The sequence below is a fragment of the Chiloscyllium punctatum genome, chromosome 40 (assembly GCF_047496795.1).
Source record: "Chiloscyllium punctatum isolate Juve2018m chromosome 40, sChiPun1.3, whole genome shotgun sequence".
NCBI classification, from domain to species: Eukaryota; Metazoa; Chordata; class Chondrichthyes; order Orectolobiformes; family Hemiscylliidae; genus Chiloscyllium; species Chiloscyllium punctatum.
The window spans coordinates 69202233-69346411 of NC_092778.1; the positions used below are offsets into that span (position 1 = coordinate 69202233).

Sequence of the window (144179 nt, forward strand, 5' to 3'; positions counted from 1 at the left end):
CTCTAGTCTGAGCTTCCTCTCAGGTTCCCATCAGCCTGTCAATGTGGTGAGCTGCCAAATGAGGGGGTGGCAAAGTATCGATTAATGCCATTGCCTGAGGGAGAAAGTTTTGGCTGCTGCCACTGATATGCAGTTTAGATGGCAGAGTGAGGCTGGAACAGCCCTTGGTTTCCTGATGCTGTGGAGAAGCTATTACTGATGAATAAAGCCAGCAGATAATTCCTACTTTCCAGTGAAAATGGAGAGTTCCATGAGTACAGATTGAGGCCAAAAGAAAAACAGAAATCCAGAAAACTCAATTATCCAACAACTGTCTGCAACTTGCAGATCTTTACTAGACTTTTAGCTCTTTGTTCATAAAGCACAATATTTCTGACAAGTTTGTTTCTTGGAGCAGTATGTTGTGGAATCAACCAGGGAGCAGGCTACTCTGGATTTGGTATTGTGTAATGAGGAGAGATTATTGTTGACATCATAGTGAAGGATCCTCGAGGGAGTAGTGATCCTAGTGAATTCAAAATTCAGTTTGAGGGTGAAAAAGTGGAGTCCCACGGTGGTGTTCTGGAATTAAACAAAGGAAATTCCATAGGCATAAGGACAGATTTGGCCAGAGTAGATTGGGCAGGAAAGTTAAATAGTAAGATAGTAAGCAGTGGCAGATATTTAAGGATCTACTCATTTCCTCACAACTAAACAATATCGCAATGAGGAAGAAAGATAGTGGTGGTGGTGGGGGAGTGGGGGGGTGGGTGGGGGGGGGGGGGGGGTTGGGGGGAGCGGGGAGATGTGTAAAAAACATCCTTGGCTAAACAAGGAGATCAAGGACAATATAAAGGCAAAACTAAGGTATACCATATATATGGCAAAGGCCAGTGGTAGGCTGGGCGATTGGAAAACTTTCAAACAAAACAAGAGGATACTAAAAAAAATAAAAAGAGCTAAGTTAAATTACAAATGAAAACTATCACAAAATATCAGAAAGCATATCAAAAGCTTCTATACACAGCCGTTAATGTGAATGTTGGTCCCTTGGAAGATGAAACTGGGGAGTTAATGTTGGGGAACACTGAGATGGCAGAGATGCTGAATCAATACTTTGCCTGAGTTTTCACAGTGGAGGACAGTAGTACCATTCCTATTGGAATGGACAAGTCAGAGGTTATAGAAAGGATAGAACTCAGTACACTCAATATCAATAGGGAAAAGGTACTCAACAAACTATTAGGATTGAGGACGGACAAGTCCACTGCATGTGATGGCCTACATCCTAGGCTATTAAAGGAAGTAGCAGTGGAGATAATGGATCCATTGGTTACAATATTCCTAAATTCCCTGGACACAGGAAAGGTTCCAGTGTATTGGAAAAATGCTAAAGTAATGCCCTTATTCAAAAAGGAAGCGAAGCAAAATGTGAGAAATTACAGACCAGTTAGTTTAATATCTGTTGTTGGGAAAACGTTAGAATCAATTATCAAGGAAGCAATGATAAAGTCAAAATGCTATTTGGAAAGTCAAAATGCTATCCATCAGAGCCAGTTTGGTTTTATACAGGGTAAATTCTGTTTGACCAATTTTCTAGAATTCTTCGAAGTTGTAACAAGCAAAGTGGATATTGGGAATGCTGCAGATGTAATATACCTGAACTTCCAGAAGGCATTTGATTAAGTGCCACACAAAAAGTTAATTCACAAAGTTGTATCATATGGGGTTAAAAATCACACAACACCAGGTTATAGTCCAACAGGTTTAATTGGAAGCACACTAGCTTTCGGAGCGACGCTCCTTCATCAGGTAATTGTGAAGGAGCGTCGCTCCGAAAGCTAGTGTGCTTCCAATTAAACCTGTTGGACTATAACCTGGTATTGTGTGATTTTTAACTTTGTACACCCCAGTCCAACACCAGCATCTCCGAATCGTATCATATGGGATTAGGGGTAATTTATTAGCTTGGATAGATGACTGGCTAATGGACAGAGACAGAGAGTTGAGATAAATGTTTTTTTTCTGGACGACAAGATGTAACTAGTGGGATGCCAGGGGATTCAGTCCTTGGAGCGCAACTATTTACAATTGACATTAATGACTTGGATAGAAGGCTCCAGAGCCAAATTTGTGAACAACACAAAAATAGGCAGAATGGTAAATTGCAATGAGGAAATCAGAACCTTATAACTGAATATAGATAGTTTAGGAGAGTGAGCCAAAATGTGGATAAGTGTTGGGTTGAATAAATGGGAAGGCGACCTATTATCTGAAGGGGGAGAGACTCTGGGGTGCTGCGGTGCAAAGGGATCTGGGTGTCCTCGTTCATGAATCACAGAAAATTAGCATGCAGGTACAGCAGTAATAAAGGAAGTGAATGGAAAGTTAGCTTTTATAGCTAAAGGAATAGAATAATAAAGATAAGGATGCATTGTTGCAACTGTACAAGATATTGATGAGACCACACCTGCAGTATTGTGCACAATTTTGATCCATTTATTTGAGGAAAGATGTAATGGCATTGGAGACAGTTCAGAAGAGGTTCACTAGATGGATCCCAGAGATGAGAGGTTTGTCGTATGAGGAGAGATTAAACAGTTTAGGCCTACACTCTCTGGAATTTAGATGAATGAGGGAAGATCAAATTGAGGTTTTCAAGATGATAAAAGGTGTGGCTAAAATAGGCATTGTGTGCTGTTTCCTCTTGTGGGACATTCTAGCATGAGAGGTTATAGTCTTACGATAAGAGGTAGTGAATTTAAAACAAAGTTGGGGAGGAACTACTCCTCCCCTGTGAATCCATGGAATTTGCTACCCCCAAAGTACAGTGAATGCTGGGACAGTGATTAAAGTTAAGGAGGAGTTAGACAGCTTTGATTGGTAGTGGGTTGAAGGGATATGGGGAGAAGACAGGAAAAGGGGGGTAAGGAGTGTATCAGCCATGATCGAATGGCAGAGCAGACTCGATGGACTGAATGGCCTAATTCCACTCCTATTTCTTATGAACTAAAGATAGGGTGAGGTCAGTGATACACCAGAGGCCTAATGAATGGCATCATCAGTGGTTTAACTCTCACCAAACACAGAGCTTGACTAATAGCTGAAACCAGAAAGTAAGAATGAGCCATGGCTCTGCTAAGTCAGTAATTAGTATTTTCCTCTCATTAACCGTATTCCTCGGCTTTTAACATGACAGCAAATAAAGCCAAATGTGCTTGAATTATTTTTCCAGCATAATGTTGCCAACACTATTGACTAATATCATGATATTGGAAGAAATTTTTTCCAAATTTGCCGCATCATACATTGGTTTCTGTGTCACTTTCTTTGGGGTCATGTTCTATGCTGACCTCAATTGACCATCCCTGACTGCATTGATCTAAATGTTTTCACTTCATTCACCATGTACTTCTTTTAGTGAGATCACACCTCAGAGTAAGTGACAAAACAGGTGAATGAAGGTAAAGCGGTTGATGTAGAGTATATGGACTTCAGTAAGGCGTTTGATAAGGTTACACACGGTCGGCTATTGCACAAAATACGGAGTTTCAGGATTGAAGGTGATTTAGCGAATTGGATCAGAAATTGGCGAGCTGAAAGAAGACAGAGGGTGGAGGTTGATGGGAAATGTTCATCCTGGAACACAGTTACCAGTGGTGTGCTGCAAGGATGTTTTGGGGCCACTGCTATTTGTGATTTTTATAAATGATCTGGAGGTAGGCATAGAAGGATGGGCTAGTAAATTTGTGGATGACACTAAGGTAGGCAGAGTTGTGGATAGTGCCAAAGGATCATGCGGGTTACAGAGGGACATAGATAAGATGCAGAGCTGGGCTGAGAAGTGGCAAAAGTGCGGAAAAGTGTGAGGTAATTCATTTTGGAAGAAGTAACAGGAATACAGAGTAATGGGCAAATGGTAAAATTCTTGGCAATGTAGATGAACAGAGAGATCTCTGTGTTTAGGTGCATAAATCCCTGAAAGTTGTTACCCAGGTTGGTAGGGTTGTTAAGAAGGCATATGGTGTATTGGCATTTATTGTTTGGGGGATTGAGTTTCGAAGCTTCAGCTGTACAAGACACAGGTGTTGCCGCACCTGGGATATTATGTCCAGTTCTGGTTACTGCATTATAGGAAGGATATGGAATCTTTGGAAAGGGTTCAGAGGAGATTAACTAGGATGTTGCCTGGTATAGAAGGAAGGTCTTATGAGGAAAGGCTGAGGGACGTGAGGCTGTTTTCGTTGGAGAGAAGAAGATTGAGAGGGGGTTTAATCAAGACGTATAAGATAATCAGAGGTTTAGATAAGGTGGACAGTGAGAGCCTTTTTCCTTGGATGGTGAAGGCTAACATGAAGAGACACAGCTTTAAATTGAGAGGTAATAGATTTAGGACAGATATCAGGATTAGTTTCTTTACTCGGAGAGTAGTAGCGGCATTTAAATGGACATTGGACATACATATGGATAATAATGGAATGGTGTAGGTTAGATGGGCATCAGGTTAAGTTCATAGGTCAGCGCAACATCGAGGGTGGAAGGGCCTTTACTGCGCTAGAACATTCTATGTTCTAGTTCTATGTAGCTGATTGGATTGAGATCTTTGGTTCTTGGAAAGTTCCTGCAGCCAATAGCCAGAGGAAACATGTTTGGATTGGAATTTGCAACTGGGCCTGACAAACAAAGGGACAATACACTAACTCATTGATGTTTATTTTAAAAGACCTTCTGCACTTGAACAGAGCTTGTATCCTATTGTCAGGAGGGTCCAATTGAGCTGTGTGATGGAATACTCAGGCAGTACTGCTATAGCTCACCATCTGTTGGCTCCTTAAACTTAACGCCAGCCAGAAAGAAATGGGCAGTTCACTGCCAAGCACTTGTGTGAATATTTTCATCTGTTGGTTATTAACAATGTGCAAGAGAGGAAATCTGAACTCGATAAATCACTAGTTCTGAGAAAATATTCTGGCTGTGAATATTACAATTTACATGAGACATGTTGCATACTTGAGGGCCAAGGAGAGAAGTCATGTGTGCTTTCCCTGTTTCTGCATTCCTTATTGCAACATCTAACCCTGTCCTTTACTTCTGGTAGGTGCCCAGAATTGGGAATCACATTGAGGTTGAAATGGGAAGGCACAGTGGCTCAGTGGTTAGTACTGCTGCCTCACAGTGCTAGGGACCCGGGTTTGATTCCAGCCTCCTGTCTGTGACTGTCTGTGTGGAATTTACACATTCTCCCTGTGTCTGTGTGGGTTTCCTCCGGATGTTCCAGTTTCCTCAAAAAGTCCAAACATGTGCATGTTAGTGAATTGGCCATGCTAAATTGCCTCTATTGTTCAGAGATGTTTAGGTTAGGTGCTTTGGTCAGGGGTGATAAGGTAGGGGAATGGGTCTGGGTGGGTCACACTTCAGAGAGTCTGTGTGGACTTATTGGGCCAAAATGGCCTATTTCCACACTGTAAGGATTCTATGTTTAGCAAATATATTTTAGCAAAGCTTCTTGGTTTGTGTATTCTTTCCTCTGTTTCAAAAGTTCTTTGAAAGCTCAGGTTTCAATATGATGTACTTTACACACACTGCTTTGTCAGACAGTTACACACAGCCTGGTTTTTTGTATTATATAATCGGCTAAACTTTTCTGAACCTTTCCCTGTGTGATACCTGGTCAGTAACAACATTCAAAATTTGAAACTCACCACAAACTCCAAAAATAACAGTCCCATGTACTAATGAGAATACGATGGTTGAATATTGTATTGACTTCTGGTTTCACTTCTGGTTTAAAAGTAGCAAAAACTTTCCAGTAAATTGATGCCAATCTATTTAGCTGGATAATATTATATTTCTAGCATACCAGTGGGCATTGATAACAGAAAAAAGAACTTTCAAACTTAATGGTAAGTATTTTCTCATTTTAAATTGGAACTGATCAAAGTTACAAATACCCAACATGAAGCAAATAATAAAGGGAGAGAAAAATACTGCAGCTGTTGGACAGAAAGTGCAAAATATCTGTTAAGGGCTCCTCTTGAGGATTTTCTTGGTGTCTGCTTTTTGACTTTTGGGAGCTGCTTTGGATTTGCAGGGCTCTTTTTCAATTCAGTGAGGCGAAAGTGAGGACTCCAGAAACTGGAGATGAGAGCCAAGAGTATGGAGCTGAAAAAACACAGCAGGTCAGGCAGCATCCAAGGAGCAGGAGAATCAACGTTTCAGGCAAGAGCCCTTCTTCAGGATTCCTGATGAAGGGCATTAACCCGAAATGTTGATTTTCCTGCTCTTTTTCAATTCATGCTATCTCCTTTATTAGGTCATTCAGTCTTACAGTTACACATTTTTTATTATTTGTGTTGTGTGGTGTATTTGAACCAGCACAGCAGCAGAATTGAGGAAGTCAGCAATATTCTCAATTCTCACCATCCTTTCATTAAATTTAAAGCCACATGAAAAATATTAATTTCTGTATGTAGGTTTGTCTGGATGCACTGCTGATAATTCCTGCTTTCTATTTATATGTGCAGTGCTTCGCCCAGAGGCTCACTGAAGATGTTACCTAGTATGGTGACGAAACATCTGGAAATGAACCTTCCAGCTCAGCAAGCAAACCTACATCCAGAACCTAAACCTGAGCTACAAATCTTTTCAAAACTTGCTAATATTCATTTCTTAGATTCCACACTATTTAAACCCCCTCTCAATCTTCTTCTCTCCAACAAAAACAGCCTCACGTCCCTCAGCCTTTCCTCATAAGACCTTCCTACCTATTCATATACCCATCCAAATGCCTCTTAAATGTTGCAATTGTACCAGCTTCTACCACTTCCTCTGGCAGCTCATTCCATACACGCACCACCCTCTGTGTGAAAATGTTGCCTCTTAAGTCTCTTTTATATCTTTCCCCTCTCACCCTAAACCTATGCCCTCTAGTTCTGGACTCCCTGACCCCAGGGAAAAGACTTTGTCTATTTACCCTATCCATGCACCTTTTAATTTTGTTAACATCTGAGGTCATCCCTCAGCCTCCGACGCTCCAGGGAAAACAGCCCCAGCCTGTTCAGCCTCCCCCTATAGCTTAAATCCTCCAACCCTGGCAACATCCTTGTAAATCTTTTCTGAACCCTTTCAAGTTTCACAACATCTTTCTGATAGGAAGGAGACCAGAATTGCATGCAATAATCCAACAGTGGCCTAACCAATGTCTTGTACAGCTGCAACATGGCCTCCCAACTCCTGTACTCAATACTCTGATCAATAATGGAAAGCATGCCAAACGCCTTCTTCACTATCCTATCTACCTGCGACTCCACTTTCAAGAAGCTATGAACCTGCACTCCAAGATCTCTTTGTTCAGCTCCATCGGCCACCTCTCAGCCCATTGGCCCATCTGGTCAAAATCCTGTTGTAATCTGAGGTAACCCTCTTCGCTGTCCACTACACCTCCAATTTTGGTGTCACCTGCAAACTTACTAAATGTACCTCTTATGCACACATCCAAATCATTTATCTAAATGACAAAAATTAGAGGACCCAGCACCAATCCTTGTGGCACTCCACTGGTCACAGGCCTCCAGTCTGAAAAACAACCATCCACCACCACCCTCCATCTTCTATCTTTGAGCCAGTTCTGTATCCAAATGGCTAGTTCTCCCTGTATTCCGTGAGATCTAACCTTGCTAATCAGTCTCCCATAGGGAACCTTGTCGACCGCTTTACTGAAATTTGTAAAAATGACAAACGGCAGTGGTCCCAAAACAGATCCTTGCAGCACACCACTGGTAACTGAGCTCCAGGATGAACATTTCCCATCAACCACCACCTTCTTCTTTCAGCCAGCCAATTTCTGATCCAAATCGTTAAATCACCTTCAATCCCAATACTCCATATTTTGTGGAATAGCCTACTGTGTGGAACCTTATCAACACCTTACTGATGTCCATATACACTACATCAACCGTTTAACCTTTATCCACTTGTTTTGTCACCTTCTCGAAGAACTCAATAAAGTTAGGGAGGCACAACCTACCCTTCACAAAACCGTGTTGTCTATCCCTAATCAAGTTATTCCTTGATTGGGCGGCACGGTGGCACAGTGGTTAGCACTGCTGCCTCGCAGCGCCGGAGACCCGGGTTCACTTCCCGCCTCAGGCGACTGACTGTGTGGAGTTTGCACATTCTCCCCGTGTCTGCGTGGGTTTCCTCCGGGTGCTCCGGTTTCCTCCCACAGTCCAAAGATGTGCAGGTCAGGTGAATTGGCCATGCTAAATTGCCCGTAGTGTTAGGTAAGGGGTAGATGTAGATGTAGGGGTATGAGTGGGTTACGCTTCGGCGGGGCGGTGTGGACTTGTTGGGCCGAAGGGCCTGTTTCCACACTGTAAGTAATCTAATCTAAATTAAAACAGAAAAATAGGCAGAATTTGGCAACAACGCTTATTTTCAAACTAACTATCACACACTTCTTAACTTTAAAAAGTCTTCACCCCAAACACACCTCTCACAGACTGCTGAGATCACAGCTAACATACTTCAGTTGGATATGGACAAAGCTGAAGGTTTGGTTTTACTTTTTTACTGAAACATGGAACTCAGTATCCGATTTAAATTTGATACCTGTCAGTGTTTACTAAAATAGCATCCATGGCATTTCCCAGAAATGGTAACAAAGCCTTAAGCTAAAATTATGTATTTTTTTGGAAGTAATCCAGCACCTCAGTAATTACAGGTTTTCCCAATTGTTAAATGCTCCTTTGTTGACAGGTTTTAAAATGTTATTTTTCTTTGCACCCTTTTCTTGTTTTCTCCTTGACCTCCCACCCCCATCCCTGAGGCTCCTTTTCTCACTTCGTTCTTTTTATCCTCCAACTCATCACAGCCTCCCTCTTCCACCTACACCCCTCCATTGGCAACACATGTCCCTCCTTAACCTCACTGCCCAGGAAAATGCCACCACTCAGGTAAGACTTATTTTATGCCATATGTAATTGAATAGAATATCCATTTATAAAAGTTGCTAATAATGTTGTTACAGTGAATCTGATTATTATTGTTTAGGATTGTAGCTTTTCATTTATGAGGCTCCGAGTCTGGGACAGTATCTTTAAATTTATGATAAGTAAAAAGGACCATATGACCTGTCCTAGATTGTATCTGACTGTGAGGTTTGTCTGGCAATTAATAACAATGGCAGGGAACACACAAATTGTGCTACTGGTAATCAGCAGGAGGTTTCCTTGCCCATGTTTAACCTGAAGCCACAAGACTTCATGGGGTCCAAAGTCAATGTTGAGGACTCCCAGGGCAACTCCTAACTGTATCAATTGTGCCTCCACCTCTCCTTCATCTGTCCTGCTGGTGGGACAGAACAGATCCAGGGCTGGTGATGGTTGTGTCTGGGACATTGTTGGTAAGGTATGATTCTGTGAGTATGACTGTGTCAAGCTGTTGCTTGACTAGTCTGTGGGACAGCTCTCCCAATGTTGGCAGAGTCCTCAGATGTTAGTGAGGAGGATGTTCCAAAGTTAACAGGGTTGTTTCTGCCATTTTATTTTCTGGTGCCTAGGTTGATGCCAAGTGGCCCATTCAATTCCATTTTTTTTTCCTCTTTCTCGTGATTCATACAACTGAGTGACTCACTGGAGCCATTTCAGAGAGCAATTAAGAGTTAATCACATTGCTGTAGACCGGACCAGGTAAGAATGGCAAATTTCCTTCCCTAAAGAACTTTAATGAATCATTTGAGGTTTTTATGACAATTGACAATGGTTTCATGGTCCTTGTTAGACTTTTAATTCCACATATTTTATTGAATCTGCCACAGTGAGATTCGAACCTGGGTCCCCAGAATATTACCTGGGTCACTAACCCTGTACCAAAATGTCAACATCATCACCTAGTGTAGAACTCTTCAGTACAGAGGGATCTGCATGGCCAAGTACATAAAGCAAAGTATATTAGTTTACAGGAACAGAAAATGAATAAAAAGGCATGTGGAGTTTTGTCATTTATTACAGGGTGAATAGACAATATTAGTTCTTGTGATTTGCTAAAGTTGCACATGGCTTTGATGGGACTACATCTGGACAACTCTGTATAATGTTCATGTCCTTACTTTAAAAATGATGCCAATAGGTTGGAAGCAGTTTCGAGGAAGTTCACTTGACTGAAAACTGGGAAGGGCTGTGGGGAGGAGGCATTGTCTCATGAGGAACGGTTTGATAGGCTTGTCCTCTGTTCAGGAGAATGAGCAGTATTCTTATTGAAGGTACTTGGAATGCTTGCTGCTAAAAGGCCACTTCCTCTTCTGGGGGAAGACTAGAGCTGTTTAAACTAGAATTGGCACGGTTAAAAAAAAAGGCCTCCCAGTTGAGACGGAACAGAAACTGGTTCTCCTAGAGGTTTGAGAGTCTTTATAAATCTCTTCCCCATAGAATGATTGAGACGAGGCCTTTGGGGCTCGGTGGATAAGGCTGGGGTGGATATATTTTTGAGTTACAAAGAAGTCAAAGGCTATTGAGTGAGGTGGGAATGTGATTTTGGTGCCATGAACAGGATAACTATGATCTCATTGAATGGTGAACTGACCTTGAGGGGCAGAATGGCCTACTCCTCTCAGTTCATAGGTTTGTCTTCAAGTGTCTCATGGCTTTGCAATCCCACCTGAGCATCTGACTCCAGTTACACCAGGACACACCATCACAGGTCTGACTCGATTACTGATGGCTGGTTTCCTCATCCCCATTCTCCTCTTCCTGCTCTATTTTCCCCCCTTTATTCACAATTTTATTGTTGGTGACACCAGCATTTGTTACTCATCCCTAATTCACAAAATCGCAGAAATAGTACAGTCCATTTGGGCCCAGGTGCCCTCTCTGGCTTGTTAAACAAGCATCATCACCCAGGGCCAATCTCCCTCTTTGACGTGTGCTCATTTTTCATAGTGTCGCTACAATATGGAAACGGGCTATTCGGCCCATTGAGTCCACACAGACCCACCTTCTTACCCTATTCATGGAACCCCACATTTCATGGCCAATCCACCTGACCTGCACATCTTTGGAATGTGGGAGGAAACTGGAGCATCCGGAGGAAACCCACGCAGACACGGGGAAAACATGCAAACTCCACACAGACAATTGCCTGAGGCTGGAATCAAACCCAGGTCCCTGGTGCTGTGAGGCAGCAGTGCTAACTGCTGAGCCACCATGCCGTGCCATATATTTTCCAATAATCATCCAGTGCCCTCTTGAATTGCCCATGAACTGAACAAGGACAGTTCAAAATTACCCCCATAGGCAGATTTCATTTCCAAAAAGGCATTGATGAATCAGATATGAATCATTGGTGATGTTGTCATGGTCACCAGTACTGAGACTATTTTTTAGTGTTTTCCTTGAATCACAATTGCAGCAGCTGTTATGGTGAGGTTTGAAACAATGTTTCCAGGGTATTAGCTTGGGCCTCTGGATTACCAGATCCAGTGATATTGGGTAAAAACAATGACTGCAGATGCTGGAAACCAGAGTCTAGATTAGAGTGGTGCTGGAAAAGCACAGCAGTTCAGGCAGCATCCGAGGAGCAGGAAAATCGACGTTTCGGGCAAAAGCCCGTCATCAGGAATATAGGCAGAGAGCCTGAAACGTCAATTTTACTGTTCCTCGGATGCTGCCTGAACTGCTGTGCTTTTGCAGCACCACTCTAATCTAGATCCAGTGATATTACCCACTGCACCATCCATCCTCCCATGTGTTCACTGACTTTATTATTACTTGACATATTGATGTTCTCACATATGAAATGTATTGGAAAAATGCACACTTCTCTACTAAAATAAATTGTTAGGGCAAATGTCCCAAATTCAAGCTGCAAACTGCAAGTTAAATAATGGAGGCAAGAGAGGTGCTGTTTACTGTGCATGAAGGTTAATCACCTACAATAAGCCAGGAAACAGGCAATGTACAAGAGCCAGGAACATTGTGCTGAATTTCACCAGGGATTGACTGAGGACCATGGTTGGTGAGTTTTAAGGAAGGCATCTCTCTGAGAGGTGTAGGGATGTTTCTTGTGTTTACTTCCCAGATTGCCCTCATTATCTATGCACCAAGCCAGGTCTAAACCTCAGACCTCACCTGTCATCCAGGGCAAATGTCCAGAACTGTGCAGGCCAGCTCCAGGCTGACAGGCTCATCCAGATGCATAATGGGTTTTTGAAGATGTTGGTTTTTTGTTCAGAGGCAAATTGTTCTGGAATGGCACATGTCAAAATGGGGATAGAACTGGACGTGATCAATGCCATAGCATTGATCATTAAAACAGTGTGCTTGGTAAGACAGGGCGAGTACACTCATTATGACTCATACCAAAAAGCTTGTCAAAATATTTCTGGCAACTTCAACTTGACCTGAAAGATGTAAGATTCAGCCCTTGGTTGGACAATGGGAGGTGTTGCTATTGACACTGGGAAGATCTTCCCTGGCCCTCTCTGTCTCTCCAATCTCACAGCATTCTCATCAGTGCCCACCTCATCAGGGCCTGAAAGGTTCTGTCCAATATTAACAGTCAGAGAAGTTACTTTTCTTTTCCATCAAATCAATAAAAGCCACATTAATGATTGGCTTGGATTGTTGAAGGAGAAAAAGACACATTGTCAATGAGATTCTTAGTGAAAGGAGAAGACAGCAAAGTCTTTTTGTCATTTGAGGATAAAAGATTATTAAGGAGAAACAGTGGGAATACGAGAAAGCTGCAAAAGAATTACAATTTATTGTAAAGATCTTATAGTGTGATTCTTTCGGTTTGTAATAAAAAAAAGCATCTTGGCTGCTGGTGGTGTTACCTCACTTAATTCAAGCACATTCAAAGAAAAATCAAACTAAAATTTGATCATCTTCACCATCTAACTGTCAGAAGCTGAGGGGGATATGAGATCCACAGGATTGGTTGAAACATCCAAAGTTAATCCTAGCATCATTTATGACCTCTCAGTCTAGCTCACGCTAGGTCAAACTGTGTTTCTGTCTTCACAGACACTGCTAGATCTGCTGAGCATCTTCAGCATTTTCTGTTCTTCTGAGCAGCTACCTTCATCAGTTGTCAACCTTGGTGTTTAATTATTCCTGTAAAGTGCAATGGGGCATTTTGTGATGTTCAAGGTGCTTTCCAAAAGCAAGTCACAGGGTTTGCTGCTGTTGGCCAATGGGGAAGTGATGACAGAGTCACTTGAGAAGTGGGGATGAGCGATGTTTAGAGGGAGCTCTTGGATTAAGATGCTAATTATATCACCTGTAATGATCATACAAATGCAAGGTGAAGTGCTCACACCTCCAGATCTCCAGATCACAGTGGAACCACAAAGGAATTAAAGTGATCAGAAAGACTTGGATTCTTCCCACTTGCTAGACAACAAAATTATATTTATTGATATTCTTAGTTATTATTCATTAGGACTCAGACAAGTTGGACTGAAGGGTCTGTTTCTGTGCTGTATGACTCTATGACTCTATCCCAGCTCCAGGGGTTGTGAGCGCTAACAAAGGCTGGGTTAACTTGTTTCTCGGCATCAGCTTTTAATAAATAGTGTTTAAAGACCAGACACATGGAGGCAATCTAGATTGTTTGGTTCAGAGCACTGCATGTTGGTAATTGGGAACTGAAACAAAATTCAAACAATTAGAATGTGAATTATGGTAAAGCAAACCACCAGAGTTTGGCCAAACTTTAAAACCTACTTCCATTGTCAGAGCGTTACCACAGCCAGTGCTCTTTTTGCTAGGACAAATCCAGCTGATTGAAATGGTTTGTGCATTACCCAGGTCATGTTCCAATGATGTTAGAGAACTGTAGTGGCTGCCAGGAATTGCACCTGTAAAACTGACAGCTTGAACAAAGGATTATGCATCAATTCGTCTTGCTATTTGACTTGGAATAATTACTAAGTTGCTGTTTACAACATGGTTGATTTTGGCACCAACTGTAAAATCTCAGGGTTCTCCTGATGAGTTCCTTTAACACAAGACTGTCAAAAATTCTACAAAGATATTTATCTGGAGGTCCTACTAAAACAATACGATACGCGATCGGGAGAACCCCATTGAAAATTCCTGATACTGATATATACCTAATGTTAATAGCTCTCTATTTATAAACAGCAAATTGATTTTAAAAATTGGGAGTGTACTTATTTTTAGGAGTAAACTGCATCATTAGAAGTCAGAATTTTAAACTAAAATGTGACCGTCACTCCAAATTAGTGTTGTATTTTACAACTATTCAGAGAGAATTGGAGGTTAGTGACAGTGTGCTGAACATTCATTATCCTTGTACCTTCATCCAATTGCTTCTGTCAGATATTTGAACATATTCTGATTCTGATGAAGCCTCTTTTTGATTCTATGTCATCCTTGGATCATGCATCATTTGGATATATTTAAATTACATTTCCGAATCATTTATGTCCAACATGTTTGGCTGATGTACAGACTGCTCCAATTTGTGCTGATGGGAACAATAAGCCTGTGCATCTTGCACATTCAGAATGGGAATCCAGATGGTGCCCTGCATAAGCATAAATATAAACGGGAGGAACAGAGTCTCGTAAACATGAGGTTATATAAATTGTCAGGGAATTTCAGTCACTGAAACTGAGCTGGGGTGTAAACTGGTGCCAGATTTGAATCCATTCCATTTCTGCCAAGTGGGTTCAGTTTAATCAGCTCATTTCGGTTAATGATGTTCTTTCCTCTGAGTCACACAGTATGGGTAAGTGTGAGCTGTGAGGAGGATGTAAAAAGGCATCAGGATAATTTGGATAGGTGGCCAAACACACAGTGAATGCAGTCCCATGTGGATAAATATGACATTATCCACTTTAGTAGAAGAAACCAAATGGAAGGGTGCTATTTAAATGGTGATATGTTGGTAAGTACGGGTGTGCAAAGGAATCTGGGTATCCTTGTACACCAGTCAATGAAAGTAGTCAGGCAGCTACAGGAAGCAAGTGGAAGGCAAATGGTTTACTCACCTTCATTGTAAGAGGATATAAGTCTAAGAGCGGGGATATCTCACTGCAGTTCTATGGGGCCTTAGTGGGACTGCACCTGGAGTACTGTGTGTTGTTTTGGTCTCCTTATTTGAGGAAGGATAGACTTGCCATAGAGGGAGCACAGTGATAGGTTTGTCGTATGAAGACAGATAGGGTCAAGTGGTATTCAGTGGTATTTAGAAGAATGAGAGGGAATCTCATTTAAATGTATAAACTTCTGACAGGGCTAGACAGACTGAGTGCAGGGAGGATGTTTCCCCTGGCTGGGGGAATCCAAAACAAAGGGTCGCAGTCTCAGGATATATGGCAGGCCATTTTGGACTGAGCTAAGAGGAAATGTCTTCATTCAGAGGATAGTGAACCTGTGGAATTCTCTACCACAAAACTGTGGAGACCAAGTCACTGAATACATTGTAGACTTAGATAGATTTCTAGAAATTCAGAGTATCAAGGGAATGGAGAGAGTGTGGGAGTATGGCATTAAAATAGGTATATCTCCCTAAGACAACAATACAAGTGACAGGCGACCTGATTATCACATTGTTCATTACATCTCCAAATATTGTCAGAATTTGGATGCCAGTCTGTAATGTGAACACAACATGAAGCTCACGATTCAATTATAAAACTGAGCACCATGATCAGGGCCATCATCGAGTGTGAGATGAGATTGGAAGTGGAGTTAAGGCTGACGTGTCTCCCTCTGCTCCTTGTTCTTATGTTTGTTGTTGTTGTTTAAGGAAGGAAATCTTTCCATCCTTACCTGGTCTGGCCCACATGTGACTCCAGGCTCAGAGCAATTGGACTTGTCACTGAAGCTCACATTAAGTGGAAGAATTAAAACAAATTATTGACCAGGATCTTACTGCCCATGAGGGAGTGAATGCAGCAACAAACCCATCATTCCAAAATGTAATTGGACGTGAACTCGAGGAACTGAACCTGTAGACTGCTACAAGGTTTGAGTGAGAGAATGGCATTAACCAGATTACTCTGCAGGCAGGCAGCATGAATCTGATAATGAAATGGTTTCCCTCTGTGCTTTACATTGCTGTATATGGCTCTATGAATAAGGCTGGACATTTTCAGTAATGTTTGTGGCTGTATTTGACATTTTAGTTGCATGGGTCAATTTTATTAAATTGCATGGAGGGGTTCCCTCTGCAAGGCCTAGCTAGCTCCTGCTACCATCCCAAACTTACCTCATTAACTCCTGCCCTACCCCTATGTTGCCCCCTCATCTGAATCTACCACTTGTTGTATCCAGCAAACCATGCCATCACTGGGATCTCCTAGACCGAACCAACATTGCTAGTGGCCCTGGACAACTCTGTTAGTCTGGAGCTGCTCTGCTAGATACATGAGCCTGGCTCTGGGAGTGGTATGGACATGGTGCTCTGCAGGCGGGGGTGTGAACAGGGTGGGATGCCCACTACCCACCGGGACCAGCACCAGCCCATGCCCAGCCTAATCCAGGGTGCCTTTAGTCTGCTCTGGGACTCGCCTCCAGTCTGTACCCAACTCCAACCCCCATCCCCCAGGCACCAAGCTCTGCCACAGCCATCAGTCCACCACCATCACTCCAGCTTCACTCAGTGATGAAGGTCAGAAGGTGAAAGAAAAGAGAAAGAAGCAGATGGAAAAGGAGAGAGAGAGTGAAGGATACAGCTGGTCTGGAGCATTTGGGCTCAGGAGCCCCAGCACTCCCTACCATGCCAAGGCTGCCATCTTGGAGAGTGTGGATTACAAGTGGATGGCTTTGTTGAAAGTAGCCCATGTGATGGTAGGGCCTGTGGTTTGGGGATGGGTAAAGGACATGGAAGGAGGTGTTATTAAACTGGTATTAAAAGGTGGTATTAAACTGATTGAACTCAGCATTAATTTGATTTGGTTTATTATTGTCACATGTACCGAGGGACAGTGAAATGTTTTGTTTTGTGTGCAGTACAGGCAAACCATACCATACAAAGTGCATCGGGGTAATAGAACGGAGCAAGAAATACAATGTTCCAGCTGTGGAGAAGGTGCACAGAGAGTGAGATCACCGTTAAGTTTAAAATTTGAGAGGTCCATTCAGGAGTCTAATAACAGCATTAACAGCAGGAAGAAGCTGTTCTTGAACCTGTTGGTACATGTGTTTTAGCTTTTGTATCTTCTGCCCAATGGAAGAGGTTGGAAGAGATTATAACTGGGATTGGAGGGATCTTTGATAATGTTGGCTGCCTTTCTGAGGCAGTGAGAAGTGTAGATGGAGTCAGTGAATGGAAGGTTGGCTTGTGTGATGGACTGGGCTGTGTTCAGAACTCTCTGTAGTTTCTTACAGTTGCAGAGCCGTACCAGGCCATGATGCACCTGGATAAAATGTTTTTTATGATGCATCTATAAAAGTTAGTGAGAGTCCTTATGGACATTTCTTCCTCAGGAGGCTAAGGTAAAAGTATTGTTGTGTATTAAGTCATGAAGGCTACAGGGTCTCCAAGTGGAAAATGAGACATTGTTCTTCCAGTTTGTGCTGAGCTTTGCTGGAGCACTGCAGCAAGCCTGAGACAGGGAACAGGGCAGTGTGTTAAAGTGGCAGGCAACAGGAAGCTCAAGGTCTTTTTTACAGATGGGACATAGGTATTCCACAAAGCAGTCACCCAGTGTGTGTGTTGGTGAACCTGCTTTGGGTTCCATGTTGGGAATTCCTGATTCCAAGTTTCCCCACAGCAAGAAGTAGGATAGGAAGCTGCGTATTAGTGAGTTGAGAGCTGCAGTTAATAAAATCATCAACAAGTGACAACGCCCCTCATGGGTAATTCGCCACTTCCCAGTGAATCTTGTCTCAACATCCAGAACTCAATGGAAAATACAGTGAATTGTTCCTGATGTTAAATCACTCATCTCTCCCACAATTCCCCCAGATTTCTTACTAGAGTATCAGGTTCCTCACATTGAGGAGATGGTGCTCAAAAGATGAAGTATAATTTGAAATTAGGGGTTGAATTATTAACATTTACCATTGGGGCCCAATCCCTCTTCACTTCTTGCATGAGACTGAAGCCATTAGTTGAATATTACACAGCTGGCTCTTTACTGCGTAGTTCAATGGAACACAGCACTCCCCTGAACCAAGACGTCCTTACCCATTTATCCTCTATTTTGGCTGAGAGTTTGCAGACCCACACATTTGTTTTCAAAGGCTTGCCAGCTGGCCAATGTTTCTCTTAATGAGATTATGTCGACGAGGAAGATTTCTAAGTATTGTCCTGGCACCAAGGTGTCTTGCAGAGATGCTTCATGTCACTGTGACAGCAGCTTGGTCACGTAGCTTGTGCATTAAATTGGTATTTTGTTAGACTTGCATGATAATTTAAGCTGATTGTTACTGTAATTAATTGTGTCTGAATATTTTCCAGGTGAATTAGATTAGAAGGAGCTGCTCAATGAAAGCCAGTTATTGCTACAGGACAATGTCATTTCAATTCTTGAGGCTGATAAATGATTAATTTTATCCTATGGCCCAGTTTGTTCACATTTTGTAAGAATGACCATACAATAAATATTGAAGTATAGCAGTGTCCTGTAAGTGGATCAGAGATACACCATGATGATGATGGCAAGGTCCTTGTGTGAGGTCAGTGCTCAACCACTTTACAGGCAGATTGTTACAGGGAGATTGTTACAGAAATGATATTATAGAGAGAGTTACAGGAACATGAATGTTACAATAACACTATTACAAAAGCACTGTTATGGGCAGATTGTTACTGAAATACTGAGTGGTCCTGGCAGAACCCAGACTGGGCATCACTGCGCAGGTTGTTGCTGAGCAGATGCTGCTTGATAGCACTTTTAATGACATCCTCCATTACCTTACTGATGTTCAAGAGTAGACTGATTGGGCGGTAATTGGCTGGGTTGGATTTGTCCTGCTTTTTGTGGATCGGACATACCCTGGGCAATTTTCCACATTGTCGGGTAGCTGCCACTGTTTAACTGTTCTGGAACAGCTTGGCTAGGGGAGTGGCAAGTTCTGGAGCACAAGTCTTCAGTACCATTGCCAGAATGTTGTCAGGGCCCATAGCCTTTGCGGTATCCAGTGTCTCCAACCGTTTCTTGATATCACATGGAGTGAATCAAATTGGCTGAAGACTGGTCTCCGTAATACTGGGGACCACTGGGGGAGGTGGAGATGGATCATCCACTCAGCACTTCTGGCTGAAGATTGCTGCAAATGCTTCAGCCTTATCATTTACACTGATGTGTTGGGCTCCTCCATCATTCGGGAGGGGGATATTTGTGGAGCCTCCTCCTTCAGTGAGTTGTTTAATTGACCACCACCATTCACGACTGAATGTGACAGGACTTTAGAGCTTAGACCTGATCCATTGGTTGTGTGATCACTTAGCTTTGTCTATCACTTGCTGTTTATGCCATTTGGCATGCACTTAGCCCTGTTTAGTAACTTCACCAGGTTGACACCTCATTTTTAGTTATGCCTGATGCTGCTCCTGGCATGCCCTCCTACACTCTCCATTGAACCAGTGTTGATGCCCTGGCTTAATGTTAATAGTTAAGTGGGGGATTTGTCAGGCTGTGAGGTTGCAGATTGTGCTGGAGTACAGTTCTGCTGTGAATGGCCCACAGCGCCTCATGGATGACCAGTCTGGAGTTGCTAGATTTGTTTGAAGTCTGTCCCATTTAGCACCATGATAGTGCCACATAACATGATGGAGGGTATTCTCAATGTGAGGGTGGGACTTTGTCTCCACAAGGACTGTATAGTGGTCACTCTTACTGATACTGTCATGTACAGATGCATCGACAGCTAGCAGATTAGTGAGGATGCGGTCTGGTATGTTTTTCCCTCTTGTTGGTTCCCTCACTATCTGCTGCAGACCCAGCAACTATGTCCTTTAGGACCCAAACAGCTTGATCAGTAATGATGCTGCTCAGCCCACTCTTGGTGTTGGACATTGAAATCCCCCACCCAGAGTAAGTTTTGTGTCCTTGCCAATAAGTGATGTTCAACATGGAGGAGTACTGGTCCCTCTGCTGAGAGAGGGCAGTATGTGGTAATCAGCAGGAGGTTTCCTTGCCCATATTTAACCTGAAGCCACGAGACTTCACGGGGTCCGGAGTCAATGTTGAGGACTCCCAGGGCAACTCCACCCCGACAGTATCCCACTGAGCCACCACCTCTGGCTGGTCTCTCCTGCCATGGGACAGAACAGGGATGGTGATGGTTGTGTCTGGGACATTGCCTGTAAGGTATGATTCCATGAGTATGACTGTGTCAGGCTGTTGCTTGACTAGTCTGTGAGACAGCTCTCCCAGTGATGGCACTAGCCCCCAGATGTTAGTCAGGAGGCTTTTGCAGGTTGACAGGGCTGTTTATGCCATTGTCTTTTCCGATGCCTACATTGACACCAGGTGATCCATCCTGTTCCATTTCTTTGAGACTTTGCAGTCATTAGAGTCATTAGAGTCATCGAGGTGTACAACATGGAAACAGACCCTTCGGTCCAACCCGTCCATGCCAGCCAGATATCCCAACCCAAACTAGTCCCACTTGCCAGCACCCGGCCCATATCCCTCCAAACCCTTCCTATTCATATACCCATCCAAATGCCTCTTAAATTGTACCAGCCTCCACTACATCAGCTGAGGCAAATTTCGAACCCAGTTTCCAGAACGTTAGCTGAGTTTCTCAATTACTAGTCTAGCAATAATATCACTAGGCCATGGCCTCTCAATGGGAGCCTGTTTCAGTAACACTGTCACAGGGAAACTGTTACGGGAACATTGTTAGAGCAGCTCTGTTACATGGAGACTGTTATGGAAACACTGGTACATAAGCACTGTTACCAGGAGACTGTCACTAGAACATTCTTACAGGAAGAATGTTGCAGAAACACAAGGCAGATACTCAAACATGCTTTGGTACCATGGTCTTGTGGCTGAGGTTCATGGCAGAATCAGAGGAGAAATCTCAATATTAGGGGCATCTTGCTCCATCTTTTATGCTTTTCACAAATGGTGTAGCGAGTTTCTTGTTGGGTAGCCACAAGCTGCCAATTAAGGGAGATTGTTGCTTATCAAACATCTTGTTGATGGCCCTAATTGTCTCATTAATGTTCATCTTTCAACCTGACAAGACTTGGCAAAAAAACTAAACAGATTCAAAGAGAGTTCCAATGGACATTACAATGAGAGCTTGCCTGACATGCACTAAAACAGGGAGCAGTCTGAAAGCATCATTAATTCAAATTGATCAAAAGAATTTAGAAAATAATTTTTTCTAAGTAGCATGATTCTGTGTTAAAAAAATGACTTTTTAAAGTGCTCTAAAAAAGATCATTTTTGTTGTGGAAAAGTATTGGCTGCATTTTGGAAACATCCCGTTTAGACTCGGGATTTGGAATGAATTTCTGAAATTGGGATTGAGAAAATAACTTGATACAGGTTGTTAGTTTAAATACGCAATGGGAAATTTAATTGCAGTTTAAAGAGACAAATGAATTTCACCTTTTAAAATTTAAATTTAAAACAAGAGCCAGTGGAAAGAGCCTAGGTGCTTTTAATTTGTATCAAAAAAAAGGGAAGAAAATAATTAGCCACGCAGGAAGTCTATCAATTTAACACTGTTGGGGCTGTAGATGAAAGAAACTTTCAAGTCTGTTTGAAATTGCAAGAATTTTAAAAGAAAGAAACATTAAACGTCATCAAGCAATTTACTTTTGAGAAACTTGTGTGTTTTTTTCAAAAGAACAAACAAGCAGAACTTCGTAATGCTTGAAACCTCACAGTGATGTTTGATCTCTGTTTTAATGTTGTAACAAAAATATCTTCCCTTAAGCAAATGGTCAATAAGTTTCTCCAGAGTTCCTGAATCAGACAGTGTGATATTAATGTGATGGTCCATTCGCTGGGGAAGAAGTGGCACAGCATCAAATGGGAATGGGAGTGCCTCGGGTGTCATTACCTTGAATGCATCAATGAACAATAAACATAGATTAAATTAGTTATTGACAGCTTTGTCTTGGAGATATTGTAAATAGCTGGGGTCCCATGACCCACTAGTTACATCTTGTCATTCAGAAAAAACACCCATTTATCCTGACTCTCTGTCTTCTGTCCAGCAGCCAGCCACCTATCCAAGCTAAAAAATTACCCCTAATCCCATATGATACCCTCCATTTTAAAAAAAAAAGGAGGTAGAGACAAAACAGAGAATTATATTCCTGTCAGCTTGACTTCAGCAATGGAAAAAATGCTAGCATTCATTATAAAAGCTGAACACTTGGAAAACAGTGGGACAAAATCAGTATGGTGGCTCAGTGGTTAGCACTGCTATCTCACAGCACCAGAGACCTGGGTTCAATTCCAGCCTTAGGCAAATGTCTGTGTGGAGTTTGCACATTCTCCCTGTGTCTGTATGGGTTTCCTGCCACTGTCCAAAGATGTGCAGGTTAGGTGAATTGGCTATGATAAATTGCTCATAGTGTTCAGGAATGTGCAGTTTAGATTAAATTAAATTCCCTACAATGTGGAAACAGCCCATTTGGTCCAATAAGTCCACACTGACCCTCCGAAGGGTAACCCACCCAGACCCATTTCTCTCTGACTAATACACCTAATGGTGTGCTGCCCTGGTTTAGGTGCATTAGTCAGGAATAACTATAGGATAATAGGATAGGGAAATGGGTCTGGGGGGGTTATCCTTCAGAGGGTCAGCATGGAGTTATTGAGCTGAAAGGCCTGTTTTCACTTCAGGGATTCTATGGAAAGGGAAATCCTGTTTGACCAAACTACTGGAAAGTCCTGAGGAGGTAACTAATAGAATTGATAAGGGGGAAACCAATGAATATTTGGACTTTCAGATAAGGTCCCACATAGTGGATTGGGTGTAATGTACTGACATAAGTAGGAATTGTTTGGCAGATAGGAACCAAATGGAATAGAGAATAAATGGGTCTTTTTCTAAGTGGCAAGCAGTGGCTGATAGAGTAGGAATCAGTGCTTGGGTTCAGCTATTCACAATGTATATTAATTATTTTGATGAGGGAACTAAATGTAATATTTCCAAGTTTATAAATGGTGCGAATCTGGAGGGACAGGGGTGTTGAACTGAGGAGAATGCAGAAACGCTTCAGTTTTTGAAATCTGCCTCCAATGGCTGTATATCCTTTCTTCAATATAGGGACCAACATTCTGCACAGTTCTCCAGCTTCCCCAACACCCAAGTGTACAGTTGTGACAAGTCTTCCCTAGTTTGAAACCCCATCCCCCCAACAATAAAGAGTACATTTCATTTGCCTCCTAAATTACTTGCCGCATCTGCATGTTAATGTTTAATATATCATTCACAAGAACACCCAGATCCTGTTGTTCTGTGGGATTTTTAGTGTCTTTCCATTTAAATACACTCTGCCTTTCAAATCTTCCTACCAAAATGCATGACCTCACATGTTTTTACATGATATTCCAGCTACTAAACTTTTGCCCATCCACTCAACCAATATTCCCTTGCAGATTCCTTGTGCCTTCATCACAACGAGTTCTCCCATTTTTTGTTTCATCATCAGGAAGTCAGATTACATTACACTCTGCCCCTTCCCCCAAGTCATTAATATACATAACAAATGATTGAGGCGCTGGTACTGATCCTTGTGACACTCTACTTGTTATATCTTTTTAACCTGAAATGGATTCATTAATTCCAATTCTTTGTCTTCTGCATTTTAACCAATCCTCAGTCCATTCTAATGCATTACTCCCAATACCATGAACTCCTATCTTGTGTGATAGCCTACCTTTTGTGTTGCACCTTATCCAATGTTTTCTGAAAATTCATATTCACCAGTTTTTCCTTTATCATCTCTGCTTGTTATATCCTCCAAGAATTCTGGCAAACTTGTTAAACATGATTTCCCTTTCACAAAGCCATGTTGACTTTGTTTGATTGTGTTAAGCTTTTCTGAATGTCTTGCTATTCTTTCCTTATTAATGGACTCGAGCATTTTCCCAATGGCAGATGTTAGGCTTATTGGCCTGTGTTTCCTATTTCCCTCCTTTCTTGAACAAGAACATCAAACAAATGACTTTTCAACCTGTTGGAATCCTGTGAGTTCAGAAATATTTTGATCATTGTCTCCAATGTGCCAACTACCTACAAAGACGAAAGACCCTTTATACCCACAATATGCAGGACCAACGTAATATACAAAATCCTGTGTAACGACTACCATAAACACTACATTGGACAGACTGGCAGAAAACTAGCAATCTAGATAAATGAACACCAATTAGCAGCAAAACTGCACGACCAATTCTCCTGCATCTCAGTATGCACAGGCAAGCAGAGCCATCAATTTGACTAGGACAACGTAACCATCCTAGGTTACCAGAGACACATGGAAAATCCTAGAGGCCTGGTTTTCAACCTGGAATGCCATCAACAAGCATGTAGAAATAGACCCCAAATACAAATCACTGCAGAGCAAAACCGGAAATGACACATTCACCTTAACAGACTGGATCATATAAATATCAAGGGGAGTAGAACAGCAACACTTCACAGAAATCGCACTGATGATGTTACCGAGCACGGTGACGAAACATCTGCATGTCAACCCACCAGCTCAGTGAGCAAAACAACAACTCCATTTACTGCCCGTTATGAAGAGCTTATGCTCAAAAAGTTAATTCTCCTGCTCCTCGGATGCTGCCTGACCAGCTGTGCTTTTCCAGCACCCCATGCTTTGACTCTGACCTCCAACAAACACAACCATCTTCCTATATGCCAGGTATGATTCCAACCAGCAGAGAATTTACCCCCAATATCCATTGATTCAGTTTTGCTAGGGCTCCTTGATGCCATACTTGGTTGAATGTGGCCATGATGTCAAGGGCTATCACTCTCACCTAACCTCTGGAATATAGCTGATTTGCCCATGTTAAACCAAGGCTGCAATGAGATTAGGAGCTGAGTGGCCCTGGCAGAACCCAAGCTGGGTGTCACTGAGCAGGTGCTATTTGCTAGCACTGTTGATGACACCTTCTATCACTTTATTGTTGATCAAGAGTGATTTGATTAAAACCACCCCTGATAATTGCAGTGCCTTTCTTACATACCTTTGTTCTGTCCCATTTATACTCTGCCCCACAGTGTGACCAAAACCATTTATACCCATGACTACCTTCTCTTGCCATTTTTTTATTTCTACCCAAACTGATTGCACCTCAATCAATTCCTCACCACTGCATGGATGCCATCCTTTATTAACAAAGTTACCTCATCTCTGTTCCTCTTTCCCTCTATTTTTGTAGAATTTCCAAAACCCTGAATATTGAGCTTCCAGCCTTGGTCACCCTGTAATTATTGTCAAGTTATTTTAATTTACTTCTATTTGTGCTGTGAACTCATCTTTTTTATTACAACTCATCTCTATTATTATAAATTCTGCATGCATTACTTCATCAGCTTCTAATTTCTGATGCACTCTGTGTATATGTTCTGCCCTCAACTATCACACTTTGATATTTGTTTGCCTGTCACTAATGTACACTTCTGCTGTCTTGTTTCTTTTTGATATTTTGAACTTCCCTTCAATTGAACCCATCCCCCCCCCACCCCCACCACTTATGAATTTGAAGTCTTTGCTGAAACCCTCAGTATATGATTCCTCAGGTCACTGATCCCAGCATTGTTCACATGAAGCTGGGCCCAGTGGAACAGCTCTCTCTTTCCCCAGGAGCTGCAAGCAGCCCTTGATTGGAAACCCATTTTTCCCACCCCTGTCTCTGAGCCACACATTAACATCTTCATTTTCTCTACACTAGTTTGCACACAGCTGAGGTAGTAATCCTGGGATTATTACTTTGCTACTCTGATCTGGGATGTGTTGGAGAGGATCCACTGGAGAGGATGCTAAGGAGATTTACCAGAATGTCAAAGAGACTGGACACACTGGGGTTGTTTTCCTTTTTGCTGAGGAGTCTGGGGGGGAGGGGGGGGAGGCGGCATGGTTGAGATGTTTACAATTATGAGGAGCATGCATACAGCAGAAAGGACAGACATTTGCCCTTGATGGAGTGATAAATAACCAAGGGACACAGATCGAAAGTAAGGACCAGAAGGTTTAGAGAAGTTGTGAGAACAAACATTTTCATCCAGAGGGTAGTGGGAATCTGGAACTCACTGCCTGTAAAAGTGTTAGACACAGAAATCCTCAATGTTTAAGCAATATTTAGATGTACACTTGCAAAACCAAAGCATACAAAGCTATAGGCCAAGTGCTGGAGAATGGCAATCAAATATTTAGGTGATTGTTTTTGACAGTCTGAATGTGATGGGCTGATGGGCCTTTTTCTGTGCTGTAGAACTCTATGACTCTATGATTGTATGAAAATGGGAGCAGGAGACTGAGTTGGATGGTCAGCCATGATCAGAATGAATTGTGGAACAGGCTGCAGCATCTCCTATTTTCTATATTTCATGTTTCTATCAACACTTTAACAAGAAGACATGTGAAAAGGCAGATCTGTCAAAAATGGTATATATGTGCAGGCTTACCTTTTTTATTTGGGAAAAAAAAACGACAGTGAAGTTTTTGACATATTTTCCTTTTTGCTGCACACGTCGATCAGTCTGAAGCTACATTCCTGATGCAGTGTGAACAAGATGCAAAATCTCAGGGACACTAAACTCAAGAACAAAAGCAGTAACTGCTAGAGACACACAGCAGGTCAGACAGAACATGGGACAGTTAAATGTTTCTGAGAAAGACGTTTCAGGAAAACAACAAATGTAAGAGGATCTGGTGATGATCTCATTGCTGCTGATGGGAGGCTTCTTGCAGAGTGTATAATAAATGCTACATTTATCTGCATTGCAACAGTAACACCTATTCAAGTAGACTGCAGATTGCTTTAGGATGTTCTGAGGTTATGGAGGATGCTATATAAATGCAAATTCATTCATTTCATCATTTTATTTTTAGAAAAATCAATATGTATATTTTCTACATTGTAAAATACAGAAGCATTACAGTCTGTATTTAACAAAAACATTCAGACATATACAACTGTCAAATATATTGTATTTATATTTTGAATCAATTCAGTATTAAATATTTAATTTATTCTTTTCAGAAGTCTCAGGTCTTAAATAGTCTATTAATGAATTTTTAATAAATACATTTGTTGTGTATTTTTCTTCATAACACAATGAAATACAGTAACTGAATTATTTAATTCAAAGTCTAGTTTCTATAAATGCCTGTTTCTAGTATATATAAGCAGCAGTTTAAGAAACAAAAATGAAGGAATAGGTACATGAATGGTAATAATGCTTGCCTTTATGGGTTAGTGCATTGAGTACAGGAGTTGGGAGGTCATGTTGCAGCTGTACAGGAGATTAGTTAGGCCACTTTTGGAATACTGTGTTCAATTCTGATCTCTCAGCTACAGGAAGGATGTTGTGAAACATGAAAGGGTTCAGAAAAGATTTACAAGGATGTTGCCAAGGTTGGAGAGTTTGAGCTATAGGGAGAGGCTGAACAGGCTGGGGCAGTTTTCCCTGGACCGTCGGACACTGAGGGGTGACCTTATAGAGGTTTATAAAATCATGAGGGGCATGGATAGGGTAAATGGATAATACTTTTCTCTGGGGTGGGAGAATCCAAAACTAAAAGGCATAGGTTTAAGGTGAGAGGGGAAAGATTTAAAGGGGACCTAAGAGGCAACGTTTTCACACAGAGGGTGGTACATGTATGGAATGAAATGCCAGATGAAGTGGTGGATGCTGGTACAATTGCAACGTTTAAAACAAATGGACATATGAATAGGAAGGGTCCAGAGGCATATGGGCGAAGTGCTGGCAAATGGGACTAGATCAATTGAGGATATCTGGTCAGCATGGACAAGTTGGACCAAAGAGTCTGTTTCTGTGCTGTACATCTCTGTGACTCTATGATATTTCTGAGTGCCTTTACCTCTCACAGGCCTAGATGGGATGCAACCTAGATTGCTGAGAGAGGTAATGGAGCAAATGGTGGAGCCATTGACAGAAATTCTCCAGGCATCTCTGAAGTAAGTAATCCCAGGGGACTGGAGGTTTGCAAATGTGACATTGTTGTTTAATGGGCTAAGGATAACCCAAGAATCTAGACTTGTCAGATTGGCATCAATAGTGGGAAAAACAGTGGAGGCTATAATATAGACAAAGTAAATATAAGCTAAGAGAAAAATAGGTTAATACTTGGCAGTCATCATGGCTTTGTCAAGGGTAGGTCACGTCTGACTAATTTACTTAGTTCATTCATGAAGTGACATGGGCAATGGATGAGGGTAGGGCTCTAGATGTTGTATATTTGGATTTTCAGAACATATTTTATACAGTGCCACATGGCAGGTTGATTAACAAATTAGAAATATTCAGGATTGTTGGATCCTTGGCAGCATGGATTAGACATTAGCTAAAAGAACCAGAGGGTAGGTATAGATGGGCATTTCTCAGATTGGAGACAAGTTGAAAGTAGTGTTCCCCAGTGATCAGTGTTGGGACCCTTGCTTTTTCTGATTTATAAAAATGATTTGAAGATGGGTGTTGAGGACAAAATATCTAAATTTGCAGGGGATACTAAGCTAGGGAAAATGATGAATTATGATGATGATGCTGAGTGATTTCAGAGGGACATTGATGAGTTGTCCAATGGGCAGAGAAATGTGAGGGAATGCTTTTGATAGCAGAAACACAGAGACAAAATGGTACAACTCTGAGGGTGTACGAGCAGAGGGATCTCGGGGTTCACGTGAAGGTGGCCAGGCAAGTTGAAACAGTTAGGCGAAAGTGAGGACTGCAGATGCTGGAAATTAGAATCAAGTGTGGTACTGGAAAAGCACAGCAGGTCAGGCAGCATCCGAGGAGCAGGAAAATCAATGTTTCGGGCAAAAGCCCTTCATCAGGAATTGAAGTTGAAACAGCCGTTAAGAAGGTTAATAGAATCCTTGGGTTTACAAACAGAGGCATAGAGCAAAAAGACATGGAAGTGATACTACATCTCTACAAATCATTGTTCAGACCACGTTTGGAGCATTGTATTCAGTTCGGGTCTCCTTATTTAAGGAAGGATGTTAAAGCCCTGGAGAGAGTGTGAAGGAGATTTATTAGAATTATACCAGGAATGAGGGATTTTAGATACAAGGAAAGATGAGAGAGACTGGGATTAGCATCCTTTGAGGAAAGAAGATTAAGAGGTGACCTTACTGAGATGTTCATAATTATGAATGATTTTAACAGGGTAAAGAAAGAGATTCTGTTTCCAAAAGTTAGTATGTCAGTAACTAGGAGTCACAAATTCAAGATTGTCAGCAAGAGAGCTAGGAGTGAGATGAGGAGAAACATCTTTACTCAGAGAGTTGTTCGGATCTGGAATGTGCTGCCTGGGTGTGTGGGGGAGGCAGATTCCATTGGATGTTTCAGAAGAGAGCTGGAGATATATTTGAAAGGGGTGAATTTAGAGGGCTACAGAGATAGGGCTGGTGAGTAGGACTAGCTGTGTAACTCTTTCTGGAGCCTGTAAAGATACAGTGAGTTGAAATGTAAATTTCTATGATCCTATGAGACCACTTGGCATTGTTGGCATAGACCAAAGTAACCCTGATGATTTGAAGGCAGTAAAAAACATTTAATCTAATATTAGCCCATGAGTGAAAATTTAATAATTCCTTGATATACAAAATCTGTCAGCTAGCATTTTTAAAAATTTATTGTGCAAAGATTTAGAAGCGTGAATAATATTATTTAACAATCACAATGCATTCACAATACAACCATTACTTACTTTGTAACAAACAAGTTTCTTTAAAATTCTAATTCTATCAGCTGGCTGTTTCAAATGAGGAATAATAGAATATGAACCTATTATCAGCTATAGTCCTGAAAAACAAACTTCTCCTGCACGGTTTCAACTTTAGAAAACTGTGATTACTGAACAGACATGCAAATGAGGAGAGATAAACCTGTTGGAGCATGGGCTGGAACTCCTGTGAAATTCTTTTGTTGTTAACTTTAAAAAATTTAGATTAGATTACTTACAGTGTGGAAATAGGCCCTTCGGTCCAACAAGTCCACACCGACGCATACCCCTTACCTAACACTACGGGCAATTTAGCATGGCCAATTCACCTAGCCTGCGGGAGGAAACCAGAGCAAACCCATGCAGACACGGGGAGAACATGCAAACTCCACACAGTCAGTCGCCTGAGGCAGGGATTGAACCCGGATCTCTGATGCTGTGAGGCAGCAGTGCTAACCACCGTGCCATCCAGTAATGTACTATCGTTCTTAACAATGTTGTTAGTAGCACACAATTACACAGCAAACATCTGAAGTGCCATTCATAGAACAAATATATTTCAAGACCTCCAAAAGTAATTTGAGTTTGTGGGCAAATTGTTTCTTAGTGGTTGCTTTGCAAAGTTCAATAAGTTCATATATTCAGGAACCCCGAACATTAGCAATCTCTTTGTTTCTAGTAATAAGGTCCATACAATTATTGCATACATTCTATGGAACAGACGATGTTTCTCTTGGCGAAATAAAGGATTTCATAACTTAAAGCAACGTGCACAATGAAGAGCTTGTGGACTGTGTCTTTTAATTAGCTTTACCTTTTGGAACAGAAACAATAATATATTCCATTTATGGCCACTCATTTTATAATTATAAACCTTTAAATGGAAATTCAAATTCTAATTCCTCTGAATTTGTGGGAAAAATGTTTTTCAAAATTCTGATTATAACATACCAAGCAACAAAGAGGTTAAATGTATTCCAATGTTTCACCTGAATATATCTTTAAATGATTCACAATCAGGATAAATTAAATAGACCCATGTATCATTGCAGAAAATACTCACCTATATATTTGTAGCACAGAATCCTACTGAATTAGATACTAAAATGCAAATATTGTCCTTCCACTCAACAGAATTTATATTAGAAAATCCTTCAGGACTCTTAAGGAATATTATTGATTAGAGAATCAATCTAATTGATTGACTAGATCAATTAGTATACAATGTTTTGGTATAAGTGATTGTAAATCAAGCACTGCAATTTTTTTTTGCAATTTGTTATCCTTGTGGGTGAGTTTTCACCACCCCATCCACATATCAGGCTTTGTTCCATTTTACAGAGAAAGATCCCACTGAAACTTGCACACCACTGTCAATCTGCTAAGTACCATCTGACTGGTGAGTAACATCACCATAAATTGATGGACAAAGTAGGCATTAACTAATATACAATTGTTTGAACATTAACAGATCAGACATTGTGACTTTCAAATAATGTTTCCCCACTTAGGTAATAGATTTCCAGTTCATGGCGATATCTTTAGTGGTTTGCCATCCTTATCATATTGATACACAAGCATCTTGATGCAATGGGAATTGGCTGGAGAGATCCATGGGCTGCTGGTGATGGAAAAGTTATGATTTGTATAAAAGTGCACTGGCTGTTTCTGACATTTAATAAAAGCCTTCAATGTCCCAGCTGCCATAGTACGAAACCGTTTACTGATAAAGCAATAAAGGAAGAAATTAATGGCAGTGTTGAGTAAAGCAAGCATATTAGCGATGTCTGACACTAGGTGCACTAACCAGCCATTATTTATTGGTGAAACATAGACATAATAGAGGATCATCACCATTCTTGGTGCCCAGAGTATTGCAAATATGGTGGTAATTGTGAGCAAAATAGCTGTTGTCTTCCCTGTAGAGTAGCCCCTCATGCGAAAATGACTTTTCCTCTTAAGTTTGTGAATAATAATTGAATTCAGAACAAAGAAAATGGAACATGGCACCAAGTATACAGTAAAACAGTGGACCCAGATCAGGATCTGATGCATGGAAGTACTTGTATAACTTTCACTCCAGATGTTGGGCCACCAGTAATATGGTACACTGGTCAAGAAGCAAATGATGTACACACTCAATATCACCTTCCGAGTACGTGCAGGATATGACACCGTATGGTACTTCAGTGGGTGACATACAGCAATGTACCTATCAATGGTCAAAGGAACAGTTATCCAAATCGATGTGTGATTGGAAGAGAATTCTAGGACTCCAATTATTTTGTCCAGTATGTGAGGGAGCTGACGACCCAGCATGAAGTCTTCGAGCAGAAAATCGAGAAAAACAATGAAGAAAAGGACAAGTATATCAGCAGCAGCTAGTGCCAGGAGATAATTGTAGGAGGACTTCTGTCTCCGAGCCACCAATCGCGAGAGGATGATTACAGTCAAGATGTTAGCTAGGAAACAAAGAAAAATTAATTCAGGCAGTCATGAAATTTTCTTGTGCATTTGGTCACTACATTTAGCTAAACTAAATCAAAGTAATCTCTCAATTGTTTCAGGCAAAACACTCCTACTTTCATTCAAATTATTCCTTCACATAAATTTTAATTTTGTACATCTGAAAATAATATCAATTTTGATCGCGAGCTTTGAGAAGATTTGTAGCTTAGGTTGAGGTTCTGGATGTAGATTTGCTCGCTGAACTGGAAGGTTCATTTTCAGACATTTCGTCACCCTACTAGGTAACATCATCAATAAGTGTCCGGATGAAGTCTTTGTCCAGAGGCTCACTGAAGATGTTACCTATTACGGTGACAAAACTTCTGAAAATGAACTTTGCAGCTCAGCGAGCAAACCTACATCCATCAGTTTTGATCTTTTCCTTGACAGGTGATACATTTGGAAAGGTCTAATAAGGGAGGGACATTCACAATGAATGTCTGAGTTGTAAGTCCCTAGGGAATACTAAGGAACAAAAGGACCTCAGTATACAAATCCATAGAGCCCTGAAGGTGTCAGCTACATGCTGATAGGATGGTGAAGGTAGTAAATGAGATGCTTGCTTTTATTAGCCAAGGCATGGAATATAGGAGCAAGGAAGTCTTATTACAACTTTATAAAACATTGGTTAGGCCATATATGAAATGCTGCATGCAGTTCTGGTCGTCACACTATCGGAAGGATGAGATTGCACTGGGAAGGGTGCAAAGGAAATTCACCTGGCTGTTGCCTGGGATGGAAATCTCCATTATGAAGAGAGACTGGATAGGCTGGGTTTGTTTTTCCTGGAGCAGAGGAGGCTGAGGGGGATCTGATTGAGGGATGCAAGGTTATGAGATGCGTAGTCAGTGCAGATCATGAGTGTTTCTCCCTTACGGCAAACATGTCTAAGACCAGAGGATACAAGTTTAAGGTGAGGAGTAAGAGGTTTTGAGGAGTTCTGAGAAAACATTTTCTCACCTTGAGGGTGGCAGAAATATGGAAGATGCTGCCTGAAAGGGTGGTGGAGGTAGGTACTCTCACAACATTTATGATGTATCTGGATGAGCACTTAAAATGCCAGGGCATAATAGTCTATGGACCAAGTATAGATAAATGGGATTAGAGTGGTTTGGTGTTTGGTGGTCAACGTAGACATGGCGAGCTGAAACGTCTGTTTCTATGCTGTATAGTTGTGCAAATAAACTGTGATCCATTATTGCTGTCTTTGATATCTGCCCTAGAACCCTGCTATGACATAGTCTCCAAATCAGCAACACATTTTAAAGTGCACACCAGTTAAAGAGAGGGATCCTTTATAATCACCAATCTCCCCCACCCCACTACAGGTGGAAGTATTAACTGCAAAATAGAATTATCAATTAAGTTTTGATCAGAATTTTCAGTTCTTTCATCTAACAGCTTGATTCTCTGAATTTGATCCGTTTTTCAAAAATGTTTTGCCTTGAAAACTATTTCTCATTTATTACCAAGGGAATGTACTTCCCTTATTAGACCTTTTCAAATGTACCACCTGTTAGCAGAATTTTGCATCAACCCATTTCTTTAAACTCACTCAACCAGACAATATAAATACTGGTGAGGACTGAGGAAGATGGCTAAGACCATTGGTTTAAAATAAGCTCTCACCATGGCGATAAAATTTACAAATGTCACATTGGCACAAGGGCTCAGGGTGGGAGGATAAAATTGACCCAAACTGTCCAGAGGAAAATCCACAAAAGACCTTATCACAAAATGGGATAGCTAATTCTGCCCCTTGAGTCCTCTACATTGTGACTAATCTGTTCGTGTTTCAAATTCCACATTCCCATCATCCCCAATGACCCTCTATTTTCCTGTCTAACAGGAATTTACCTACCTCCACCTTTAAAACTCCACATTGAATACCTTCTGAGGTACAGAATTCCAACACTGAGAGAAAATCAAATTCTCAATCCCCTCATTCTGGAATGACCCACAAAAGGAAACATCCTGATTCATGTCCGCTTTGTCAAGACCATTCAGGATCCTAAATTCTTCAATCAAGTGGCTAACTTACCAGACCCCTCTTCCCATTTAGGACATGACACCTTGTTTTTAAACTGTTCTTCTAAGTAGCTGATATCCAAACAGTCCCCTGAAGCTACATACAGGGTGGAGGTCACTGAGGTTAGAGGGCTCCTCGTTAAACTGCAGATTGTGGTCCAATACCAAGAGTATCTGGCTGGAGTGGCACTGCAGCAACATTGAGGCAGGTCAGATAAAAACTGGGATGTACATAAAACCAAAAACCACAGATGCTGGAAATTCCAAACAAAAATTACTAGAGAAACTCAGCAGACTTGACAGCAAGTGTGGAGAGTGAAATAGAATTAGCATTTTGAGTTCAGTGATTCTCCATCAAAACAAAAAATTGGGATGTGGCAGTTTATGTATTTGGTTGAAACAATTCTAACAGAAGGTCACTGTACCTGAAACATTAACTCTGTTTCTCTCTCCGCAGATGCTGCCAGACCTGCTGAGCTTCTCCAGTAATTTCTGATTTTGTTTCAGATTTCCAGCCTCCACTGTTCTTTGGTTTATTTAAGGATTTGACTTCACTGTATGGAGCAAGGAGGAGCACAAACATCGAAAGCAATGGAAATGCTGAATGTGGGTCAATCTGCTGTGCTTTCATTCCAGCCCCAGCGCCATCAAGGCCACATGTCCCTGCCCAACCCTGGAGAAAGACTGAATAATTAATATCACTGATATCAGAAAACGTACTGTGTTCAGTTCTCCCTCTCAGGTACTGGATTAGTGGTGCTGGAAGAGCACAGCAGTTCAGGCAGCATCCAACGAGCAGTCATTGTTTTTACCTCATTGATTTTCTCCCTCTCAAGGCCAACCTCACAGAGGGTCTTTAGAGTTGCAACAAGATCCCAGACATACCCTTTAGTTTAGACTCTGCACTGCCACTTCAAAATATTAAGCTAAACACTGGAATTATGTTCAATTTACAAATTACCTGCAAATTATCTCAGACTGTAAACACCACGTGTAAACTGCCAAAAATGCTTAACTGCAAATTGCCTTAAAATAGCTCATCATGGTCCTAGATCTGAATAATCTGCATTATTTACAGCAAGATATAAATAATGATAGATATCTGGTGGAGCTGAAGGCAATTTGATTGAATTGTTCACATGCCCTCAAATAGCTGAGTGAAGGTCGGACAGTTTATAAAAATGTCAGGTCAGTAAATTACTGCCTTTGACTCATTCCCAGCTTGACACTCATTTACTCAGCTTCTTGTGGAGAGTTAGTGTGACATAACTGCTGCAATATAGTAATTTTAGAAGAGTTTCAACAATCTTCTGCTATTTCCACGTTCTATGGAATTCACTGCCTGAGTTGGTGGTGGAGTCAGACAGTCTAAACTCATTTTAAAAAGTACCTGGGTTTGCACCTTCAGTGTTGTAAGCTGCAGGGCAATGGGCAGTTTGCAGGAAGATGGGATTAGAAAGGGCAGCTGGGGTATCTGTAAGGTTGGCATGGGCAAGATGGGCTGAATGGCCATCTTGTGCTGTATCATTTCTATGGCTTCATAAAATGTGACTTGTGTTGATATTTAAAGTTTCAGTAAAGTTCTGAAGTAGTGGGCAGCAGAGATCCTGCCTTCATCTGGGTAATATTGCCTGACCCTGATCTAGACCCTGGTGTGGAAACACTGTTGGGGGCAAGAGGCTTTTGTTCAGCAAGTATCATGGAGAACCCCCTCGACTGCTGTCAGGAGATCACCCCCAAACCCCTGGCCTTCCTGGGCTCCCAGGAACAGTGAGGGCCCAGGACAAAGGTAAGTACTGACCTGGTCTGAGTTGGAGATTGTGGGGAGACAGGCACAGAGTGATTGGAGACAGGGGAAAGAGGTGAATTCCCAGTAGCCACCCAGTGCCCATGGTTCAGAAATTGCCGTCGAACAAATGGATATTTCCCCTCATGGGAGAATCTAGGATCAGAGGCACAGTGTCGGAATAAAGGGATGGCAATTGAACACTGAGATGAGGAGGCATTTCTTCAGAGTCTTTGGAACTCTTTGCCACAGAGAGCTGTGGGGACAGAGTTCTTGATTATACTTAAGGCTGAGGTAGATGCTTGATCAGTCGGGAAATCAATGGCAAAGGGAAGGGGCAGGAAAGTGGAAGTGAGCAATTTCGGAGCAGCCATGATCCTATTGCATGGTGGACCTTGCTCGAGGGGGTGAACAGCCTCCTTCTGTTCTTATTTCTTTTGGTCTTATGCAAGCTCACTAAAAGGCCAGCTCATCAGAATAAGCTTCTCAATTATACGAGCAATGTGATTCTTTGGATTCCTGACTGCAGGAAGAGGTGTGCATGCTAGACTGAGCCCTCACTGCCGTGATCTCAGTGGGAAGTCTATGTGCCAGACAATGGCTGAGGTCAGGTCTCAGCTGCTTTGTGGACAATGGGTGGCAGGGAGTCTGGAGGGTAAAGGGCCCAGGTCAAGGAGGCTGGAGTTGGTGGAGGTTCTAGTCCAATTGAGAAGTTGGGGGAAGGGTAGCGGGGAAATGGTATGTCTGGGCAAAGGAGGCAAGGCTGGCATGTTTCACTGCAGCTAAAGAGGTGCCCAAACCACTGCACCTTTCACCCAGGGTTTGATGCTACTGTGGCAATGGAGTCGAAACCAGTGTTAGTAACCGTTACAGATGTCATTATTAAGGGTTCAAATGACAAATAAATTACCTGCACATGCTCTTTAAAAAGGCTATTCGTCATTTTGGTGGAGAACATTTTATTTGATAACCTCTCTTCACAGCAATGAGCTGAACAGGACGAAACAGGTCATTGTAAATCATTTCAATTATTACTCACAGCTTCACTGACTTCAGGAAATGTGAAGGGGACTTTTCAAACACATTGAGATTTTCTGGAGCCATTTATCTAGATGTTACCCAATACCTCTACGAGCTTCACTCCAGAAGCTCTAAAAGAATTCACCTTAAATAGAAAGTGCAGTCCTATTTAACTTTAAAGAGTAACCAGGAGAAAGAGAATGTGTTCATCACTGGTTTCCTTCCTGCACTCAGTCTCTTTTCTCCAAGAGCAGTGTCTGAGACAGACAGTGTATAACAGACTGAGGGTCCGAGACTGTCAGTGTATCACAGGCTGAGGGTCACAGACAGACAGTGTATAACAGGTTGAGCATCAGAGACAGTGAATCACAGGCTGAGGGTCAGAGACAGACAGGGTATCACAGGTTGAGGGTCAGAGACAGATAGAGTATTACAGACTGAGGGTCACAGATTGTCAGTGTAACACAGGCTGAGGGTCAGAGACAGACAGTGAATCACAGGCTGAGTGTCAGAGACAGACAGTGTATAACAGGCTGAGGGTCCGAGACTGTCAGTGTATCACAGGCTAAGGGTCACAGACAGACAGTGTATAACAGGTTGAGCATCAGAGACAGTGAATCACAGGCTGAGGGTCAGAGACAGACAGGGTATCACAGGTTGAGGGTCAGAGACAGATAGAGTATTATAGACTGAGGGTCACAGATTGTCAGTGTAACACAGGCTGAGGGTCTGAGACTGTCAGTGTATCACAGGCTGAGGGTCATAGACTGTCAGTGTATCACAGGCTGCTGCAAGGGACAGGAGAGGGGAGTGAGGAAGATCCGTCCCTCCCCCAAACTCTCTCCTGTGGGTATCCATCTGTTCTTCACCATGTCCAAGAAGTTGTGTGCTTGTGTTATCCTACACTGTGTTCCTGCCTGGTGCGAGGTCCACACTTACAATGCATGGAAATTGTCTCTGATCAGCCATTGATTGATAAACCTGCAAATATCAGATTTAATAACTTCAGGTCATCTCAGATTAAGGTAATCAGCAATTAAGCACAAAACTGTGACCTCAAACCAGCCTTTAAACAGGTGTATTTCATCAGTACAACCCTCATTGTCTGTTCTTACATTGTCACTAATTTAACTCCCCTCGAGTCTAATTCAGTGAGAAGCTGGATAAAAATAAAAATGTTATCTACACAGCTGGGACCATGCACTGATGTATTGTAATTATTTTCTTTGTGGTGAGGAGAGATGGAAAATGAAGAGGACGTGAAGGCAGATTTGTTCCACTTGTTACTTTATCCTTTCTTTTTTGGACTGTGACATTAAACTGTTCAATGATTGGTTCCTGGCTTTGATTCAATGACGTGGTATTTACTGCTCCCCTTTGGAAGATTAGAGGAGCATACATGAAGGCAGGTGTGAACATCACAAAATCCAGCTCTTATTATCAGGGAGGAGAATAATACACTGATTTACAACCCAGGCACTGAGGGCACTTGTGGTGTTGTAGTAGTGTCTCTACTTCTCAGACAGGAGGCCTGGGACTATATCCCATCTACTCTATAATATCTCTGAACAGTGTAAAAATATCTACATCCCAGGATATGTCTTCACGCAACTTGTAGGAGGCAAAGTAAATTTTTGATTTGAGGTCAACATAAGGTGATGTTAAGATGAGACAATATCTAAGGCATTTGTATCATAGTTTAAGTTGTAAAGTTAATAGAATCCATAAAACATTCCTTACCAGATTTAAAAAAAACTTACAGTTTGTAATCAGATTTGCTGTGGGAGAAACAGTCACAGAAGTACAGATTGTATTTAGTCATATGTTAGTTCCTTCCCAGGTGATTGTGACTGATCGATGTATTTCATTTTTGTCAGCTGAGGTGGTGTCACACTAGCCTTCATACAGCTGCAGGTCATCAAAAATTCAACAAAATCTGTCATGAAAGCTAGCCTCGTGCGGCCACATAATAATTGTCATCAAAGCCCATCCTATTCACAAATGCCCTTCAGGGAAGGTAATCTGCCACCTTTATCCAGTCTGGCCTCCCTGTGACTCCAGATCTCTACCAATGTACCTCATTCTTAACTGCCCTCTAAAATGGCTGAGCAAACTACTCAGGTCAGGGGCAGATGGGTAATAGGGAGCGATAAATACTGGCCAGTCAGTGAGACTGAGAAAGAAAAATCAGACATCAGGAGTCAGCTTCTAAGAGGCAAGAACACTTCAGTTAACAATCATTTTGCATCTTTAATAACTTCACTATTGAATATATTTGCATCTTACAGAATCAGAACAGATCCCTCTCCACAGGTAATGCCTGACCTGCTGTAATTATCCAGCATTTTATTTCAGAATGACGAGATGTTGGGTTCCAGCCTCAGAAGTGAGGTCTCCTGTAGCTGGTACTCGATGCTTTATGCTGAGATGAAGACCATATTTCACACAGTGAGGAATTGCCTCAGGGTCTTGCGCTCCAGGAGCATCAGCTTCTGTACCAAGATGATCAGATGATTCTCTATCAAAACACTTCACAATTTTTCCAAGAGTTTGATCAGCTTCATGGAGACGTCCCATTGGGTTTGGTGATGATGAGCTGATCTCTTTCATAGCTCCTGGCCATGAGAAACACTCCATGGTGATCTGGATAATGTAACGCTGTCATGCCCAGTTTTGGGATCTCACCTTGTAAGACCTCACTGTCCTGTTCTTGATGATGTGTTGAAAGCCTTCTGATATTCTTCCAGATCAAGAGAAGCAAACTGTTCTCCTATTCCTCACCAATAGTTCTTCATATGACTACAATGCAAATGAAAATTCACCACAGTAACTACTGAAGATGTGACTCTAACTCCAAATACACTCAACTGTACAAAGGCTCCAAATGATCTTCCAACCACCCAGCCAGGTTTACTTGCTCACATTTGCCAAGTTAGAAAATGGTGACAATGACCCATTTGAAAATGTGGATGTTAAAGAACTCTACAGAAGTATAGTGACAGATAAAGAAGAGGTGTTAAAAAGGCAGCACTCCAAGTCGATAAGTCCTCAGGGCCCAATGGAATGCATTATAGAATACTGAGAGAGTTAGAGCAAATCATGGAGCCATTGACAGAAATTTTCCAAGCATATCTGAACACAGGACTAACCTAGGGGATTGGATGATTGCAAATGTGACACTGTTGTTTAAGAAAGGAACAAAGAACAACCCAGGAAACTACAGACCTGTTGTGATTGTGGTTCTGTTCGCCGAGCTGGGAATTTGTGTTGCAGACGTTTCGTCCCCTGTCTAGGTGACATCCTCAGTGCTTCGGAGCCTCCTGTGAAGCGCTTCTGTGATGTTTCCTCTGGCATTTATTGTGGCTTGTCTCTGCCGCTTCCGGTTGTCAGTTCCAGCTGTCCGTTGCAGTGACCGGTATATTTGAGTCCAAGTCGATGTGTTTGTTGATTGAATCTGTGGATGAGTGCCATGCCTCTAGGAATTCCCTGGCTGTTCTCTGTTTGGCTTGTCCTATAATAGTAATGTTGTCCCAGTCAAACTCATGTTGCTTGTCATCTGCGTGTGTGGCTACTAAGGATAGCTGGTTGTGTTGTTTCATGGCTAGATGGTGTTCATGGATACGGATCGTTAGCTGTCTTCCTGTTTGTCCTATGTAGTGTTTTGTGTAGTCCTTGCATGGGATTTTGTACATTACGTTGGTTTTGTTCATGCTGGGTATCGGGTCCTTCGTTCTGGTGAGATGTTGTCTGAGAGTGGCTGTTGGTTTGTGTGCTGTGATGAGTCCTAGTGGTCGTAGTAGTCTGGCTGTCAGTTCAGAACTGTTCTTGATGTATGATAGTGTGGCTAGTCCTTTGGGTTGTGGCATGTCCTCGTTCCGTTGTCTTTCCCTTAGGCATCTGTTGATGAAATTGCGGGGGTATCCGTTTTTGGCGAATACATTGCAGAGGTGTTCTTCTTTCTCTTTTTGCAGTTCTGGTGTACTGCAGTGTCTTTGAACAGTGTTTTGCTGTAACTTATTTTGAGAGTGTTGGGGAAGTTGCTTTCGTAGTTCAGGACTTGGTCTGTGTGTGTGGCTTTCCTGTATACCTTTGTGGTGAATTCTCTGTTCAGTGTTCTCTGTACCATCACGTCTAGGAATGGGAGTTGGTTGTCCTTTTCTTCCTCTCTCTTGAATCTGATTCCTGTGAGTGTGGCGTTGATGATCCAGTGTGTGTTCTCTATTTCTGTGTTTTTAATGATTACAAATGTGTCATCCACATATCTGACCCAGAGTTTGAGTTGAATTTGCAGTAAGACTGTTTGTTCTAATCTTTGCATTACAGCTTCTGCTATGCAGAAGAACTCATAACAGCACACAAACCAATAGCCACTCTCAGACAACGGCCCACCAGGACAAAGGACCCGATACCCAGCATGAGCAAAACCAACGTAATGTACAAAATCCCATGCAAAGACTGGCCAAAACACTACATAGGACAAACAGGAAGACAGCTAACGATCTGCATCCATGAACACCAACTAGCCACAAAACGACACGACCAGTTATCCTTAGTAGCCACACATGCAGATGATAAGCAACATGAGTTCGACTGGGACAACACTACTATTATAGGACAAGCCAAACAGAGAACAGCCAGGGAATTCCTAGAGGCATGGCACTCATCCACAGATTCAAATCAACAAACACATCGACCTGGACCCAATATACCAACCACTGCAGCGGACAGCTGGAACTGACAACTGAAAGCGGCAGATACAAACCACTACAAATGCCAGAGGAAACATCACAGAAGCGCTTCCCAGGAGGCTCCCAAGCACTGAGGATGTCACCTAGACAGGAGACGAAACGTCTGCAACACAAATTCCCAGCTCAGAGAACAGAACCACAACAACGAGCACCCGAGCTACAAATCTTCTCACAAACTTTGTACAGACCTGTCAGTTTGATATCAATAGTGGGAAAACTATTGGAGACTATAACATGGGATAAATTAAATATACACTTAGAGAAAAATAAGTGAATACCAATCAACATGGCTAAGTCAACGGCAGGTCATGTCTGACTAATTTAGTTGAGTTCTTTCATGAAGTGACACAGGCAGTGGATGAGGGTAAGGCTCTAGATGATGTATATTTAGACTTTCAGAATGTATTTGATACAGTGCCACATGACAGGCTGGTTAACCAATTAGAAATGTTCTGGACTGATGGATCCTTGGATGGAAGAATTAAAAATTAGCTAAAATATAGAAAGCAGAGGGTAGATATAGATGGGCATTTCTCAGATTGGAGACAAGTTGAAAGTAGTGGGTCCCAAGGATCAGTGTTGGGACCCTTGCTTTTCCTGATTTATAAAATTATTTGGAGGTGGGTGTAGAAGGCAAAAACTCTAAATTTGCAGATGATACTAAACTAGGGAGAATAGTGAATTATGAAGATGATGCTGAGTGAATTCAGAGGGACATTGACAAATTGGTCAATGGAGAGACACATGGCAGAGTAATGTCAATTCAGAGAAATGTGAGGCAATGCCTTTTGGTAGCAGAAACACAGACACAATACAGGTGAATGGTACAGCCTTGAGGGGAGTACAGGAGCATTGGGACCTCTGGGTTCATGTGCATGATTCTCTGAAGATGGCCAGGCAAGTTGAAACGGTTGGTAACAAGGTTTATAGGATTCTTGGATTTATAAACAGAGGCATAGATCATAAAGGCAAGAGGAAGCATGGTCTGTGTGTGGGGAATCATGTTTCATGAACTTGATTGAGTTTTTTGAAGCAGTAACAAAGAGGATTGATGAGAGCAGAGCAGTGGACATGATCTATATGGAACTTAGTAAGATATTCAACAAGGTTCCCAATGGGAGAATAGTTAGCAAGGTTAGATCTCTTGGAATATAGGGAGAATTAGCCATTTGGTTTCAGAACTGGCTGAAAAGTAGAAGTCAGAGGGTGGTGGTGGGGGGTTGCTTTTCAGACTGGAGGCCTGTGACCAGTGTTAGGATATCTGGTCAGTATGGACAAGTTGGACTGTAGAGTCTGTTTCCATGCTGTACATCTCTACAACTCTAAGTGATGCTACACCTCTACAAATCACTGGTCAGTCCATATTTGGAGCATTGTGTTCAGTCCTAGGCATCTTATTTAAGGAAGGATGTTAAAGCCCTGAAGAGAGTGCAAAGGAGATTTATTAGAATGATGTCAGGAATAAGGGATTTTAGACACAAGGAAAGATTAGAGAGACTGGGTTTATTTTCTTGGAGCAGAGAAGATTAAGAGGTGACCTTAATCACGTGTTCAAAGTTAGGAACAATTTTGACAGGTGAAGAAGGATATCCTGTTTCCATTAGTTGCTATATCAGAATTTCAAAACAAGAGAGCTAGGAGTGAGAGAAAGAGAAACTTCTTTACTCAGAGAGTAATTAGGATTTGGAATGTGCTGCCTGGGAGTGTGGGGGAGGCAGATTCCATCGGAGGTTTCAGAAGAGAGCTGGATATATATTAGAAAGGGGTGAATTTAGAGGGCTACAGAGATAGGGCTGGAGAGTGGGGACTAGATGGGTAACTCTTTTGGGAGTTGGTACAGACATGAGAGGTTGAACAGCCTCATTTGTACTGTCAAAGTTTATAATTCTATATTTGACTTAATGCCAGGAGACTTGTAGAAATATAGACATAGGTGCAGGAATAGGCCATTCGGCCCTTCAAGCCTGTACCACCATCCAATATGATCATGGCTGATCATGCAATCTCAGTATCCCATTCCTGCCCTTGATCCTTTAACTACTAGACTCTGTCCAGCTCCCTCTGGAATCTATCTAATGAACTAGCCCCAACAGCTTCCTGTGGGAGAGACTTTCACTGGTTCATCACTCTGTGTGTGAAGACATTCTTTCTCATCGCAGTTCTGAATAGCTTCCCCTTATTCTTAAACTGTGACCCCAATTTTGAACTTCCCCAACATCAGGAACATTCTTCCCAAATCCACTCTGTTGTGACGAAGTTGCTCCTTTAACAAGATTATGCAGATGTTGGCTTTTGTTTCAAAGAGGTTATAATGACACAGACTCCAAAAGGTCTGGGGGGTTGAAGAGTTTTGGGGCCAATTTGATTACAACTAACACATACTGTCTCAGGCAGAAGGCTTTCAAGTTTAAACAAAAGTACTTGTACAATAAATGGGGAATGGCCAGATCTCCCAGCTCAGCTTTTCTCTGGTTTGGTTTGGTTTTTAGCAGTAATTTGGAAAAAGCTGCTGAACTCAAAAAAATCAGGTGCAGACTGGTGCTCGTTCTCTCTCTTTCTCTCTCTTTCTCTCTCTCTCTCTCTCTCTCTCTCTCTGACTCCTATCCTGTAAGAACTTGTGTTTGATTTTACCTTTTGTGCCAATGTGTGTTTATGGGGATTGTGGCAAGTATTTGGAACAGTATCATTAAGTTGGGTTGATCTGTTGGGTTTTCAGAGAGGATAAGTTATTTGGTGTTCTGTTTTCTGTTGTTTGTGTTTCATTCAATAATCTTGTAAATAAATTGTTTTGTTTAAAACTAAGTGGTTTGACCAGCTGATTCTCCCCTGGAATATCTGCTCTACACCTGCTTAAAACAACTGGCAAAGTTAGGGTCTGGACTACCTTCTTGACATATTTTGAGGAGTCTGGCCTGGTCTATAACACTGTCCAGTCCCATCAGGATTTTACATGTTTCTATGAGATTCCACCCTCATCCTTCTAAATTCCAGTGAGGAAAAGCCCGATTGATCCAGACTTTCCTGATATGTCAGTCCTGCCATCTCAGGAATCAGTCTGGTAATTCTTCACTGGACTCCCTCAATAACAAGAATGTCCTTCCTCGGACTTGGAGACCAAAATTGTGCACAATACTCATGGTGTGGCCTCAGCAAGGCCCTGTATAACAGCAGCAATACATTCTTACTCCGTTACTCAAATCCTATCGCTATGAAGGCCAGTACGCCATTAGCTTTCCTCACTGCCTGCTGCACCTATGTGCCAACCTTCAGCAACTGTTCCACCAAGACACCCAGGTCTGGTTGCACTCACCTTCTCCTAAACTGCACCCATTCAGACAATAATCTGCCATCCTGTTTTTGCCACCAAAGTGGATAATCTCACACTTATCAGCATTATATTTTATTGCCAAGTACATGCCCACTCATCCAGTCTGTCCAAGTCACCCTGCAGCCTCTTAGCATCCTCCTCACAGCACACATTGCCAGCTTAGTGTCATCTGCACATTTGGAGATATGCATTCAATTCTTTCATCCAAATGGTTCATGTATATTGTGAACAGCTGAGGACCCAGCATTGAACCCTGCAGCATCCCACTCACCACTGCCTGCCAGTCCGAAAAGGACCTGGAGTGAACAATGAGGACTCCTTGAACAACCCCCTGTTAACGTGTACCACTGTGCTACAACGTCTGCCAGTGGGAATGACCATTCCAGAGATGGTGATGGTGTGTGGAACATTGTCTGGAAGGTGTGACTGTGTGAGTATGACTGTGTTTGTGAGACAGCTCCCCTACCTCAGTGCTGGGTTTGATATTGTTGTTTCTGATGCCTAGATCAATGCCTAGTTTAATTCCTTTTGTTGTTGCAGATGGCCAGCGCTGCACAGAGTTCAACATGAATGACTTCCCCCACTGTTCACCTGATGTTTTGTTCTTGGTTAAACCCTACCCCCAGGTCCAGCTCATTCGCAGGTGGATGAAGATTGGATTTTGACCATGAAGCAAGGGAAAATGTTCCCAATCTACTCTGAGGATCTCCCTCAGGCCATTTGGACAGGTGTGGAATTTATGAAGTCTCAGAGTCCCACAGTGGAAAAGGTGCTGGGGAAGGGGTGGGAGGTTGAGGGTCACTTTGCAAATACATTGAGCCAGGAAAGCTGAGCAGGAAAGGGAGGTGAGACCTCCCAGTTGCACAAGATCCATTTTGAACAATGTTGTTCATGGAGCAGGAGGAATGGGAATGCTCCTCCTAGCTGATTGAGGAAATACCCTGTGTCCATTCTGCTGGTCACTGACCTCTATTCCCTGAACAGCTGGCCTCCTGCTCCTGTGCTTTGCTGCCTCTTTCTCCATGGAACAGACCATGATGGAGTCCTGCTCCAGCTCAACAAATGCATGCCCATTCCAGATCTTCAATGGCCAGAAGCAGTGCCCAATGGCATCAGCCATGGCCTTAATGCTGGTTTATCCAATGACCAAAAAGTAATTTAACCAACAGCTGGCTGTGAAAAGGAAAAAACATTTGGTTTGGAAGGTTCTCCTCAGGTTAGTGGTCCATTTCATACCCTCCTGGAAAAATTGGAACCTGTACTGACTCTCTTTAAATAAAAAGAGTTAATTGTTCATTCACCGATGTCTATTTCTGTCATGAGTTGGTGATCATGGCTTTTTGCCGAAACATTACTGTTGTTATCAGTGTGATATTAAAAACTTGTTTGAGATATTGAATGCATTTTAGTAAAAAGCTGTTTACTCTTTTTATCATAGAATCCCTATAGTGTGAAAACAGACCATTTGGCCCAACAAGTCCACACCAACCCTCTGGACAGTAACCTTCCCAGACCATTCCCCTACCCTCTTACTCTACATTTCCCCTAACTAATGCACCTAACCTACACATCACTGAACACTATGGGCAATTTAGCATGGCCAATTCACTTAACCTGCACATATTTGGACTGTGGGAGGAAACGCAGACACGGGGAGAATGTGTAGACTCCAGGGTGGCACGGTGGCTCAGTGGTTAGCACTGCTGTCTCACAGCGCCAGGGACTCGGGTTTGATTCCAGCCTCGGGTGACTGTCTGTTTAGAGCTTGTTCATTCTCCCTGTGTCTGCATGAGTCTTCTCTGAGTGCTGTGGTTTCCTCCCATAATCCAAAAATGTGCAGGTCAGGTAAATTGGGCGTGTTAAATTGCCCATAAGGTTGGGTGCATTAGTTGTCGGTCAATATCAGGAAATGGGTCTGAGTGGCATATTCTTCAGAGGGTTGGTGTGGACTTGTTGGGCTAAATGGCCTGTTTCCACATTGTAGGGAATCTAATCGAATCTACACAGACAGTTACTCGAAGCTGGAATCAAACCTTCGGCCCTGGTACTATGAGGCAACAGTGCTAACCACTGAGCCACCATGCCACCCGTATATGAGGCAATATTGCATTCTAAGTTAATAAAGTCATTTCTGAGCAGTCTGCAGTATTATCTAAAGGTAATAGTTAAAACGTTGCTGAAAGCAATGAAATTGCTGTGGGCTGACCCTTTGAAACAATAGAAGACACTTGGAATAATGTTATTAAAATACTTTTTAAGAAATCACAGGCTTGAACGTTCTGGTTTTGTAAAGCATTAACAGGTATTTGATCAATCAAAGGTCTTACATCAGTTGTTGAAAAGTTCAAAATGGTCTTTTCACAATTTGCTGCAACAATGCTTAAAACATCATCCTGTTCTCAACTAAACTCCATTCGTCAACACTCCCAAAGATACATTTGATGAATTCAGTTTAATCTTTTCAGAATAAGCACAATTCAAGGTCAGATTGCAGGCCTATGCTGAATCATTGTCGGGTAGAGAGAGGGGAAACATGAGACTTTGATCATTATTCATTGAGTGAAGATATAATCCCTACAGTGTTTGGCCCAAGGGTCTGCACCAACCCTCCAAAGAGCATCACACCCTGATCCACACTATCCCTGCATTTCCCATCACCCATCCACCTAAGCTGCAAACCTTTGGACTGTGGGAGGAAACCAGAGGAAACTCATGCAGAGACAGGGAGAATGTTCCACACAGACAGTTGCCTGAGGGTGGAATCAAACCCAGGTCACTGATGCTGTGAGGCAGCAATGCTAATCCTGAGCCAATGTGCCATCTATAATATCCACAACTGAGGAAGTCAAGTGAAGAGAGGATTCAGTTTTTGTGGCACTTTTTTGAGAGTGTAGAATTCTCAAAATACAATGCTTGGTCAATTCCTGCAGATGGCTGCAGGTGGGATGTATACTTTGCAGGGCAAATGGGAAAGGACAACTCCAGGATTCAAAACACACCTGTTCCACTTTACAAGAAGGGTGGTAGAGATAAACCAATGAGGGAATTATAGACCAGTTAGTCTCACATCAGTGGTAGGGAAACTATTGGAGAAAATTCTGAACAAGAGAATTAATCTCCATTTGGAGAGGCAATGTTTGATCAGGGATGGCTTTGGCAAAAGGAGGTCATGCCTAATAAATTTGATTGAATTTTTCGAGGAGCTGACTAGATGAGGATAGTGGAGTTCATGTAGGTACATGGACTTCAGCAAATCCTTTGACAAAGTCCCATGTAGGATACTGATAAAGGAGGTAGAAAGCATATGGGATTCAGAATAACTTGGTATGATGCATTCAAAACTGGTTGAGTTACAGAAGACCGAAGGTAGTAGGAGAAGGCTGTGTGTGTACAGTGATGTACCACAGGGAGGAATGCTGGGTCTTTAGTGTTTGGGTGAGGTTGCGGGAGGGATGATAAGTACTTGTGGATGACACAAATATTTGCTGAGTGGATGACATTGAGAAGCAAGGTGTTATCTTACAGGACTATACAAACAGATTAGTCAGATGGGTAGATTGGTGGCAGATGGAATTTAAGCCTGAAAGGTTTGAGATGATGCACTTTGGAAAAAGGAGCAACACAAGGGAGTACTCAATGAAAGCAGGATGCTCGGAAGCTCAGAGGTTCAGGGGTTCTTGGGAAGCTAGTCCATAGGTCCCTTAAGATGGCAGGACAGATTAATAGGGTCATTAAGAAATCAGACAAGGCATAGATTATAAGAGCAGGCAGGATATGTTGGAGCTGTACAGAACTTAGGTCACTGTGCTATCAGGAGGATGTGATTGCACTGTAGAGGGTACAGAGGAGACTAACAATAACAAGGACATACCATTTTAAAGTGAAAGACAAGAGATGAAGATGAGATTTGGCAAAAGCCTTTTAATGAGGTTGGTGGGGCTGAGAGTTAGACACTGCCTGAGAGGGGTGGGGGAGGGGTGGGGGGGAAGTTGAGGTGAGAAACCTCACTGCATTTAAAAGGTTCTGGGATGAGTACTTGATGTGTCATAACTTTAAGGCTGTTGGCCAAGTGAGGGATAGTGGGACTAGTGTGTGTAGTCACAATTGTTTGGCAGTACAGACTTGATGGGCTGAAAGGCCTCTTTTGTACTGTATAGTTCCATATTTCTATGGTTTAAAATGTGACTAATTTGAGTTTTGAAAGTGGTATCATTCACCTTAAAGGGTTGACCTTTCAGAATCAGCAGTCTGCCTGGTTGTCCTCTCATGATTGGTCAGCCTCTGTCTATCAATGACATTATATTACGAACACAACAAGTTTGTCATTCTCACATTGCTGTCCATTTTATTCATATGTTGGTTGTGAATGTCACATTTATTGGCTACCCCTAATTAAGAGCATGAGATATCTTCTTGAAGTGCTCCAGGTTTCCATGATAAATCTGAACACGTATCAGCATCATCCTATTTCTCATGAGAAGTGATTTAAGGACATCTCAGTACATCCAAAATAAATCTGCGTGGAACAGAAGAGTGAAGGATGCAACCCTGCTTTCAGCAAGACTGCATTTTCCTGGAGGGTTAAAACTCCAAGGAATGTAAAAACTCAAGTTTAATTCAATCACTTCAATAGCTGCAGCTTATGAAGATTTTAGTGGTACAGGGTTAAGTATTAAGTTAATTTGAAGCTGCACTGAAAACTGAGATAAACAACCACGTTTTTACATTGAACAGGTGAATAGCTAATGAAGGAAAGTGTAAATCGAAGCCTTGTGGAAATCAAGTACAGTTTTGAAGCCAAAGCAAAACATGATCATGTCTCAGTCTTTTTCAGTTTTGCAGTGATGCATTGGTATGCTGTGTTCATGACAAAGATTTGCAAAGAGTTACATTGTGCTGACTTATTAGGGAAGTAAAGGACTTTACATAATTAGCAATCATGTATTAGGCATCCAATGAATAACAGGATTATGAAGGAACAGTACAAAAATAGCTTAACTAATCGTGTGCAAAAATATAATTTTTTTTGTGTGATTTGTTTTATGAGAGTGAATTGGGTGGAATGGGAATGGTGATCAGTTTAATTGATGATAATCTATACAAAAGTGTTCAATTTCTTGCTGAATTTGTTGTGGTTTTTTTAAGTATTTAAAGTTCAGGATTATAAATTCAAACAAAGTGTTACAACCGCAGTATTCGGGGATTCTGTTTATACTTTAGTGCTGGGTGTATACAGTGCTGTAGGCTGGATGGAAAAAGTGAGAGTCTATTTTACATTCTCCCCCAGAGGAGGTCAGGACCAAACCCATCCCCCACCCCCATCCCAGTTTGACCAACTGGAAGGCCTGTAGACCAATGAACAAGGAAAATTATAGAACAGGAACAGGTCCTTCGGCCCTACAAGCCAGATCCTCTATCTAACCTGTCACCTATTTTCTAAGGGTCTGTATCCCTCTGCTCCCTGTCCATTCATGTATCTGTCTAGATACATCTTAAATGATGCGATCATGCCTGCCTCTACCACCTCCGCTGGCAACGTGCACCCATCACCCTCTGTGTAAAGAGTGTTCCACACATATCTCCCCTAAACTTTTCCCCTCTCACCTTGAACTTGTGACCCCTCGTAATTAAGTCCCCCACTCTGGGAAAAAGCTTCTTGCTATCCACCCTGTCCACAGATGCCCTCCACCCTATCCCTGGGACTGCACCGAGATGCCATGGGAGGGAAAGAATGAAGAAAGCCCGAGGCCACATTGATGACACAGCTGAGAGATCCATGTTAATGGAAGTTCACTTTTCAGGTCTGTCAATCCACAACATAGCACTGAAGGTACGCAGCCCAGCATCATGAGTGCTACCCACGCCTGGTCCTCGTCAATGGCCCACAGTGTGAAGTCTGCACTCTTTGCTGCTGTGGGTAAATGCCAGGTGACTGTTACTTTGGAAACAGAAGTCAATCTTTCTGGGAAGCAAATCATTGCTCCTACATCACAGCCAGAAGTGGGACTGTCTCGTGTTGTAACATCATGCGGTCACATTGCTCAGGGCAATAAGTCAGACTTACACAGGAGGTTCCTGCCACCTGTTCACACTCACCCCACACGTGTGCTTCTCCCTCCACCCTCACGGTACAGGCCACTATGTGTAACACTGTATCATTGAACATGAAGGCACTCCCTTACAGAATGAAACCCTTACCCTACCCATTCTGGGTGTGGTCACAGCCATTTGCATCCTCATTGGTCTTGTATTTATCTTGCAACCAAAACAAACAGCATTTACCCATGAAGGGCTTTTGCCCGAAACTTCAATTTTCCTGCTCCTCGGATGCTGCCTGACCTACTGTGCTTTTCCAGCACCACACTGACCTAAACCCCAGCATTTATTCATGACTGCCTCCTGGGATTTGATGAAAGATTATTCCAATATGCTTTGAGCCACGGATGAGTTGCCCGATACACACGCGGTGTATTGGTATGTATGTGACAATGTAACATTGACGTGGTAATTGTGCAGCAACAGGTCCACACCCCTCCGTGATCATGTGCCAGCCATGACAAGCTTTCCTGTCTTCCTGTCTGTGATAAGCAGCACCACGAGGCAGAAATACTGTGAATATTTCACATCTGGATGAAGGACTGAAGCAGGGACACTGTGAGCTTGTAGGTTAATGCAAAGTAAGCGAACAACAAAAAGCAAGCCTGAGCCTACAGATTCGGCCTGGTCCAGTCTGGGAACCCCAAAGGGCAGTGTCCTTGCTACAGCCTTTAAGTGAGAGTTGCTGGAGTGTTGGAGTGTAGCATTGAACCCTATTGTAAGTGAAGTACAGATAGACCCCAATAATGTTGGTGAGTCTGGCACATATCAGATGCCAAGGTGCTGTACATGTGAGGAGAAAGTGAGGACTGCAGATGCTGGAGATCAGAGCTGAAAAATATTTTACTGGAAAAAGCGCAGCAGGTCAGGCAGCATCCAAGGAGCAGGAGAATCGATGTTTCGGGCATAAGCCCTTGCGCTTTTCCAGCAACACATTTTTCAGTGCTGTATGTGAGTTGTGTGTGACCAGGTACTGGTGGAGTGTACTCTGAAACATCAGAAACCGATCTCCAAAGTGGAGCAACAAGTGGTAATCTTGAGTCACCAGATACCCACTTGGATGTTCATGTCAGGAATTCTCAGCAACCAGTTTCCGTACAATTACTGGAGACAAAGTTCAAAGAAATACTTCTGTTACAGTTCTCAATAAGTTAGTAATTGTTTAAATAAACTTTCACAGAAAATATCATCAGCCGCAGGACTGGGAACTGATGCAACCTTTTCAAAAATCCGCTGGTCAGAATTATTTGAGTTAGTCTGAGTCTGGTTTAAATTCTAAGAAACTGATCCAGTGAAGATATTGTGACCAGCTGTAAGCAAATATCCAGCTGATGTGATTGCGGTTATTCTTGTATGTGAAAGATGAGAATTCAATATTCCAGCACTCTCTGCTTCTGAATTATATCTATTAGTTTGTGAGGGAGATCTGTAACCATCTAGGTACCTAACCCATATTCTCACCCTATATTGGGAAAAGATTAGGATTTGTTTGTAATTAATAATCATTCATTGATATAAAACTACATAAACAAACTTAATCAAATAGGAGGTTATTTCTAAATGGAAGCTTAACTATAAATGGAAATAAGATGTAGCTACCCCAATAAGGAAAAAAATGAAATGTTATACACCATTAGTTAAAAATCACACAACACCAAGTTATGGTCCAACAGGTTTAAATGGAAGCACTAGCTTTCAGAGCACTGCTGATGAAGAAGTTGATGACTATAACCTGGTGTTGTGTGATTTTTAACTTTGTTCACTCCAGTCCAACACCGGCATCTCCAAATCATTATACAATTTATCATCCTGACATCAAAAGTGTTGAAATTCAGTCTCAGCTGTGTATTGCAGCCCTACAATTCCATTCTATTACCTGACCATTCTCTGAGGTTGACCCAGAGTATTCATGATCTTGGTTTTCTACCCACTGCAACTAAGGTTTCAATTCCATGTCCTCGATCAGATTTACCCCATCACTCATGATGTCACAGCCCAACTCTGCCGAAACTCTAACCCAAGCCCCTGTCTACCTCCTCACTCTAATTTTACAGCACTCTCTACTGAACAGAACAGCAGTGCTTCACAACAGGCAACAGCTACTAATGATGTCACCGAGAAGGGGGAAAAAATGTCCCAGCTCAGTGAACAGACCAACAGTGAATCCAACCTGCTCCTGAGCTACAGATCTTCACAAAAACTTTAAACACTCTCTATTCTTCATAGTCTGTGCATTATACCTTCCCCTTGACTCATCGATGATGTTATATTCTATCTAAGCTCCGTGGTCAGGGAATCTTATTCAAACCATCTGCCTCCAGCCACATCCCATCCATGTTTTTGGTCACCCATCTGGATATCTTCTTTCACTAAAATATCACGTCTGTGGGTGCTTTCTATTCTGCATTCGAGATACAGAATATCTGTATTATACAAATGCACTTAGCAGTTGTTACCTGAGAGAGAGAGTTCAGAGAACAATCTTGTATATTCAATGGTTACAGGAACAGAAGGAATTTCTTTGGTTGTGAGCCAGACTGCCGGATGGTGTGTTGCCTCTCGGGTGCCAGGGCTTGGATCAAGTCTACAGGATTCTTAAGTGGGAGGGAGAGCAGCCAGAAGTCATGGTACACATTGCTACCAATGACATGGCTAGGGAAAGGGAGGAGGACCTGAAAAGAGAATGCAGGGAGTTTGGTTGGAATCTAGAAGGCAGGACAAGTGGAGTAGTAATCTCAGGATTGTTACTGGTGCCACGTGCTAGTGATGTTAGGAATAGAGAGCGAGTGCAGATGAACACGTGGCTGCAGGGCTGGTTTAGGAGACAGGCCTTCATATATATGGATCATTGGGATACCTTCTGGGGAAAGTGAGACCTGTACAAGAAGGACGGGTTGCACCTGAACTGGAGGGGCACCAATATCCTGGGTGGAAGGTTTGCTAGAGCTCTTCGGGAGGGTTTAAACTAGATTGGTGGGGGGTTTTGGGGGGGGGGGGGGGAGGTATGGGAACCTGAACTACAGATCAGATGATGGAGTAGGTGGTGAACAACCAGATGCAGCATGCAGACAGTCTGTGAGGAGGGATAGGCACTTGATAGAGCAAAGCTGCAGTCAGTGTGGTGGGTTGAAGTGTGTCTACTTTAATGCAAGTAGAATCAGGAATAAGGGTGACAAACTCAGGACATGGATCAGAACTTGAAATATGATGTTATGGCCATCAGATATCACAGGGGCAGGAATACTTGTTGGAAGCTTCAGGGTCTACAGAGTCAGTATGGGTGGAAGTGAGATATAGGAAAGGAGCAGTCACTTTATTGGACATTTTCTTCAGGCACTGCCAATAGCAACAGAAACAAAGAGGAGTATTTGGGAGGCAGATTTTGTAAAGGTGCAGAAGTAATAGGGTTGTTGTCATGGGTGACTTTAACTTCCCTAATATTGATTAGAACCTCCTTAGTTCAAATAGTTTGGATGAAGCAGTTTTTGTCAGGTGTGTACAGGAAGGGTTCCTGACACAATAAGTAGATAGGGGAGAGGAGGCCATATTGGATTTGGTGCTAGGCAACAAACCAGACCAGGTGTCAGAACTCTAGGTGAGAGAGCATTTCGGTGATAGTGATCACAGCTCCATGACCTTTATTATAATCATAGAGAGGGATAGGAATAGACAGTAAAGGAAAGTATATAATTTGGGGAGGGGGAAATATAATGCTATTAGGCAGGAACTGGGGCACCTAAACTGGGAACAGATGTTCTCAGGGAAATGCATGATGGAAATGTGGAGGTTGTTTAGGAAGCACCTGCTGATGGTGTTGGACAGGTTTGTCTCACTGAGGCAAGGAAGGGATGGTAGGGTGAATGAACCTTGGGTGACAAGGGATGTTGAGCATCTGGTCAAGAGCAAGAAGGAAGCTTACTTAAGGTTGAGGAGGCAAGGATCAGACAGGATTTTAGAGGGCTACAAGGTAGCCAAGAAAGAACTGAAGAATGGACTTAGGAGAGCTAGAAGGGGGCATGAGATTGCCTTAGCTGGGTAGGATTAAGGAAAACCCTAAGGTATTCTACACTTATGTGAAGAACAAGAGGATGGCCTGAGTGAGGGTATGGACGATCAGGGGTAATGGAGGGAACTTGCGCCTGTAGTTGGAGGAAGTAGGGAAGGTCTTTAATGAATACTTTGCTTCAATATTGACTACTGAGAAGGACCTTGACATTTCTGAGGACAGCGTGAAACAGACTGATATACTGGAACAGGTTGATGTTAGGAAGGAGGATGTGCTGAAAATTTTGAAAAACCATGAGGATACACCCAAGGTTGCTACAGAAAGTGAAGAAAGAGATTGCTGTGCCTTTGGTGATGATCTTTGTAGCACAGTGGCTCAGTGGTTAGCACTGCTGCCTCACAGTGCCAGGGACCGGGGTTTAATTTCCATCTCGGGTAACTGTCTGTGTGGAGTTTGCACATCCTCCCTGTGTCTGTGTGGGCTTCCTCCGGGTGCTCTGGTTTCCTCCCACAGTCCAAAGATGTGCAGGCTAGGTGAATTGGCCATGCTAAATTGCCCATAGTGTTAGGTACATTAGTCAGGGGTAAATGTATGGGAATGGGTTTGGGTGTGGACTTGTTGGGCTGAAGGGCCTGTTTCCACACTGTAGGGAATCTAATCTAAACTTACTGTCCACTGGAGTAGTGCCAGATGACTGGAAGGTAGAAAATGTCATTCTCTTGTTCAAGAAAGGGAATAGGGATAATTCTGATAATTAGACAAGTCAGTCTTATGTCAGTGGGTGGCAAAGTGTTGGAGAGGATTCTGAGAGACCAAATTTATGATTACTTGGAAAACCATAGTTTGATTAGAAATAGTCAGCATGGCTTTGTGAGGGTCAGGTCATGTTGATGAATGTGGATGTGGTGTGCATGGATTTTAACAAGGCATTTGATAAGTTTCCCAAGGTAGGCTCATTCAGAAAGTAAGGAGGCATGGGATACAGGGAAACCTGTCAGTCTGCATACAGAATTGGCTGGCCCATAGAAGACAGAGGGTGGTGGTAGGTGGAAAGCATTCAGCCTGGAGCTCGGTGACCACTGGTGTTTGGCAGGGATCGGTTCTGGGACCTCTGCTCTTTGTGATTTTTATATATGACTTACATGAGGAAGTTGGGGAGGGGTTAGTCATTTTGCTGATGACACTAAGGTTAGTGGAGTTGTGAATAGTGTGGAGGACGGTCATAGGTTGCAATAAGACATTGACAGGATGCAGAGCTCGGCTGGTAAGTGGCAGGTGGACTACAACCTGAAAAAGTGTGAAGTGATTCACTTTGGAAGATCAAATTTGAATACAGAGTACAGGGTTAAAGGCAGGATTCTTGGCAGTGTGGAGGAACAGAGGGATCTTGGGGTCTACGTCTATAGATCCCTCAAAGTTGCCACCCAAGTTGACAGGGTTCTTAAGAAGGTATATGGTGTGTTGACTTTCATTAGCAGAGGGATTGAGTTTAAGAGCCGTAGGTTATGCTGCAGCTCTATCGAGCCCTGATTAGACCACGCTTGGAATATTGTGTTCAGTTCTGGTCACTTCATTATAGGAAGGATTAGGGTGTAGGTTTGCTTGCTGAGCTGTAGGTTTGAGATCCAGACGTTTCATTACCTGGCTAGGTAACATCATCAGTGGCGACCTCCAAGTGAAGCGAAGCTGTTGTCTCCTGCTTTCTATTTATATCTTTCTCCTGGATGGGGTTCCTGGGGTTTGTGGTGATGTCATTTCCTGTTCGTTTTCTGAGGGGTTGATAGATGGCATCTAGATCTATGTGCTTGTTTATGGCATTGTGGTTGAAGTGCCAGGCCTCTAGGAATTCTCTGGCATGTCTTTGCTTAGCCTGTCCCAGGATAGATGTGTTGTCCCAGTCAAATTGGTGGTTATTTTCATCCATGTGTAGGGGTATGAGGGAGAGGGGGTCGTGTCTTTTTGTGGCTAGCTGGTGTTCGTGTATCCTGGTGGCAAACTTTCTTCCTGTTTGTCCTACGTAGTGTTTGTGGCAGTTCTTGCATGGAATTTTGTAGATGACGTTGGTTTTGTCCATGGGTTGTACTGGGTCTATTAAGTTTGTTAGATTTTGTTTGAGAGTGTTGGTGGGTTTGTGTGCTACTAGGATTCTGAGGGGTCTCAGTAGTCTGGCTGTCATTTCTGAAACTTCTTTGATATATGGTAAGGTGGTTAGGGTTTCTGGCTGTGTACTGTCTGCTTGTCGTGGTTTGTTCTTGAGGAATCTGCGCACTGTGTTTTCTTGAGTATCGTTCTTCTTGAATATGTCGTATAGGTGGTTCTCCTCTGTTTTTCGAAGTTCATCTGTGCTGCAATGTGTGGTGGCTCGGTGGAATAGTGTTCTGATACAGCTTTGTTTGTGTGTGTTGGGATGGTTGCTGGTGTAGTTGAGTATTTGGTCAGTGTTTGTCGGTTTTCTGTATACACAGCTTTGTAATTCTCCCTTGTCCTTTCTTTCTACTGTGACATCCAGGAATGTGAGTTTGTTGTTGGTTTCTTCCTCCTTGGTGAACTTTATGCCTGTAAGGGTGTTGTTGATAATGTTAAATGTCTCTTCTATCTTGTTTCGTTTTGTGATGACAAAGGTGTCATCTACGTAGTGAACCCAGATTTTTGGTTTGATGATTGGTAGGGCTGTAGCCCTTGGTAATGAAACGTCTGGATATCAACCCTACAGCTCAGCGAGCAAACCTACACTCTAAACCTCAACCTGAGCTACAAACCTTGTGATAGGAAGGATGTGGAAGCTATAGAGAGGGTACAGAGGAGATTTCCCAGGATGCTGCCTGGACTGGAGGGCATGTGTTATGAAGATAGGTTGAGGGAGCATGGGTTTTTCTCATTGGAGTGAAGAAGGATAAGAGGTGACTTGATAGAGATATACAAGGTGTTGGGAGGCATAGATAGAGTGGATAGCCAGAGACTTTTTCCCAGGACGGAAATGTCTATCACGAGGGGACATAATTTTCAGGTGCTTGGAGAAAGGTTTAGGGGAGATGTCAGAGGTAGGTTCTTTACACAGAGAGTGGTGGGTGTGTGGAATGCACTGCCAGCGGGGGAGTAGAAGAATATACATTAGGGACATTTAAGCGACTCTTGGATAGGCACATGGACGATATTATAATGAAGGGTATGTAGTTAGTCTGACCCTAGAGTAGGACAAAAGGTGAAACAACATCGAAGCCGAAGGGCCTGTACTGTTTTATTTCTAGTTTTCAGGTTGCTCAGCAGTATCTCACAAACAATAATTTTTTAAAGTGCAGTCAGAATTATGAAAGAAGCGACAACCTACTACAAATAGAATCCTCGAGCTCTGAATCCAGTGCTCGAATAAAGGAATACAAACAGAAAGTGCTGCAGAAACTTGGCAGGTCTGGCTCCATGTATCTGGGAATTATGGTGTGTGTCTCTGTCTGCCTTCTCCTCGGATGGATATGTTGTCCCAGTCAAAGTGGTGTCCTTCCTCATCCGTATGTAAGGTCATGTTTTTTGTGGCTAGTTGATGTTCATGTATCCTGGTGGCTAGTTTTCTGCCTGTTTGTCCAATGTAGTGTTTGTAACAGGTCTTGCACGGTATTTTGTAAATGACATTAGTTTTGCTTGTTGTCTATATAGGATCTTTTAAGTTCATTAGCTGCTGTTTTAGTGTGTTGGTGGGTTTGTGGGCTACCATGATGTCAAGAGGTCTGAGTAGTTTGGCAGCTTTTGGTTTTAAAAATCAGAGAAGGTAGCAAAGAGTACAATAGGTGAATGGGGGTGGAGATGGAGGTGATAGGTCAGAGAGGAGGGTGGAGTGGATAGGTGGAAAGGGAGATTGGCAGGTAGGGACAAGTCATGGAGACAGTGCTGAGCTGGAAGGTTGGAGCTGGGGTGAGGTGGGGGAAGGGGAAATGAGGAAACTTGTGAAGTCCACATTGATGCCCTGGGGTTGAAGTGTTCCGAGGCGGAAGATGAGGCGTTCTTCCTCTAGGTGTTGGGTGGTGAGGGGGCAGTGGTGGAGGAGGCCCAGGACCTCGGCAAAGTGAGGACTCACGTCCCCCCAACAATCCACCCTCCAATCCTGGCACCTTCCCCTGCCACCACAGGAATTGCAAAACCTGTGCCCAAACCTCCTCCCTCACCTCTATCCAAGACCCCAGAGGAGCCTTCCACATCCATCAAAGTTTTACCTGCACATCCACCAATATCATTTATTGTATCCATTGCTCCCGATGTGGTCTCCATAACATTGGGGAGACTGGACGACTCCTCGCAGACCGCTTTAGGGAACATCTCTGGGACAACCGCACCAATCAACCACACCGTCCTGTGGCCCAACATTTCAACTCCCCCTCTGCCATGGACATACAGGTCCTGGGCCTCCTCCACTGCCACTCCCTCACCACCCGATGCCTGGAGAAAGAACGCCCCATCTTCAACCCCAGGGCATCAATGTGGACTTCACCAGTTACCTCATTTCCCCTCCCCCCACCTTACCTCAGTTCCAAACTTCCAGCTCAGCACTGTCCCCATGACCTGTCCCTACCTGCCAATCTCCCTTCCCACCCATCCGCTCCACCCTCCTCTCTGACCTATCACCTCCATCCCTACCCTCATTCACATATTGTGCTCTATGCTACTTTCTCCCAACCCCACCCTCCTCTCTCTTTATCTCTCCACCCTGAAGGCTCCCTGCCTCTATTCCTGATGAAGGGCTTTTGCCCGAAACATCAATTTTCCTGCTCCTTGGAAGATGCCTGACTTGCTGTGTTTTTCCAGCACCACTCTAATCTAAATATTTGGCCCAACAAGTCCACACTGACCCTCCAAAGAGTAACCTCCCAGACCCATTCCTCTACATTTACTCCTAACTAATGCACCTAGCCTACACATCCCTGAACACTGTGGGCAAATTTAACACGGCCAATTCAGCTAACCTGCACATCTTTGAAGTGTTTGAGGAAATTGGAGCACCCGGAGGAAACCCACACAGACACCGGGAGAGTGTACAAGCTCCACACAGACAATTGCCCAAGGCTGGAATCGAACCTGGGTCCCTGGTGCTGTGAGGCTACTGTACTAACCACTGAGCCACTGTGCCGCCTAGTAAGGTTTAAATTTCACGGTCATAAATTAACCATTCATTTTTACATATTTTTCTGCAATTATTTAAGAAAAACAATAAATATGTTCTAGTTAAAAAAAAGTGTAGTTCTTTTGAACTGAATCAGAGTCAGGGAAATTGAGCATTTTGTCGTTTAACCAAATGTTCATATTTGTGGTGACTCCAGCAAGGGTGGAGCTCAATGTTGGGGCAGTCTCTCCAGTGAGTCCTGACATTTTTGACAATCCTTCACTATTTAAATAATATCACAAAATTAATGATAAATCATAGCAGTTGCCAACACTGACATTTAGCAATCCTGTTATCTACCCTGGCATTTCCACATGATATGAATTTACAGCTGGTGCTGGAGAGAGATGAATAACTTCCACAACCAAAAACATATGCTTGGCTAAAATTTAAACTTTTTTAAATGTTATGAATATGTTTATTGCCATATGTTTCTGAGTTTTATATAAGCAGTTGAAACCATAAGACCATGAGTTATAGCGGCAGAATTAGGCTATTTGGCCCATTTAATCTAGTCTGCCTTTTGATCATGGCTGATGTGTTTCTCAACCCCATTCTCCTGCCTTCTCCCTGTAATGTTATTTCTGTCTTAAATAGACTCAATGACCTGGCCTCCACAGCCTTCTGCAGTAATGAGTTCCACAGATTCACCACCCTCTGGCTGAAGAAATTCCTCCTCATCTCAGTTCTAAAGGGTCAGCCCTTCACTCTGAGACTATGCTCATGGACCCTAGTCTCTCCTACTATTGAAAACATCTTCTCTATGTCCAATCTATCCAGGCCCTCCAATATTCTGTAAGTTTCAATCAGATCCGCTCACCCTTATAAACTCCATTGAGTACAGACCCAGAGTCCTCAACTGCTCCTCATATGACAAGCCCTTCACTCCGGGGATCATTCTTGTAAACCTCTGGACCCCTCCAAAGCCAACACGTCCTTCCTTTGATATGGGCTAAAAGCTCGTCACAATATTCCAAATGCAGTCTGACCAGAGCCTTATACAGTATATCTCTGCTCTTGTATTCTAACCCTCTTGAAATGAATGCTAACATTGCATTTGTCTTTCTAACTGCCAACTGAACCTGCATGTTAACCTGAAGAGAATCCTGAACTAGGACTCCAAAGTCTCGGTGCTTCAGATTTCCAGAGCCTTTCTACATTTAGAAGATAGTCTACATATCTATTCTTCCTATCAAACTGCATAACCCTATGCCTTCCCACATTGTATCTATCTGCCACTTCTTTGCCCACACTCCCAGCCTATCCACATCCTTCTGCAGCCTCCCCGTTTTATCAACACTACCAGACCCTCTACCTGGCTTTGCATCATCTGCAAACATAGCAACAATGACCTCAGTTCCATCGTCCAGGTTATTAATGTGTAAAGTGAATAGTAATAGTCCCAACATTGACCCCTGTGTAACTCCACAAGTCACTGACCCCTTCATTCCCACTTGCTATCTTCCGCCAATCTTCTCTCCACGTCAGTACCTTGCCCCCAACACCATGGGCATTTATCTTACTTAACAGCCTCCTGTGTGCCATCTTGTCAAAGGCCTTATCAAAATCCAAATAGGTCACATATTTTAAAACACATCTGGATAGATTCATGATTAAGCAGGATTTAGAGGGATATGGGCCAATGCTGGCAAATGGGACTAGATTAATTTAGGATATCAGGTCGGTAAGGATGCGTTGGACTGAAGGATGTAACTCTGAAGATGGACAAGGGAGATCCAGTGGATGTACTGTACCTGGACTTTCAGAAAGCCTTTGATAAAGTCCCACATAGGAGGTTAGTGAGCAAAATTAGGGCGCATGGTATTGGGGGCAAAGTACTGACTTGGATTGAAAATAGGTTGGCTGACAGGAAACAAAGAGTAGTGATAAACGGCTGCCTTTCGGAATGGCAGGTGGTGACCAGTGGGGTACCGCAGGGATCAGTGCTGGGACCGCAGCTTTTTACAATATATATTAATGATATAAAAGATGGTATTAATAGTAACATTAGCAAATTTGCTGATGATACAAAGCTGGATGGCAGGGTGAAATGTGAGGAGGATGTTAGGAGATTACAGGGTGATCTGGACAGGTTAGGTGAGTGGTCAGATGCATGGCAGATGCAGTTTAATGTGGATAACTGTATAGTTATCCACTTTGGTGGCAAGAACAGGAAGGCAGATTACTACCTAAATGGAGTCAAGTTAGGGAAAGGGGCAGTACAAAGAGATCTGGGTATTCTTATACATCAGTCAATGAAGGTAAGCATGCAGGTACAGCAGGTAGTAAGAAAGCTAATAGCATGCTGGCCTTCATAACAAGATGGATTGAGTCTAGAAGCAAAGAGGTTCTTCTGCAGCTGTACAGGGCACTGGTGAGACCGCACCTAGAATATTGTGTGCAGTTCTGCTCTCCAAATTTGAGGAAAGACATTCTGGCTATTGAGGGAGTGCAGCGTAGGTTCACAAGGTCAATTCCTGGAATGGCGAGACTATCTTATGTTGAAAGATTGGAGCGACTGGGCTTGTATACCCTTGAGTTTAGAAAGCTGAGAGGGGATCTGACTGAGACATATAAGATTATTAAAGGATTGGACACTTTGGAGGCAGGAAACATGTTTCCGCTGATGGGTGAGTCGCGAACCAGAGGACAGAGTAGGCCATTTAGGACAGAGATGAGGAGAAACTTCTTCACCCAGAGAGTGGTGGCTGTGCAGAATGCTCTGCCCCAGAAGGCAGTGGAGGCCCAGTCTCTGGATTTGTTTAAGAAAGAGTTGGATAGAGCTCTCAAGGATAATGGAATCAAGGGTTATGGAGATAAGGCAGGAACAGGATACTGATTGAGGATGATCAGCCATGATCATATTGAATGGTGGTACAGGCTTGAAGGGCAGAATGGCCTACTCCTGCACCTATTGTCTATTGTCTATTGTCTATTGTCTATTCTGTTTCTGTGTAGTACAGCTCTATGACTCTATGGCATCCATGGGCTCTCCTTTGTCTAAATTGCTCATTATCTCCTCAAAGAATTCTAACAGATTGGTCAGGCGTGATCTTCCCTTGATGAAGTTGTGCTGACTTAGCTGTATTTTACGCTGCATTTCCAAATACTCCACAATCTCATCCTCAGTAATGGACCCTAAAATCTAACCAGTGACCGAGGTCAGGCTAACTGGCCTATAGTTTCCTGTCTTCTGACAATTGCCATCAAGTTTTTTCCTAAAATTAATCCTAGCAATTCTGTACATTTTCAAAGAATTCCTGGAAAGAAACAGGAAAGGAATATCTGTAGCTTCTGGAAACATGTTGGAGGATTGGAAAATTGCCAAAGAAACATTCTCATTCACAAAGGGCTGGACTCAAAAAAGCACTAACCATTGACCAGTTGGCTTAATACCAATTACTGGGAAAGAGTTAGAGTCAGTTATAAAGGGTGCAATAGCAGAACATTTAGAAAGACATAAAAAAATCAAGCAGAGTCAGCATGGCTTCATGAAGGGGAAATTATGCCTGATAAATTTAATGTAGTTTGCAAGGTAGGAACAAATGGGATAGATAGAGGGAAAGCAGTCTATATAATTTATTTGGACTTTCAGAAGGCATATGACATGGTATCACACATTATACTACTAACAACATAATAGCCATGGTATTTGAGGTAGTCTATTAGCATGGATAAAGGATTGACCAACTAATAGAAGACAGAGCATTGGAATAAGAGGTGTATTTTCAGGATGGGAACCTGTAACTAGTGGAGCATCACAGGGAACAGTATTGGAGACAGAATTATTTGCAATTTGTATTGATAACTTAGATAATGGAAGGTACTAAAGCCAACATTGTGAATGATACAAAATTAGGTTGGAAGGCAAGTGGTGAGGCTGAAACAAGCTGTCTACAAATGGATTCTGTAGAACATGGAGAGATATAGACAGTTTACTGAGTGACACAAACATGGCCGATCAAGGCAATGTGAGAGAATGTAAGGTAATGCAGTTTGGCAAGAAGAATAAAAGAGATGCATGTTATTTAAAAATGAGAATGGACAGCATTTTAGCTGAATGGAATCAGTAATGTCCTTAATGCCCATGTTGGAAAGCTCAGAGTGGGTTATGACAGCTCTCTGTCTTGAAAGATTGTTTGTTAATGTGGCATAAATGGAATGTTGTGGTAAAGGCTATTTGCCTCACTATATTACTATTGTCTGAGAATCAGTTTTCCTACAATTATCACCACTTGCTCAAGAATTATAAATTACAGTTAGAAATGTAAAATCTAAGAAGCAAATCCAATGAAATTGGCAAAGAGATGTGAAGATTTATCTCTGGGGAAGGAGACAGGTTTCTTGTTATCAAAGAAGTGGCAGAGAATAAGATCTGAATAAGATCTGAAATAGACTATTAGCCAATGTACAAACAAACCAAGGCTTGTAGTTGCTAATGAAGTTTTAAGACTGCAGTTATGAAAAAAGAAAAATTGCAGTGTTCGGGGAAAGAGCAACAAAGTTTTTGGGAAACAAAGAGGCACGATGGGCAGAATTACCTGTGTTGTTTGATTCTAGAAAGTTAGTGCCAGTGACTTTACATTATCTGAAAAGTGTACGCTGCTTAATAACTCTTCTACAAAGAAGGAAGATGAATTTATAGAGGGCCTCACAATCTTTAATATTCTGCATTCCTCTAATCCTGACCACTTCAGCATTTCCTAAAACCATAAGATATGGAAGCAGAATTACGCCATTCTGCCCATCAAGTCTGGTCTGTCATTCAATCTTGGTTGATATGTTTCTCAACCTCATTCTTCTGTTTTCTCCCTGTAACCGCTGATCCCTTTGTTAATCCAGAACCTATCTCTAGTGATTATAATGAGCATAAGAGTTCCCTGATTGGGGCTGTTAATCTGGTTCAATCAGGTAGCCCTGGCTGACAGATAAAATCAGCAGAGTAAGGAATTCTGTTCACTCCGACAGCTGGCTCTGAGGGAGCTGGATGAGTGTCAGGGAATTTTCACAGAAATGAAGGTTGACTTGCTGATGAGATACCAGCCTCTGTGGAGTTATTTTGCAATCTATCTCTGTCGTAAAAATGCAAGTGGCTTTCACAGCCCTCTATGGCAATGAGTTCCACAGATTCACTACCCTCTGGCTGAGGAAATTCCTCCTCATCGCGGTTCATGAAAGGTCATCCTTTCACTCTGAGTCTGTGCCCCAAGGTCCTAGTTTCTCCTACTAGTGGAAACATTTTCTCCACATCCATCCTACCTAGGCCTGTTAGTATTCTGTAAGTTTCTTTCAGATCACCCCTCGTGTCCCAAATGTCACAATACCAAATTGCATTTCAAAATGACCCCATGAAGTAGTTTGAAGTGTTTTATTGCATCAAAGGCACAATACAATTACAAGTTATTGTTGATTGAGGCACATAATAACCAATTTAACTTTCAAAATGAAGTCACAGTTATGTGGGAAAACATGACATGAGGTGGTACAGACTAGATGGGCTGAAGGATCTCTTCTGTACTGTGTGATTCTATGATTCTATGACAACTGATGACTGGAATCAGAGAATTATTAAATAACGAGGTCATCTGTGTTCAGGCCAATACAGTTTTATAAAAATTGAGGAGTTCCCTTGTCTAAAACTGATGAATAATGATTTAACACCTCACCTGAAACAATTGGCTCCACTTTTGTAGGACTCAAGGGTCAACCTGAATTAATTGCTGAAGTGCTGTAGAGGAACTATGGGGAGACATATGCACATACTCTCTGGGGGAATTGATTTTCAAATTGTAAAGTGACCAATATAATCAGGTTCCAGTTGGAGGATCTGAAAATTTACGGGCTACAACATGGAAGTTTAGGGTTGTTAAGAAGGCATACAGTGTGTTAGCTTTTATTAGTAGAGGGATTGAGTTTCGGAACCATGAGTTCATGCAGCAACTGTATTTGGAATGTTGGAGCACTTGGCTGCACTTGGAGTATTGCATACAGTCCTGGTCACCACATTATAGGAAGGATGTGGAAGTTTTGGAAAGGATGCTAAGGAGATTTACTAGGAACGTCTTACGAGGAAAGGTTGAGAGACTTGAGGCTATTATTGTTACAGCGAAGAAGGTTGAGAGGCGACTTAATTGAAATGTATAAGATAATCAGAACGTTAGTTAGGGTGGACAGTGAGAACTTTATTCCTCAGATGGTGCTGGCTAGCACAAGGGGACATAGTTTTAAATTGAGGGGTGATAGATACAGGTCAGATGTCAGAGGTAGTTTCTTTACTCAGAGAGTAGTAGGGGCATGGAACACACTGCCTGTAGTGTAATAGTAGCCTCGCCAAGTTTGAGGGCATTTAAATGGTCATTGGATAGACTTATGGACTAAAATGGAATAGTGTAGGTTAGATGGGCTTCAGATTGGTTTCACAGGGCAGCGCAACATTGAGGATCGAAGGGTCTGTACTGCGCTGTAATGTTTTATGTTCTATAAGATTATGTCTATTCCATCTTACTGGAATTGGCTGTAACAATGATGGTGTCTCTCATATTATGATCAATCTCTTGCCATTTTCATTGTTTGGAAACATGAGTTTGAAAGTGGACAGAGCTATGTAGAGTTTTAGGTTTGATTCATAGTCTATATTGTGTACATTAAGAAGAAATGGCATGGTTTTAGTTTTATTTTTTAATTCTATGTGTGGTTGTCTGGGAATTTATTTGCACTCTTTTAAAGCTGTCGAGGTGAATAGTTCAGTGCTTTAGAGAACAAATGACAAAGAGAGGGATAGAACTGGGCTGTTTCCCAACAACATCGTGTCCTCTGAAACAGTCAGGCAGAGACAGAGACAAAGGACGAACCATTCAGAAGGTTAATAACTGTGCAGGTTCGTTTTGGAGAAAGAGGTAGGTCATTCCAAAAGAAAAGGCTTGTAAGAGCAACAGTGTACTTTAGCAGGTCCCTGGGCGACACTGTGGCACAGTGGTTAGCACTGCTGCCTCACAGCGCCAGAGACCCAGGTTCAATTTCCGCCTCAGGCGACTGACTGTGTGGAGTTTGCACATTCTCCCTGTGTCTGCGTGGGTTTCCTCCGGGTGCTCCGGTTTCCTCCCACAGTCCAAAGATGTGCAGGTCAGGTTAATTGGCCATGCTAAATTGCCCGTCGTGTTAGGTAAGGGGTAGATGTAGAGGTATGGGTGGGTTGCGCTTCGGCGGGGCGGCGTGGACTTGTTGGGCCGAAGGGCCTGTTTCCACACTGTAAGTAATCTAATCAATCAGGGCAGAAGAATACTTGAGTGGCGTAGTAATTAGAAAGAGAAAATCTCCATAAACAGAGGTCTCAGAAAGGAGGACAGCCAACCAAACTTCTGAATGTATGAGTTTTAGGAAGACATGTTAAGGAGTAAGTGAGCCATGTTACCAGTTTATTTCAGGGTCTCATGGTGAGGCATTAATATGGAGTGAAAGAAACCAGATAAGACAGTGCCCACTAAAGTGGAAATGGGTGACTCTTCACTGAGGTTTAAATATCTGTAAGGTTGTTGTGGGTAGAGTCTTTATTTTTATAACTGAAATAAGACTGTTTCAATTTATTCTTACATAACACAAAGTTGTTTATGTTTCTTTATTTTAGTTTGTAATAAACTTCATTGTTCTTTTGATAAAAGTACACTGGCAGCATCTTCGAGATTATGTTCAAGAGATTGACTGCCACGGTAACCAAACTGCAATGTTAAAATGTATCGTCTATCAGGCTAGATATTTCACCCAGGACATGACGTCTTTTGTTTTACCGTAAGCTGAGGCATGGCCTAACAGGTTGTCTGTGTCAGTACAGATATACCTCAGATACCTGCACATCCCCTGTATCTGGAGACTGAGGATAGGGGTGTTGGGAAGCTGATCTCTGTAAGAGACCTAATCCTAATATTTTTCTTGCCTTTTAAAGATTTGGACACTTTCTTGACCTGCACATCCCATCCCCTCCCACTATCCCATCTCCATTTTCTGCTCTTACAATCAGAGTATCAGTCTTGCAATAGGGCAGTGCAGTGGGAGCATCTCCAGGAAAACTTGGTTAGAGAAGTGAAGGCTCTGCCCTGAATGATCTCAGTATCAGAATCACATTTTCCTGAGTGAATCTCCCAGATTTTGGAAGGAAATAAGATGACGCTGCAAAGGAAATTTGGTTTCTATTTTTTTCCCTCTGAGCCATTTTCAATTGTCCCATCAATTTTCCCATTCTCTCTCACCAATAACCCACAAAATGAAGGGGGTAACAAAGATGGCAATAGTGGATGGATGTTATCCATAGAGTTCTCATATACATTAACAGTAAAGTATTTCTTTTCAGATAAGACATGCGGCTAGAGAGAATGGTCTACCTGCTTCCTACCCAGGATCACCCTGAATGTGAGATGGTCAGAACAGAATGGGACCTCTTGAGGCTAATCCTGGGGAAATGATCCAGAAGGTGTAACTCTGCAGTGAGCAACATTGAGGGAATTCCATGAATGATGCTCTGAAATTCCTCAGTGATTTTCATGTAAACTGACAGGTTGAGCATTCATCAGCCAATACGTCCAGATCAGGGTAGATTGGGTGAAATAACAGAAATGTGACATTTACAGCTCGTTATGGCCAGCATGAAGCCAGTCCGAAGGTTGCTTGCTCTTCCATACATCAGCAAAATTAAGTTTCAAGTACAACATTTATAAACATAACATCTTTAATGAACATCACATTTAAAAAGTATTTGGATTACCCTGAGAGATCTGTAGCCTATGAGGAGAGAGACCAAAAGATGAAGATGCTGAATGATATTCCCATACCAGCTAAACGGTGGACTGAATAGCCTTTTTGATACCATAATATTTTGATAATTTTCTCTGAAAGCAATACAAAATTATTTACCGTTATTTATCATAATCAGAAATAGACCCCAAGCCTAAAAGGACATTAGGATAATTATCCAAATACTCTAGCAGAATTGTTGAGAAATGGAATGAGAAGAAGAGGCAATGAAGTTTTGGGAGAGAATTTAAGAGCTTATGGCTATACAGATGAGGGCACAGATGATACAGCTGCCAATGCTGGGTGGCATAGTGGCTAGTACTGCTGCCTCACAGAGCCAGGAACCTGGGTTTGATTCCAATGTGGAGTGACTTTGTTGAGTTTTCACATTGTCCCCGTGTCTGTGTGGGTTTCCTCCCACAGTCCAAAGATCTGCAGGTTAGGTGAATCAGCCATGGGAAATGCAGAGTTAGGATGAGGTTGGGTGGGTTTGGGATGCCCTTTGAAGGGTCAGTGTAGACTCAAAAGGATGAATGGCCTGCTTCCACCCTATAGCGATTCCATGTTGGTGGGGAAACAAGTGCAGCCTTACAACAAGCCTGAGTTAGGGAAGGCTGGAATTTTAGAGTTCCAGGAAATTGAAAGGAGTGTTGAAGCCACAATGGGATCTGATCGTGAGGTTGAGGACTTTAAATTTAAAATGTTGGTTGGCCATGAGTGAAAGTGGGCCAGGGAACAATTCGTGAACGATCAGCCAGCTGAACCTCATAGGATATGGGACTGTTAATCTGGTCCAATCAGGGAGACCTGGCTGACATAAATGGTTGAGTGTCCATGATATTGAGCCCCTGAATGCCTGACTCAGTGAGAGCTAGTGCTATTGTTAAAGGCTATGTGAATAAGTGGCAATTGGTGATGTGATGGGATGCTGGCCTCTGAAGAGTAATTTCACCATCATAACTGAAAGTTTTATTTCAGATGTTTCATTCAGGACAATGTTGGCTGTGATTAGTCTGATTGATAAATCATGTGCTTTTCTACAACTCAACTATTGGACATTTCCCTTTTCTGTTTGAACTTGTAACCAGTTGACATCTATCATCATTCTCCTGGAGATTAAGAATATGTGAAAGCACAAAGATTGTTTTGTTGAAAATGAAAGCTCACCTAAGGCATCATGGGTAGGGAATAGGTTACTACTTTCCTCAAAGTCTTTTCTGTTCAATCAGTATAACTACAGGTCTAATTTGTATTCTTACCCTGAGATAATTAAGTTCCTGAGGGAGATGCTTGCACAAAAATTGGAAGACCGTTCTCCAATCTACCCCGATGTCCCCCTCAAACACGAGAGATGACAATCATCATTCTTCAAATATGACACACTCCATTCTTCATTAATAGTTTCTGCTCCCTGCAGGTCTAGAGTTTAGGATCAGCTATGAGTGTGTTTGTCCCCATACACTTCAATCATTTCCTGAATCATTAAAGACTTTTTTTAACAAAGCCTTTAATCAACCTGTACTGCTTTTAAGCTCATCAGTTCTACTCATCTTTTACTACACACTGAAAAAAAAGCTCACTCTTTGAGAAGTCTTTTAACATTTGCCAATTTTATATTCGGTCTATTCAGCATTGCAATCAAAGTTAAACTCAAATAACCTACTTCCATCTGCATTATACATACCTTTTAAAGACTTCAATCAAACCTTTTAAGATTTGACCTTTTGTTCCCTTTGCTGGTGCCCCCTCTTGATTTCTCTGAGTGTATCTCATCATTTATTCATGTCCTGCTATTGCTTATTGTAGCTTATTTAGAATTGTATTTTTGGAGCTGTGATATTTTATGTATGCATAATAATTTATTTAAAAGTCATCTGAATTATATCTTCTCTCAATCTTCATCTCATGAAAAATAATTCAAATTTGTGGCCTTGTCATGATAGTTTAAGCATAGACATTATTTTGTGAGATTTTAATTTAGAAACGTTAAACATGTCTAATTACAATTACTTCCTTGGTTATCTTAACCAGGTGTCAACAGGTTAATGCACTCACTGGGATAGCACAGGAAGGAGTTTTAACTAAACAATTTTGCATTATTAAAGCTCGGTGAAATAATTCAAGGTCTAATGCTGTCATTTCCAAATATCATTGCAATTTTCCCTTACCTCAATAATTCACACCTTTTGCAAGAGGTCACCTGGACAAACTGCTCAGGATGTTCTTAATATAACCTTCATCTAATCTAATCGAGGAAGACACAGAAAACAGAGAGAATTGAGGGCCATGGCTGTTGAGATTGGAGGGAGGGACAATAATATAATAAGAGGGTGGTACAGTGGCTCAGTGGTTAGCACTGCAGTCTCACAGTGCCGGGGACCTGGGTTCAATTCCAGCCTTGGGTAACTGATTGTGTGTAGTTTGCACATTCTCCCCATGTCTGCGTGGGTTTCCTCTGGGTGCTCCGGTTTCCTCCCACAATTCAAAGATGTGGAGGTTAGGTGGACTGGCCATGCTAAATTGCCCCGTAGTATTAGGTGCATTAGTCAGAGGGAAATGGGTCTGGGTCATTACTCTTCAGAGGGTCAGTGTGGAATGATAGCCAAAGGGCCTGTTGCCATACTGTAGGGAATCTAATCTAATCTAAAAAAAAACCTGATCCATAAATATACAATTAAACCAAATACCCTTAAACACCCTTAATTCTTTGAAGAGGTGACAAGTAGGTTAGACCAGGGAAACCCAGTGGATGTGGTCTACCTAGACTTCCAAAAGGCCTTTGATAAGGTGCCACACGGGAGGTTGCTGAGTAAGGTGAGGGCCCATGGTGTTCAAGGTGAGCTACTGGTATGGTTTGAGGATTGGCTGTCTGACAGAAGGCAGAGAGTTGGGATAAAAGGTTCTTTTTCGGAATGGCAGCTGGTGACAAGTGGTGTCCCGCAGGGTTCAGTGTTGGGGCGCAGCTGTTCACGTTCTATATTAATGATCTGGATGAAGGGACTGGGGGCATTCTAGCGAAGTTTGCCAATGATACAAAGTTAGGTGGACAGACAGGTAGGAAGTGGGGAGGCTGCAGAAGGATCTAGACAGTTTGGGAGAGTGGTCCAGGAAATGGCTGATGGAATTCAATGTGAGCAAATGCAAGGTCTTGCACTTTGGAAAAAAGAATACAAGCATGGACTAATTTCTAAATGGTGAGAAAATTCATAAAGCCAAAGTACAAAGGGATTTGGGAGTGCTAGTCGAGGATTCTCTAAAGGTAAACATGCAGGTTGAGTCCGTGATTAAGAAAGCGAATGCAATGTTGTCATTTATCTCAAGAGGGTTGGAATATAAAAGCACCATTGTGCTACTGAGACTTTGTAAAGCTCTGGTTAGGCCCCATTTGGAGTACTGTGTCCAGTTTTGGTCCCCACACCTCAGGAAGGACATACTGACACTGGAGCATGTCCAGCGGAGATTCACACGGGTAATCCCTGGAATGGTAGGTCTAACATATGAGGAACGGCTGAGGATCTTGGGATTGTATTCATTGGAGTTTAGAATATTAAGGGGAGATCTAATAGAAACTGACAAGATAATACATGGCTTGGAAAGGGTGGATGCTAGGAAATTGTTTCAGTTCAGCGAGGAGACTAGGACCCGTGGACACAGCCTTAGAATTAGAGGGAGTAAATTCAGAACAGAAATGCGGAGACATTTCTTCAGCCAGAGTGTGGTGGGCCTGTGGAATTCATTGCCGCAGAGTGCAGTGGAGGCCGGGACACTAAATGTCTTCAAGGCAGAGATTGATAAATTCTTGATGTCACAAGGAATTAAGGGCGACGGGGAGAATGCGGGTAAGTGGAGTTGAAATGCCCAGCAGCCATGATTGAATGGCGGAGTGGACTCGATGGGCCGAATGGTCTTACTTCCGCTCCTATGTCTTATGGTCTAAACTTGCATTGGTACAACTAAACTGGGGAATATGTCTTATCTGGGTCATCTATCGAAGGTGGAATTCCAAAAACTCACTGAATATCAGGCTGTGGGCCTCAGGAACATGCACAATTGTTAATGTCATCAATAGGTGGGTGAGGCCAATCTGAAAAGGTCATAGAGTTAATCTGGAGACAGAACCAAATCCTCTGGGACCCCTAGATCCACGATAGATGAAGTAAAAAGATAAATCTTTTCTAATTCCAATTCCTCCACCTCCACCGCATCTGTTCCCAATTCCACCTTAGAACATCCCAGATGCCCTCCTTCTTCAAAGACCACAACTTTCCCTCCCACGTGGTCAACAATGCCCTCCAGCACATCTCTTCCACTTCCTACACCTCTGTCCTTGAACCCCACCCCTCCAATCGCAACAAAGACAGAACACCTCCCTCCCCCCCCCTACAAGTCCTCACCTTCCACCCCACCAACCTCCGGATACAACGCACCATTCTCCGCTATTTCTGCCATCTACAAACAGGCACCACCAGAAATATATTTCCCTCCCCACCCCTATCTGCATTTCACAGAGACTATTCGCTCTGTGACTCCCATGTCAAGCCCATGCCCTTCACCAACCCACCCCATACTCCCAGCACCTTCCCTTGCCACCTGAAGTGGTATAAAGCTTGAGCCAACACCTCATCCCCCACTCACCTCCATCCAAGGCCCCAAAGGATCCTTCCACATCCGGGAGAGGCTTCCTGCACCTCCACACATGGCACAGTGGTTAGCATTGCTGCCTCACAGCACCAGAGACCCGGGTTCAATTCCCACCTCAGACAACTGTCTGTGTGGAGTTTGCACATTCTCCCCGTGTCTGTGTGGGTTTCCTCTGGGTGCTCCAGTTTCCTCCCACAGTCCAAACATGTGCAGGTCAGGTGAATTGGCCATGCTAAATTGCCTGTCATGTTAGGTGAAGGGGTAAATGAAAGGGTATGGATGGGTTGGTCTTCGGAGGTTTGGTGTGGACTGGTTGGGCTGAAGAGCCTGTTTCCACACTGTAAGTAATCTAATCTACTATATGCGCTGCTCCTGATGTGGTGACCTCTACACTGGGGAGACAGGATGCCAATTTGCAGAACATTTCAGAGAACATCTCTGGGATACATGCACTAAACAACCCCACTGCCCTTTGGCTGAATGCTTCAACTTCCCCTCCCACTCCGTCAAGGGCATGTAAGTCCTCCGCTGTCTCCACTGCCAAAGTCTAACCACCCAACACCTGGGGGAAGAACGCCTCATCTTCCACCTTGGGATCCTCCAACCAGTTTATTTCACCAGTTTCCTCATCTCCCTTCCGCCCACCTCATCCCAGTCCCAACCTCCCAATTTGGCACTGCCCTCTTGACCTGTCCATCTCCTTTCCCACCTATTCACTCCACCCTCCTCTCTGACCTATCACCTTTACCCCACCTCCATCCACCTATTGCACTCTCAGCTACCTTCCCCCCAGCCCAACCCCCCCTCCCATTTATCTCTCAGCCCCGTGGACCACCCCCACATTCCTGATGAAGGGTTTATGCTCTTTGGATGCTACCTGACAAGCTGTGCTTTTCTAGCGCCACACTTTTTAACTCAGTTCAGTTTCTAGTCAATGTAGCCCCATGATGTTGATAGTGTGGGATTCAGTGATGGTAACACCACTAAATATCAAGGGAGATGTTTAGGCTTTCTTGTTAGAGATGGTCATTGCCTGGTATTTATGTGGCATGAAAGCCACTTTTCAGGGCAAACACCCACAATTATGTAGCCAGGTTCCAAACAAACACCATTTACACCTTCGCTGACAACAACATCATGACAGACATCAAATGACGACGAGTCAGAATACAGAAAGGAGCTGGTGGGCTTGGTGTTATGGTGCAATGAAAACAACCTCTCTCTCAACAACGATAAAATTAAAGAACTGGTCATTGACTTCTGAAAGAAGGGAAGACAACATGATCCCGTTAACATCATTGAAGCTAACAATCCCAATGTTCATTGATGAAGCAGCTGTTTAGGTTGAGGATACCATGCTGAGGAACTCCTGCAGAGATGTTCTGTAGCTGAGGCGACTGACCTGCAACAAATACAACCATCTGCCTATGTTCCAGGTATGAATTAATTAAATTGAATTGAATTAGCGTTTATTATGAAACATTTACAGTTATTACATTACAGCGCCATCTTGGGTACAAAGGTACCTCGGTTATGGATATGAGAGGTCAAATTCTTAGGAAACAAATAAATAGTCCAGCATTGTAGGTCATTAGCAATGCATTAGAAAAATGAAGAAGTGAAAAGTTCAGAATATTGGTCTTTCCGATCCAGTCCATGCCGCACCTGGCCTCGGGGGCGTCCTCCACCTGTGCTGCTGCCTGTGCTGGACCCACCAAAGTAGAGTTTTTCACATTTTTTCGGTGCCAACTCTTCACTGCTGGGCCCACTTCACTGATGCTGCTGAACACACACTTGCCCTGCAACCAAGAGTCTGTGGCTCTGCAGTTAGACCAGGCCACAAGTCCTGTTTCAGCTGCAGACATCACCTTTTGGTGCCACCCCCATTGATCACTGGAGGAGCTTTGCTGCTGGCCCCAAATGGTGGGGGAATGACCTCACTGCCGGCCGCTTCCTATCGCTACATCCACCAGTCTGCATGTGGCCCGTTCTCACTGCCGCACCAGTGTTTCCAACCAACCCACCACAAAAAAGAAAAGAAAATCCAAAAGAAAAGTAAAATAAAGGGAAAGAAAAGAGAAGAAGCAAAAGTAAAGAAGGAAAGCAGATGGGAGAAGATTTTCTCAAGGCAAGAGCCTGCATGCAGCCATGTTACTCTGCCACCATCTTGGACGAAGTGACATCAACCAGCAGAGAGTTTGGCCCCGATACCGATTGCTTCCAGTTTTGCTGGTATCTGAGACGCGGGGGATCCCTGGAGGAGGTGAGGATGGATTGTCCATTTGACACTTCTGGCTGAGGATTGCTGCCAAAGCTTCAGCCTTATCTTTTATATTGGGTGCTGGCTTCTTCTATCATTGGAAATGTGTAGAGCCTCCTCCTGTGAGTTGTTTAATTGTCCACCACCATTCATGTCTGGATGTAGCAGGACTGTCGGTTGTGGTATCGCTTAGCTCTGTCTATTACTTGCTACATAGCACATAAGCATCCAGTGTTGTGTCTTCACCAGGTGAACACCTCATTTTTAGTTCTGCCTCGTGCTGCTTATGTATGAAGTTCAGAAGTCCAGCCACGGTTTTGTCCTAAACGTTGACAATTAGAAAGGCATCAAGCAGTAGGAAGGATTCCATTCTTGGGGCTGTTTAAACAGATTATCAGCTACTTACACTTGTTGTTGCTTAATTTTCTATGGCTATTGCTACAAGTCTATAATTGGATCTGAGTGCTTTTTATGAGTTCACATACAGAAATCTGCCACCTACAGATACCAGTACAATGTCTGAAAATCATAATGCAAAGTTAATGGGGCAGCATGTTGGCTCAGTGGTTAGCACTGCTGCCTCACAGTGCCAGGGACCCAGGTTCGATTCCATTCTTGGGTGACTGCCTGTGTGGAGTTTGCACATTCTCCCCGTGTCTGCGTGGATTTCCTCTGGGTGCTCTGGTTTCCTCCCACAGTCCAAAAAATGTGCAGGTCAGGTGAATTGCCCATAGTGTTAGGTGTATTAGTCAGAGGGAAATGGGTCTGGGTGGGTTACTCTTCAGAGGGTTGGTATGGACTGGTTGGGCTGAAGGGCCTGTTTCCATGCTGTAGGGAATCTAATCTAATCTAATCTAACCCCAATCGCTGATCAACCTTTCTGTACCTGGTTTTCTCTGGGCTGGAGCTGGAGATATTTCACATCTTCCAGTCTGTGATCTACTGTGATAACAGAGTTCACTGAAGTTTTCTGTTCAATAAGAGCTAACAAGATGTTAACATCTCTTGCCAAAGACAGGGAGATAGATGGTGTGGGCAGCTTTGTGATAATCAGCAGAGGGTAATGATAGTATTGACACAGCATCTTGGTTTAACACCTCTGCAGAAAGACAGCGCCTCCTGTGTTAGTGCCTCAAATTAAGATGTTGGTGTACATTTTCACCAATATCTAGATGAAGCAAATGTGCTTTTCTAAAATTATTTCCATCTGCACACCCTCATTTGCTGCACTGAGTTAGCCAAAGTCATTAATGAGTAATGGCCATTTATCCAAAAATTTACTCCATTGTGACTTGACCATTGGGTGATGACCTCCTGGAGTCATGACCTGTCAGGGTCATTTGTCCCAGGGTATGACCTTCTGGAGTCATTCCTGCTGGGGGTAATACCTCAGTTAGAGGGAGTGTAATATGAAGATGGCAGACAATGAAACTGACAACTTGAAGACAGTTCCCAGTGGATGTGGTTTCTGGATGCTGGCTGTTTGGAACAGCATTAAAAATTAAAAAAGAAACTTGCCTGACCAAGGGGAGGTGAAAATGTGTTACTGGAAAAGCGCAGCAGATCAGGCAGCAGACCAAGCAGAAAGCCCAGGAAGCCAGAAATCAGCGAATCCTGCACCTTCTCATTCCATTGTGTTCCTTTGCAGGTGGTTGGTTAGCTCAGTTGACTGGATGGCTGATTTGTAATGCAGAATGATGGGTTAAATTCTTGCACTAACTGATGTTACCATGAAGAAGTCCCTTCTCACTCTCTCCCCTTTCCTGATGCCTTGGATTAAACCATCACCAGTCAACTCTAATGAGAGAGCAGTCCTCCAGGACTAGGGTGACTTTGCCTTCCTCTGCAGTAAATGAGGCAGTGACTACAGTGTCCAGAGTAGGACAGCACTGATTCAGCAGTCAGTGTATATACATCATCAGTACGGGCACAATGTCAGAGTACACACACCTCCAGATGGCCCACAATACCAGTATACATACACTGTCAGAATATACACATTCCTGATGAAGGACTTATACCCAAAATGTCGATTCTCCTGCTCCTCCGTTGCTGTCTGACCTGCTGTGCTTTTCCAGTACCACACTCTGAGCTCTGATCTTCCAGCATCTGCAGTCCTCACTTTCTCCCTGGTATATACACATTCTCTATGCATGAATTTCATTGCAATTTGCACTCTGCCAGAGTACTAACATAGAACATAGAAAAGTACAGCACAGAACAGGCCATTTGGCCCACGATGTTGTGCCACGACCAGTATACACAAGTTGTCAGGAAACATGCATAATTAGTATGTGCAAATAATCAATATACATGAACAAGTGCACAACATCAGTATATGTGCATTCCTTGTATTCAACATTGTCAACTGATGCACACTGTTAGCAATTATATGGTTTTTAATTATAAACCATTAGTATATGAATCTGTCGGTATACCACAGGCAGTATATGCACAGTCAGTGTACATACAGTTTGTATATGTACAATCAGAATATGCACAGTGTATATACAGTCAATACAGTTTGTACAATCAACAGAATGTAAGGACTGCAGATGCTGGAGATCAGAGTCGAGAATGTGGTGCTGGAAAAGCACAGCAGGTCAGGCAGCATCTGAGGAGCAGGAAAATCAATGTTTCAGGCATTAGCCCTTCATCAGGAATGTGGCTTGTGGGCCTGGGGTTTGAGAACAACTAATAGCAATCTCCTCCTAGTCACTGATGTCAATGCTGCCATGCTCAAGGATTGTTTCAGTGTGTCTTTGAAGCTTTTCCTAGTCCTGTTCTGGATTGATGGCTACCAGAGAGAACAGAACATGGCAAGGCAGACCTTTCAATCCAAGTTGATTTGGCAAGTATTTTAGAACATAGAACGTTACAGTGCAGTACAGGTGCTTCTGTCCTCAATGTTTCACCGACCTGTAGAATTAATCTGACGCCCAGCTAACCAACACCGTTCCATTATTATTCATATGTATGTCCGATGCCCATTTAGATTAGAGATTAGATTACTTACAGTGTGGAAACAGGCCCTTCGGCCCAACAAGTCCACACCGCCCCACCGAAGCGTAACCCACCCATACCCCTACATCTACATCTACCCCTTACCTAACACTACGGGCAATTTAGCATGGCCAATTCACCTGACCTGCACATCTTTGGACTGTGGGAGGAAACCGGAGCACCCGGAGGAAACCCACGCAGACATGGGGAGAACGTGCAAACTCCACACAGTCAGTCGCCCGAGGCGGGAATTGAACCCGGGTCTCTGGCGCTGTGAGGCAGCAGTGCTAACCACTGTGCCACCGCGCCGCCCATTTAAATGCCCCAAACATCGGCAAGTCTACTACTATTGCAGGCAGATCGCTCCACGCCCTTACTACTCTTCAAGTGAAGAAATTACCCCTGATATCTGTCCTAAATCTATTACCCCTCGATATAAAGCTATGTCCCCTCATGTTAGCCTTCACCATCCTTGGAAAAAGGCTCTCACTGTCCATCCTATCGAACCCTCTGATTATCTTATATGTTTCGATTAAGTCACCTCTCATCCTTCTTCTCTCCAATGAAAACAGCTTCAGTTACCTTAACCTTTCCTTGTAAGACCTTCCCTCCATACCAGGCAACATCCTGGTAAATTTCCTCTGAACTCTTTCCAAAGCTCCCACATCCTTCCTATAATGCAGTGACCGGAACTGTACACAATACTCCAGGTGCGGCCGCACCAGTGTCTTGTAAAGCTGAAGGATGACCTTGTGGCTCCGAAACTCAATCCCCCTACCAATAAAACCTAACACACCGTATGCCTTCTTAGCAACTCGATGAACCTGGGTGGCAACTTTCAGGGATCTATGTACATGAACACTATTCATCTACACTACCAAGAATCTTACCATTAGCCCAGTATTCTTTATCCTGTTACTCCTTCCAAAGTGAATCACCTTACACTTTTCCTCATTAAACTCCATTTGCCACTTCTCAGCCCAGCTCTGCATCTTATCTATGTCACTCTGTAACCCACAACATCCTTCGGCACCATCCACAACTCTGCCTACCGAAGTGTCATTTGCAAATTTATTAACCCATCCTTCGACACCCACCTCTAAGTCATTTAGAGTCATAGAGTCATAGAGATGTACAACATGGAAACAGACCCTTCGGTCCAACCTGTCCATGCAGACCAGATATCCCAACCCAATCTAATCCCACCTGCCAGCGCCTGGCCCCTAGCCCTCCAAACCCTACCTATTCATATACCCATCCAAATGCCTCTTAAATGTTGCAATTGTACCAGCTTCTACCACTTCCTCTGGCAGCTCATTCCATACACGCACCACCCTCTGTGTGAAAATGTTGCCTCTTAAGTCTCTTTTATATCTTTCTCCTCTCACCCTAAACCTATGCCCTCTAGTTCTGGACTCCCTGACCCCAGGGAAAAGACTTTGTCTATTTACCCTATCCATGCACCTTTTAATTTTGTTAACATCTGAGGTCATCCCTCAGCCTCCGACGCTCCAGGGAAAACAGCCCCAGCCTGTTCAGCCTCCCCCTATAGCTTAAATCCTCCAACCCTGGCAACATCCTTGTAAATCTTTTCTGAACCCTTTCAAGTTTCACAACATCTTTCTGATAGGAAGGAGACCAGAATTGCATGCAATAATCCAACAGTGGCCTAACCAATGTCTTGTACAGCTGCAACATGGCCTCCCAACTCCTGTACTCAATACTCTGATCAATAATGGAAAGCATACCAAACGCCTTCTTCACTATCCTATCTACCAGTGACTCCACTTTCAAGGAGCTATGAACCTGCACTCCAAGATCTCTTTGTCCAGCTCCATCGGCCACCTCTCAGCCCATTGGCCCATCTGGTCAAAATCCTGTTGTAATCTGAGGTAACCCTCTTCGCTGTCCACTACACCTCCAATTTTGGTGTCACCTGCAAACTTACTAAATGTACCTCTTATGCACACATCCAAATCATTTATCTAAATGACAAAAAGTAGAGGGCCCAACACCGATCCTTGTGGCACTCCACTGGTCACAGGCCTCCAGTCTGAAAAACAACCATCCACCACCACCCTCCATCTTCTATCTTTGAGCCAGTTCTGTATCCAAATGGCTAGTTCTCCCTGTATTCCGTGAGATCTAACCTTGCTAATCAGTCTCCCATAGGGAACCTTGTCGACCGCTTTACTGAAATTTGTAAAAATGACAAACGGCAGTGGTCCCATAACAGATCCTTGCAGCACACCACTGGTAACTGAGCTCCAGGATGAACATTTCCCATCAACCACCACCTTCTTCTTTCAGCTAGCCAATTTCTGATCCAAATCGTTAAATCACCTTCAATCCCAATACTCCATATTTTGTGGAATAGCCTACTGTGTGGAACCTTATCAACACCTTACTGATGTCCATATACACTACATCAACCGTTTAACCTTTATCCACTTGTTTTGTCACCTTCTCGAAGAACTCAATAAAGTTAGGGAGGCACAACCTACCCTTCACAAAACCGTGTTGTCTATCCCTAATCAAGTTGTTCCTTGATTGGGCGGCACGGTGGCACAGTGGTTAGCACTGCTGCCTCACAGCGCCAGAGACCCGGGTTCAATTCCCGCCTCAGGCGACTGACTGTGTGGAGTTTGCACGTTCTCCCCGTGTCTGCGTGGGTTTCCTCCGGGTGCTCCGGTTTCCTCCCACAGTCCAAAGATGTGCAGGTCAGGTGAATTGGCCATGCTAAATTGTCCCTAGTGTTAGGCAAGGGGTAAATGTAGGGGTATGGGTGGGTTACGCTTCGGCGGGGCGGTGTGGACTTGTTGGGCCGAAGGGCCTGTTTCCACACTGTAAGTAATCTAATCTAATCTTTCCAGACATCTATAAATCCTATCCCTTACAACATTTTCCAATACCTTACCCACAACCAAAATAAGGCTCCCTGGTCTATAATTACTGGAGTTGTCCCGACTCCCCTTCTTGAACAAGGGAACAACATTTGCTATCCTCCAGTCTTCTGGCACTACTGTCAATAATGATGACATAAAGCTCAAAGCCAAAGGCTCTGCAATCTCCTCCCTGGCTTCCCAAAGAATCTGAGGATAAATCCCATCCAGCCCAGGGGTCTTATCTATTTTCAGATCTTCCAAAATTGCTAAAACTTCCTCTTTGTCAACCGCAATCCCGTTTAATCTTGTAGCCTGTACCTGGTATTCTCACTAACATTACCCTTTTCCAATCAGAATACAGACAAAAAAATACTCATTAAGCACTTTCCTTATGCCCTCAGATTCCACACACAACTTCCCACTACCTTCTTTGATTGGCCCTAATCTTATTCTAATCAATCTTTTATTCCTGATATACCTATAGAAGGCCTTAGGGTTTTCCTTGATCCTAACCATCAACAACTATCCTATCCTATGCATGTCCCCTCCTGGCTCTTCTTAGCTCTCACTTTAGATCTTTTCTGGCTAACTTATAACTCTCAAGCCCCCTAACTGAGCCTTCATGCCTTATCCTAACATAAGCCTTCTTCTTCCTCTTGACAAGAGCTTCAACTTCTTTAGTAAACCATAGCTCCCTCTCCTGACAACTACCTCCCTGCTAATAGCTGTTCCTTGAATAAGCTCCACATTTCAAGTGTGTCTATCCCCTGTAGTTTCCTTCCCCATTCTATTCACCCTAAATCTTGCCTAATTGCGTCATAATTGTCTTTCCCCCAGTTATGCCTCTTTCCCTTCGGTATATATCCATCCCTGCCCATTGCTATTGTAAACATTACCAAATTGTAGTCAGTATCGCCAAGGTGCTCACCTATCTCCAAATCTAACACCTGGCTGGGTGCATTCCCTCATATCAAATCCAATATAGCATTGCCCTTTATTGGCCTGTCTACATACTGTGTCAGAAAACCCTCCTGCACACATTGAACAAAACCTGACCCATCTAAACTACTTGAACAAAAGTATTCCCAGTCAATATTGAGGAAGTTAAAGTTCCCCGTAAAAACCACCCTGTTACTCTCGCTCCTATAGAGAATCATTTTTACTATCCTTTCCTCTACATCCCTGGAACTATTCGGAGGCCTATAGAAAATTCTCAACAGGATGACCTCTCCTTTCTTGTTTCTAGCCTCAGCCCAAATTACCTCAGCGGATGATTCCTCAAATGTTACCTCAGCTGCTGTAATACTACCCTTGATTAACAATGTCACTACCTCCCACCACTCTTTTCCCATCATCTCTGTTCTTGCTGAAACATCTAAACCCCTGAATCTGCAACAACCATTTCTGTCCCTCCTCTACCCATGTCTCTGAAATGGCCACAACATCAAAATCCCAGGTACTAATCCATGCTGCAAGTTCACCCACTTTAGTCCAGATGCTCCTGGCGTTGAAGTACACACATTTCAAACCAACATCCTGATTGCCGGTGCCCTCTCGTGACCTTGTAAATCTATCCCTGACCTCACTACCCTCAACCTCCTGTGCACTGGAACTACAATTCAGGTTCCCATTCCCCTGCTCCATTAGTTTAAACCCACCTGCCACCAACCGAAGAGCATTAGAAAGTTTCCCCCCCAAGATATTGGTACCCCTCTGGTTCAGGTGAAGACCATCCTGTTTGTAGGTGTCCCAACTACCCCAGAAAGAGCTCCAACTGTCTAAGAATCCAAAATCCTCCCTTCTGCACCATCCCTACAGCCAGGTGTTAAGCTCCGCTCTCTCCCTGTTCCTCGCTTTACTAGCACGTGGCAAGGCAACAAACCGGAGATAACAACTCTAGTTGTTCTAGCTCTAAGCTTCTACCCTAGCTCCCTGAATTTCTGCCTTAGATCCCCACCTTTCTTCCTACCTATCTCATTGGTGCCTATGTGGACAATGACTTGGGGTTTCTCCCCCTCCCCCTCAAGGATCCCAAAAACACGATCAAGACATCACAAACCCTGGCACCTGGGAGGCAACACACCAATCGTGAGTCTCTCTCATCCCCACAGAATCTCCTATCTGTTTCCCCTAACTATGGAGTCCCCAATGATTAAAGCTCTGCTCCTCTTCCCCCTTCCCCTCTGAGCAGTAGTGACAGACACTGTGCCAGAGACCTGTGCCCCATTGCTTACTCCTGGTAAGTCATCCCCCCCCAACACTATCCAAAATGGTTTACTTGTTGTTGAGGGGAACCACCACAGGAGATTCCTGCACTGCCTGCTGATTCACTTTCCTATCCCTGACGGTAACCCATCTGCCTTCTGCATGTTTTATCTGAATACTTTTGGAGCTGGCTCCAAAAAGGACAAAGTATTTGCTCAATTCTCCTCCCATTTAATCTGGATGGTGTGGTGGAGACATTTCTGATGAAGTTTCTCGAGTGCTCTGATGTGTTGCTGGCACACAGTCCGAATCTCCCTGCAATGCAGCAGTATGATTTTTTTTTATACAGGGCTTTTCTTGACTTTCAGAGAGAGTCTTTGTAATTAACTACTGGCTACAATAATTTGTAGAAGGTGGGGATGGAGCAACTGAGTCCATGAGGGATCTCCTTGTCAATGGTAGCCTTTGGAGAGAGGGGGATGCTGAAGTGTAGGAAGTGCTTGATGTGTTCCAGAGTCTATGATTCAAGACCATCAATGGGCACGATGGATATATGAACATAACTGGCATATAACTCGTTTGCTGAACTCTTGTTTAAGTCACACTCAGAGCCCAACTTTCTCTCAGCAACAACTGATTGTTAGTTACACTGCATTAATCTCTCATTTGCACAATCACCCTCTTTATCTACAAGATTCTAATTGACTACTTACTTGGAAATTCATTTAGTTCCCCTTGCCATTCCTTCAAATTAAGTTAACTAAATTAATTTTGCAGCTGGCTTGTTTAATTTTAAAAACACTCCTTGAACAGGCCCAGTTACATTTGCTATCAGCTCAAAGAGGTTTCAACCTCTCTCAATCAGGACCTTCAGTAGCTGTTGCTACTCGTGACTACAAACTTATGTTGCAAAACAGACAAATGACTTTATGTAAATTCCAGGCAAATCCTGACTTTGTTTCGCCTAAGGAAAAAAATTATTCAATGAGGAAATTAAAGAAATTTTTTTAAGTTTAGACAACGGAAAGATCAAAGGTTTTTACATCCAGAGGGTGATGGGGATCTGGAACTCTCTACCTGTGAGGGTGGTAGAGGTGGAAATCTGCATAATATTGAAGCAATATTTATTGTGATGACAAAGCACATGGGCTAGGGACAGCTATTGCTCTAATAATATGCGCTTCGGTTTTTACAGGGAGAGCATTGCATTACTGCCTGGGTTATTTTAATATTTCTAAATATTGAAGAATTTCAGAGCATCGAAAGGCTCTGTTCATGGGGATCATAGCTCACAAATTGGTTCGAGTTCTTTGACCAGGATGGTTGATGAGGGCAGGGTGATAGATGTAGTTGAGATGGATTTCCATAAGGCCTTTGATAAGGTTCCACATGGTAGGCTGCTCTGGAAGGTTAGATCACATGGAATCCAGGGGGAGCTGGCAAATTGGATACACACTTGGCTTGATGGTATGAAGCAGCAGTAATAGTGGAAGAATACTTGTCGGACAGGAGTTCTGTGACTAATGGAGTGACTCAGGGGTTGATGCTAGGTCCATTACTGTTTGTTATTTATATCAATGGTTTGGATGAGAATGAGCTGAAAAATGTGTTGCTGGAAAAGCGCAGCAGGTCAGGCAGCATCCAAGGAGAAGGAGATTTGACGTTTTGGGCATAAGCCCTTCTTCAGGAATGAGGAGGGTGTGCTAAGCAGGCTAAGATAAAAGGTAGGGAGGAGGGACTTGGGGGAGGGGCATTGGGAATGCGATAGGTGGAAGGAGGTTAAGGTGGGGGGTGATAGGCCAGAGAGGGGATGGGGGCGGAGAGGTCGGGAAGACGATTGCAGGTCAAGAAGGCAGTCCTGAGTCTGAGGGTTGGGACTGAGATAAGTTGGGGGGAGGGGAAATGAGGAAGCTGGAGAAATCTGCATTCATCCCTTGTGGCTGGAGGGTTCCTAGGCGGAAGATGAGGCGCTCTTCCTCCAGGCGTCATGTTGCCATGGTCTGGCGATGGAAGAGGTCAAGGACCTGCATGTCTTTGGTGGAGCGGGAGGGGGAGTTAAAGTGTTTAGCCACGGGGTGGTTGGGTTGGTTGGTGCAGGTGTCCCAGAGGTGTTCTCTGAAACGTTCCGCAAGTAGGCGGCCTGTCTCCCCAATGTAGAGGAGTTCACATCAGGTGCAGCGGATGCAATAGATGATGTGTGTGGAGGTGCAGGTGAATTTGTTGCAGATATGGAAGGATCCCTTGGGGCCTTGGAGGGAAGTGAGGGGGGAGGTGTGGGTGCAAGTTTTGCATGTCTTGTGGTTGCAGGGGAATGTGCCGGGAATGGAGGTTGGGTTGGTGGGGGGTGCGGACCTGACAAGGGAGTTGCAGAGGGAGTGGTCTTTCTGGAACGCTGATAGGGGAGGGGAGGGAAATATATGCCTGGTGGTGGGGTCTGTTTGGAGGTGGCGGAAATGACGAAAGATGATACGATGTATCTGAAGATTGGTGGGGTGGTAGGTGAGGACTAATGGGGTTCACTCCTGGTGGCGATTGGAGGGGCGGGGTTCAAGGGCAGAGGAGTGGGAAGTGGAGGAGATGCAGTGAAGAGCATCATCAACCACGTCTGAGGGGAAATTGCGGTCTTTGAAGAAGGAGGCCATCTGGGTTGTTCGGTATTGGAATTGGTCCTCCTGGGAGCAGATGCAGCGGAGCCGAAGGAATTGGGAATATGGCATGGTGTTTTTACAGGGGACAGGGTAGGAGGAGGTGTAATCTAGGTACTGTGGGAGTCGGTTGGTTTATAGTAAATGTCCGTGTTGAGTCGGCCACCCGAGATAGAAATGGAGAGGTCTAGGAAGGGGAGGGAGGAGTCTGAGACGGTCCAGGTAAATTTGAGGTTGGGGTGGGAGGTGTTGGTAAAGTGGACGAACTGTTCAACCTCCTCGTGGGAGCACGAGGTAGCGCCGATACAGTTATCGATGTAGCGGAGGAAAAGGTGGGGGGTGGTGCCAGTGTAGCTGCGGAAGATGGACTGTTCCACATATCCTACGAAGAGGCAGACATAGCTGGGGCCCATGCGGGTGCCCATGGCTACTCCTTTGGTTTGGAGGAAGTGGGAGGATTGGAAAGAGAAGTTGTTCAGAGTGAGGACCAGTTCAGTCAGTCGAAGGAGGGTGTCAGTGGAACGGTACTGGTTGGTTCGACGGGAAAGGAAGAAGCGAAGGCCTTGAGTCCTTCGTGATGGGGAATGGAGGTGTACAGGGACTGGATGTCCATGGTGAAGATAAGGCGTTGGGGACCGGGGAAGCGAAGGTCATGGAGGAGGTTGAGGGCGTGGGTGGTGTCCCGAACGTAGATGGGGAATTCTTGGACTAAGGGGGACAGGACCGTGTCAAGGTATGCAGAGATGAGTTCAGGGTGGGGCAGGAGCAGGCTGAGACAATGGGTTGGCTGGGGCAGTCAGGTTTGTGGATTTTGGGCAGGAGGTAGAAACGGGTGGTGCAGGGTTGTGGGACTATGAGGTTGGAGGCAGTGGATGGGAGATCCCCTGAGGTGATGAGGTTATGGATGGTCTGGGAGATGATGGTTTGGTGGTGGGAGGTGGAGTCATGGTCAAGGGGGCAGTAGGAGGAGGTGTCCGCGACCTGGTGTTTAGCCTCAGCAGTGTAAAGGTTGGTGCGCCAAACTACCACTGCGCCTCCCTTGTCTGCCGGTTTGATAGTCGCTGCGACATTGACCGCCTCAACCTGTCCACTCCTCTCACCCTCGCAACGTGCAGCCCTCCACTCCCTCTGCTCCAACCTTAACCTCACTATCAAACTGGCAGACAAGGGAGGTGTGGTGGTAGTTTGGCACACCGATCTTTACATTGCTGAGGCTAAGTGCCAGCTCAGTCTCAACCCTCAGACTCAGCACCACCTTCTTGACCTGCAATCTTCTTCCTGACCTCTCCACCCCCACCCCCTCTCTGGCCTATCACCCCCATCTTAAACTCCTTCCACCTATCGCATTCCCAATGCCCCTCCCCCAATTCCCTCCTCCCTACCTTTTATCTTAGCCTGCTTGGCACACCTTCCTCTTCCCTGAAGAAGGGCTTATGCCCGAAACGTCGATTCTCCTGCTCCTTGGATGCTGCCTGACCTGCAGCGCTTTTCCAGCAACACATTTTCAGTTTAGGAATGCAGTGTTAGTAAATGTGAAGTCATACATTTTGGTAGGAGTAACAGCAAAATAGATTATTACTTGAATGGTAAAAAGTTACAGCATGCTGATTTGCAGAGGGGCCTGGGTATCCTTGTGCATGAATCACGAAAGTCTGGTCTGCAGGTACAACAGGTAATGAGGAAGGCAAATGGAATTTTATCCTTCATTGCAAAAAGCATTGAGTGTAAAAGCAGGGAGGTCATGTTGCAGCTGTATAGGGTGCTAGTGAAGCCACACCTGGAGTACTGCATGCAGTTTTGTTCCCTTTATTTGAGAAAGGATGTACTGGCACTGTAGGGGGTGCAGAGGAGGTTCACTGTGTTGATTCCAGAGTTGAGAGTGTTGGCTTATGAGAAGATGCTGAGTAGACTGGGATTATATTCATTGGAATTCAGAAGAATGAGGGGGGATCTTATAGAAACATATAAAATTATGAAGGGAATCGATAAAATAGAAATAGAGAGAATGTTTCCACTGGTGGGTGAGACGAGTAGAAGAGGGCATAGCCTCAAAATTAGAGGAAGGAGGTTTAAAACTGAATTGAGAAGGAACTTCTTCATCCAGAGGGTTGTTAATCTGTGGAATTCTTTGCCTAGGGAAATAGTTGACGCTACTTCAGTAATCGCTTTTAAAGCTAAGGTAGATTTTGTTTTGAAAAATAAAGGAATTAAGGAATATAGTGAAAATGTGGGTAAGTGGAGCTGAGTCCATGAAAAGATCAGCTAGGATCTTATTGAATGGCAGAGCAGGCTCGAAGGACCGGACGGCCTACTTCTGCTCCTAGTTCATATATTCTTATGTTCTAAGCTAGTTCTTTCTCTTCAGAGCTTAGGGGACTGAGAGGAGACCTTATAGAGGTGTATAAGATCATGAGAGGCATGGATAGGGTGAATGCACTCAGTCTTTTTCCCAGAGTTGGGGAATCAAGAACTAGAGGGCATCAGTTAAAGATTAGAGGGGGAAGAACAAAAGGCACCTGAGGGGCAACTTCCTTACCCAGAAGGTGGTATTCATATTGAATGAGCTGCCAGAAGAAGTGGTTGAGACTGGTACATTAACAAAATTTAAAAGACATTTTGACAATTACCTGGAAAGGAAAGGTTTAGAAAAATATGGGCAAAGAGCAGGAAAATGGAGTTAGCGTGGATGGACATTTTGGTCAGCATGGAGCAGTTTGGGCCAAAGGGGCCTATCTCCGTTCTGTAGGACTCAATGACTCTATGATTCTATGATTCTATCTGCGTTCGAATTTCCAGAGACCTCCAGTGAACTCACCTCAATAAACCTGTCCAAATCTCACACTGACATCCTCAAGGTTTAAACAATGGCTGGCAGGTCTCTGTCAACAATGTTGGAATGATCTGTTTTCCAGTTTGTCTGCACAGCAGCTTGTTTAATGTTCAGAAAAGGGTCATTCTTGTCGTTATAAATTGAAACATATTTTGAACATCCAGAATGATGGCAATATGTTGAACAGCTGTCTCTGAGTAATGTAGCCATGATGTGGAGGTACTGGTGTTGGGCTGGGTTGTCAAGGTCAGAAATCACACAATACCAGGTTATAGTCCAACAGGTTTATTTGAAAGTAAGAGCTTTCAGAGCGCTGCTCCTTTGTCAGGTGGAGTGATGTAAACTGTTGAGGTGGGATAGGGGTGGGGCCTGATATATCTCTCATGTGGTGCTACCAGCTTCTCCTTCTGTAAAGGGTAATGCTCTGGAGTCATCTAGAAGATTGCCTGTGCTCATTTGTCTTGATGTTCACTCAGAAAGCAGATTGGAGATCACAGTATCTTCAATATCTGCCTCGAGGAGAAAGCGAGGACTGTAGATGCTGGAGATCAGAGTCACAGTGTGGCACTGGAAAAGCACAGCAGGTCAGGCAGCATCCGAGGAGCAGAAGAATCTACATTTCAGGCATAAGCCCTTCAACAGGAATGAGGCTTGTGGGCAGGGGTCTGAGAGATAAATGGGAGGAGGGGTGGGGTTGAGGGAAGGTTGCTGAGAATTTGATTGGTAGATGAAGGTGGGGGAGAAGGTGATAGGTCGGAGAGGAGGGCGGAGCGGATAAGTGGGAAGGAAGATGGATAGGAAAGACAGTTCATGAGGGCGGTGACAAGTTGTAAAATTGGAACTCGGATAAGGTTGGGGCACCCTCCAACCACAAGGCATCAATGTGGATTTCACCAGTTTCTTCATTTCCCCTCCCCCCACCTTATCCCAGATTCAACCTTCCAATTTGGCACCGACCTCGTGACCTGTCCCACCTGTCTATCTTCCTTTCCATCTATCCGCTCCACCCTCCTGTCTGACTTATCACCTTTACTCCCACCTCCATCTACTTATAGCACTCTCAGCTACCTTCCCCCCCAGCCCCACCCCTCTCCCATTTATATCCCCACCCCCGAAGCTCCCAGCCTCATTCCTGATGAAGGGCTTTTGCCTGAAACGTTGTTTCTGCTGCTCTGTGGATTCTGCCTGACCTGCTGTACTTTTCTAATGCTGCACCCTCGACAATATCTCCCTCTAGTTTAACTCTAAGATACTAGCTTGTTGGATGTCTCTTAAAATGTTTCATTTTGTATCATGGAATCCCTACAGTGCGAAAGCAAGTCATTCGGCCCATCAAGTCCACACTGACCCTCCAGAGAGCATCCCACCCCATCTCTGTAACCGTTCATTTTCCATCTCTAACCACTATGGGACAATTTAGCATGGCCAATTCACCTGATCTGCACCTCACTGGATGTTGGGAGGAAACCGAAGAACCCAGAGGAAATCCAAGCAGACACGGGGAGAACATGCAAACTCCACACAGACAGTCGCCCCAGGCTGGAATCAAACCCAAGTCCCTGGTGCTGTAAAGTAGCAGTGCTAATACTGAACCATCATACCACCCCTTGAGTTTGAGTGTAGCATAATGACTGTGATGTATTCAATATAAGGTTCAGTCAATTAAATATAATCAGGTTTGCTTACCAGCAGAATTAGATAAAATAACTAAATAATTTCACAAAAGTGAATGGAGATACTATATTCCTCCATCAATGTGATATTTATGTTATGATAGGATTCATTTTGAGGTGTTGTACAGACAGATATTTTTTAAAATTGCCTTGGTCAGATTCTCATCATTTCTTTCCTTTTCATAATGGAATAGCTGCACAATTTCCACTTGCTGGTGGTAGCATTTATGTTTTGCCAGATGTGCCCTCTGTGTACAAGTCTTTATTAGATCTCCCTTCTTGTGGCATACCCTGGGTCATTGTGAACTGGTTACAGTCACCTGTTTCTTCTTGAGGATGGACATATCATCAATATTTTTGTCCAACTAACTGTTACTGACAGCTCAAGATCTCTCGGCCTGTACCACAATCTCTTGCGGGAGGTATTTTCTTTACAGTTCCCCTTTCAATAAATCATTTGAAAGAATCAAGTAATTTCCAATTGCTAAATGGATTAATTTGCATGATTAGAATTTGCATTTGATTGGAGACTGTTCATCATATGCAGTAAATGTACATTTGACCTTATTTTCCACTAACTGTCTGACAGCAGACTGATATCCGGCCATCAGACATCTGGTGTAATACAAATGATACATTTATAAAAACAAGGCTAAATATTGAATACAGGAATAAAAATATACCCTGTCCAGATTCATTCAATTGATTACACTTTACTCCATTATTTCTGCCTATGTTATGATGATATGGTCATTTAAAGAGCCAAGATTTTCGAAAGCAATTCCTTTAGTTAAATTCAATTATCTTAATGCAAGACCACAAGCCCATAGGATATAGGAGCAGAATTAGGCCATTCAGCCCATTATGTCTGCTCTGCCATGCAATCATGGCTGATATGTTTCTTAACCCCATTCACCCTGTAACCCTTAATTCCCTTACCAATCAAGAAACAATCTGAACGTTTTAAATACACTCAATGACTTGGTCTCCGTAGTCTTCTGTGGCAATGAGTTCTCCAAATTAAACATAATGTGGCTAAAGAAATTCTTCCTCATCACAATTCTAAAGAGTTGTCCTTTCACTGTGAGTCTGTGCCGTTAGGTCTCTCCGACTAGTGGAAACACCTTCTCTACAGCCACTTTATCCAAGTCTCTCAGTATTCCCAGCAAAACACTTTTGACTTGCAGTGTTCTGTAGATTTCAATCAGATCTCTCCCTCATCCTTCTAAACTCCATTGATTATAGACCAAAAGTCCTCAATCGTTCCTCATATGACAAACCTTTCTTCCCTGGGATCATTCTTGTAAACCCCCTCCAAGGCTAACACATCCTTCCTTAGATATGGGGCTAAAAACTGCTCACAATATTCCAAATAAGTCTGACCAGAGCCTTGTACAGCCTCAGCAGTACATCCCTGCTCTTATATTCTGGCCCTGTTGAAATGAATGCTAACAGTGCATTTGCCTTCCCAATTGCAATCTGAACCTATAAGTTAACCTGAAGAGAATCCTGAACTAAGACTCCTAAATCCTTTTGTGCTTCAGATTTCCAAAGCCTTTCCCCAGTTACAAATAGTCCATGCAGCTGTTCTTCCTGCCAAAATGCATAACATCACACTTTCCCACATTGTATTCCATCTGCCACTTCTTTGTCCACTCTTCCAGTCTAGCAAGTCTTTCTGCCTCTCTGCTTCCTCAACACAATCTGTCCCTCTACCTACCTTTGTGTTATTTGCAAACTTAGCCAGAATACCCTTGGTTTCTTAGTCCAGATTGTTAATGTATAAAGTGAATAGCTGTGGTCCCAACAATGATCATTGTGGATCTCCACTAGTCACCAGCCACCATCCTGAAGTAGACCCCTTTATCCCCACTCTCTGCCTTCTGCCAGTCAGCCAATCCTCCAAGCATGCCAGTACCTTTCCTCTTTACAACATAGGATCATTGAGTTAGACAACTTGGAAATATACCCTTAGGTCCAACTCGTCCATGCCAACCAAATTTCCCAAACTAAACTAGTCAAATTTGCCTGAGTTTGGTCCATTTCTCTATAAACCTTTCCCTATCCATGTTCCTGTCCAAATGTCTTTTAAATGTTGCAACTGTACCTGCAACTATCACTTCCTCTGGCAGTTCATTCCACATATTCCATTCAGGAATAAAAGAATGACTAGGGTAGGAATAGGTCAAGGATAGTAGTGGGAAGTTGCATGTGGAGGCTGAAGAGATTGGGGAGACACTGAATGAATACTTTTCGTCAGTATTCACTCAGGAACAGGACATTATTGCCGATGTGAATACTGAGTCACAATTAATTAGAATGGACGGCTTTGAGGTATATAGGAAAGAGGTGTTGGAAATTCTGGAAAGGGTGAAAATAGATAAGCCCCCTGGGCCTGATGGCATTTATCCTAGGATTCTCTGGGAAGCAAGGGAGGAGATTGCAGATCTCCTTGATTTTTATGTCCTCGTTGTCTACAGGAATAGTACCAGAAGACTGGAGGATAGCAAATGTGGTTCCCTTGTTCAAGAAGGGGAGTAGAGATGACCCTAGTAACTATAGGCCGGTGAGCCTCACTTCTGTTGTGGGCAAAGTCTTAGAGAGAATTGTAAGGGATAGGATTAATGAACGTCTGGATAGGAATAATGTGATCAAGATAGTCAGCATGGTTTTGTGAAGGGCAGATTGTGCCTCACAAACCTTATTGAATTCTTTGAGAAGGTGACTAAGGAGGTGGACGAGGGGAAAGCGGTAGATGTGGTGTATATGGATTTTAGTAAGGCATTTGATAAGGTTCCCCATGGTAGGCTACTGCAAAAAATACGGAGGTATGGCATTGAGGGTGAGTTGGAGGTTTGGATTAGGAATTGGCTGGCTGGAAGAAGACAGAGGGTAATAGTTGATTATTAAGGTTCATCTTGGAGTGCAGTTACTAGTGGTGTTTCGCAAGGATCTGTTTTGGGACCATTGCTGTTTGTCATTTTTATAAATGACCTGGAGGAGGGGCTAGAAGGTTGGGTGAGCAAGTTTGCAGATGATACGAAAGTCGGTGGAGTTGTTGACAGTGAGGAAGGATTTGGCAGGTTACAACGGGATATAGATAAGCTGCAGAGCTGGGCAGAAAGGTGGTAAATGGAGTTCAATGTGGGTAAGTGTGAGGTGATTCACTTTGGTATGAGTAACAAAAAGATGGGGTACTGGGCTAATGGTCGGATACTTGGTAGTGTGAATGAGCAGAGGGATCTTGGTGTCCATGTACACAGATCTCTAAAAGTTGCCACCCAGGTAAATAGTGCGGTGAAGAAGGCATATGGCGTACTGGCTTTTATTGGTAGAGGAATTGAGTTCCGGAGTCCTGAGGTCATGATGCAGTTGTATAAGACTCTGGTGCAGCCGCATCTGGAATATTGTGTGCAGTTTTGGTCGCCATACTATAGGAAGAAGGTGGAGGCACTGGAATGGGTGCAGAGGAGGTTTACCAGGATGTTGCCTGGTATGATAGGAAGATCGTATGGAGGAAAGGCTGAGGCACTTGGGGCTGTTTTCATTGGAGAAAAGAAGGTTTAGAGGTGACTTGATAGAGGTGTTCAAGATGATTAGGGGTTTAGATAGGGTTGACCATGAGAACCTTTTTCCACATATGGAGTCAGCTATTACGAGGGGGCATAGCTTTAAATTAAGGGGTAGTAGGTTTGGACAGATGTTAGGGGTAGATTCTTTACTCAGCGAGTCGTGAGTTCATGGAATGCCCTGCCAGTAGCAGTGGTGGACTCTCCCACTTTATGGGCATTTAAATGGGCATTGGATAGGCATATGGAGGATAGTGGGCTAGTGTAGGTTAGGTGGGCTTGGATCGGCGCAACATCGAGGGCCGAAGGGCCTGTACTGCGCTGTATTTTTCTATGTTCTATGTTCTATACAAACCATCCTCTTGTGAAAAGGTTGCTCCTCAGGTCCCTTTTAAATCTTTCTCCTCTCACCTTGAGTCTATGCCCTCTCGTGCTCTTGTTTCATTTAGCAGTCTTCTGTGTGGCACCTTGTCAAAGGCCTCCTGGAAATCCAAATAAATCACTTCTATTGGTTCTCCTTTGTCTAAATTTCTTGTTACTGCCTCAAAGAATTCTAACAGATTTCTGAGGTATGACTTTCTCTTGAAAAAGTTGTGCTGACTTTGCCCTATTTAAATCAAAAGTAGAAACTTTCAGGAAGAGATTTATCTGCAAGATATGAAAATCATTGTGAACCTTTCCTTAAAGTGCTTCAACAACTATCCCACTGCTATAGACCATAAATGTTTGATCATTGGGAAATGAGTTTTATTTTAATTAAAGACTGATGTGAAACAAAGAGAGAGTAATGTTTATGTTTTGGAACAAAACTGCAGGTTTATGTGATGAATCATCAGTTTCTGGTGAGTGATTCGACGGAGTTCTGAGCAGAGAGCAAGGTGTGTAGCCATTAAAACAGCATCAGTGTGTGATCACAGTTGAGTGCTCATTATTGGCTGGGAACCAAATGACATTCACAGATGTTACAGAAGGACTGAGAATCACTTGTCTGACCTTTAGACTGAGTTCAAGCTACAAATATTGCAGAAAATGAGGAATAAAATATGCTGAGTGAAAATAAATTTGTATTCTATTTACACAAGAAGAAATTGATTGTGTTAAACATCTAACCAATGGTAGAAAATACTGCCCAGCAATGAATTGCTTTACAGTTGGAGACAGTCTTCAGGGAAGGTGCAATTTCTCACCTTGACGATAAAATTTTTGTACACTTTGTGTTTGATATCAAGGTTCATATCACAGTTTTATCACCTTCCACTAGCTAAGTACATATTTGGCACAATTTCAAAATTTTAATTTTATCTCAATTTGGTTTTAATAGAAGACCCCTTATTTTTAAACTACGATGCCAAGTTCTAGATCCTCCCACAAGCGGAAACATCCTTTCAACATCCACCCTATCAAGTCCCCTCAGTATCTTAGATGTTCCAATGAAGTTACTTCTGACTCTTCTAAACTCCAGAGGTTACAGGCCCAGCCTGTCCAGTTTTTCCTCATGAGGCAATCCACTCATTTCAGGGATTAGTCCAGTAAACCATTACAGTGTTAAGGTGAATAAGTCCCAGGGTCCTGATGGGATCTATCCCAGAGTATTGAGAGGGAAGAGAACAAATTGCTGGAGCATTGACAGACACCGCTGTATCCTCTTTGGCCACAGGTGAGGTCCCAGGGGACTGGAGACTGCCAAAGTTCCATTGTTTAAGAAGTATAGCATAGATAATCCAGGAGATTATAGGCCTGTATACCTCATGTCAGTGGTAGGAAAATTATTAGAAAAGATTCTCAGGGATAAGATTTAGAAGCAAATGGACTTATTAGCAATAGACAGCATGGTTTTGTGCGGGAGAGATCGTGCCTCACTAACTTGATCGAGTTTTTTGAGGAGGTGACAAAGGTGATTGATGAGGAAAAAGAAGTTGCTGTTGCCTACATTAACTTCAGTAAAGCCTTTGACAAGGTCCCTCATGGCAGACTGGTACAAAAGTTATCACATGGTATCACAGGTGAGCTGGCAAGATGGATACAGAACTGGCCTAGTCATAGGAGACAGTGTAGCTGTGGAAGAATGTTTTTCAGAACGGAGGGTTGTTACTAGTGGTGTTCCACAGGGATCAGTGCTGGGACCTCTGCTGTTCATGGTCTACATCAATAATTCGGAAGAAAATGTAACTGGTCTAATTAGTAAGTTTGTGGACGATACACAGAATTGTGGATCGTGAGAAAGATTGTCAGAGGGTATAGCAGGGTTTAGATCAGTTGGATGCATGGGCAGAGAAATGGCAAGTGGAGTTTAATCCAGACAAATGTGAGGTGATTCATTTTGGAAGGTAAAATACAGGTGGATATTATACAGTGAATGGCAGAACCTTTAGGAGTATTGATATGCAGAGGGATCTGGGTGTGCAGGTCCACAGATCACTGAAGGTGACAGGGCAGGTAGATAAGGGAGTGAAAAAGGCCTATGGCATGCTTGCCTTCATTGGAAGGGGCATTGAGTATAAGGATAGACAAGTTGTGTTGCAGCTTATAGAACTTAGCTATGAAGAAAGGTTGGATAGACTGGGCTTGTTTTCACTAGAATGCAGGAGGTTCAGGGGCGACCTGATAGAAGTTCATAAGATTGTGATGTCGTGGATAGAGTAAAAAGTAAGAGGCTTTTCCCCAATGTTGAGGGGTGAATTATTCGAGGACACAAGCTCAAAATGTGAGGGGGGATGTTTAAAAGAGACGTGTGAGGCAAGTCTTTCACACAAAGCGTGGTGAGTGCCTGGAAGGCCCTGCCAGAGGAGGTAGTGGAAGCAGACACAATAGAAGCATTCAAGAAACAGCTGGATGAATTTGTGATTAGGAAGGAAATAGAGGGATAGGGACCCTGTAAGGGAAGACAGTTTTAGCAAGGAAGGCAAAGTGTGTCAGCACAGGCTTGGAGGGCCGAAGGGTCTGTTCCTGTAATGTATTGCTTTTTGTTCTAAACCTTCACTGAATGACTTCCAATACATTAACATCCTCACATAAAATGCAGTGACCAGTACTGTACACAGTACTCCAGATGCAGTCTCACCAATGCCATGTGTAACTGAAACATAAGCTCCCTAATCCTTCATTCAATTCCTCTTGCAATAAACCATATTGTCTTCTGAGCCTTCCTGGTTACCTGCTGTACCTAGATACTGACCTTCTGAGATTCATGCACTTAGAAACCCAGATCCATCTCTGCATCTCAGAGCTCTATACCCTCTAAACATTCAGATATTAGGCTTCTTTTTGATTTTTTTCTGCCAAAATGAACCATTTCACACTTTCTCCATTCGCCAGATCTTTCATGACTCACTATATTCCGTTGTAGGTTCCTTATGTCATCTTCACAACTCACTTTCCTGTCTGTTTTAACGTCTTTGGCAAATTAAGCTCCATACCTTTGATCACTTAATTCAGATCATTTCTGCAAATTGAGGCACCAGCACTGTCCCCTGTGACACCCCACTCATGACATTCTGCCAGCCTGAAAAGGGCACGTTTATTCCTGTACTCAGCTCCCAGTTAGCCAACCAACCTTCTATCCATGCCAAAACATTATCCTCTACAACATCATTTTATTTTCCAGAATAACTTTTGATATGGCATGTTATTAAATGCCTCCTGGAAGTCTAAATACAGTACATCCACTGATTTCCTTTAATCAACAGCATGAGTTACTTCTTTAAGGAGTTCCAATAAATAAGTTAGACATAATTACCCTTTGACAAAACCAAGTTGTCTCTGTCTGATTATCTTCATCTTCTCCAAGTACTTTGTTATAATTTCTATAATAATAACTTCTGACATTTTACAAAATGACACATGTTAAACTAACTGGCCTGTAGTTTCTTGCTTTCTGCCTCTCTCTCTTTTTGAACAAAGGAGGTACATTAACCATTCTCCAATCTGAAAGAACGTTTTCTGAGTTTTGGTAAGTTAAAACTAATGCATCAATTTTGTCACTAGCTCCTTCTTTTGTAATACAAGGATGACATCCATCAGGATCTGGCAGTTCCAATTATTTACTCAGTATCATTTCACTGGTAATTGTAATGTTCTTATGTTTTTCCCTCACTTTTATTTCCTGATTTACAGCTACCTCCCAACTGTTACTTATGTCCTCTTCAGTAAAGACCAAGGAAAAATATTTGTTTAATTTGTCTGTCATCTCTTTATCCTCTACTACTAATTAGATTAGATTACTTACAGTGTGGAAACAGGCCCTTCGGCCCAACAAGTCCACACCGCCCCGCTGAAGCGCAACCCACCCATACCCATACATCTACCCCTTACCTAACACTACGGGCCAATTCACCTGACCTGCACATCTTTAGACTGTGGGAGGAAACCGGAGCACCCGGAGGAAACCCACGCAGACACGGGGAGAACGTGCAAACTCCACACAGTTCGTCACCTGAGGCGGGAATTGAACCCGGATCTCTGGCGCTGTGAGGCAGCAGTGCTAACCACTGTGCCACCGTGCCGCCCTCTAAGTCATGTCATGTCCCCAGAGTCATGTCATGTTATGAAAGGTCTATGATAGAGTAGGTTCCTAACTTAACTCAGTGGTGGATGGTTGAATCAGCACCATTGGAGGTGGAGGAGAAGTGAACTGGTAATTGTACTGGGAACACTGAACAGCTTGAGAGCTGTACCTTGTAGTCTGCTTACTATTCCTCAACTGGGAATGTTTTCCTATTTGCCATATTTTCCAAACTTCTGTTATTCTGGGTAATCATTTCCACCTCCTCCAAACCCATCTTATAAAGTGATAGAGTCAGACAGATGTACAGCATGGAAACAGACTCTTCGGTCCAACCTGTCCATGCCGACCAGATATCCCAACCCAATCTAGTCCCACCTGCCAGCACCTGGCCCATAGCCCTCCAAACCCTTCCTATTCATATACCCATCCAAGTGCCTCTTAAATGTTGCAATTGTACCAGCCTCCACCACATCCTCAGGCAGCTCATTCCATAAACATGCCACCCTCTGTGTGAAAAGGTTGCCCCTTAGGTCTCTTTTATATCTTTCCCCTCTCACCCTAAACCTATGCCCTCTAGTTCTGGACTCCCCGACCCCAGAGAAAAGACTTTGTCTATTTATCCTATCCATGCCCCTCATAATTTTGTAAGCCTCTCTAAGGTCACCCCTCAGCCTCCGATGCTCCAGGGAAAACAGCCCCAGCCTGTTCAGCTTCTCCCTATAGCTCAAACCCTCCAACCCTGGCAACATCCTTGTAAATCTTTTCTGAACCCTTTCAAGTTTCACAACATCTTTCCGATAGGAAGGAGACCAGAAGTGCACACGCTATTCCAACAGTGGCCTAACCAATCTCCTGTACAGCTGCAACATGACCTTCCAACTCCTGTACTCAATACTCTGACCAATAAAGGAAAGTATACCAAATGCCTTCTTCACTATCCTATCTACCTGCGACTCCACTTTCAAGGAGCTATGAAACTGCACTCCAAGATCTCTTTGTTCAGCAACACTCCCAAGGACCTTACCATTAAGTGTATAAGTCTTGCTAAGATTTGCTTTCCCAAAATGCAGCACCTCGCATTTATCTGAACTAAACTCCATCTGCCACTTCTCAGCCCATTGGCCCATCTGGTCCAGATCCTGTTGTAATCTGAGGTAACCTTCTTCGCTGTCCACTACAGCTCCAATTTTGGTGTCATCTGCAAACTTACTAACTGTACCTCTTATACTCACATCCAAATCATTTATGTAAATGACAAAAAGTAGAGGACCCAGCACCGATCCTTGTGGCACTCCACTGGTCACAGGCCTCCAGTCTGAAAAACAACCCTCCACCACCACCCTCTGTCTTCTACCTTTGAGCCAGTTCTGTATCCAAATGGTGAGTTCTCCCTGTATTCCATGAAATCTCACCTTGTTAACCAGTCTCGCATGGCATCTTATGTTCCTGCACTTGCTAAGTGATCTCCTGCGCCCTGCCATGATCACTTTTGTACTTGAATCACTCCAACTCACTGCCCTATCCATTTTCTATTTTTCATATTCTCTTTTTCCTAGCTGTGCGCTTGCAGGAAAGCTGTTCATTTATAACATCCTCCAGTTCTGATGAAAGGTCATTGATCTGAGACATTAATGGCCAAATCAGTTTTTTCCTCATGATCCAGTCAAATCACAAAAATGTAAATGATTGTTCCTGTTTTCAAAAACTGATGATTGTATTATTCAGCACGGGATGACCAATCTGAATTCTGTAAGAATGTTGACCCCTTTTATTGTATTTTAAAATAAAGCAGTGTGACATTAAAATAAACAGTTTTCATTCTTTAGTCTTGGAAACCTTTTAAAGATCAGATTTTTTGTATTTTGAGGAGGACATTGAGCTGAATCTCATCTCTTATTGTTGCTACACATTCTTATTTGTTCTAAATTTTTCTGAAAAGAAACAGATTTTATTTGGAAAATGACACCTCTTTGAATTTTCCAAATGCTGGCTTGGACCATTCTGACATCAATGTGTTGATTCATCTGCACTTATCTAAATCTTTTTGAACCGAATTTTGTATGAACAATAATTTCATAAGAACTCAGAATAGAGAGATGGAGTAGACCATTCAGCCCATTGAGCTGGTTCCTATATATAATAGCTGATCTTGACTTCTATTCCCCTTCAGACCCTTTCCCCCACATCCATCAATTTACTGAAAGACCAAAATTCCATCAAGCTCAGCCCTGAACTGATTTGATGATGGTGCTTCCACAACTCCAAGATTCACAACATTTGGGTGAAGAAATTTCTCCTCATGCAGTCCTAAGTGATTGCCCCCTTATCCTGAGACTGTTCCCGTTGTTTTTGATTCCCCAACCAGGGAGAACAACCTCTCAGTGTAGACACTCTCAGGCTTCTGCGAATTCCTGAGCATTTTAATGAGTAGGTAATGTTGTTCCTTTGGTGGAGAAGGGAAATAGGGACAATTCAGGAAATTATAGACCGGTGAGTCTCACATCGCTGTTTGGGAAGCTGTTGGTGAGAATTCTAAGGGATAGGATTTACTCATATTTGAAAAAAAACATGGCCTAATTAGTGACAGTCAGCTTGGTGTTGTGCAGAGCAGGTCATGTCTTACTAACTTGACTGAATTTTTCGAGGACGTGATGAAGGTAATTGATAAAGGTAGAACAGTAGATGTTGTCTACATGGACTTTAGTTCGGCTTTCAACAAGGTCCCAATGGTAGGCTCATCCAGAACATTAAGATACATGGGATCCATGGTGACTTGACCGCATGGAGTCAGAATTGGGTTGCCCAATGAGGGTAGATGATTGTGGTGGAAGGGCATTTCTCAGGCTGGAGGTTACTAGTGATGTCCCACAGGAATCTATACTGGGACCTCTGTTGTTATATACATATATATAAATGACTTGGATGAAAATATAGCTGGGTGGGTTAGTAAGTTTGGGTGGCACGGTGGCACAGTGGTTAGCACTGCTGCCTCACAGGCCAGAGACCCGGGTTAATTTCCCATCTCAGGCAACTGTCCGTGTGGAGTTTGCACATTCTCCCTGTATCTGCTCCAGTTTCCTCCCACAGTCCAAAGATGTGCAGGTTAGGTGAATTGGCCATGCTAAATTTGCCGTAGTGTTAGGTGAAGGGGTAAATGTAGGGGAATGGAGGTGGTGGAAATGACGAAGGAACCTCCAAACAGACACCACCGCCAACGATATATTTTCCTCCCCTCCCCTATCAGCGTTCCGGAAAGACCACTCCCTCCGCGACTCCCTAGTCAGATCCACATCTCCCACCAACCCAACCTCCACTCCCGGCACATTCCCCTGCAATCGCAAGAAATGCAAAACTTGCGCCCACACCTCCCCCCTCACTTCCTCCAAGGCTCCAAGGGATCCTTCCATATCTGTCAGAAATTCACCTGCACCTCCACACACATCATTTGCTACATCAGCTGCACCCGATGTGGCCTCCTATACATTGGGGAGACAGGCCGCCTACTTGCGGAATGTTTCAGAGAACACCTCTGGGACGCCCGGACCAACCAACCCAACCACCCCGTGGCTGAACATTTTAATTCCCCCTCCCACTCCGCCAAGGACATGCAGGTCCTTGGCCTCCTCCATCGCCAGACCATGGCAACACGATGTCTGGAGGAAGAGCGCCTCATCTTCCGCCTAGGAACCCTCCAACCACAAGGGATGAACTCAGATTTCTTCAGTTTCCTCATTTCCCCTCCCCCTACCTTGTCTCAGTCAAATCCCTTGAACTCAGCACCACCTTCCTAACCTGCAATCTTCTTCCTGACCTCTCCGCCCCCACCCCCTTTCCGGCCTATCACCCTCACCTTAACCTCCTTCCACCTATCGCATTCCCAACGCCCCTCCCCTAAGTCCCTCCTCCCTACCTTTTATTTTAGCCTGCTTGGCACACTCTCCTCATTTCTGAAGAAGGGCTTATGCCCGAAACGTCGATTCTCCTGTTCCTTTGATGCTGCCTGACCTGCTGCGATTTTCCAGCAACACATTTTTAAGCTCTAAAGTATAAGAGTCAGGATGTCATGTTGCAGCTTTATGAGACTTTAGTTAGGGCACACTTAGAGTATTATGTTCAATTCTGGTCATCATATTACAGAAAGGATGTAGAGGCTTTGTAGAGGGTATGGAAGAGGTTTACCAGTACGCCGCCTGGATTACAGGGTATGAACTATAAGGATAGGCTAGAAAAACTCAGGTTGTTTTCTCTGGAGTGACGGAGGCTGAGGGGAGACTTGATCGAAGTCTATAAAATTATGGGTTGATAGTCAGAATCTTTTTCCCAGCGTTGCAATGTCTAAAACCAGGGGTCATGCATTTAAGGAGAGAGGAGGATAGTTCAAAGGAGATGTGAGGGGGCAGGTTTTTTTACACACTGAGTGGTAGGAGTGTGGAACGTGCTGTCAGGGATGTTGGGGGAGACAGATACATTAGGGGTGTTAAAAAGACTTAGGTAAGCACATGGATATGCAAGGAATGCAGGGATATGGATCAAGGGCAGGCGGAAAGGATTAGTTTCATTTGGCTCTATGTTCGATATAACATCGTGGGGCCAAAGGGCCCTTTCCCATGCTGTACTGTTCAATGTTGTGTGAGATCACCTCTCATTCTTCAAAGCTCCAGAGAATAAAAACCCAATTTCCTCATCATCTCATCAAAGTTTAAACCTTTCAAACCAGTGACTATTCCAGTACCTCCATTGTACCAACTCCAACATAAGCACAGCCTCCTTTAAAGCTAGAACCAAAACTGTACAGAATAGCCAAAATTTTATTTTCAATTATTATTTTTAAATGTATATATTTCCATATTAGATACGTATTGCTGATATTGCTGAAAGTATTGGTGTGATAAAAATTAAGCCCTTTCATTGTAATCAGTTGTTAATTATAAATGAGATCAGTTATATAATCTGGCAGAAACACCAAACTGTTAACATTCAGGGGGATGCAGTTACCGAATCCAATTAAATTCAAGTAGCTGTGTGCAATGGTTCAAAATTAAGTGTAAAACAGCTTGTGATAGCATTTTACCAAATCAGAATAATTTCTAGTTCTAGCTCTTATGATATTCAAAGTTAGTTCTTGTTCCAATTGCTTTCTGTCTTTCAGCATCCTGTCACCTGCAGATGGATCTGTATAAAAAAATGATTCTTTAACAACAAATTATTAGAAATGTGAAGGAGCTTCATTTGAAATGCTTCTGTTAATTTGAGTGTATATTTTATTATTTTTTAGAATTGATTGTTGTTTTAAAACTATGATAGAACTCATGCTAGCAACAAATACTGCAGATGCTGGAAATCTGAATTAAAAACCAAGAATGCTGCAGAACTCAGACTCCTGGCAACAACTGTGGAAGGAGACATCATTGCTGGGGCTGCTGCTGGGGCTCTGCTGGGGCTCTGCTGGGGCTCTGCTGGGGCTCTGCTGGAGCTGCTGCTGGGGCTCTGCTGGGGCTGCTGCTGGGGCTGCTGTTGGGGTTGTTGCTGGGGCTGCTGTTGGGGTTGTTGCTGGGGCTGCTGTTGGGGCTGTTGCTGGGGCTGCTGAGGATTCCTAGCATTTTCTGTTTGATTTTGGAATTCATCCTAATTTGTTTTTCATTTGCTCCAAGGAACTTGTATTAAAAACTTCATGGACAATTTTAACTCATTGACTCATGGATATATACAGCTCAGAAGGAGGCAAATCAGTGTATCGTGTCTGTGTCAATCAATAATGATCTGACTACTGCCTAGTACTCCCATTTCCTGTCTGAATTGGAGTGTCACCAAAATGACAGGGCATGGCCATCACATCTTCTCCCTCCTTGTTTTTTTGCTGTTGTCCTCTGTAGTCTTTGTAGTCTTTCCAATCCTCTGGTTTCCCACTGCCCTTTGCCATGATATGCTTTCTCTTTTGCCTTTATGCTATCTCTGACTTCCCTGGTCAGCCATGGTTGCCTCATCCTCCCTGTACCATGCTTCTTTTTCCTCAGGATGAATCTCTGCTGTGTCTCTTGAATTACTCCCAGAAACTCCTGCCATTGCTGTTCCACTGTCTTTCCTGCTAGGCTCCTCTCCCAGTAATTTCTCCCAGCTCTGAATCTCTACCTGCTCCATCATCCTTGTTGCATTTTCATGTACAATGAGATGGAAGCCTCAGTAATCCAAGCAAATCAGGGTCCTCTGACATACACAGGAGCTGGTTGCAGCTTTAAATTCCCACTCCCACAGTGAGGAGCTCAATATAACCCCCCCACATTCAGTAAAACCAAGTGAGATGTCCATTCAGATCCAAGAGGAGTCTTTCCAGACTCCACAAGAATAATGTCTTTTTATTCATTTTGTAGGACGTGGGTGTCACTGGTTGGGCCCAGCATTTATTGCCTGCCCTAGTTGCCCCTTGAGAATGTGGTGGTGAGCTGTCTTCTTGAACTGCTGGAGTCTACATGCTGTGGATTGACTCACAATGCCATTAAGGAGGGAATTCCAAGGTTTTGATCTGATGTGGACCATTACTACTCTGGACAATGTCTCACTCTTCTTACCATCATCTAATGTTATTTAATAAAGGCATTTTACATCGAAACATGATTGAGAGCCAGCTGGACCATATACCTGGCTACAATTACAGGATTATAACATTATAGTGAAGCAAAATGCTGAGGATTGTTCAGTCCATCAAGTGTGTACTAGCACTTTCATAAAGCCGTTCCATTCCTCCCATTGTTAGCCCTTTCCCACAGCCCCTGCAATTTTTTTCCCAAGAGTTGATCGAATTCCTTTTTGCTAGTGCCTGTTGAATCTGTAACGATCACCGTATCCAGCAGTACATTCCAAATCCTAGCCATCATCGGGCGAGAAAGTTTGGCCTCAGGGTTGTGTTCTGATTCCTTGCCCAATTACCTTATACCAGTGCCCTTCGGTGACTCTTCATTTCACCATGGAAACAGAGTCTTGTAATTTACTCTAAACCCATCACAATTTGGTCCAATTTCCTCACAGCTGTCTCAACTGAAAGCAGGACATGCCCAGCTTCCCCAGTCTTTTATATTTCATCAGAGACTGCCTGGAAGTTAGAATTGTTTCCCTCAGACTGCTTCCCCCATCTCCAATCTAGCAATAAAGTATCTTGTGAACAACATCTTCTGAAAAATCAATTCATCATGACATTGATTTAATTTATTTCATTTTGTTATTGAGCCTCACATTAAAGACAATCCAGTTTTCCTGTGATTTTCTGTGTGATGAAATAAGTACGTTTATGAGAAAAATGACTATAAAATATTTGAATAATACTAATATAACTTTAGTATACTTACCAGTGAAAAGGTTTGATGAATTGATTGTATCCCACTCGAATTGCTATGATCAGCAATCTGTGTCACAGCTCCCAGGCTGAGGCACACTGGAATTATGAAGCGTTTTTCTCTGGTTGTCACCTAAGCCATAAATTACCTTCCTATCTGTTATTATTCCTGCCTGAAGATGGGGATTGTCCTCTCAATAAACAACTGAAACGTTGATGCATATAGGTTCCATTCGCAATTATTGTTTTAATCTGTAACTATATTACATACATAAATAAACACTATTTCTCCTTTGTTTAACATTTTAAAATATTTTGTGCCGATGTTCTAATTTCAATGTGTTAAACATTCATTCTGATAGTAGAAAATAAGTGCATCACTCAACAGAAATGTAAATCATGATTTCTGCAGTTTATTATATACACATTAAAGAGGATAATTATTTATCCTGCTGTCAGCTACAGCTCTGTTTTTAACTTTACAAATTGAATGTGATATTTTGAGGTTCTGAATGAGGAGAAGGTCCTTTTATTTTGAGCTCACAAAGGAAACATAATGACCTCACAGTGTTTCATTTCCGACTTAATTTTTGTTAGTTATCTTTTTTTAAAAATTGGATTAGCATTAAGTAAAAAGGGGAGATTTCTTTTGTCCCAATATTTTGCTAATTATGTTCCAAATTAAAGGTTTTTAATTTAAATGCACAATATAATATTTGATAGAAATTGAAAGATGTGATCTCGACAATTCTTTAAGATATACTAAGATCTTTAGAGAAACAAGGATTTGTTTCTTATTCCAGGATAATGGGTTTATCATTTCTTTACAGTTTCATTAAACTATCATTTGAATAAATGTGAAGCCAGTGTTAACATTACAAGTCTTTTACTGAGCTTTTCCTCTTAGATAAAAATGTGCACTCACCTGGTAAACCTAAGCACAGCAGAAGACTGTAGTAGGCAACACGTACATATTCCAAACCACAAGCGTGCTCCCCATCATGGGAGGGTAGGGGACTGTCGGTGTTGAAAATGTGATTATGCTCCATGGATTTTCCTTGTTAGTTGACTCAGTCTAAACATGAAAACACACAATGAATGCCGGCACCTTGACTGAGGCTCTGTATCCAGTCTCTATCCTTCAACACATGTTCGAATCTGGATTCTTCCACCTGCTGCTTGCTGCTAAGCTGGCATCATTAGAAGAAAGTGCTTTAACTGCATTGCTCTTAAGGGAACTGAGCTGAACTGTCATTAAAGTAGGTAAATTAATACATTAAAATTTGATGATGTACAGTCACCTCTATTGGTTGCATCTCTGAAGAGTGTAATTAATGCAGTGTGAAAAGCAATACCTCATACAAACGGGTTTGCAGTTACAGTGCAGTCATTGGTTTAAGAACAATTTATTCATTCCTTTGCTGCCACAAATGCTTTTATCTAAAGCACTTACCTTAAGGCAGGGAAGTAAGGATTCAATGTTGACGTTATAAGAAAGCCACCAATTCACCTTCGAACAAGTGTAATCAGATCAATCTTTCTGAAGATTATTGAAGGCTATTATACATTGCCTACAGACAACAGTAGAGTTCTGTCAAGTGTCATTCTCAGTGTGTCTTGCCCAGCCACGTGACAAATGGTTTGACAATAGTGAACATGAAAGATTAGAATGACATACCACAGAGGCATGTTGCAGCTGTAGACAATATTGGCCCCTGCAAATTCTAAACTCTGAAATCTTCAAATCAAAAGAAACAATAAGTCTTTTTCTTGCTTCATATTACCTGGAAACTAGGGAGAAGTGGAAAAATAAAAGTGGATTGAATTAGATCAAAAACAATTATTTCAAAACAAACACCATCAATTGTACACGTATTGAATCACACTGCTGTGTAAGGTGACATGACAGTCTGATTCTCTCTGCAGCTGTCGTCTCAACATTTAACAGTATCAATAGCTGGAAAGAAGAAGCCTTAAGAAGTGAATTTTAAAATATTTTTCTCTCTTGTAACTGGATTATTCTTTTACTGATGAATTTAGTAACCCAATAATCTGTAACTGATTTGTAATTTGTTTTTATGCAAGTCCTCAAACAGTTAATGAATGTTACTCAATCTTGCATGACTGATATAGCAATGTGGAGTTAGATTTTTTAGGGGCAAAATTGATATTTTCACTACAAGTTCAGAACTTGCTAACAGAAATGTGAGAACTTGAGACATTTGCTTCTTAACAATGAAATTCTAAGGGCAGTATTTGAAATATCATTTATTTACAGCAATGAATTTTTAATCTTTCCACATTTATTCTTGAGCCACTCAACAATCTAACATCTATTAATTCAGGTGTGGATTTTGTACATTAATATGATGGTGATTCAATGACAATTGAAGAAAGTTTTTTTGGTTGACGAGTAATGGAGAATCTAAGAAGAAGGCAATGAAATGAGCTACACATCACTCACAGTCTGTCAACTACTCAGTGGGATCTATTTGGAAATCTGGAATAAAGTTCATTCCTTAAATTCCATGATATTAATACTCATTCCTTAAAGAAAAACATGATTGGAATATTAACTTATGAATGTATTCCATAGTAAACCTTATAAACAGAAGGTGCTAGACTGAGAGATGTGAGTAAGACATTGTTAATAATGTAGAAGTAAAGGTTATGATGGGAAGTGAAGTGTAAAGTAGAATGGAACTTACCCAGGTCCATACACAGTGCCCTCCAGCAGTGTCATACACATAGTGCAGGATTGCTTGATACAAATGTCAATAGTACATGCCATCATGTATTCTTCAATAAGTGCCATTTCCCAGAGAGAGTAACGATCTCACAGCTAGCACAGGAAAGATTAGCCCAGCCGTTTCCATGAGTAGATGATGCTGGGTATTGGGAGAGTTAACAAATTAGTGCTAGCACTCTCCCTTCATTGCTGCATGTGCATATTCTGTACAGAGACATTCCTGAAAAATAATGGTCAAAAGAGATAGCTGCACACAAACATGTAGAGATTTTAGAACTATGGGACTAAATGAATTAAATGTGCATATTCCTCCAGTCTACCATTACATTAAATCCAAAAGTGAAATGAAATGGCAATTCAGCAATTATAATAGAGCATTATGCATGTCTGAGCCTGGAAGCTTGTGTTCAAGTCCCATATAGTTCCACGGTGAGCAACTCTGAACAGATTGATTTGGAAATATCTATAACAGTAATAAACAATGACGATCGTAATAAATAACAATATCAAGAATATTACGAAACAAACAGAATGTTGGAGAAACTTGGCTGGTCTGGCAGTATAAGTGAAGAGAGAAACCGACTTAATATTTTCAAAATGCGTCATGCTGGGCTCAAAATGTTAACTCTGTTTCTCTCTCCACTGCTGCCAAACCTGTTGAGTTTCTTCAGCACTTTCTGTTTTTATTTCAGGGACCTTTGTATTTTGGTTTTTATTACAATTGTTATGATGCCAGAATACCGTGCTGATTGGGAGAGCTGCTCAGTGACATCTCACCCTTACTTTCTATCTGGTATGGGTGTGGGTAGTGTCTGTTCTTCAGGTCTGGCAAAGGCCAGTGCCTGCTCCTCATCCATCATTGGGTGAGGCAGTGCCATCACAACATTGTACAGTACAGCAATACCCTCCCTGCAGTCAGGTTTCTTCTCAAACTTGCACTTTAGATTAGATTACTTATAGTGTGGAAACAGGCCCTTCAGCCCAACAAGTCCACACCGCCCCGCTGAAGTGCAACCCACCCATACCCCTACATTTACCCCTTACCTAACACTACGGGCAATTTAGCATGGCCAATTCACCTGACCTGCACATCTTTGTGACTGTGGGAGGAAACCGGAGCACCCGGAGGAAACGGGGGGAACGTGCAAACTCCACACAGTCAGTCGCCTGAGGCGGGAATTGAACCTGGGTCTCTGGCGCTGTGAGGCAGCAGTGCTAACCACTGTGCCACTGTGCCACCCACATTGTTGAATTTCTTCCTTGATAACCTTCTGGTTTAAACAAAGGTTAATATCAGCCACGATTGTCGAACAACAACTTATGTTTATATCAACCTCATTGAAATGAGCTAAAAGCAGGCACTAATCAAATGTGGAGATATCATGCTGAATTAAAAGGAAATACATAAGTCATCATGCGCAGAAAGAGGCCATTTAAGGACAAATAGCTTTTGCAGATGTATGTGTCGAGAGTGTGGTGCTGGAAAAGCACAGCAGGTCAGGTAGCATCTGAGGAGCAGGAGAATCGATGTTTCGGGCAAAAGCTCTTCATCAGGAATGAGGCTTATGGGCCAGGGGGCTGAGAGATAAATGGGAGGGGGTGGGGCTGTGGGAGAAGGTAGCTGAGGATGCAATAAATAGATGGGAGGGTGGGAGAAGATGATAGGTCAGAGAGGAGGGTGGAGCGGATAGATGGGAAAGATGATGGACAGGTCAAGAGGGCGGTGTTGAGTTGGAGGGTTGGATCTGGGATAATATGAGGGAGGGAAAATGAGGGAACTGGTGAAATCCACATTAATCTCGTGTATTTGCAGCATCCCAAGGTGGAAGATGAGGCGTTCTTTCTCCAGGCACCCCGACGTGGTCTCCTCTAAATCGGGGAGATAGGACGCCATCTTGTGGATTGTATCAGAGAATATCTCTGGGACACCCGCACCAACCAACCCCACCACCCAGTGTCTGAACACTTTAACTCCCCCTCCCACTCCACCAAGGACATGCAGGCCCTGGGCCTCCTCCATTGCCAAACCCTAACCACCCGACGCCCGTATGCCTCATCTTCCACCTTGGGACCCTGCAACCACAGGATTAATGAGGGTTTCACCAGTTTCATCATTTCCCCTCCCCCCACCTTATCCCAGTCCCAAGCCTTCAACTCGGCACCACCCTCTTGACCTGTCCATCACAGTTCCCATCAATTTGCTCCACCCTCCTCTCCGATCTATCATCTTCCCCCTCACTTTCATCTACCTATCACATTCCCAGCTACCTTTCCCCCAGCCCCACCCCCTCCCATTATCTCTCAGCCTCCTGGCCCACAAGCTTCGTTCCTGATGAAGAGCTTATGCCTGAAACATTGATTCTCCTGCTCCTCGGATGCTACCTGACCTGTTGTGCTTTTCCAGCACCACACTCTTGAGTCTGATCCCCAGCATCTGCAGTCCTCACTTTCTCCTTTTTTTCCTTTGCAGATGTCTATGTCCCAAACCAGCTTCCTCTCACCCTGCCTCAGATAAAGCTATCTGCATAACCCTCTCTTCCCAGGTCCTTCACAAATGCGTATACCTTCCCCTTAAATATATCGACATGATTCACTTCACCCACTCCCTGCTGAAACAGGTTCCATATCCTCACCTCCCTCTGGATAAAAGTATTTCTTCCCAATTCCCAATTTGATTCCTTGATGATTATCTTCTTCCTAGTTTTGCTTTATTCCACAGGTGGAAACATTCACCTTAAACTCTCACTAAATGTTTTAAAATTGAATCTTCTGCACCAAACAGAAAAGTAACCCCTCATTGTCTGATAGTTTTACCTTCACACCTGCAGCATTAACCTTGAAAACCTTTTCTATTTGGGGTCAAAAAGTGGATTGCAAGAAGAGTTTTAAAGAAGCAGAGGGAAGTGGAGAGGTGGAAATTTCAGGGTGATGCCTGGAACCACTGGGCTAAGGCAGGGCCACCATTGTGAGTGTGGGGGAGGGAGAAGCTGACATGACTTACCTCCACATAAAATTGCAACTATTCCTGAGGCAATTCTTGTTGGACTAGTTTGGGAATCCAGAACTCTTTGTTAATACATAATGCTGTTTTGAAAGAAGGTGGTGATGAGCTTCCTTCTTGAACTGCTGCAGTCCCTGCCCTTAGGGAGAGAATTCCAGGATTTTGACCCAACCACAGTGTTGGAATGAAGGTACATTTCCAAATCAGGATGATGTGTGGCTTGGAGGGGAACTTGAAGTTGGTGATGATCCCATGTATCTATTGCCCTTGTCCTTCTAGATGGAAGTTGTCATGGGTTTGGAAGGTGCTGTCCGAGGAGCTCTTCTCTCGTGTTGGTGATGGTCAGTTGTTGCCCGAGTGGGAAAGTTTCCATGTGACATATTAGACAAATACAAGCCCATTATTGATGAAAATTCACTTGGAAGGAGATGCTTAATGTCAGCAATGCAGTGCTGCATGTGCAACTGACTAACAAAGAGACAAAAATAGAAATTGCTAGAAAAGGAACAATCACTTGAACCAAAGTATTAACTCTCATTTCCCTTCACAGATGCTGCTAGGCCTGCTGAGCTTTTCTAGCAATTTCTATTTTTATCTCTGGTTTACAGCATCCACAGTTCTTTTGGTTTCGAACTGATGGATAAAGGTGTGTGTTTAACCTGTCCCTGCAGAAAATTGTCGTTAAGAAACTTCCTAATGTTACACGGGTGTATTTCAAAACATGTTTAGAGATGTGTAAGAGATTTTAAAAGTTGAGGTTTAATATTATTTACTAAATATTTTGTGATACTTTGTAAGGATTAAACCATGGTTCCTATTCATGTGTCTCTGACAGATGTGCAGACTCTCTCTCTTTCAATGCAGGTGTGTTCTGAACTGTGATCTGGTGACAGTGCAATAAGAATCAGAATATTTAGCTCTTTCACTTTCCTGTTGTTCTTGATGTCTCAGTAATTGCTGTCGCAGGAGCACAGGTCACTGCATGAGTTCTGTTCAGGATCATTTAAATATCTGCCATGCCTGAGGCCTGGCTGGTTTCTTGGCTGAAGTTTACAATGTGTATTTCTAACTCAGTATGCAAGGCTCACATCTCTCTTTGCTCGCACATTTGAAATTAGGTTATTACAGAGAATGTATTCATACAGGATGTGAAATTTAGCAATTCCTCCTAATAGCAATCAGATACCAAATTATATTGTATCCTATAATCTAGCCCATACAGAACTTACATTCTGTTTTAAATTTGAAAAAAAGTGTAGTTTATGTATATGCTCATATCACAGGGCTGTGCTCAATGTTTAACATGCAAAGCTAAAGATTGGGCCAAATGGTCCTCTTTTTTGGCAGAGTATTTTTTGAGTGAGATTCTTGGTGTCTTGTGCATCAGGGTGTACACAAATGTCACCCAATCTCCTACTCATGGATTATGCAGCCAGCCTCCCCAGTCCCAGCCTTATACAATAATACAGCGAGAGCGGTAACTGCTCACCATTACTTGGACTTTGCTGTGTCCTTATTCTTCCTAGCACCAGGAAACCTCAGCTGCACGACCATCCATGGTTAAGGCAGTGTCTTGGGAGAAGATCAATGATCCTCTGAGCTCCACATGGGTAAGTGCGACCATCTTCTCTCTGCTACCTCGCGTTCACAGGTAAATCCCTCCATGGAACTCTGCCATTCCACCTGCTTCTCCCCAGGGTTCACTTACTATAACTCACACTGTTACAACATTATGTCCACTCACCCACTTTATCCTCCCAATCCACTGCCTGTTCCTGCTCTTTAAGCTTCCTCCCTACTCTCAGGAGGAACCTCTACCACCTGCTCCTGCTCCTGCATCACCACCAACTGGTCCTTCACATACATCTATCCCCTGTATAGCAGGATAAATTACCATGGCTAAGCCCCCTCTCATGTAATCAGATGAGCTTCTTCATTAACTGTAGCTGAAAGTAGTTCCCCCTTTGACCACAATAAGTATTGCTCTACTTTGAATTTCACACTTGGCTTTTTGCTTGAAGCCCATGCAATGTGTTATGGCGTAAACTGCTGTCAGTGTGACTCTGACATGATACAATGCAGTGCAGAGATACGTCCATTCCTCTTGACTGCTCAGTGCTCCAACCACAACAAGCTGCTTGCCTCTCTCTTCAATCCACAGACACTGACTGTGTGAACACAATGTGAGTGAGTGGTATGAAATGAAGCTAAGAGCCATAAGCTGCATCCTGTGTAAGTGCTTATGTGTCTCTGAACACCAAATGATCTGAAGAAAGAGTCAAAGAGTGTGGTGCTAGAAAAGCACAGCTGGTCAAGCAGCGTTCGAGGAGCAGGAGAATCTACATCTTTCCTGCTCCTTGGATGCTGCCTGACCGGTTGTGCTTTTCCAGCGCCACACTCTTTGACTCTGATCTCTAGCATCTGCAGTCCTCACTTTCTCTGACCTGAAGAAACAGACAAGTTACAGATGTAAGAAACTACAGAAGGTGGTATACACAGTCCAGACCATCATGGAAGCCAACCTTCCATCCATGGACTCCATTTATAAGGCCTGCTGCCATGGAAAGGCTACCAACATCATCAAAGACCCATCGTACCCCAGTAATGCTCTCCTACAACCTCTTCCATCAGGCAGAAGGTACAGAGGCCTGAGCACACGCACCAACAGGTTCAAGAACAGCTTCTGTTCGACTGTTATTAGACTGATGACTGGATCCTCTAACTTCAAATAATACTGACCTTGTTAATTTTGATCTTGCCTAACATCCTGTGTGATGTAACCTGTATACCTCTGTCCAAGTTTCTTTTTCGCCCTATGACCTGTATGTCTTTTTTACTATGATCTGCCTGTACTGCTCATAAACAAAACTTTTCACTGTACTTAGGTACACGTGACAATAAATCAATCAATCAATCAAGTCTCTGAGTTCCAGAGTCAGGTCCTAAAAGGTTGGAGAGATGCGTAAGTTGGTCTGACAGCAGCCATGATGCTGATGTTGGTTTGTATGGATGACGGGCTGAGGAGGATTCTATCTACAGAGTGTGCAGGGACATTGTGGTGAAGACAGAGTCAATGCTGGTTGGGTCTAGCAGGCAGTGAGCTATGGCACAGGTTCCTGCTCTGATTTACATTTCTACGTTTTGGAGAGGAAAGGGAAAATTTAGTGTTGCACAGAAAAGAGGAAAACTAAAACACTTTTCTTGACTGAAGAATCTGATTTTTCCATTTCAACCAGGTTTTTCCACCTTTTGCACCGTTGCCCAAGTCTCTCAAGGAAGTGGCAAAAGTTTGAGATAATAATTTGTGGTAATGTTAGAATTTGTTATGATAGTTTAACTGTTTGAACATCAAGTCTTGAAATGAGATTGATGAATGAAAGCAACACAAATTTAATAGAATGCATCCTGATTTTATAGGCAAATGATTGTGGTTCTGTTCTCAAGAATAAAAAAAATTACAAGGAATCAGGTGTAATAATGGCAAAGAGATAAGATTCACTTAGATGTTCAGCAGCTGCATTCTCCTGCTTCTGGACAGAATTGTTTTTTCCAGTTTAGAACGATGAGAGGGGATCTAAATGAAACATACAGAATACTGAATGGCCTGGACAGAGTAGATGTTGGGAAGATGTTTCCAATGGCTGGGGAGACTGGGACCTGAGAGCACAGCCTTAAAGTAAAGGGAAGACCTTTTATAATGGAGATAGGGAGAAGGTTCTTTAACCAGAGAGAGGTGAATCTATGGAATTCACTGCCACAGATGGCTGTGGAGGCCAGGTCATTGAGTGTATTTAAGGCTAAGATAGATGTATTCTTGAGTATCAAGGGGATCAGGAGTTACAGGGAGAAAGCGGAAGAATGGAGTTGAGAAACTTCTCAGCCATGATTGAGCGACGGAGCAGACTCGATGGACTGAATGGCCTAATTTGTATTCTTACAGTCTTATGGTCTCTGAAAAGGTTTAAGAAGAATAAAGCTGTGTATTTGAAAGCTTTTAAAATTTACAATTAAAAATGTCATTCTAACTTCGAGGAAGTGTTGTTTTATAAAAGCAACATCTTTATAACAGCTATTCCATGTCTAATTCCAGTACTGTCTCCCTCTGTTTAGGGAAATATTCACTGACTGGAGATTCTAGAATTCACTAACAGTTAGGAAAGCAAGTGTAATGGCTGTATTTGTTTCGAGAGGGCTAGAATACACAAACTGGGATGTACTGCTCAGGCTGTATAAGCCTCTGGTTAGACTGCATTTGGAACATTGTGAGCAGTACCTAAGGAAGGATGTGGTGGTGTTGGAGGGGGTCCACAGGAGGTTTACAAGAATGATCCCAGGAATGAAAAGATTCTCATATGTGGAGCAGTTGAAGACTCTGGATCTGTACCCGATGGAGTTTAGAAGGATGATGGGGGGATCTGACTGAAACTTACAAAATACTGAGTGACATGGATCGAGTGGAGATGGAGAAGATGTTTCCATTAGTAGGAGAGACTAGGACCCGAGGGCACAACCTCAGAGTGAAGGTATGACCATTTAGGACTGAACTGAGGAACTCATTGCTGCAGAGGGCTGTGAAGACCAAGCCATTAAGTGTATTTAAGACAGAGATAGGTACATTATTGATTAGTAAGGGGATCAAGGATTGCAGAGAGAAGGTAGGAGAATGGGGTTAGAAACATATCAACCATGACTGAATTTTGGAACAGACTTGATGGGCCACCAAATAGCAAAATTCTATTCTTCTATGTTATGGTTTTATGGCATTGCCTGCATCATTGTTAAAAGCCTGATGTCCGGCTGGATGTCAGTCTGGAGTTGTCCTACACTGTCCTGACATTTTCCCCAGACATGGCGGGGGGCGGGGAGGAACTGCAGGAAATGCAAAACTTGTGCCCACACCTCCCCCCTTACTTCCCTCCAAGGCCCCAAGGGATACTTCCATATCCACCACAAATTCACCTGCACCTCCACACACATCATTTATTGCATCCGCTGCACCCGATGTGGCCTCCTCTATATTGGGGAGACAGGCCGCCTACTTGCGGAACATTTCAGAGAACACCTCTGGGACACCCGGACCAACCAACCCAACCACCCCGTAGCTCAACACTTCAACTCCCCTTCCCACTCCACCAAGGACATGCAGGTCCTTGGACACCTCCATCGCCAGACCATAGCAACACGACGGTTGGAGGAAGAGTGCCTCATCTTCCGCCTAGGAACTCTCCAACCACAAGGGATGAACTCAGATTTGTCCAGTTTCCTCATTTCCCCTCCCCCCACCTTGTCTCAGTCAAATCCCTCGAACTCAGCATCGCCTTCCTAACCTGAAATCTTCTTCCTGACCTCTCCGCCCCCACCCCACTCCGGCCTATCGCCCTCACCTTAACCTCCTTCCACCTATCGCATTTCCAACGCCCCTCCCCCAAGTCCCTCCTCCCTACCTTTTATCTTAGCCTGCTGGACACACTTTCCTCATTCCTGAAGAAGGGCTTATGCCCGAAACGTCGATTCTCCTATTCTTGGATGCTGCCTGACCTGCTGCGCTTTTCCAGCAACACATTTTCAGCTCTGGCTCCTACTAGACAGGGTGGCGCCAACTGGGGATATCCCCCTCCACCAGGACCAACAGTGGCGGACATAACACCAGCCCACGCTATCCTCGTTCAAGGTTGCCACCATAGGTCAGTGCAGTCTCAGTCCTTTCACACCTGCTTCCCCCAGCACTGCCCACCCACTCAGTCACTTGGGTCATTTCCCCATCTATAGCAGGAACCCTTCATCCTCTTATTAATCAAAACCCAGGTCTGGTATCAGAGACTGCCCTTGAGGTACTGTGCCAGGACCCCTTGAGCAAAGGCCATTACCCTCAACTGAATTGGAGATTGCTTCCTGCTTTGTGTCTGCATGAGACAGCCAGGGTATACCACTGCCCTGTGAGCCTGGTATCTCTGACTGAGGGGACAAAGTGCAACCCAAGATACAGAAGCACACTGTGATTTGATTGGAGATGTACCATGAGGACCTTCCCAAAGGATATGGGATGTGCAACCAGTGCCCACAGAGTTTGCCCAAAAAGCCTGTTGTCCAACATGGAGGTCATTTGGATCTGGTGGTGAGCTAAAGTCACCAAGTACTCGTTTTAACTTCATGATGAGAGTTCTTGTTTGGTATGATTGATAAATGGGAACTGGACATTAATGAGGTGAGTTGGGCCCTTAATTGGTGTTTCACTGCTGCCTACCCAGAAACCACAGAAAGATGGAGTGAGATGCTTCCACTGTCAAGATTGGCCTTAATGATCTTCTCACCTGATTCTGCTACAAATTTCACCAAAGCCCATGTCTCTCTGGCCCAAATTTCTGTGATGCTAAGATTACTGACCAGATTTTGGGAAAGTTGAATTAGAGAGGATTCTACCTGAGATGTTCTACCTGGACACACTTATTCTATCACATCCAGAATCAAGGTCACTCTCTGAAATGATATTAAGAGAATAACAAATGAAATAAAAACTAAAGGAAGCCATGAAGTGAACTCTAGACAATTAAAGAGTGTGCAGTTCCTGTGGAGGCGAAGGATAAAGTCACTATAGTTCCAGAGGCAGCTCCCTTGTTTGAAAGAGAGAGAGAGAGAGATGATTGGTGGTAGTTTAACCTTAGCATCACCATGTCTCAGGCACTGGCTGAGGTCACCATGAAGGATCTGCTTCTCAATCTTGCCCCTCGCCTGAGGCATGGGGACCCTCAGGTTAAACTCACCACAACACTCTCTCTCTCTCTCTCTCTCTCTCTCTCTCTCTCCTGTAATGGGAGAGCAGCCCTGTGGTCCTTTGGAATTAAGGTGACTTTATTCTTGCGAAGGTGATAGTCACATTTTCCTTTTACCTGGCAGATTACTGTCAAGCTTGGACAATCATTGTCACTTATAACTTGATGGTTTACAATTGTACAAAATCATAAACTGAACCATCACATTCATGCACAGAGTGATAGACAGGGCAAAGAAAGACCTATTTGATCCATTTGCTGAGCATCAAAGTTCACAAACTGTGTAGATGTTTCACTCCAATTTCCAGGAGCCTGCAGAGTGAGAGAAGCCTGTATGTCACTCTGGTTATAATTGATGCACTTATCCAGCCTTCCACATCCCTGAAGCCTGAAGGTTGCACCATTCGTGTCTAAAATGGAAGATGATTCCATTATAGGAAAGCTGTCGATTCCATGATTAAATGCTTTCCTCTTATTTGTTCATTCTTAGCAGTTAAATTTGCCAAGTTGTTTTGAAGGGCGTCAAAGGTCTGAGAAAGACAAATACCCCTAAGAAATCCTTTCTTACTGGGTAATGCAAAGCCCAAAGTTTTTTTTAACTCTTTGAGCCTCATGTTCCTGCTCACCTTCCTGTCTAAGGTGGCTGCATGGGGTGTCTGACTAGTTTTACATCTTGACATACACACGCCGCTGATTTATAAATCTCAGATCAGAATGATCCAACCAAAATCTGTTGTCAAATATTCCCCAAAATTGTAGAATCTACTTAATCTTCAATAATAAATAACTCAGATTTAAGTTTTTCATTCCCACTTGAGTGCTGTAAGTAAAGGAAACACAACATGGTGGCAGCTTGTGATTCTGAAGCTTTTCCAACTTTAAGCACATCAACTATAAAACCATGGCAGCCAGTGAGGTTTGGCAATCCTGTGGGATTTGCCTTAATATAGACAAATCATCAGCAATCATTCTGCACACTGGGAGCTCCATTGACCCTTTAAGCATCAACACATTGTGCTGAGTTCTCTGGAAACACTCAGACCTTGGACTGTTTCCAGTTCTTCTGGAACCCACAACAGCAAGCTTACATTCAATAGAGACTGCACCAGGCACTACTTGAGTAGCAATAATGAATAATGGGTCTGTCAGGTAGGAGTGAAGTTGGCAATCTGTTGTCTTGGAAAATACTGGGCAAGGTCAAATAAAAGACAGCCTCAGGAAGGCTTGACAAAGTTGTTGCAGGCATGACATTGTTTTTGGGCCATTGTGATGTGTTTGTCCAGAAGCCAGTTTTCAGGCAAGCCCTGACAAAATGCACAGAGAGAGGGTGACAGTGGCAAAGGGACGCGGTGTGGTACCACAGATAGTCAGTTCTGCAGCATCTTCAACACCAAAGCACAGAATGATTGCTCCAAATTCAGAGTTCTGGGAACTTTGACACAAACTCCACCTTGTTTCAATGCAAGGGAGCAGACATTGTCTGTGAGTTTAAGCTGCTTGAGCGGTGTGTAGAATAATGGTTTATTGACTTAGTAATTTCTGAGCAAGTGATCTGTCAAGAAAGTCACAAATGGGTAATGAAGGACATCTCAGATTACACATATTTGAGCAATCGGAAGATGAACATGGGATTCGAACTAGATATAACTGTGGGGGAACAACTTGCAACAAGCTCAACCTAGGGTTTATCACACACCGTTCACAACAACCAATAATCACCTAAAATTGCTGGAGATAGCAGAAAGGAAAATCACTGAAAGATTTGCTAAGTTGGTTATAGCATCAACATCTATTAAATCTTACCAAGATAATCTCAAGGAGAAATATGCTGAACAGCCTGCATCTGTGGGTGAAGGGAGGTTAGGGCCCAAACTTCCAGGAATTCACCAGTGCTCAGATCAGGGGTCAGGGTGGGGTCATTTAGCTCAGGTCAGGGGTTAGAGTGGTGGCATTGGATGGGGTCACTGTGCTTAGGACAGGGTGGGTTTACTCTGCTTGGGTCAGGGGTTCCTGTTGGTACACCCAACATACATTCTTCACCTTTGTCTACCTCCGCATCTCCTCCAAGTGTTATTGAACATGGAGGAGTAAGGATTCATAAATTAATGCAGGATGGTACACGGTAATCAGTAGGAAGCTTTGTTGTCTGTGTTTGACCTTATGACATGAAATATTATGGAGTCTGGAGTCAATGTTGAGGACTCCCAGGACCTCATTGTGCCATCACCTCTGCTGGACTTGTCCTGCCGGTGGGACAGGACATCCAGAGATGGTAATGGTATCTGGAACATTGTCTGTAAGATATGGTTCCATAAGTACAACCGTTTCTGCTTTGCATAAGTTATTATGATCTCAACGTAGACCAGTTGTTATGAAAAAGAAATTCAGATTCAGTTATTAACTGAAAGAAATCCATCACAAAATTTGAAACTTTAAACAATAACCTTTCCTATAATCTAGGGCTTCTTCAGGGAGTTAGGTCAGAAACTAAAAAGCAGGATGAGCAGCGTAGTAATCTCAGGATTATTCGAGTGCCACGTGCTAGTGAGGCTAGGAATAGAGAGCGAGTCCAGATGAACACATGGCTCCAGGGCTGGTGTAGGAGGGAGGGCTTCAGATACATAGATCATTGGGGTACCTTCTGGGGAAGGGGGGACCTGTACATGAAGGACAGGTTGCACTTAAACTGGAAGGGCACCAATGTCCGTGGCAGAGGATTTGCTAGAGCACTTCAGGAGGGTTGAAACTAGTTTGGCAGGGGGATGGGAACCAGAGCTACAGATCAGAGGAGAGGGTAGTTGTTAAACGGGCAGAAATGGAATGCAGAGAGTCTGTCTGAAGGGATACACAGTTAATAGGGCAAAGGGATGGGTTAAAGTGTGTTAGTTTCAATGCAAGCAGTGTAAGGAATAAGAGTGATACTTAGAGCATGGATCAGAGCTTGCAACTACGATATTGTGGCCATAACGGAGACATGGATTTCACAGGGGCAGGAATGGTTGCTGGATGCTCCAGGGTTTAGATATTTTACAAAGAACAGTGAGGGGAGTAAAAGAGGAGGGGGAGTAGCATTGTTAGTTAAAGATTGCATCACAGCTGCAGAAAAGAAGGTTGTTGAGGAGGGTTTGTCTACTGAGTCAGTATGGACGGAAGTCAGTAACAGGAAAGGTGTCGTCACTTTACTGGGCGTTTTCTATAGACCTCTCGATAGCAGCAGAGAGATGGAAGAACAGATTGGACAGCAGGTCTTGGAAAGGTGCAGATGTAACAGAGTTGTTCTTAAGGGTGACTTCAACTTCCCCAATATTGATTGGAACCTCCTTAGTGCAGATGGTCTGGATGGAGCCAATTTTGTTAGGTGTGTCCAGGAAGGATTCCTGGCTCAATATGTAGATAGGCCGACTAGGGGGAGGAGGCCATATTGGATTTGGTGCTCAGAAACTAGCCAGGCCAGGAGACAAATTGGTGACAGTAACCACAACTGCCTCACCTTTACCATTGCCATGGAGAGGGATAGGAACAAACAGTATAGCAAGGCATTTAATTGGGGGAGGGGAAATTATACTACTATAACAGAGGAACTGTGGAGTATAAATTGGGAACAAGTATTCTACAGGAAATGTGCAACAGAAATGTGGAGGCTGTTTAAGGAGCACTTGTTGTGAGTGTTGGATAAGTTTGTCCCACTGAGACAGGCAAGAAATGAGAAGGTGAAGGAGCCTTGGATGACAAGAGAAGAGGAGCTTCTCGTCAAAAGGAAGACTGAAGCTTACTTAAGGTTGAGAAAGGAAGGATCTGGCATAGCTTTAGAGGATTACAGGGTAGCTAGGAAAGAACTCAAAAATGGACAGAGGAGAGCCAGGAGGGGGCACAAAAAAGCCTTGATGGGAAGGATCATGGAAAACCTAAAGGCGTTCTATGCATACGTGAGGGATAAGAGAATGATCAGAGAGAGGGTTGGGCTGATCAGGGATAGTGGAGGAGAACTTGTGCCTGGAGTCTGAAAATGCAGGTGAGGCCCTAACTGAGTGTTTTGCTTCAGTATTCACTAGAGAGAGGCACCTTGTTGATAGTGAGAACACCGTGGACCAGGTTAATAGGCTTGACAGGGTACAGAGCTGGGCTGAGAAGTGGCAGACGGAGTTCAACCTGGACAAATGCAAAGTGATTCATTTTGGAAGTTTGAATTTGAATGCTGAATACAGGGTTAAAGACAGGATTCTTGGCAGTGTGGAGGAACAGCAGGATCTTGGGGTCCACGTATGTAGATCCCTCAAAGTTGCCACCCAAGTTGATAGATTTGTTAAGAAGGTGTGTGGTGTTTTGGCTTTCATTAACAGGGGGATTGAGTTGAAGAGTTGCTAGGTTTTGCTGCAGCTCTATAAATCTCTGGTTAGATCACACTCGGAATATTGTGACCAGTTCTGGTCAGCTCATTACAGGAACAATGTAGATGCTTTAGAGAGGTTAACCAGGATGCTGCCTGAATTGGAGGATTTGTCTTATGAGGGTTGAGTGAGCTAGGGCTTTTCACACTGGAGAGAAGAAGGATGAGAGGGGACTTGATAGAGGTGTACAAGGTAATGACAGGCATACAGAGAGTAGATAGTCAGAGGCATTTCCCCAGGGCAGAAATGGCTGTCATGAGAGTCATAATTTTAAGGTGATTGGAGGAAGGTATGGGGGAGATGTCAGAGGTAGGTTCTTTACAGACAGAGTGGTGAGTGTGTGAAATACACTGCCAGCAGTGGTAGTAGAGTCAGAGACATTTAAGCAACTGCAGGACAAGCATGTGGACAGCAGTAAATTGAGGAGTGTGTAGGTTAGGTTGATCTTAGATTCAGATAAATGCTCGGCACAACATTGTAGGCCAAAGGGCCTTTACTGAGCTATACTGTTCTATGTTCTTTGTTCTGTAGCACAGACCTTGTGGTTCACTCGCGTGGTTTGTCTATATCACAAGTCTTGAATGCTTTACTTTCTGACCTTTCCATGGTGATATTTTGCTCTTCTGATAAATTACAATTGACTAATAGATTCTGTTGAATTGGTAAAGTGTAATGTACTGTTTCGAGCTAAGCAGTTTTCCGAAAGTATCAAACACATTTTACCATAAAACCATAACTTTGTTATAGCTGCCATATGCACGTATGTACTTGGTAGCAATCCTGTTAACTGTGGAAAGGGACTGTCTGAGTGGATCTGATATAACATCGTTCAGGCAGCTGTGCCCTGACTGAACGTTAAATGGTTTTGTAGTTCTGGCTAAGATCAGGCTGGGCTGGTTATTAAAATAAGCAGGTTGACAGGAGAATGAAAGAGAATCACTGTCACTCTTCCATCAGGCAGAAGATACCAAAGTTTGAAAATATGATCCAATAGAATCAAGAGCAGCTTCTTTCCCGCTGTTATCAGACTTGTGAACAAACCTCTCATATATTAGAGATGATCTTTCTCTGCACCTTCCCTGTAGCTGTAACATTATATTCTGCATTATGTTCTATTACCCTGGTGTCCTTATGTCACATCTGATTTTTCTGGTTAGCACGCAAAACAGTACTTTTCACTGTATCTCGTACAAGTGATAATAATAAATCAACTCAAATCAAATTAAATCAAATCAAAAAAATCAAAGCTAATAGTGTGCTGAATCCATTGTTGTACTCCTGGACACTGAGCAAGCCATCAATTCTCCTTGAATTATGAAGTACTGGTGAATAAAGTTATCATTTTTATCATCAACATTTCCAGTTTCTCCCAGACAAGGTGAAGTGAGTTGGCTGGCTGTCAGACCTTGTCTCCAGGGCAGTCTGACTACATTAGACAAGCCTGAAGTAAGAAGCCCTTTAACCCAAGAGCCTAAAACCCTGCCTTGGGGTGAGACGATCTTGGATATAAGAAGCGAACTACAAACTGAGTAAAGTGGGTCTTCAAACTCTCCTCCACCATTTACTCCATGACTGAAGGATAATAGATTCTGTGCAATCTGCTGCGTCTCCCTCCATACTTCAGCCCCTTCTCTCAAGCACATTCCCTTCTCACCTTCATATCCCCACTTCTCTCTCCAAGCACTGTCATCTTTGAAACATGCATCTCAGGTTTACTAAAAATTCAATATTATATTTTGTGTAAAACTTTCCAGTCTAATAATTTGTTTCTGTAACTTTTTGTTTTCATTATTCTGACAACAATTTTATTGAAGCTTGGATAAAATACAATTATCATTAAAAAATTCAGCCCTTCTGCTCAAGTAAAGTAATCTGGAAAGTAAATATAATTTAGTTTTTTTCAGTTTATGTGTTCTGAATAAGGTGTAGACTGATACTTATTTGTTCCTGAGTGAACAGGAAATTTGGTGACAAAGTATATTAAATCCAAGTTTATTACACTCAGTTACTAGATTCAATCACAGCTCAAGAGATAATACAAAAATCTTCTTTCAGACTGTAGTTAACAGTCCAGATCATCATTGTAGCACATCATCCAGACTGTGCTGATGTTGCTTTCTTGTTCTTAACTGTAAGAGATTGAGATGTGGAAATACCAATTTGGTGATCCCATTACACTGGGAGCTCACTACAGGATGGAGATATTGTAAAATCAACAAACTAAAGCGTTGATCCTGCTGCTAACACATCCACATCTTTGATGTGAAGGGCTCTGCTTGTCACTGGCTACTCGGGTGTTTTCCTTTCTTCCTGGTGGTGGAAATTGAATAAAGATTTGCACACCTTGTGTCTCTCACTGTGTCTCACACCTGCACACACACAACATGGGTGCTGGGGAAAAAATAAGCACTACCACAGTTAGGTGGTATTGTGGGAGTAAAGAAAGGGGGAAAAACAGAAAAAAAAAGAAAAAAGGAAAAGAAAAAAAATATAAACAGGAGGGCCCTTTTTCATTTCCTTAAAAACCTCCTCCTCTGTTTCTGGCTGCACTTCAGTCCCACGCTCCTGATCTTCGGGCACCCGGTACGGAGGAGGGAGGGCAGGTCTGAAGACCTCCTCGTGGGTCTGCTCCTGGGCCTGGCCAAACTGGCCATAAACAGGTCCAGGCAGCGGGCCGTGAAGGGAGTCGTTAGGGCCGACTGCCTGCCCCTCTTCCGGGGTTACGTTAGAGCCCGGGTGTCCTTGGAGAAGGAGCACGCGGTGTCCACCAACACCCTGGAGTTGTTCAGGGAGAGGTGGGCGCCGCAGGGAGTAGAGTGCATTATTTCCCCCTCCAACTCTATTTTGATTTAATCCCTGCCCTCCCCTTCACTGTTTGATCACACTGCATTGCCCTTTGATGTGAAGGACAGTGCTTGTCACTGGCCACCTGGGTGTTTCCTTTCTTCCTGGTGGTGGAAATTGAATAAAGATTTGTGCACCTTGTGTCTCTCACTGTGTCTCACACCTGCACACACACAACATGGGTGCTGGGGAAAAATTAACACCACCGCAGTTAGGCGGTAGTGTGGGGGAAGATAGAAAAATATAATCAGGAGATTTAGAATCTCCATCGTTTAGGGAACTGACTTTGAGCTGGCTGGGCAAAAAGAGAGAAAAAAAATAACTAGGAGATTTAAAAAAAAGGAGTGTTACTCCTGCTGTTAGGTGACAGTGTGGGGAAAAAAGAATAAACAGAAGTGTTTCTGGTGGTGAAAATATTGAATAAAGTTTTTTTTGTCCACATGATGTCTTCAATGAATCAATGCACATGTACACACACACACCACGGCTGTTGTGGGGAAAATATAAGCACTACTACTGTGAAGTATTAATGTAGGAGGAGAAAGAAAGAAGTAAAAATAAATAAACAGGAGCAATTCCCCCTTCATTTTCTTCATGTTAGCATTGCACTTCTCAGGCTTTGCTTGTTAATGTTTCACTGGTCACATGGTACTTTTCTTGGTGGTGGAAAATATGGAATAAAGTTTTTACACAACGGTGTCTTTTTACTGAGTCCCTGCACATGCACACACAGCCACGGGTGATGTGGGGAAAATATGAGCACAATTGCTGTGCCTCCTTTCGGTGTTATGGTAGTGTGGGCAGGATAAAAAAAAACACGAATCTCAGACAGTCTCCTGACTCGAGGGACTGGCTCTGAGTAGGCTAGCTAAAAACACAGTCAAAAAAATACAGGAGTGCCAGAGGCTCTGAGGGAGCTAGATCAGTGTTGAGGACTCTCTACGTGTAAATAAACAGGGACTTGATGACAGTATATTGACATTTGTGGAATTACTTTAGTGGTGACAACAGAAAAACATGCTTCTGAAGAAATTCGCACACAACAGTGATTTTTAGTTGGGGTAAACATTTCTGGCATCATGCAGTTATTTTGGAAGCTTGTCTCATTTGGTCCTGCTGTCAAAGTCTGGGCCCTGTATGTGGAAACAGTGCAGTATTTATTTCCAGGCAAATAACATTGGGGCAAATGAAAAACATCAAGTAATTCTCCCGACAGCTTGTGGACCCACAGCTCTTTCCGTTATTAGGAACCTAACTTTCTCTGAAGCACCAGACATTAAAACCTTTCAAGAATTGACAGATTTAGTGAGATGCTGAGAGACTATATGTGGGATTCATGACGTAACCATGCAAAAGTACTTATCAGCTGAGGCCTAACTGGACTTCAAACAGGCACTAAAACTGACTGTGATTAGAAAATGTGGCAAGTGAAGCAGATGAATTGCAGGGTATTCCAATGGAAGTGGAAACCCTCCCCAGTCTGAGTGAGTTTGGGAATATCACTTGAATAAAGACAATTGCATAGCCTCATTTAGGACCTATCCTGAACAGAGGGACTCTAGGTCAGCCCACAGCAAAACCCCAAAACAAAGCCAAGCCTCGGCCAAACAGTTAAAATTTCCTTCAGGGTCTGGGCTGGTAAGCCAATGTAGTTGCTGCTGGTGTGCAGATTTGAGAGAGCAAAAGAGTCGCATTAGATCTAAATGGAGTCAGAGAATTCGTAGGCCAGTATCCAGGAGAGTGCAAACCCCGTAAAGTCCATCTACATCTGGTCTGCAATAGATACATTGCTTAGCAACATCCAAATCAGAACCAATCCCTATGCAGTTTCCTCTACATTGGGGAGACTGGACGCCTCCTAGCAGAGTGCTTTAGGGAACTTCTTCGGGACACCCGCACCAATCCACCCCACCACCCTGTGGCCCAACATTTCAACTCCCTCTACCACTCTGCTGAGGACATACAGGTCCTGGGCCTCCTCCACTACCACTCCCTCACCACCCGACGCCTGGAGGAAGAACTCCTCATCTTCCACCTCGGAACACTTCAACCCCGGAGCATCAATGTGGACTTCAACAGTTTCCTCATTTCCCCTTCCCCCACCTCACCCCAGCTCAGCACCGTCCCCATGACCTGTCCTACCTGCTTATCTTCCTTCCCACCTATCCACTCTATCCTCCTCTCTGACCTATCAGCTTCATCCCCACCCCCATTCACCCATTGTACTCTTTGCTGCCTTCCCCCACTCTCCTCTCTGACCTATCACCTCCATCCCCACCCCCATTCACCTATTGTACTCTATGCTACTTTCTCCCCACCCCCACCTCCTTTATCTCTCCACTCTGCAGGCACCCTGCCTCTATTCCTGATGAAAGGCTTTTGCCAGAAATGCAATTTTCCTGCTCCTCGGATGCTGCCTGACCTGTTGTGCTTTTCCAGCACCACTCTAATCTAGACTCTGGTTTCCAGCATCTGCAGTCCTTGTTTTTACCCAATCAAAATAAATGTCTGCTTAAATGGTGACCCAGTTCTAATGGAGGTCGATACCAGCGCAGCTGTTTCACAGATCGCAGAGCCAGTCTTTAACAAAATTCACTCTAACTCCAACCTCAAGTTTGTGCTACACCTCAGCTGGACTGAGAACCTTCACAGGGGAACCTTTACAGATTAAGGGTATAACTTTGGTTCCAGTCTCTTATGAGAAGCAGCTGGTTCAGTTACTGTTGGCTGTAAAAAGCTCGGGCCCAAGCTTGATAGGGTGAAATTGGTTGGGAAAGATTGGCTGAACATTGATTGGCTGAACATTTTTGTACTAGAAAATGGTTGCCTGAGTGAAGTCCTAATTAAATACCTAGAAGTTTTTCAGAACGACCGAGACACTGTCAAATGAGCCAAGGTCTCTTTGTATGTTGACCAGGCAACAATTGCACGGTTCTGCAAGGCCTGCCCAGAGCCATTTACTTTAAAGGTAAAAGTAATGGTAAAAATCTGAAGGCTGCAGAGCAAGGAATCATCAAACCAGTCCAGTTTGTAGATTAGGCAGTGCTGGTCATATGGATTGTGAAGCTCAATGGGTGGGTTCACCTTCATAGTGATGTAAACAAATTGTGAAGTGTTCACCAGACGCCTGGAGGAAGAACGCCTCATCTTTCACCTCGGAACACTTCAACCCCAGGGCATTAATGTGGATTTCAACAGTTTCCTCATTTCCCCTTCCCCCACCTCACCCTAGTTCTAAACTTCCAGCTCAGTAACTGTCCCCATGACTTGTCCGGACTTGTCCGACCTGCCTATCTTCTTTTCCGCCTATCCACTCCACCCTCTCCTCCTTGACCTATCACCTTCATCCCCTCCCCCACTCACCCATTGCACTCTATGATACTTTCTCCCCACCCCCACCCTCCTCTAGCTTATCTGTCCACGCTTCAGGCTCACTGCCTTTATTCCTGATAAAGGGCTTTTGCCCAAAACGTCGATTTCGAAGCTACTTGGATGCTGCCTGAACTGCTGTGCTCTTCCAGCACCACTAATCCAGAATCTGGTTTCCAGCATCTGCAGTCATTGTTTTACCAAATTGTGAAGTGTGTTTTGTAGCTGGATAAATACCCAATGCCTCACATTGAGGATTTTCACTCAAAGCTGGCGGGGGCAGCCAGGCTGTCATTCAGAAGCTGGACATGCATACTTGCAGTTGGATGAAGATTCCCAGAAGTATTCTACAATAAATACCCATGAGGATTTGTACAAATATATGAGACTGCCGTTTGGAGTATCAGCAGCCTGTGCTATGTTTCAGCGGATGATAGAGAACATTTTACAAGGTCGAGCTCAGGTCATCATTTATTGGATGACATGCTAATAACAGATAAGACCAATAAGGAGCACTTAGAGAACTTTCAGTGCCCAGAACCAACAGCTCCCCCACATTCGTGGGAATGGCCAGGTAAATCCTGGACTTGTTTACACATCGACTATACTGGGTGTTGTGGTTCTGTTCACCGAGCTGGGAATTTGTGTTGCAAACGTTTCGTCTCCTGTCTAGGTGACATCCTCAGTGCTTCGGAGCCTCCTGTGAAGCGCTTCTGTGATGTTTCCTCCAGCATTTATTGTGGCCTGTCTCTGCCGCTTCCGGTTGTCAGTTCTAGCTGTCCGCTGTAGTGGCCGGTATATTGGGTCCAGGTCGATGTGTTTGTTGATAGAGTCTGTGGATGAGTGCCATGCCTCTAGGAATTCCCTGGCTGTTCTCTGTTTGGCTTGCCCTATAATGGTAGTGTTGTCCTAGTCGAATTCATGTTGCTTGTCATCTGAGTGTGTGGCTACTAAGGATAGCTGGTCGTGTCGTTTCGTGGCTAGTTGGTGTTCGTGTATACGGATCGTTAACTGTCTTCCTGTTTGTCCGATGTAGTGTTTTGTGCAGTCCTTGCATGGGATTTTGTACACTACATTAGTTTTGCTCATGTTGGGTATCGGGTCCTTTGTTCTGGTGAGTTGTTGTCTGAGAGTGGCTATTGGTTTGTGTGCTGTTATGAGTCCTAGTGGTCGCAGTAGTCTGGCTGTCAGTTCAGAAATGTTCCTGATGTATGGTACCATTATAGGGCAAGCCAAACAGAGAACAGCCAGGGAATTCCTAGAGGCATGGCACTCATCCACAGACTCTATCAACAAACACATCGACCTGGACCCAATATACCGGCCACTACAGCGGACAGCTCGAACTGACAACCGGAAGCGGCAGAGACAGGCCACTATAAATGCCGGAAGAAACGGCACAGAAGCGCTTCACAGGAGGCTCCCAAGTACTGAGGATGTCACCTAGACAGGGGACGAAACGTTTGCAAGACAAATTCCCAGCTCGGCGAACAGAACCACAACAACGAGCACCCGAGCTACAAATCTTCTCCCAAACTTTGGACTATACTGGGTCTTTCATGGGCTCAATGTTCTTCGTCAGCGTGGATGCCCACTCAAAGTGGCTGGATGAGCACAGAGTTAATTTGTCAAACACGCTGATGACAAGAGAAAAACTGCATGTATCTTTTGCAATACTCAGGCTCACAGAAGTGTCAGTCACAGACAACGGGCCATCATTTACCAGCAGGAAATTTGAGTATTTCCTAAAGTCAAAAGGCATTTGGCATATAAGGACAGCTCCCTACCATCCATCATCCAATGGTCTGGCATAAAGAGTAGCCCAAACTTTGAACGCAGGCTTAAAGTGACTACCTACAGCTTCACTCGATACCAAACTGTCCCAGTTCATGTTTGATTACAGGACCACTCCTCATGTAACTACAGAGATAGCTCCAGATGAGTTGCTAATGGGGAAAAGTCTCTGCACCAGATTAAATCTGATCTTTCCAGACCGGGCTGAGGTGATTGGGGTTGGGGGGGGGGGGGGGGGGGGGAGGTGGTGGTGAAGTGGCATCAGAAGTCAATACTGGACACAAGACTCCTCTGCGTGTGACAGACAGTGTTCTTCAGGGTAAAATGTTTGGTGTAGAAATCATGGAAATGGCCCTGCATGGGTAAGAGGCAAGGTCGACGCAAGGTCAGGACCAGTGATGCATAAAGTTCATGTCAGTGAGCTAGTCCTGAACAAGCACATGGACCATATGAAAACTGTAAACTCGCAAACAGTGTGAGAGAAAAATGTGCCCACGACTGCCTTTCCAACTGTTCAGGAACTCGTGGGTTTTACCTCTCCATCAGGCATTAAAGATACCTCAAAATCTGAGATGGACACAATGGATGGTGTCACCTTGATGCCTTTTCCACCTGAAGAGGAGAAAAAATTTCTTCCGAGATGCTCCAGGCACAAGAGGTGAGCTACTATGTGTTACACACTGCCGGTATCAGAGGCAGAGTTGGAGGGACCTGACCTGGTGTTAAAATCCCTCAGGAGGAGTCCAAAATAATTGTACTATGTCCTTAGACTCAGACAGGGAGGGATGTAGTGGCTGTAACGTGGTGAGCCAGGGGAAACACATAAAATATTAGTTCCCTGACTGGGGCTGTTAACCTGGTCCAATCAGGGAGCTTTGGCCGATAGATGTGTAAGAGGTTGTATTCACTCTGAGAGCTGGCTCTGAGGGAGCTGAATCAGTGTCAAGAACTCTCTGTGTGTAAATAAAGGGTGGCTTGGTATGGGATATTGGCCTAAGTGGGGTTATTGGTGATGGGATACCAGCCTGTGTGGAGTTATTGGTGACGGGAAATTGACGTGTGGAGTTATTGGTGACAGGATATTGGCCTGTGTGGAGTAATTGGAGATGGGATACCAGCATGTGTGGAGTTATTGATGACGGGATAAATGCCTGTGTGGAGTTATTGGTGACGGGAAATTACTCTGTGGAGTTATTGGTGACAGGATATTGGCCTGTGTGAAGTAATTGGTGATGGGATACCAGCCTGTGTGGAGTTATTGGTGATGGGATAAATGACTGTGTGGAGTTATTGGTGACAGGAAATTGGCCTGTGTGGAGTTTTTGTTGATGGGATATTGGCCTATCTGGAGTTATTGGTGATGGGATATTGGCCTGTGTTGAGTATTTGGTGACAGGATATTGGCCTGTGTTGTGTTATTGGTGATGGGATATTGGCCTGTGTGGAGTTAATTGTGATGGGATATTGGCCTGTGTGGAGTTATTGGTGACAGGATGTTGGCCTGTGTGGAGTAATTGGTGATGGGATATTGGCCTGTGTAGAGTTATTGGTCACGGGATGTTGGCCTGTGTGAAGATATTGGTAACGGCTTACCGGCCTGTGTGGAGTAATTGGTGATGGGATACCAGCCTGTGTGGAGTTATTGGTGACAGGATGTTGGCCTGTGTGGAGTAATTGGTGATGGGATATTGGCCTGTGTAGAGTTATTGGTCACGGGATGTTGGCCTGTGTGAAGATATTGGTAACGGCTTACCGGCCTGTGTGGAGATATTGGTGATGGGATATCAGCCTGTGTGGAGTTAATGGTGACAGGATATTGGCCTGTGTGGAGTTATTGGTGATGGGATATTGGCCAGTGTGGAGTTATTGGTGATGGGATATTGGCCTGTGTGGAGTTATTGGTGGTGGCATATTGGCCTGTGTGGAGTTATTGGTGATGGGACATTGGCCTGTGTGGAGTTATTGGTGACGGGATATTTGCCTGTGTGGAGTTATTGGTGATGCGATATTGGCCAGTGTGGAGTTATTGGTGACGGGATATTGGCCTGTGTGGAGTTATTGGTGATGGGATATTGGCCTCTGTGGAGATATTGGTGACAGCTTACCGGCCTGTGTGGAGTAATTGGTGATGGGATACCGGCCTGTGTGGAGATATTGTTGATGGATAACGGGCTGTGTGGAGTAATTGAAGATGGGATGCCAGCCTATTTGGAGTTATTGGTGACGGGATATTGGCCTGTGTGGAGTTATTGTTGATGGGATATTGGCCTATGTGGAGTTATTGGTGACAGGATATTGGCCTGTGTGGAGTTATTGTTGATGGGATATTGGCCTATGTGGAGTTATTGGTGACAGGATATTGGCCTGTGTGGAGTTATTGTTGATGGGATATTGGCCTGTGTGGAGTAATTGGGGATGGGATACCAGCCTGTGTGGAGTTATTGGTGATGGGATATTGGCCTGTGTGGAGTTATTGGTGATGGGTTACCGGCCTGTGTGCAGATATTGGTGACAGGATACTGGCCAGTGTGGAGTTCTTGGTGATGGGAAATTGGCATGTGTGGAGTTATTGGTGATGGGTAATTGGCCTGTGTGGAGTTATTGGTGATGGGATATTGGCCAGTGTGGAGTTATTGGTGATGGGATATTGGCCTGTGTGGAGTCATTGGTGATGGGATATTGGCCTGTGTGGAGTTATTGGTGATGGGTTACCGGCCTGTGTGCAGATATTGGTGACAGGATACTGGCCAGTGTGGAGTCATTGGTGATGGGACATTGGCCCTGTAGAGTTATTGGTGATGGGATATTGGCCTGTGTGGTGTTATTGGTGATGGGATATTGGCCTATGTGGAGTTATTTGTGACGTGATACCGGCCAGTGTGGCGTAATTGGTGACAGGATACTGGCCTGTGCGGGGTTATTGGTGACAGGATATTGGCCTGTGTGGAGAAATTGGTGATGGGATGCCGGCCTGTGTGGAGTTATTGGTGACAGAATATTGGCCTGTGTGATGTTATTGGTGTGGGATAAATGCCTGTGTGGAGTTATTGGTGACGGGATATTGGCCTGTGTGGAGTAATTGGGGGTGGGATATTGGCCTGTGTGGAGCTATTGGTGATGGGATACCAGCCTGTGTGGAGTAATTGGTGATAGGATATTGGCCTGTGTGGACTTATTGGTGATGTGATATTGGCCTGTGTAGAGTTATTGGTGACGGGATATTGGCCTGTGTGGAGTTCTTGGTGATGGGATACTGGGCTGTGTGGAGTTATTGATGACGGGATATTGGCATCTGTGGAGTTATTGATGACAGGACACCGGCCTGTGTGGAGTTTTTGGTGATGGGATACCAGCCTGTGTGGAGTTATTGATGTTGGGTTATTGGCATCTGTGGAGTTATTGGTGACAGGATATTGGCCTGTGTGGAGCTATTGGTGATGGGATATTGGCCTGTGTGGAGTTATTGGTGATAGGATACGCCTGTGTGGTGTTATTGGTGATGGGATACCAGCCTGTGTGGAGGTATTGGTGATGGGATACTGGGCTGTGTGGTGTTATTGGTGACAGGATACTGACTTGTGCGGGGTTATTGGTGATGGGATATTAGCCTGTGTTGAGTTATTGGTGACAGGATACTGGCCTGTGTGGTGTTATTTGTGACAGGATATTGGCCTGTGTAGAGTTATTGGTGACGGGATATTTGTCTGTGTGTAGTTCTTGGTGATGGGATTCCAGCCTGTGTGGAGTTATTGGTGACAGGATACCGGCCTGTGTGGAGTTATTGGTGTTGGGATATTGGCCTGTGTGGAGTTATTGGTGATGTGATATTGGCCTGTGTGGAGTAATTGGTGATGGGATATTGGCCTGTGTGGTATAATTGGTGATGTGATACCAGCCTGTGTGGAGTTATTGGTGACGGGATATTGGCATGTGTGGAGTAATTGGTGATGTGATACCGACCTGTGTGGAGTAAATGGTGACAGGATATTGGCCTGTGTGATGTTATTGGTGATGGGATATTGGCCTGTGTGATGTTATTGGTGATGGGATATTGGCCTGTGTAGAGTTATTTGTGATGGGATATTGGCCTGTGTGGAGTTATTGGTCATGGGATATTGGCCTGTTAGGAGTTGTTGGTGATGGGGTACCAGCCTGTGTGGAGGAATTGGTGATGGGATATTGGCCTGTGTAGAGTTATTTGTGATGGGATATTGGCCTGTGTGGAGTTATTGGTCATGGGATATTGGCCTGTTAGGAGTTGTTGGTAATGGGGTACCAGCCTGTGTGGAGGAATTGGTGATGGGATATTGGCCTGTTTGGAGTTGTTGGTGATGGGATATTGGCCTGTTTGGAGTTATTTGTGATGGGATATTGGCCTGTGTGGAGTTATTGGTGATGTGATATTGGCCTGTGTGGAGTTATTGGTGACGGGATATTTGCCTGTGTGGAGTTGTTGGTGATGGGATATTGGCCTGTGTGAGCCATGATGGCAATCAGTCATGTTCTAATAAAATAAAAGAATTGTTAAATCTTCTCTCTTGGGCTCAAGAACTGTACTATATGAATGAAGGATCCTTGTATTGCACACAGAAAAGGAGATTGTTCTCATAAAGCAGATTTGTGATTGACAATCCAGGAAATGGAGAGTTTTAGAAAGTTGTACTGTAGTTTCAGATACTATGAGTGTTGAGATGGCTGTTATTTATTGTAATTTTGAAAACCCTTCTCGTCTCCGGTCCACGTGCATTTCTGCTGTTTCCTATTCCAACTGAATGTGGCCAATCCCATTCTTACCCTGGAATCATTTTCCTTCTTTTGAATCTGCTTTTTCCCAGAAGTGCATGCTACTAATCTTAATCAGCAAATTTCTGAAGGATCAAGAATATTCAAACTTCAGCATTTGAAGTATAGGTGTCTTTGCAAAATCTCCCTGAGCTGAGCAAACAGCTGCTATGTGTGACTGTTCATTGCTGCTTCAGCAACACAATTTAATAATACATCTTCTGTTGCTGGTTGTTTGTGGTTTCATTTTCATTAGTTACAGTAACCAGAGTCTGTTTTGCTCTGAATTTGCTTCCCCAAATTTCACGGTTGTCTCTGCCTCATGTGAAGTACTTGTCAATGAAATATTTTCACTAATTATTCTCAGTATCCTGGATAGTGGTATTTGGATTAAAATTTGGAATGTTGTAAGCTCAACTAACTTTCTGCAGCTCCTTAATAAGTGGAGGAAATGGAACCTGAGGAAAGAGGCTTCAAAATCAGTGAAATTCACAGCATGTTGGAAGCCAGTTTCAAACTGTCAACTTCTGCGTGTTAGGTTCTTAACACACAACTGTGTCAACAGATCGGGACTATGGGTTTCAATGCCATAGTTGCAAAATTAGAGTAAAATGGAAATCTGTAGTTTTAATCTATTCAAAACACATGCAGTTTTTCTGTTTTTTGTAAGTCAAATGTCAAGCTTCTTGAAACGTATCCAAGTAAGTAACAACAGTTAGGAAATAAATGCTGGCAGAGACAATGATGGTAATGTCCCATGAATGGGTTTGGTAGAGGAATGGGACACAGTGTGTTAATCGGGACACAAAATAATTTAATCAAGGAACCAAAGCAGAAGGAGCTCAGCCATCTTGAGTTCCATGGGAGTAAGGTAAGGCTGGATGGTCACGACTGTCACATTAGGAGTACTTGAGGGAAGACAGAGGAGTTATGGATCGACACGTGGAATTGTGATGCTGTTGCTATCACAGAGTTGTGGTTGTGGTTGAGGGAGTTATAGGACTGCCAACACAACATTCTATAAGACATAGGAGCAGAAATTAGGCCATTCAGCCCATCAAGTCCAGCATTCAATCTTCAGGTAGGAGAGTGGAGTGTGTAAAAGTGGAGGTGGGGTAAAATTATTCATTCAGGAGTCAGTTACTGCAATAAGGAGGGATGATATCTTGGGAGGGTCTTCAAATGAGGCTTTGTGGATAGACAAGATGGTGTAATCACATTGCTGAGAGTGTATGATAGGCCCCCAAACAGTCAGTGTGCAATCAGAAAGCAGATATATAGACAATTCAATGAGATGTGTAAAAATAATAATAAGGTAATGAAATTAATGGATTTCAACTACCCCACATTAGCTGGGATAGTCACCATGTAAAAGATTTGGTAGGACAGATATCTTGAAATGTGTTCAGAAGAGCTCTTCATATAAACACATAGAAAGTCCAACAAAGTACAGTACAGTGGCTTTCCGAATTCTGGGGAATGAAACTAGATGAGTGCTCGAGGTGACAGTGAGGATCATTTTATTGATAATGACTGTAGGCTTTTAAGTGGACAAATCCCCAAGTGTGGATAGGTCATAACCCAAGTATGAGAATAGAGGGAGGAAATTACAGCAATTCTGACCTAAGTTTGCAATTCCTCTGTGGCCATAGGGGATGTGCAGAGGCCTGGAGACAGGGAATTTAGTTCCACTTTACAAGAAAAGTGGTAGAGTTAGACCAGGGAATGACAGATCAGTGATTCTAACATCAATGGTCAGGAAACTATTGGAGAAAATTCTGAAGGAGAAAATTAATCTCCACTTGGAGAGGCAAGTTTTGATCGGGGATAATCAGCATGGGTTTGTCAACGAGAGAGAAAACGTGTGGCACTGGAAAAGCACAGCAGGTCCGGCAGAATCCGAGGAGCAAGAGAATTGATATTTCAGGCATAAATCCTTCATCAGGACATTCCCGATGAATGGCTTTTGCCTGAAACATCAATTCTCCTGCTCCTCAGATGCTGCCGGACCTGCTGTGCTTTTCCAGCACCACACTTTTTGACTCTGAGTCCTCACTTTCTCCTTTGTTAACAAGAGGTACTGCCTGAAAAATGAAGTAGAATTGTTTGAGGAGGTGACAAAGTGTTTAGATGAAGATAGGGCAGTTAACGTAGATTATATGGATTTCAACAAGGTCTTTGGCAAGTACTAGGACTTTAGGAAACTGATAAAGAAAATAAAAGCTCATGGTAACTTGGTAAGATGGATCCAAAATCCAACAGCAGCACAGTGGCTCAGTGGTTAGCACTACTGCCTGACAATACTGGATTAGTGGTGCTGGAAGAGCACAGCAGTTCAGGCAGCATCCAACGAGCAGCGAAATCGACGTTTCGGACAAAAGCCCTTCATCAGGAATAAAGGCAGTGAGCCTGAAACGTGGAGAGATAAGCTATAGGAGAGTGGGGGTGGGGAGAGAGTAGCATAGAGTACAATGGGTGAGTGGGGGAGGAGATGAAGGTGATAGGTCAAGGAGGAGAGAGTGGAGTGGATAGGTGGATAGGTCGGACAAGTCCGGACAAGTCAAGGAGACAGTGCTGAGCTGGAAGTTTGAAACTAGGATGAGGTGGGGGAAGGGGAAATGAGGAAGCTGTTGAAGTCCACATTGATGCCCTGGGGTTGAAGTGTTCCGAGGCGGAAGATGAGGCGTTCTTCCTCCAGGCGTCTGGTAGTGAAGGAGCGGCGGTGAAGGAGGCCCAGGACCTCCATGTCCTTGGAAGAGTGGGAGGGGGAGTTGAAATGTTGGGCCACGGGGCGGTTTGGTTGATTGGTGCGGGTGTCCCGGAGATGTTCCCTAAAGTGCTCTGCTAGGAGGCGCCCAGTCTCCACAATGTAGAGGAGACCACATCGGGAGCAACGGATACAATAAATGATATTAGTGGATGTGCAGGTAAAACTTTGATGGATGTGGAAGGCTCCTTTAGGGCCTTGGATAGAGGTGAGGGAGGAGGTGTGGGCACAGGTTTTACAGTTCCTGCGGTGGCAGGGGAAAGTGCCAGAATGGGAGGGTGGGTCGTAGGGGGGTGTGGACCTGACCAGGTAGTCGCAGAGGGAACGGTCTTTGCGGAAGGCGGAAAGGGGTGGGAAGGGAAATATATCCCTGGTGGTGGGGTCTTTTTGGAGGTGGCGGAAATGTCGGCGGATGATTTGGTTTATGCGAAGGTTTGCAGGGTGGAAGGTGAGCACCAGGGGCGTTCTGTCCTTGTTACGGTTGGAGGGGTGGGGTCTGAGGCCTGAGGTGCGGGATGTGGACGAGATGCGTTGGAGGGCATCTTTAACCACGTGGGAAGGGAAATTGCGGTCTCTAAAGAAGGAGGCCATCTGGTGTGTTCTGTGGTGGAACTTGTCCTCCTGGGAGCAGATACGGCGGAGGCAGAGAAATTGGGAATACGGGATGGCATTTTTGCAAGAGATAGGGTGGGAAGAGGTGTAATCCAGGTAGCTATGGGAGTCGGTGGGTTTGTAAAAAATGTCAGTGTCAAGTCGGTCGTAACTAATGGAGATGGAGAGGTCCAGGAAGGGGAGCGAGGTGTCAGAGATGGTCCAGGTAAATTTAAGGTCAGGGTGGAATGTGTTGGTGAAGTTGATGAATTGCTCAACCTCCTCGCAGGAGCACGAGGTGGCACCAATGCAGTCATCAATGTAGCGGAGAAAGAGGTGGGGAATGGTGCCGGTGCAATTACAGAAGATCAACTGTTCTACGTAGCCAACAAAGAGACAGGCATAGCTGGGGCCCATACGTGTGCCCATGGCTACGCCTTTGGTCTGGAGGAAGTGGGAGGATTCAAAGGAGAAATTGTTAAGGGTGAGGACCACTTCGGCCAAACGAATGAGAGTGTCAGTGGAAGGGCACTGTTGGAGATGTCTGGAGAGGAAAAAACGGAGGGCTTGGAGGCCCTGTTCATAGCAGATGGAGGTGTAGAGGGATTGGATATCCATGGTGAAGATGAGGCGTTGGGGGCCGGGGAAACGGAAGTCTTGGAGGAGGTGGAGGGCGTGGGTGGTGTCTCGAACGTATGTGGGGAGTTCCTGGACTAGGGGGGATAGGACAGTGTCAAAGTAGGTAGAGATGAGTTCAGTGGGGCAGGAGCATGCTGAGACAATGGGTCGGCCAGGGTGGTCAGGCTTGTGGATCTTGGGAAGGAGGTAGAACCGGGCAGTGCCGGGTTCCCGGACTATGAGGTTGGAAGCTGTGGGTGGGAGATCTCCTGAGGCGATGAGGTTCTGTATGGTCTGGGAGATGATGGTTTGGTGATGGGGGGTGGGGTCATGGTCGAGGGAGCAGTAGGAAGAGATGTCCTCGAGTTGGCGTTTGGCTTCAGCGGTGTAGAAGTCAGTGCGCCAGACTACCACTGCGCCCCCTTTATCCGCTGGCTTAATGGTGAGGTTGGGATTAGATCAGAGGGATTGGAGGGCTGCGCGTTGTGAGGGTGAGAGGTTGGAGTGGGGGAGGGGTGTCGACAGGTTGAGGCGGTTAATGTCCCGGCGGCAGTTGGAAATGAAGAGGTCGGGGGCAGGTAATAGGCCAGCGCAGGGTGTCCAGTTGGATGCAGTGTGTTGGAGGTAGGCGAAGGGGTCCTCGGAAGGTGGGCGGGAGTCCTGATTGTGAAAGTAAGCTCGGAGGCGGAGGCGACGGAAGAATTGTTCGATGTCACGTCGTGCATTAAATTCATTGATGCGTGGACGGAGGGGGATGAAGGTGAGTCCTTTGCTGAGGACTGATTGTTCGTCCTCAGTGAGGGGGAGGTCTGGGGGGATGGTGAAAACTCGGCAAGGTCGGGAGCTGGGATCTGGTGTGGGTGTGGAGCTGGGAGTGGGGTCGGAGCCAGTACCTGGAGTGGGTGTGATGGTGGGGGGAATGGGGGTGGAGGCATGAGCAGGGGTAATGTTGCCCTCAGGGTTCTGGGGTGTGGGGATAGTGACAGTGGGATCTGTGGGGGGTGTGTCAGCAGAATGCAGGTGAGTGGTGCTGGTGGGAGCGGAAGTGGTGGTGATCGTGGCAGTAGGGGTGGTGGAAGTCACTGAGCGTGTGGCATCAGCGATGATGTGAGGGCTGGAAGTGGCTGTGGGAGTGGCCATGATGGGGGCGGAAGTGACATCATCACTCAGCGTGGGGGTGGTAGCTGCGTCAGCCGCATGGCTAATGGCGTTTCCGAGGCCAGGGGAATCTTCTGGAATGTTTGAGGAGCGCTGGTTATGGAGGTGGGTGGATAAAAGTTTGTTGTACTTACAGTTTTTGATGTTTGAGATGGAGTCGAAATACTGTTTGATGAGAGTATGAATTCTCCTGAGGATGTAGTACAGAGTGGGTCCTTTGCAATTCTGAGAGAGTGTGGCCCTCAGCTGAGGCAGGGCTGACTGGAGAGAGGTTAGGTGCCGGCGCATTGCTGCAAGCGTGGAGCGGAGGATCTTGAAGGAGAACTGTTGCTGGTGTTTTTGAATCTGTAGTCTGTACTGTTTGTCCTGTTCGGGTCCGAACTCTGCTGGTTTAAAGGTGGTCTGGAGTCCGTGTGGGATGAGTTGGTTACGGAGGCATGCACTGAGGAAGCAAATGTGGCTGTGGTACCGAGTTTGTTTCAGGACCTGGTTGAAGAGCTTCAGGACAGAGGAAATGACCTGGGAGTTGCAGTGGGAGAGGGACTCCCTGAGATTCTTTTAGAGACTGCCTGACAATGCCAAGGACCTGGGTTTGATTCCAGCCTCAGGTGACTGTCTGTGTGAAGTTTGCACATTCTTTCCATGTCTGCGCGGATTTTCTCCGGGTGCTCTGGTTTCCTCCCACAGTCCAAAGTTGTGCAGGTTAGGTAGATTGACCATGGTAGGTGTGGGGGTGGGGTCTGACTGGGATACTCTTTGGACAGTCAGTGCAAATTACATGGGCTGAATAGCATATTTCTACACTATAAGGATTCTATGATCCTAATATAGGCTTAGCGACAGGAGATAGAGGTGAGATAGACTAGGTGTTTGTGTGACTGCACTGCAGTGGTATACCATAGGGATCACTGCTGCAGCCCTTATTAGAAACATAGAAAATAGGTGCAGGAGTAGGCCACTCGGCCCTTCAAGCTTGTACCACCATCCAATATGATCATGACTGATCATGCAATCTCAGTATCCCATTCCCGCCCTTGATCTCTTTAGCTGCAAGGGCCTTGTCCAGCTCCCTCTGGAATCTATCTAATGAACTGGCCCCAACAGCTTCATGTGGGAGAGAATTCCACAGGTTCACCACTCTCTGAGTGAAGAAATTCTTCCTCATCGCAGTCCTGAATGGCTTACCCCTTATTCTTAGACTGTGACCCCTAGTTCTGAACTTCCTCAATATTGAGAACATTTTTCGCACATCGAGCCTGTCTAGTCCGAACAGAATTTTATATATTTCTATGAGACCTCCCCCCCATATTATTCTAAATTCCAGTGAATATGAACCCAGACTTTCCTCATAGGTCAGAGTTGAAAAAGGAGAATCAATGTTTCAGGAATCCTGATGAAGGGCATTTGCCCAAAACATCGATTCTCCTGCTCCTTGGATGTTGCCTGACCCGCTGTGCTTTTCCAGCACTACACTCTCGACTCTGATATTCAGCATCTGCGGTCCTCACTTTCTACTATTTTCCTCATGTGTCGGTTCTGCCATTCCAGGAATCAGTCTGGTGATCCTTCACTGGACTCCCTCAATAACGAGAATGAACTTCCTCAGACTAGGAGACCAAAACTATGCACCATACTCCTGGTGTGGCCTCTGCAAGGCCCTGTATAACAGCAGCAATACATTCTTACTCCGTTACTCAAATCCTATCGCTATGAAGGCCAGTACGCCATTAGCTTTCCTCACTACCTGCTGCACCTCTGCGCCAACCTTCAGCAACTGTTCCACCATGACACCCAGGTCTGGTTGCACCTCACCTTTTCCTAAACTACACCCATTCAAACAATAATCTGCCTTCCTGTTTTTGTGACCCAAGTGGATAATCTCACATTTAACCACATTTGCCAAGCATTTGTCCACTCAGCCAATCTGTCCAAGTCGCCCTGCAGCCTCCTAGCATCCTTTGCACAGCACACACTGCCTCCCAGATTAGTGTCATCTGCAAATGTGGAGATATTACTTGGCCAGACTCGGAATATTACGTGTATTTCTGGTCTTCACACTACCAGAAGGACATGGATGCTTTAGAGAGGGTACAAAAAGGTTTACCAGGATGTTCAAAGTTTGGGAGAAGATTTGTAGCTCGGGTGCTCGTTGTTGTGGTTCTGTTTGCCGAGTTGGGAATTTGTGTTGTAGACGTTTCATCCCCTGTCTAGGTGACATCCTCAGTGCTTGGGAGCCTCCTGTGAAGCTCTTCTGTGATGTTTCCTCTGGCATTTGTAGTGGTTTGTATCTGCCGCTTCCGGTTGTCAGTTCCAGCTGTCCGCTGCAGTGGCCGGTATATTGGGTCCAGGTCAATGTGTTTGTTGATTGAATCTGTAGATGAGTGCCATGCCTCTAGGAATTCCCTGGGTGTTCTCTGTTTGGCCTGTCCTATAATAGTAGTGTTGTCCCAGTCAAACTCATGTTGCTTGTCAGCTGCGTGTGTGGCTACGA

General features: G+C 43.6%; 1 protein-coding gene across 3 annotated transcripts; it reads right to left on the minus strand.

Moving 5' to 3' along the window:
• Positions 1–27171: 27171 nt before the first annotated feature.
• Positions 27172–108413, minus strand: gpr139 (G protein-coupled receptor 139). Of its 3 annotated transcripts, XM_072560233.1 has the most exons (3): positions 108311–108413; positions 107783–107932; positions 27172–32324 (listed from the first exon to the last, which is right to left on the minus strand). In XM_072560233.1, exons 2-3 carry the CDS (start codon positions 107904–107906, stop codon positions 31390–31392), a joined length of 1059 nt encoding a protein of 352 aa, XP_072416334.1. In that variant the 5' UTR covers positions 107907–107932; positions 108311–108413; the 3' UTR covers positions 27172–31389. The 3 variants fall into 3 exon arrangements, with proteins under 3 accessions (XP_072416334.1, XP_072416333.1, XP_072416335.1); XM_072560232.1 differs by lacking the exon at positions 108311–108413 and having other exon boundaries at positions 107783–108020; XM_072560234.1 differs by lacking the exons at positions 107783–107932; positions 108311–108413 and adding an exon at positions 106871–106952.
• Between the last annotated feature and the right edge of the window lie 35766 nt (positions 108414–144179).

What these genes read in the sequence shown, in the direction of transcription:
- gpr139 (XM_072560233.1), bottom strand. Translation starts at nt 107,906, where the DNA reads ATGGAGCATAATCACATTTTCAACACCGACAGTCCCCTACCCTCCCAT. An exon ending in GCTGTGCTTAGGTTTACCAG is followed by an intron (nt 32,325 to 107,782) that starts GTGAGTGCACAT and finishes TTTGTTTCCTAG; the next exon opens with CTAACATCTTGACTGTAATC.